This window comes from Ictidomys tridecemlineatus, chromosome 9 (assembly GCF_052094955.1).
Source record: "Ictidomys tridecemlineatus isolate mIctTri1 chromosome 9, mIctTri1.hap1, whole genome shotgun sequence".
In the NCBI taxonomy this organism is placed as follows: Eukaryota; Metazoa; Chordata; class Mammalia; order Rodentia; family Sciuridae; genus Ictidomys; species Ictidomys tridecemlineatus.
Window position 1 is genome coordinate 54,148,250 of NC_135485.1, and position 144,179 is coordinate 54,292,428.

General features: G+C 35.1%; 1 protein-coding gene across 1 annotated transcript; it reads left to right on the top strand.

The window, feature by feature from the left end:
• Positions 1–12,988: 12,988 nt before the first annotated feature.
• Npffr2 (neuropeptide FF receptor 2) lies at positions 12,989–84,023 on the top strand. The gene is made up of 4 exons (XM_005333258.4): positions 12,989–13,345; positions 73,578–73,912; positions 77,899–77,998; positions 82,026–84,023. The coding sequence occupies exons 1-4, from the start codon at positions 13,338–13,340 to the stop codon at positions 82,858–82,860; spliced, it is 1,278 nt and encodes a 425-aa protein (XP_005333315.3). The 5' UTR covers positions 12,989–13,337; the 3' UTR covers positions 82,861–84,023.
• The last annotated feature ends 60,156 nt before the right edge of the window (positions 84,024–144,179 follow it).

Here is a 144,179-nt window from a genome sequence, read left to right on the forward strand (position 1 = left end):
AATAATCAATTAAAATACAATATTAATATGTAGTTTATTGTCTGGTCTAGTAGACTTTTTTTGTGGTCCCCAGAAGAAATCAATTCTATACTTTTTCATAAAGACAGGTTTTAAAAGCTGTACAGCTGCCTTTTCTGCAAGGCTAATGTAATCATCTAATATTGGAAACATCCATCTGAAAAGTCTAGTATGCTGGTACATGCTCTATGGATCTCCTTTTTAGACAGAAACATTTTAACTAATTTTGTTTCTTCACTAAATTAAGAATATTTTCATTTATCAACTTCTTTAGAACTTTTGAGAATAGATTTGTTATTTGAGAATACTGTAGAGTGTAAGGAGTTTGACCAACTGTATTTTATTCTTTGTAGTCAATATGAAACCATATATTTTTCAATACTCAGTTTACCTATGTCACTTTAAAATTTCTCAAAATAACAGATGCCTCTAGTAACTAATAAGTCCTTCAAATTTACATGCAGAGTCAAATATTTTTTATGTAGAAGACAGTCATCAATAATTTGGAGCGGGTACACTATTTAATAGAACATCTTGACTTATCACTGGGTCAGAGTATATCACTAAATGAATTTTTCATCAGGGATGCTTCCTACAGAATTATATGTAAGTTGATAACATATAAGTCAATTCTCTAAAAGATAGGTTAAAATTGTGTTAACATTTCTTATCTTTCTATTTTTACTATTTTCATCTGCTGTTGGAAATGTTCAAAAAGAGATAAATACCCGTTTTTAAAATCAAACATCTATATGTTTTTAAAATCATTTAAAATTCCAGACTTCTATGTTTGCATATTGTTAGATGTTCTCCATGGGCATTATTATGTTCTCCATGGGCATATTTCTTATTAGAAATGCTAAACAAAAATCTTCACATCTTTTAAATTTATAACAAATAAAATTATAACCCAGCACATGAAATTGATATCTTTTTAAAGTAATATAAATCATAGTTAGTCCTCTGGGAACAATTGATATTTGGTGATTAGTAACAAGAACTTTTAAAAAGTTTAGGAAAACACTCTTTTGTGATAATCCAAGATCTGTTACCTATCTTTCTTTGTGGTTTTTATTATGTAAGTTGCTTCAAAAAATTTTTTCTCTAATACATTTTAAAAAGAGGAAAGTAAACCTATAATGTTTATTAGCCAGAAAGCTGGTAGACTAGTGGAATACTATTTACACAACCATTTTATCTAAATGAATGTAGCCTGCTAATTCTACTTTCCTCAGCGTGGGATGGTTAAGGGTATTATTCACTTTAAGTTTATAAATCGTATTTCCCCGAGATCCTAAGAAAAGAAAAACATAATTTTAGAAGATAGAGAGAAAATGGAAACTTAGGACTGATACCTACCACATGACTAAGTCCCCTCAATGATCAATTAAAACATTGAGAATCTTTTCAGTCAAGAATCTGAGTTGTTTAATGTGCCAAACACTGTTGTATGATGTTATATGCCCCCAAATACTGAATGGTCACAAAAAAATTTATGAGTAGACATCATCTCCATTTAATAGATAAGGAAGCCAAATTACATAGAATTGAAGGAGGTTTGCAAAACTAATAACTACTCAAATCAGATAATCCTGCTTCACAATCATTCCCTTACCCATGAGGCTCTATCGTTTCATAAAGAATATACCACAATGAATCCCACTTACATATATAGTCATAATGCACTCAAGTAATATTAATAACAGAAGGGAAATCAGTAGAGAAGAGCAAGTGGATCAGGGGTAGGCAGGCAGGAAAAATGAAGGTCCTGGGGAATAGACTGACCAAATTATGGGATGTACCTATATGAACACGACATCATGAAGAGCACTATAATGTATAATTATATGACTCCAACAAAATATTAAAAATAAAATAAAAATGTTTCTCTTGTCAAAGTAACTATTGACTGAAGACTTCACATTCATCTTTCTAGTCCCAACTTTGAAATTATTTGTTAGTTCAACATTCTGAGTACCCATTATATGCCAATTAAGTAAGTATTTAATAAATACTATCTTTGTGTCCTACTTGTTTCTTCCTGCTATTCCTATAAACATGCTCTTCTATCTGCTTGGAATGCCCTCTTTCTACCCACTGCTGATTTGATAATTTCTTATTCCCATTTCAGTATAATCTTATGTGCTAGGCACTACTGTTAACAGCATACTACAGGGACACAGCCACATCAATGTTTATAGCAGCAGAATTCACAATAGCTATATTGTGGAATTAACCTAGATGCCCTTCAGTAGATGAATGGATTAAAAAATGTGACATATATACACAATGGAATATTACTCAGCTATAAAAGAGAATTAAATCATGGCATTTGCAGGTAAACGGATGGAGTTAGAGAAGATAATGCTAAGTAAAGTTAGCCAATCCCAAAAAAACAAATGCTGAAAGTTTTCTTTGATATAAGGAAGCTGATTCAGTGTGATATGGAGAGGGAGCATAAGAGGAAGCATGGGATAATTAATGATGGTTGAATGTGATGATCATTATTATCCAAAGTACGTGTATGAGGACATGAATTGGTGTGAGTATGCTATGTTTATAACTAGAGATATGAAAAATTGAGCTCTATCTATGTAATAAGAATTGTAATGTATTCTGTTGTTATACATAAATAAAAAATAATTTAAAAAACAACAGTAACCAAAATGTTGCCTCTCCCAGGGAGTCTTTCGTGGACTCCTGAAAGAAGACTAAGAGAATCGTGCTAAATCCTTCCATAGTGCCTCAATTTTAGTATCTCTCAGGGGGATATAATTATTCACTTATCCAATTCTGAGCTGTGAAGTAGAAACACTTTTTGTGCTGCCTGTACTCTGGAAATATAGTAAATACTCCATAAATACTTGTTGGATGAATGTTGTTAACCAGTTTAACAAGCTAGTCTCCTGGCTTAACTGTTATCTCTTTACCAATTTCTGCTAACTTCTTCAGATAATTTTGAGAGAAGCAAAAAAATCACATCTCTTTTTACATTTGCTCATTCATTTGTTAAGTATTTACATGGGTTCTGGTATACTCTGGCCTCCTGCTATTTTTTAGAGACTAAAATAACAAGTTAGTTTATACTATTGATTTTAAGGTCAAGATTTAATGTGCCAACAACCCTTGCCCCTCAACTAAGACCATAATTACTTGTCAAATACAAGCTCTCCAGTAAAGAACTGGTTTATCAATATTTTAATATCTCTATCTGAAAACCCATGTACATATGCTTGACATATGCATGATATTATGGAAGCAGTGATTTTACTGAGATGACACAGTAAAGCTTTGGCATGATTTTGCCAAAATCATGTAGGTTCAAAGTTAGCTAATTTCTTAATACTTGATAATAATAAGTCAATTTTCTCTCTCTCTCTCTCTCTCTCTCTCTCTCTCTCTCTCTCTCTCTCTCTCCCCTCTGCTTCCTTCCCTCCCTCCCTCCCTCCCTTCCTCTTGCACAGAGAATTAAGAAACAATGGATGATAGAAGGAACAGAGGCAAGTGATTTTTAACATCTCTGTAGGTATTATTGGTTTCCCTAGGAGCTCAAAACAGCAATTGCAATAGGGGAACACCAGTTATAGTCGTATAGGTACATGCTTAAAGTATACAGGTGACATTTTAGGCCCATATCCTTGGATATTGGTTTTCAATAACATACTTAACCTCTTTCTCCTTCCCTTCTTATGGAAGAAGAAGAAATTTGACTATTTGATTTTAATATGATTTTCCATAGACTATGTTTGCCTCCGTTCTTCCAGCTCTGACTTACAACTCAAATATCCCAATCACCTGAGTCCTCCAATGGCTCAGCTCAGTGCCCTTTCCTTTGACTTCTCTAGGCACCCGATGCTAACATATCCTTTTGGAAACCCTCTTGCCTCTCCAGTTTACCTTCATTTCTTTTCAAGGAGCCTCTTCCTTTTGTTACCCTCTAGGCCATTCTCAAGTCTGCCTTCAAGAGCTGCTTCTCTTTCCAGTTTTCCTCAGTCCTGCAGCTTCAGCTATCATCTCTATGTAAACAACTCCTGTTGGGTTCAGCACTAATCAGTGCCTGGGAAGGCCTGCAGGAAGTCAAGGGCTGTGAAGAATGCAATAGAAAGAAAATGCAGAGGGGGAGCTGGCTACTTCCCTTTGCTCCAATTTTCAGGTGAGGAAGCAGAGTGACCTTGGTTGTAAAGTAAAAGAATGTACTCGTAAAACATCTGACAAGCTCCATGTGCACAGTGGGCATGCGACCTATCCTATATATTCTCGTGCTTGTAGAAGCAGAGGGCCCTCTCTTGAATCCTGGCCTACTCCCACCAAGGAGTGAGTAGTAAAATGTCCAAAACTTCTCCACTGAGTCCTCCAGTGATCTTTTGTGGGGATCAAAAGTGCTATCCTAGGGCGTTAGCAGCTGTAACATTGAACAACTCCCAAAATCTAAATTGGAAATATGATCTCTCCAGCACACTCCACCTCCATATTCCAGCTGCTTACTCTAAATCACCATCTGATTCTCCTGAATTCACCTTAAATCCAACATGTCTAAAACCTGGACAGTGTCTTCTCCAGGATGTCTCCCCCCCTCTTTCTCTCCTTCCTTGTTTATGTTACCATTATTTGTATGCTCTAGTTGCTGAGCCTCAGTTGCGAATTTCTGCAGCATGTACCTCCACTAAATATTCTTTCCCACTCCATTTTTCATTTTTTACTGCTTCTCCTTTAATAAATATCTCTTGCTAAAACTATAGAAAATCCTTTGCCTAAACCCACTTCTACATTAAATTGACTCTGCTTACAGCTGTTCTCAACTTTGTTCTAAGATTTTCCATACCAAAAGTCTATATTTGTCCTTAACCTCAGTTATAGAGCCCATACATGTTCTTTAGTCCTCCCCAGCCACAGTCCTCAAGTTATGGGGGGGAGAGTGGAAACAAATTATGTCAAATTATAACATAACATAACGTAGTGACACAGGGAGTAACTAATAAAGTTTTCAAGATATGGTCCATTTGTAGAATTTAAGTCTTTTTTATATTGTGGTATCAGTAAAAGTATTTAAAATAAATCAGTTGCAATCAAATGCAAGACATACAATAGTAACAATATATTAATTATCATTATATTAATTATCACTTATTTATCATATCAATATGTTATCATTATATTAATTATATTCTTTTTTCTTCTCTCTTCCCTTAATTTTCTATATTAGGATATTTGTCCAAAGAATAGCTTAGTTTAGGCAGCTTATAGTGTTAAGAGAAGAGCATTTGATACCAAATAAGAAGATGTCTTCAATAGTTAATCATGGTCAAGTATGGGAACTTGGCCAATTTTCTGAGCATTTCTGAGGTTCTATTCTTTCATATTCATGTAATGGGAATAATTCCTGTCTTAATTACTTCATAGACTTATTGACAGCCTCTAGATACACAAAGGTAAGAAGATCTATACAGGATCTCAAACCCAATAACTGAGGCTTTGTCCCTATGGAGCTTATTTGTAAAGGGTCTCCTGGTGATTTGCCATCAGGAAACTATAATATACAAATCATATAATTCTATACAGGTGAAGGTCACTGTAATGCTAACTGCCACATTCTCTGACCTTCAAAGGTCATCAGTCATCATTATTTCTAAGTTCCATAACATCTTAGGTCATCTTTGGGTTGCTTTTAGTTATAGGCTTTATGTAAGCTGTCATTCTGAGTAAAATTCAAAAACTTTTATAAGATAACATTTTGGCCTTTACCCTGAAGGAAATCTTTCCTTCTGGCAGAGAGCTGATAAATAAATGAATTTAGTCATTTTTTATTGAATCATGTTATAGTCTAAATTGACACCACAAATCCACTTTCCCTCCATTTAAAGTAGATTAAGCTAACTTCTCATTTATCAGAAATATAGATATCTTAGAGTTAATATAACACACTGAGTGCAAAAATACTTCTTACTCTAATGCTTCTTTGTGGTTCTGAATATCTTCTTTCCAAGAACTGTAAGGTTTTCATTCCCTAAGCATTTACCATAATAAGATAATACATTTTTCCAGAGGCAGCTGATTTAATTTTATGTCAAATAATTGTTACTGCAGTTTTGGTAAACCAAGCTTTTTTTCTTTCTTTTTTTTTTGTTCTTTTTTTTTTAAGGAAGTAGTTTAAATATAAAAATGAGCTACTGAAATAGAAACCAATCATGGACCTAAAAATTACTTCTGTAACTAGAAATTACTAGAATTACTTCTGAGCATATATTTTATGCAGCTGGAAGTTTGGTAGAAAATTACTTAGTCCAAAGAGACATTAATCAGGAAAGAAGTCTAATGATTCACTAGTATTCAACAAAGTATTCATTACATTGTGGTGACACAAAGAATAAGGTCAAATATATTTTGTTTACATAGTATATTGACCTGCCTTGACTCTTTGCCACATTCTTTGGATAAGAATTCAGGGTGGATAAGAATTCATCAATTTTCTCTAGGTGTTTAAGCTCCTATTGCTTTAACCTGGTCTCAAATCTAGGTGATCATAAGCCATCCATAACTTTCACGGAAGGTGATGTTCTAATTCTATGTGTTAAATTCAGTTTTCCTATGTAGAATTAGCAAGGGATAATGGATCAGCATGAAGGCTTGAGCTCAAACAGATTTGTGGTCCAATGCTGTTCCAATCACTTACTAGCCATGTGACTTGGGTAATTACTAAACTAATGCAAGATCTTGTTACTCAAAATGTGGTCTGTAGACTAGCAGCATCCACATTATCTAGGAACCTGTTAGGAATATAGACCCTCAACCCACTTCAGAACTATTGAGTCAAAATCTGCATTTAAAAAAAATCTTGCATTAAAATTTGAAAATCATTGCTATATGTCAGTTTTGTTCATTTGTAAAAATAGGGTACAAAATCCTTATTAGGGCTCTTTTTAAGATTAAATGGGGTCATGATTATGAAAGGCTTAGCAAATTACCTGAAATATTGTTTACCCAAAATAAATGTTTATCATTAGTAATTTTCTAAAACACCTTTTGAAATTCTCCCATTTTAAGAGTCGTTTTTCCCATCTTAAGGGAAGTGATAATAATCTTAATGAGGGTTAGTTACTTTTTGCAGCCACATCTTAGTTAATGAAGACATCAGCACTTGAATCTCATATCGGAGTTACATATTTATATACTATGCTCTGATGTACAACACAAAAATATCCTTATCTTCTTTTTTCTTTCAAAGAGAGAGAGAGAGAATTTTTAAATATTTATTTTTTAGTTTTCAGTGGACACAACATCTTTATTTTATTTTTATGTGGTGCTGAGGATCGAACCCAGCACCCACGCATGCCAAGCAAGTGCGCTACCACTTGAGCCACTTCCCTAGCCCTTCTTAGTTCCTTAACTAATAGATTCTTCATAATGGGAAAAAATGGAGAAACAAAACATTGACACTTATGTTTTCATAATATCACAATCTGGTTTTGTTTGAATAAATAAAAATCTTTTGTTAAATGCATTCTTCTCTCATCATGATTTCTGTTCAGATGGTATCCGGCGTTTTGAGAAAGGGCATCTGTGCCAGGCAATGAAAGTCAGGCCTTGAGCAAAATACAGCCTCCTGTGGCCTTTTAGTGAAGTGTGCATCTCCCTCTGCCGAGTTCTGTCCCTGACTGTGAATTCCTTTGTATGACAGCTTTTCATCTTGACCCAACCCCTCTCTGCACACTATATTTCCTCAGTGAAGAACATGGATTTATTTGGATTTGCTGTGTTCCTTGCACAGCATGTGAGAAATGAGGACCAAGGACTCAAACTCCCGTACTTGGACACCTCAATCCAGCAAGGCAGCCCACCTCACGGTGACAGTGTTGCTGAGATCCAGTCGTGGAGCACTCTTAAGGTTCTCGACAAACCTGCAAAAGCCCCTTCCATTGCTTATGCAAACAATTGTGTACACTATCTATAGCAGCCCAGGTTTTAAGACTTCTTTACATGATCTTTCTGTTTTCTTGTACAGCCTGTGCTTTTGCCAGACTAAGCAAAGAACTGTTCCCATAAGATCCTCAGCATTCCCTAGTTCCATCCATTGCCCCTGCAGTCTCCTTTGCCTGAAATTACCGTTCCACCCTCACCCACAATCTGACATGTACTTGTTTTTTTAGATAAATCTCAAATATCTTGCCCTAGTTACTTTTATCAGTAATAATCTTTCCTCTTTGAATCTTAACCTCTTTGTTTGGACTGTATAGAGTCTTAATCATATGTCTTGCTCACAGATAAAACTAAAAGTTTTATGGATTCAAGAATAGCGTTTTAAGTATTTTTCTAAGCCAACCCACCTCCCTTCCCCATCAAAATGTGAGTCAGTGAGAGTCAATGAATATTTCTGAATGATTTCATCACTTTTAGAAAAGCTAGAAATTGGCTAATGTGGAAAACAAACAGGACAGTTTTCTAAGCTGGGAGTTAGAACCAGAGGCTCTTTCATTTGTAAAACACTAGTTGAATTCCTCCATATTATATTTTAAAAACTGAATCCCATGAAAGTAAGAAAAAGATACAAAATGATAAGTATGGGATAGATACTACAATAATTAATAAAAATTTTTGAAAGTTTCACTCATAATCATAGCACCATAATATTTAAATGGCTTCAGTAGTCAAAGAACACTATCCATAAGAATTCATATTTTAGCATGTTTATTTCACTTAATGTTATATATTTATTTCTCTGTGTTAGTATTGTCATCATAATTAAAACTTTTGGGGACTAGGGTTGTACTCAGTGCTCGCCTCGAGTGTGGAAGGCACTTGGTTTGATCCTCAGCACCACATAAAAATAAAATAAAGGCATTGTGTCCATCTACAACTAAAAAAAATTTTTTTAAATAAAAACTTTTGATGCCACATAAATTTCATTGAATTAATATACCAGATAGCTCCTGCTATCTCACTGTTTTATTAAACCTAATAAATAATTTTCTCCTTTAAGCATTTGTTTTTCATTTTCTTCAAATGGATATTTTAAAAAATGAGTTTACTAGATGAAAATATAAGAACACTTTAATTTTCTTTTAATTAATATTATCAAACTGTTTTCCAAAAGTATTGCTTTTTTAAATGATTATGCTTCTCTCATAACCACTTAAAAATCACAATATTGCTAATTTAAATTGGAAAACAATATCTACATTTTATTTTAATCTATTTTTCTGATTATTAACAATGCCAATTTCTGTACTCATTTTAACTGCTAATTACATATTTTATTTTTCTATGTCTTTTGTCTTCATGTTTTTCTTAAATATCAAATATTTGTCTTTTTGATACAAATATATTTTATTAATCTCCTTTTTTGTCATAAAAGGCCCATCAAACTTGAGTTTAAAAACAAGAACATTGGGTCAAAAATGACCACAATTAAGGTTATAATGCTGTCTGCCCTTCATCCTTCTGTTTCCCACTCACCTTGTCCCCTGGTTCTCTTCTGTTCTTTCTTAGGTCCAGTTCCTCATCCCTATTCTTGTTGTGCTGTCTTAAAATTGTCTTCTCAAAGCTTCCATATGTAGTTTGGAACAGACTCTTTTTCTCTGCACCATCACATATAAGCTTATCTTCATGCTATTTAAGTAATATTTCCCAAAGTGGGGTAGAAGATGGCATACTATTGGTGGAATACAAGATACAATGTAATGTGGATAAAGTTTAAAAAAAATTAATAACATTTTTATTTTAATATGTATTGATATCTAATTATTATTTGCATCAAGCTACACTGATTTTTCCGTGTGTATAATTTGCATATATCTATATGTGTGCATATATATATATATATATATATACACACACACACACACACACACACACACACACATATATATATAAACAATAGGGTTGTGTTCTGAGAAATGCATCATTAGGCAATTTATTCACAGTGCATACATAAGAGTGTAGTTACAGAAACCAAAATGGTATAGGTCAATCTCTTCCCATGGCCTCTTGATGCAATCAAGAGCAGGGTTAAACATGAGATTTATGAGGCTGCTGTCAACATAGCACGCTATGGCATGCTATGTTTTTTACAGTAAACATTTTTTTTAGTAAGTAGAAGGAACACACTCTAAAATAACCATAAAAGGCATAGTAAATATATAAACCAGTAACATAGTTCTTGATTACCTATCAAGTATTATGTATTGCACATAATTACATTTTCTTTTATATGACCGCAGTGCAGTAGTTCTGATGACACCAGCATTAGCACAAACATGTGAGTGATGTGTCTTGATATGATATAGCAATGGCAACAACATTACTAGGTAAAAGGGATTTTTCAGCTCCATGATAATTTTATGGGATGACTGTCATATATGCAGTCTCTAATAAACCAGACATCATTATGTGGTGATGACTGTGTGTCTATCTATCTATCTACCTCTATCTATCTATCTATGAAGATAAAGATAAATAATGACCAACACTTTTTTTCCCCAAATGAACTTTTATTTCTTTCTCGTGTTAAAGAAGTGTAGAGATAGTCCATTTAGAGCTAGAGAGGAAGTTTTCCAGAGTGTCAAGAACTCAGGTTCCTTTTGTCCTGCTTCTCTGCCATCCTCAGCATGTGATTTTCACCCTATGGTTCAAGATGTTGGCTTGAGTGCCACCATATTTAAGACAACACTATTTCATACTATCTGAGAAGGATGAATAGTCATTTCATTAAAGAGCTAAGGAATAATGTTGAGTTTGTAGTGATGTTCAGATGGCCCTTGGCAATGTCAAATAGAAATCTGCTATGCAGAGTGAAGTCTAGACTACAGGTGTAAACAGGTAGAACATCTGTATATATAGGATTGTAGAGGCAACTGATAGGGGTGAGTATGCTTAGGAAGTCCAGAGTAAGAAGGAAACCTGTCACTGAGCCTTAAAGAAACAGCTGTATTAAATGTATCATTTCTGTAGGAAACAAGGAAACCACAAAGGATATATAAAAAAGGAGTAGACAGAGATGCAAGGCAAATAAACAAAAAAGGAGAGAATTATGAAATAGATGCCAAGAGAAGAAATTGTTTCAGGAAATCAAGCTATTCTACATCAAGTAAGATGTGGACTGAAACACATCCACTGTTTTTTATCAACATGGAGAATATTAATAATCTTGGCATGATTGTCAGAAAACAAAAGGGTTAAAAATTCAACTGGAGTGGGTTGATGAGCAAGTAAGAAATAAGGGACACAAACAGCAGGAAGAGATTGTGTGTTTTAGACAGATGATTGTTTCTGGGAAGGAATGATGCAAATATCACACTTAAGACTTTGAAGGAAGCAGACAAGGGTTTTGTTTTGTTAATTTTAAATGGACAAGATTAAGCCTACCTAAAAGCCAGTGAGAATAATTCATGAAAGAGAGACACAAGATTGGAGAGGGGGATTGATACCAGTTCCTGAAAATGTGGTCATGGTTGTAGAGATGGAAGACAAGTCCTTCCTTTAGGAGGAAGACAAGTCCTTCTACTGAATCAGGTAAAGCAAAGAATGTTGAGTGAAAAGAAGAAGTTGAAGCAAAGTGCTGCGGTGTTGAAGTAGGACCTAGTGAGGTAAATGTGTGTTTCAGGGCCTTTCCTGCTTTTATATTATATATATACACATTTTTTTCCTGTTGAAAGACATAACATTTTTAGTGGAGTTGTGGGGGCATATCGGGACATTAGTTCTTGCTCTGTAAGATACAGATATTGGCTCATAGTTTAAATAATTATTATATAGGTTTTCTATTTTTTAAATTCGTAATAAAATTCCTGTAATTCAATGTCTATCAAAAACATTGCTATTGTTCTCATTCATTTTGATGACTTATTTTTTCAATGGTAAGGGAGAGTATAACAGGTGATAGACTACATTTTTTTTTATGCTTTAAGAACCTCAGATTGACAGAATGTCTTTTTCAGCTTTATTTCATTTAACTGACATTATTCTAAGCCCTGTTTCCTCCTAGTTATCTGCTTAAACTTTTTTCTTCCCCCTGTGACTTTCTGTGTCCTGGATATCTTGATAAATTTTGGAGTAGTGAAACTAGTAACACTACCTTGAACTTGGGAAGTCTTGTAAGACATACTCTGGATCCTCCACAGTCATAATTTAGATTTAAACACACACACACACAAAGTTGGAGTGGGGGAAGGCAGGCTTGTCCAAATCTGCAACTTTAATCCAAAACCAAGGAATCCTATTTTAAAAGACTGATTTTTCTTTCTATTCCATATGTAATAGTGATTTAGGCAGAGAAATGCAACAGTGAGAGAAATGGAGAACCAGTGTGCAGATTAAAAAGAATTATATGCTATTTCTTTATAAGTCTGAGATACTGTTTGTATCAGATACACTAACACACAAAGGAAGGTTCTTCACAGGTTACCCACTCTTGACACTATCCTTGTTATCAAAGTATCTTTAATTTTCATCTTCTTAGTAATTGTATAAACCTGTAAGTTCATGCATTATATTTTAAGCACGACTTATTAGCAAATTCCATCCAAGCAAATTTTGTTGTGTTAGAATTACTACATGTTTCCCCTTGGCTCTCTCCTTTCTACTTCTAATTATGATACAAATTCACATTTGTAGAATCCCAGAGAGGTTTCTTAGAAACTAAGAGGCAGCTTGCAACACTCACAAAACACAGTCCACTTCAGGGGGTGGGTTGTTTTGGTTTGTAATCTGCCATGAATCTCTCCTTCCTATAAGAACCTTAAAAATGACTTAGTGAATGCTTACTATGGTATCACGACCCTTCCAGGCACTTTTGCATGTGGACTCTCATTTAAGTCTCAGATTATCTACTAACTAACATCGTCAATATCTCTATTTTGCAAATGAGGAAACAGACGCAGAGAGACTGAATGGATTTTGAGCCAAGAAAACTACTGAGAGCATCATACGTGTCCCAGAGCTGCTTCCTTTCCTTTGCTGCCCACTATTCTGAATTTCACAAGCAGGTATCCAGATGCTCTTTAGCAGAATGTGAATAGCTTCTTTGAAATCCTAGTGGCTGGCTGGTGCCCTCTGGAGAGTGACGTTTTCATCTAAAAGGGACTAGAAGGAGGGGAAGGAGCCCAGAGCATCCAACACCCAGCCCCGCAGCGGTGCAGCCGGGGAGCCAGGGGCTGGGAGTGGGCTGCGCGCGCGCTGCACTCAGTTGGTCTGGCGCCGGCGGCTGCGGCTGAGCAGCCCAAAGACAAGAAGTACCGGCACCAGACTGGGGACATAACCTGTTGCTGAAGGCGGGTTTGGTGGTTTCTGTTTCCAGAGGCTGCCAGGGGTCTGTTCTGCCCTTCGCGATGAGCATGTAAGTTCGCGGATCAGGCTGGTTTGGGATTCGGACTGGGGGCAAGACACCTGTCAGGGGGCCCACATCTGGCTTTGGATACAGTTTAGGGTTCAGGAGCGGTTACCTTAGATTTTGCGATTTACTCTCTTGACCTTCTCCCAGCCCCTTCCTCTTTCCCCGGGCAATGTCTTTGGAGGATGACCAGGAGGACATCAGGGGCTTCACTGAGCCAGGCCCTCGGCACTGTGCACGCCTGTGGTCAGATGTTTACAGAATAAGTACCCGCTGGAGACCAGAGGGAGTTTTATTAACCTTAGTGTTGGGCGCAGGGTCAGGGGGACCCATCTCTAGGGTCCTATTGTTATAACTTTGTTGGATTTCTTTGGGGAGTGTTAGATGCTAGCAAGTTTTCTAAACTGTTCTCTGTCTTCATCCGTGGTGATCCCAAACAATGATCTTTGTATATCAGAGTCTTCATCTTGAGCATTCCCTTTTGTGGTTTCTTATCTGGGTCCAGAACCACAGAGCTCTTGGTGAAAGCACCTGGCGGGAGTTCTAGGGCTTTCTGGTGCAAGAAAGGATTTCCAGTCTCTCTTCTGAGAACCACCAGCATTTTCCAAAAGTGTCAACCTCGGTCAAATTTGGGGTCTAGTTTTGGGGGAAGAAGACTATGATTTACTCCACTCTTTTTGTTAAAGATAGAACTACAAATGAAGAAACAAAAATACATTTTCCCCCTCAACGAGGTTTTAAATATTTTAGAGATTTATTTTAAAGAACCTTAAAATATAATATGAACTATGAGAAGATTTTGTTTTTGATCCAAGTAGTCAAAATTGTTGTAACCATGTATCTAAATTTCTCTTTTCATTACACATATCCAAATCATTTTCAACTGGTGACTAATGAGTGAAACTGATGTACAAGTCAATGGTCTAGAAACAGTGAAGGAAATATTTTAGTTTTCAACTGAAATTTTAATTAAACCTAAACATCTTGGGCAATATTAATGATATTTTAAGTTATGGTTGAATTTGCAGAATTGCTGTAAAGTGCTCAAGTATAGCACTAATATCATTAACAAAGCAGTGATAGTGTGCAAGGTTTAGTTTCTCATATTTTAAAAGTTGCTATAGGCTAATCATTTAATTAATCTGTGATCTTACTACTTATTGCATTATCTTTAAAGGCACATATTAATATTAAAATGTGGATATTTTAATAATTTAAAATGTGAGGTTTTGTTTATTTGTTTGTTTGTTTATTTCTGGTACCAGGGATTGAACTCAGGGGCACTCACCACTGAGACACATCCTGAGCCCTATTTTGTAGTTTATTTAGAGACAGGGCCTCTGTGAGTTGCTTAGTGCCTCACAGTTGCTGAGGCTGGCTTTGAACTCTCAATTCTCCTGTCTCAGCCTCCCAAGAGGCTGGGATTACAGGCATGCGCCATCGTGCCTAGCTTTAAAGTGTGTTTTTTATGATTGCTTTATAGTACACATGTGTTATTCTAATAATTACCCTGGATTTATGTCAATATGTGTTCCTCAAGTCCACGTAATTCAATAAGCTCTTTCTTCAAGCAACCTTTTCCTTATGTCTGCAGGCAACTTCAAGAATATTGAAGTTCAAATTGTTTTTTATTTGTCTACCTGTCTATTTTATCTGGTATTTTCAATGTATTAAAAAATGTATTACAAAGAATTTTGAAGTATATACTAGAGATCTATTGTTTCATTTTTATGATCATTTTATCTCAGTTTTATATCTCACTGTTCCCCAATATTCTTTTACAGATATCAAAATCTATAGAATGTATAGGTATAAATTCAATATAATTCAGTGAATGATTTGCTCCTGGAAAATTGGAAAATCAGTTCATTTGTTGCAGTTGTTATTGTTCTTGGCTGTGTTAGTGTGTGTGTGTGTGTGTGTGTATGTGTGTGTGTGTGTATGTGAGAGAGAGAGAGAGAGAGAATGAATATTCCATGCAAATGCCTCTGTGATATAAATCTTTTATTGATATTGCATTATGGATTTCTAACTACAATCTAGGACACTAAAAAAGGAAAACAGTTCCTCAAAGTTTCACGTACTTAAAAATAATCATTTTGTAAAATACCATTCTCCATTAATAGAGAATTGGAATTGCTTTTAGAATAAACATTTTAAAACTCATGCATATTCAAAAATTTTAGATAAATATAATTTACATGGCTAAAACATCTATATTGTATGTTAATAATTTTAACAGATTGTCCTTTTAGATATATCAATTTTATGCTTATACTTAACCTGATGTTAACAGCTAGTCTTTCTTTCTATTTCCCTTTGGTTTTAAGTCTAGCTTTGTGGGACAAATTGACTCTTAAATGAATTTTCAAATTGCCTTGTAATCAAACATTAGGGGTCCAGTGATTCCCTTATTTATTAAACTAAAAGACAACTAGCTAAAAATGTACTGCCTTTATGATAAGTTGCACAGCAGACAACTGTTTTGAGTGGACCTTTGTGAGCTTTTTGGAGTTTTGAAATATAAGATTTGTGAAAGCAAAGAGATAGGTTCTCTTGCTCATCCTCTCTCTGGCAAATCATTTAACTACTATGTGTCAAAGATTGCTCAAATCTGTGCACTTTTCTATGTTTCTATGTTTCTATGGTACAAAGGCAGAGAAGGCTCAGATGTTCTTGCTTTGCCACTGGAGAGCCACTGGCCTAAGGCAAGACCCTGAAATTCTACAACATAAGTGCCTCTTCTGTAAAATTTCCTATTAGAAGGAGTGAACAGGACAGTCTGTTTGGCTATGCTGGGTGTAGTTTCTTGAGTAGAGACATCAAAACGTTGGCTTTCTTAGTGATGGGAAGTACTTTTCAAATAAATGTGGCTGAGGGTTGTGAGCAAGAGGATTTGCTATAAAGTTATTCCTCTGTTGAACAGATTTTTCCCACTCAATGCCATAATTACAAAGAAACAACTGAGTTCCTTTTTATTTTTTTAATCATTTAATGAGCAGAAAACATATGAACTTTATGAGCAGAAAGATCCTACAGGAAGCAATGAAAAAGCTCAGAAAGTTCATTTTCTTCTCCTAGATCTCTTGACTCTTTATGAAGGAGTGAATGAAGAGCCAGGGAGTTTACCTGAAGCTCTTTCCACTTGAAAACAGCAGGAGCAGGAAATAAATAATTTCCATTCACCATATTTCACCATTTTTGAAGATCCTTGCCTCTTGAATGTTCAGAAATATTTAAAACCCACCTTTCAACCTGTGTTTGATAGTTTCAGTGTTCTATTGCATGGCATAATTGGATTTTAAGTGAGTAACAGCGATAAAATGGAAAAAAAATAGAACTGTTTGAACTTAGAGCTTGTCTTCTTAAAATTGCCAATTGGAAACAGGAACCAAAGTATATTTATTAAATGAATCTTTTGAATTATTTCAGTTTTCATCTGTTTGATAAAGATTAAACTCTTTTATGCAATTAAACTGGTTATTTTAGAGTTCAGGGACCAGTTTAATAGAAAAGCATGTCAATTGTTTACTTGCAGGATGGGTCACAGAATGACATCATCACATCTTGGCACCCTAACAATAAATAATGCCTTTATCTAGACATAGTGGTTTCCTCCTGTCATCCTAATTGGTGTTGATGTCTTAAGACAGTTTGTGATCTGGTCCTACAGTAGTGTTATTATGGGCATTTAACGGTTCAAGGAAAATGATGGTGATGTTGTTGACTGGTGAAAGAAGATTGTTGCAGTGGAATGTGTTTCATATTTCTTATCTTGTCATTTTATGGCAATGAGAGTTGTCATAAATAGATGGTACCCTGGTATAAACTGACAAAGATTTTCACACTTATGATATGAATAGGATGCAATTGCCAAATTAAAGTTAGGGAAAGGGCTGTGTGGAAATTGTAAGGAAGGAAAGCTAAATTTGTGTGTGCTAAAACTCAGAGAACAATAAATTCTTGCTAGTATGTGATGATATTACAGGTTTCCTGTACTACAAGTATTAAAGTTCTGGAATAGAGCTAGGCTATCTTTGAATCTCATCATGTTGTTTTTCTGTTTTTTTTTAAATGTTTTATAACTTTTACAGAAGTAAATAAAAAATTCAGGACAATTTAAAAATGTGCTGCCACAAAACTAGTCAATTTAATTACCTTTTTAAAAGACTGTTTTATCTTCTAACTGCTATTATGCTATTATGCTTTGCAGGTAGAAATAAGGTGGGAAATAAACATAGTGATTTATTTTTTCTTAAGAGTTCTCTCTATCACTGACAACATAAAAAGGTCAATAGCACTTTGCAGTAATCTCTGGGGGGTTCAACAAATCTTACTACCTTATTGAATCTGCTTCCCATCAGAATTAGCACACTCACTCCTCTTTGGGAGTTTAGCACTTCCTCTCCAGGATCCTCTAATGCCTCTTGTAATCAGACAGCTTGTTTTAAAACAGAATTTCTGTCATCTTTCCATCCTGTTTTCAGAGTATATCCACATCATAGATCTTTTCAAGAACACTGATTAATGTACTTCACTGATTAATGTACTACTTAGTGGTTTGGTAAATGGGAAATTCTGTAGGCCCTCCCCAATGCATTGGGGAGGTAAATTCCTTCCTCCATGTTACAACAAAAGCATTAAAGGATGTAACTTCATTTAAGCAGATTAACACTGAGTTAAATTAACCAAGCAGACGTTTTTTTCCCTAGCTATTTAAACTAATATATTGAATTCAGACACTCTAGGAATATGAATGAAAAAACATTTAAACCCTGAATGTGCCATGCCTGTTATGTTATTATTTAGGAATTTTTCTGATGAGGTCTGAAGCCAACTTACCTCAGTCCTGTCATCATCATTCTCACCATCAATCATAGTTGCTGCTTGTCCATTCCAAACGTGCCTTCAGTAGACATTTCATTTTATTCAAACACCTGCCTTAATTTGACTGTGTTTTGTCATTGCCAACATAACAAGTATTCCATTTTCCAATAGTGGAGAGGTCATCAGTGCTTTAAATTAAACTATATAAAATAACCAGATCATGAGTGCATTTGTGGTTGAAATTTTATCATTCTTATCAAATGGAACTTTCCTTGATGAAAGAAATGTCCTGTCTGTACAGTTCACTATCATAGCCAGTGGCAACACCTGACTTGTGAGAAATTTAAATGGAGCTATTGTGACTAAAGGACTTAGTTTTATTATTTTAACTTATAACTGTAGGTGGTTAGTGGGCTACCATATTAAACAGTACAGCATTAGCTAGTTAGTATTTATCCACACCCCACCACAATTATTACTTCAGGACTGGGCATGTTACCTGATTCAAATCAATGAGATTAGTGGAACTTACCTGGGGTTTTCTGGAAAAAAATGCAATCTGCTTCCCTTAAGAATCTGTATCTAGAAAACTTTTTTCTCCCTGGATGTGTATAAGGCATTATGCAGTCTCAGGAGAAATTGGAAGCTGTCCATAGAATTAGTAGACATGGTAGAAAATAGAAATAATTCAGTTCTTTTTGATGCTAGGTACTGAATCAAACCAATTATGCAGTTAATGATCCTACTAGACTTTCCAGTAAAATGTGATAATTTATTCTTATTGTTCAACATGTCTGAGGTGGGTTTCCTCTTACATCTGAATATATCCTATCTTATTCAGTAATTGAAACAAGGAATACTGTGAATGCATTAAAATAAAATCTGTAAAGATTTCAGTTGAACTGAAATGAGTTCTAAGAAATATTTTAGAGATAAAAAACAAGACAGAAAAGAAATTATATAATGTCACATATTGAATGATACAGAAATCCGTATAAGTGGAAGTTTAGAGGCAATGGAATAAGTCTATGATCTATGATTATGAATTAGAGTTGAGATATCAATATAAAATCATATTTAGCTTAATATAAATGAATATTGTTACTTGTAGAAATGTTTATAGATATGTTTATTTACGGGGCTTAGGATACATACTTCTATTTTCTTTCTGTGTTAGCTGAGTGGGCTTGGAAGTAATGTACTTCCAGTAGCAATGAATACCCTCTATGCCTAATTGTGGTTTCTAACACTATCCTCCAATAAAAGAAACCAGAAATCTCTGGAGGAAAGACTGATTATAAGATCAGGACAAGGAATATACAAGATGAGCCTGAAGCATCTCTAGAGCCAAAAATTTAAGATGTGCTCAATAAGATTTTGGAGAGGTATGACACAGGAGCCAACGCCTTATGATCAAAGAAGAAACAATCTGAACCACAAAATAAAGAAGCTAGTATTGGATTATAACCCAAAGTATAAATAACCATGAGTCCATTCAAATATAAATGGATGACTAAGTAAGTAAACAAATAATAAAGAAGAGATATATCTCCCATGCTGGACTATTACGAATAATTTATGTACTTCATCTTCAAGGAGCTGAAGCATAATCCCCTACTTCTTAAATATGGGCTACATATAGTAACTCCCTTCTAGAGAGTACAATATGAAAAGAAGACATAAAAAGTAACTTTACAGTTGAGAAATCTGATAAATACTACCTCAGTGAAATGATAAAAATCAACACAAAGTGATAATTAATAATGACATACACTGTTGTTATTATGGGGTGAGAATGGTCCCTTATTTATGTGGTCTTCCTGTCCAAACTCATAATCTAACTTAATCATGAGCAAAACATCAGACAGATGCCATTTGAAAAATAGTCTACAAAAACACATAACCAGCACTCTTCAAAACTATCAAGGTCATCAAAAAAAAAGAAAGAAAGAAAGAAAGAAAGAAAGAAAGAAAGAAAGAAAGAAAGAAAGAAAGGAAGAAAGAAAGGAAGAAAAGAAAGAAAGAAGTTCTGAAAAACTACAACATCTAAGAGGAGCCTGAGAAAATAAGAATGTTAAATATCTTCTTGTACCCTGAATAGGATCTTGCATCAGGAAAGGCACATGGGTTAAAATTAAGGATACATAGATAAAATATGCAGAGTAATTGTTAATAATTTGTCAAAATAGTTTCAATAATTCTAATAAGTACATCATGCTAATATAAAAAAATAAGGGACACTAAATGGTGGGTATACAGAAACTCTCTGTATTGTTCTCTCAAGTTTTCTGTATATCTGAAACTATTCTAAAATAATGTTATTTTAATTATGTTATATAATATGGATATATCCATATATGTGTGTGTGTATATATACGTTTATATATGTTAACTACAGAGTTTAATATGTATAAGGATGTTGAATGATGCACAGTAGGCTTGTATGTCATGTAATAATTGAGGGAGTAAAGAAACCAGAAAGGGAGAGTTAAAAGAAAAATGACTAGAAAAATGGGCAAAATATCGAAGGCATAAATTAAAGCATTGAACATAAAGTCAGTTATACTGCAAACTTTTAATAATTAAATATGCTTGTAAACATTCACTGAAATATTTCAGGAATAAGTAAATACACTGATGAAATCTCAGGATATTCCCTTGAGGTTTTCTTCTTGTATTTCTGACAAGTTTTTGTAGTAACAGCAGCAAAATATCAGAAGCTCATAATGTTGAAAGTTGAAGTGAATTCCAGGGTATTTAGAGTTATTATTCTCGCTTCCTTCCCTCACTTCATTTTTTACTTTGATAGCCACACATTTAAAACTAGAACACTCCAAAGTTACTACATAAACAGAGGAAATTAGAAAGTCATCACACGTGCCCAAGGGAAGAGTCAGGCTCAGTAAATATGAGATAACACCTAAAGTTTACTCCTCAGTCTGATTAGCCTATAACAATCAAAAAACAAAAATAGAAAAGGAGCAAGTTCTTGGAAAGAGAGAGAACCTGACTTCCAGTGTACAGCTTTAGATTCAAATGTCCAATTTTCAACTACAAAGACATGAGAAACTATGGCTCTTTCAAAGGGGGAAACAACGATACACAGAAAAACTCTTGATGATGGATCAACTAGACAAAAACCTTAAAATATCTATCTTCAAGATTCTAAGAGAACAAAGAAACACATGAAGAAAGTAAAACAAACAAACAAACAAACAAACAAAAAACAATGCACAAGCAAAATGGAAACATCAGTATAGAAAACCTAGAGAGAAACCAAAAAGAAATCCTAGAGGGATAGGGTTGTGGCTCAGTGGTAGAGCACTTGCCTAGCATGTGTGAGGCACTGGGTTCAGTCCTCAGCACCACATAAAAATAAATAAACAAAATAAAGATATTGTGTCTATCTATAAACTAAAAAAAAAGTAAGAAAAAAAAGAAATCCTAGAGCTGGAGCCTATAATAACTAATATCAAAATTCATAAATCATTAGATAAATTCAAAGTCAGATTTGCGTAGGCAGAAGAATCAGTCAACTTGAAGACAGAAAAGATAACAGAAATCAGAATTTGAAGAACAGAAAGAACAGAGATTTAAGAAGAATGATCAAAGCCTAAGGGTCTCTGGGATGTCATCAAGCCCACCAATATGTGCATCATGGAAGAGAGAGAAAAGAGAGAGAAAAGGTGAGAGCGTATTTGAAGAAACAATGATTGAAACTTCCCAAATTCTATGAAGAACATAAATATAAACATCCAAGAAGCTCAATGAACTCTATAGTATAAACTCAGAGAGCAAAACTAAGACATATTATCATCAAAATGATTGCTGGGAAAAGGAGGAACTACAGAATAAAATTAACCAAATTATGCTATGTACATATGTGAATATACCACACTGAATTTCATTTCTAGGTATATCTATACAGCACTAATTTAAAACATCAATTAAATAAATGGCAGATCTCTGGAGTAGAGGAAGGGGAATAGGTGGAGGGGGAAGGGCAGGGAAAGAGAAAGTAATAGAGACTGAAATGGAGCAAATCATATTCCACGAATGTGGGTTATGTTAAAATGAACCCCACTATTATATATAGCTATAATGTAGTAATAAAAACAGAAAAATTCTATTATAAAATAAGTCAAAACCAAAGAGTTATGAAAACAGCATGAGACAAGTGACTCATCACATACAAAAGAGCCTCAACATATTATCAGCAGATCTCTCATCAGAAACATTGGAGGCCAGAAGGCAGTATATTGATATTTTCCGATTTCTAAAGAAAAAACAATTGAGCTGTCAGCCAAGAATCCTGTAAGGGGCAGATGTTCTTCAAAAGCAAGGAAGAAATTAACACATTCCCAGATGAACAAAAGCTGAGGAAATTTATTGCAACTAGATCTAACCTGCAAAAAACAATAATGGGATTATTTTTTCAAGTTGAAATGAAAGGATGGCATTTTGACTTGTAACGCCACTTTTTGTCTTCTACATTAATTGCAACTGATATGTTTTAAAAATAATTACTAGCCTGTAGCAAGTATTAGTATAATTTTACTTTGTAACTCTGTATTTTGTTTTCTATGTAATCTAAGGGACTAATTTATTAAAAAATTTTGTGACATCAACAATGAAAAGAAATGAAAATAGAGCAAAGTAGCAGATTTTTTTTTGTATTTTTACTAAAATTAAGCTGGGATAAGCTTAAATTATGGTGTTGTAACTTTAGGATGCTAAGTGTAGTTCCAATGATAGCCACAAAAAAATGGATAAAGGGTATATACCAAAGGAAGAGAGAAGATATGTAAACGTTTCACTAGAAAAACATCAACCAAACAAAAGAAGACAGTAATTCAGGAATTAAAGGACAAAAAGCAATCTGTAAGGTACATGGAAAAAAGAACAAAATGATGAAAGTAAGACCCTACTTACCAGTGATTAATATAAATGAATTCTTCAATCAGAAACAGAGATTGGATGGATTAAAAAAAAAAAAAAAACATGATCCAACTGTATACTGTATACAGAGACAACTCAGATCCAAACACCCAAATAGTTTTGAAGTGAAAGGAGGGGAAATGCTATTTCTTACAAACAGTAACCAAATGAGAGCAGGATGCCTATCTTGGTACCAGACAAAATAAACTTAATTTCAAAGGTGTTTTCAAAGGTGTTTACAAAGATGTCATATACAAGTATGTTATATATGGTAAAAGGTTCCATAAAGCAAGGAGATATAACAATCATAAACATGCATATACAAAATAGCAAACTCTCAATATGTGTGGACCAAAAATTGGCATAACTGAAGGGAGAGTTTTACAGTAATTGAGACTTTAATGCTGCACTCTCAATAACAGATAGAATAAACAGACAGAATATAAGGAAATACCAGATTAGAATAGCACAATAAAATACATCTAAAGATAAAATAGAGTTCTCAACTTCAGAACAACAGAATCTACACCTTCCTCAAGGGCACACAGTCATAGGCCAGTCAAAAGAACAAGTACCTTATGATTCATCTTATTTGAGGTACTTTGGGTAGCCAGTGTCATTGAGACAGTAAGTAGAAGGGTGATTGCCAACGTTAGTGGAGGGGCAAATGAGGAGTTATTGGATTTTTATAGAGTTTCAGCTTTGCAAAATGAAGAGTTCTGTAGGTGGGTGGTGGTGATTGTTGTATAATAATATGAATGTACTTATTACCCCAAAACTGTATAATTAAAAATGGTTAAAATAGTAAGGGGAGGGGGAGAGAAGATAAGCACAACTAAAGCAGGAAGGAAGGAATCATTTTAAATATTTGCAGATATAGCAGAGAACCAACCAGTAAAGCTAAAGGGCAAAATGGTGGGAGTAAGTCCAGAAAGAGATAAATGCCAAATCTAGAAAATTATGTAAAGATATATTATGGAGATTTTTTCCCTTATATTTTATCGCTAGTATATATTTGGATTAAAAATATCAAAAGGTCTTATTCAATCTATGCCTTATGGAAAAAAAAACATAGTTGCAAGAGGAAAAAGACTTGGGTAAGATATTTTTTATTTTTAGCACATTGGAAAAACTCATTATCTGTGACTACATTATTATATTCTAACAAAATTTGGTTTTATACATTCATTCATATCTCATTTTAAGAAAACAGAGTACAGACTATCCCAACAAAGCATGTACTTTCAAAGTGAATATTAAGAGTGTCAAATGCTTTAGAGTGGGCAAGGAAGGTGAGAAGCTGAGGCAGGAGTCCAATTACTATGCCCTGAAGAATGGGTGGATGTTGAAAAACTAAAGACATAAAGCAATCATTCTTTAGGATGATGAGTGCTAGGAAGGCCAGATCATTTTAAGACCTAATGTGAACAAGCCATGAGAGAGCAGGAGAATCCACTTCCTGGCCATCCAGACAGAATGGCCCCTCATCTTCCTGCTGCACTTTGAACATCAGTGATGTGATCCTAAAGGCAATTGAAGAAGCAGTCTGCACTGTCCACAAAACACTATTTAATGCTTGTTCATTGTTACTACCTATACTCATTTATGAGAAACAGTGAAATATTGCCCTTTGATCTGCAAAATAACAAAGCATTTAAATGCAATTTTACCATCTTCCTTAAAAATGAGAAAATATACTTCTTGTCTAATCATACCTTACTTAGGTATGCAGGATAAAATACTTTTAAAATATCTTTTGTATCATTTCATGTTTCCACTTTCTACCTCTCTTTTGCTCTTCATATTCAGCTAACTTAAAAATACTCCTTTTAAGTTCCTTGATTCCAGCTTTCACTAGTGTAAACCATGTATGTTACACCAAATATACTGGTTTTTGTTGTGGTTTTCTGACATAGACCTATTAGAACAAAATGTCCTTGTAGAGCATATTATAGAATTACTTAGGCTACCCCTATCATCTCTTCCAGGAGCTATGATGAGCCAGGCAAATGACAAATCAACTTCTAATATAATAACAGGTAGAATTAAAAATAAGGATAAAGAGGAATCAACCACCCACATACATCAACAACATCTTTTGCTTCCTTCCTTCCAAATGACCTTCCAAGGAGGGGAACACAAAATTGACATCCTACACATAAATGCAGTCACAGGGAAAGTGAAGCTGTTTGCAAAAAGTTTAATGATTATTAATTAGCATCCCTATAAAGATTTTTATTTTTCTAGTCTTCAATAGCAAAATGCCTATGCCTCAAATAAGAGTTTCACTGGGAATATCAAATCTCTTAGTACAGATGTATCTTGATTTTTAAGGCAAACTTTTCATGGGACACTAATTTTCACTTGACTCTATTTGCCTATTTTGTTGCAGTTCTTCCATTTAGTTATGTCATTTCTTCCAGAAGATTTGGCTATTAGGGAACTAGTATTAACTGATATGTTCTTGTAGAAACAGATTTTCCTTAACAGTTTTTTTTTTTTTACTTGGATAAAACGAGTGTAAATCAGATTCAGTTTTCAATCTAAATGTAAGATATTAAAGGTCATTTATGTTGTGTTTCTGTGTTGGGTGGTATCATGACATCATTTCCTCTCTTCTTTGCTAGAACCATTTTTTTAAAAGTACATGCATACAGATATTTTATCACTTATACTCTATAATAGGTGTCTTATCACTTAATGTTTATTCCATTATATATGTCATGGGTTATCAGTCATAAATTATTGTGCTTTAGGTTTGTAGAGTTCTTCAGCTATCTTATCCATAATTAAAACATAATTCTTATTTCCTAATTGTAGTTGCTAACTAGTAATAAAAATCGATTGTATTGATTAACTGGCCATAGTTTTTTAAAATTTTTATTTGTTATATATGAGAACAGAATGCATTACAATTCATATTACACATATAGAACACAATTTTTCATATCTCTGGTTTTACACAAAGTAGAGTCACATCATTTGTGTCTTCCTACATGTACTTAGGGTGATGATGACCATCGCGTTCCACCGTCTTTCCAACTGCTATACCTCCATCCTTCCCTTTCCTCCCCATTTCCCCTCTGCCCTATCTAGAGTTCATTTAATCCTTCCCTCCACCCCCCCCAGCATATTATGGATCACCATCCTTAAATCAGAGAAATCATTTGGCATTTGGTTTGGGGGGATTGGCTAATTTCACTTAGCATTATATTCTCCAGCTTCATCCGTTTACCTGCAAATGCCATGATTTTATTTTCTTTTAATGCTGAATAATATTCCATTGTGTATACATACCACATTTTCTGTATCCATTCTACTGAAGGGCATCTAGGTTGGTTCCACAGTTTAACTATTGTGATTTGTGCTGCTATAAACATTAATGTGGCTGTGGCCCTGTAGTATGCTGTTTTTAAAGTCCTTTGGGTATAAACCAAATAGTGGGATAGCTGGGACAAATGGTGGTTTCAGTCCCAGTTTTCCAAGGATTCTCCATATTGCTTTCCAGATTGGCTGCACTAATTTGCAGTTCCACCAGCAATGTATGAGTGTGCCTTTTCCCCCATTTCCTCACCAACACTTATTGTTGTTTGTATTCTTAATAGCTGCCATTCTGACTGGAGCGAGATGAAATCTTAGAGTAGTTTTGATTTGCACTTCTCTAATTGCTAAAGATATTGAACATTTTTTCATATGTTTGTTAGTTGTATATCCTCTTCTGAGAAGTGTCTGTTCAGTTCCTTGGCACATTAATTGATTGGGTTATTTTTATTTTTTTATTTTTGGTGTTTAGATTTTTGAGTTCTTTATATATCCTAGAGCTTAGTGCTCTATCTGACATGCATGTGGTAAGAATTTGTTCCCAATTAGTAGGCTCTCTATTCATCTCACTGATTGTTTCTTTTGCTGAAAAGAAGCTTTTTAGTTTGAATACATCCCATTTGTTGATTCTTTTTTTTAAAGAGAGAGAGAGAGAGAGAGAGAGAGAGAGAGAGAGAGAGAGAGAGAGAGAATTTTTTAATATTTATTTTTTTTAGTTCTCGGCAGACATAATATCTTTGTTTGTATGTGGTGCTGAGGATCGAACCCGGTCGCACGCATGCCAGGCGAGCGTGCTACTGCTTGAGCCACATCCCCAGCCCCCCATTTATTGATTCTTGATATTAATTCTTGTGCTATAGAATTCTTATTAAGGAAGTTGGGGCCTAAGCCAACATAATGAATATTTGAACCTACTTTTTTTTCTAATAGATGAAGTGGTTTAATATCAGTGACAAATCCTCTGAAAAGGAAATGAAGAAAACTATCCCATTAACAATAGCCTCAAAAAATAAAATGAATAAATAAAATATTTGGAAATCAACCTAACAAAAGAGGTGAAAGATGTCTATAATGAAAACTACAGAACACTAAAGAAAGAAATTAAAGAAGACCTTAGAAGATGGAAAGATCTACCTTGTTCTTGGATAGACAGAATTAATATTGTCAAAATGACCATACTAACAAAAGCACTGTACAGATTTAATGCAATTCCAATCAAAATCCCAATCACATTCTTCAGAGAAAAGGCAATCAAGAAATTCATCTGGAAAAATAAGAGACCCCGAATAGCTAAGGCAACCCTTAACAAGAAGAGTGAAGCAGGTAGCATCACTATACCAGAACTTAAACTACACTACAGAGCAATAGTAACAAAAACAGCATAGTATTGGCACAAAAATAGACTTGTAGACCAATGGTACAGAATAGAAGACACAGAGACTAGCCCACATAATTACAGTTATCTTATATTTGACAAAGGCACCAAAAAAGTAGATTGGAGAAAAGATAGCCTCTTCAAGAAATGGTGCTGGGAAAATTGGAAATCCATATGCAACAAAATGAAATTAAACTGGCCCTAGTTTTTATAGCACTAATTTTCATGCATAATAGCACTTGAATAAGGCTATTTTCAAACAGTGATATTTGAAAGCTTATAATGCTTTCCTCTGAAAAGTACAATACTTTCTCTTCTTTCTTTTTCTTTTTTTGGTTAACATTTTATATTGAGGTTATTGTGTATTCACATGCAATGATAAGAAATAATGCAGAGAAGATATCATGTCCTGTTCAACCAGATTTTTCCCCAGTGGTAAGTTATTGTGTAACAACAATGTAATAATACAAGAATTTGACATTGATACAATCCACCAACCTTATTCAGTTTTCATCAGTTTTATATACACGTAGATATGTGTGTTTGTGTTTAGTTTTGTGCAGTTTCATGTTCTTGTATGCTTTTTGACACCACAATAAAAATAACATTGTTACATCCAAGGATCCTTTATCTACCCTTCTATAGAAACAGCCACTTCACCCTCCAATCTCCCTAAACCCTAACATCCATTAATCTATTCACCATTTTTAAATTTTTTGTCATTTTATTTATGTTGTACAAATGGAATAATATTGTATGGAAATTTTTTGATTGGTCTTTTTCACTCAGCATAGTTCTATTAAATCTGTTTTATACACTTCTCAAATTTTGGCTATGTTCATGTCAGTCTATTTCTGAGTTTTCTGTTCTGTTCCATTGATCTGAGTACCTTCATCAATACCACATTGCTTATATGAATGTAGTTCTATAATAAACCTTATCAGGAAGCATCATTCTTTCCACTCTGTTCTTCATCTTCAAAAGCCAGTATTGAGAGAATGAAAAGGCAAACAAAAAACAAAGTTGTTTTCAAAGTTGTTATTTGTGCTTTTTATGTAAAGTTTTTTATGTAAAGCCTATGCCCACAAAAATCCTTGTGTAGATTTTGATAGACATTGCAGTAAACTCACAGATCAAATTATGGTCTTGTGTTATTTTTTTTAAAAACCCTCAAACCCAGATTCCTGAAAGCTCATGCCACAGGTGAAAGCCCCTCCAAAAAAGCTTTCCTGGCCGTCATCTACTCCTGTTCTTCATGATGCCAGCAGCACCTGTGTCACTCTCTTCCCATCATCCCTTTTGCTTGGGTGTTATCAGTACAATGAAGAGGGCTCATTGTCATATGATACCATTTAATTTTTATGTTTTATGTTAATGAATAATTTTATAACTTTTTAATAACTTTTTTGCATAAAAATAAAACACAAAATCAACAATCTTTAGAGATTTCATTTCAGGAGACACTCTTTTTTACCTAGTTTATTTATGTTAGTATGTAATTCTAGCAATTCTTTAGTTACATTGCAGCAGTCTGGCTGGGCACAATTCAGGAGCCACTTATCAAAAGAAACGAACTTTATTTTTAGAACACACACACCGCACCACACAGCTCCTCAGGAAAACCCTCAGAGCCCAACTGCCACCACTGGCTTCCCACAAGCCTCTCAACCTCCCCCATTCCTCCTGCTCTTGAGGCCGATTGGCTGGGTCTCATGGGCGGAGCCAAAAAAAGTCCCCCAATGAGCAGCTCCGTGGTCTGAAAGGGCGGGGAAACAGCCCAATGAGCATCACTGCAGAGGAGCCAATCAGTTGGCAGCTAGAAGTTTGCTGGGGCCACTGTGAGCCAATCATCAGCTGGAAGTTTGCTGGGGCCCCTTTGGCTGTGGCTCTCAACATCACATTAAAATTTCTAAACCATGCTTTTCAACAACTAGTGCTAAAACAACAGGAGATACAGATGCAAAAATGAATCTCAATCTGTATCTTAGTTGACACAAAAATAGACTCAAAGTGGATCAGAGATGTAAATGTAAAACTCCAAACAATAAAATATCTAGAAGAAAACAGAAGATAACTGTATGACCTTGGTTAGGAAAAGATAAAATTTGTAAATTATGCTACATGAAAATTAAGAACTCCTATTCTTTAAAAGCCAGTATTGAGAGAATGAAAAGCCAAACAAAAAATTAAGAGAAAATATTTTTAAACTACATGTCTGATAAATTACTTAAATTTAGAATATATCAAAACTTCTCAAAATATTTTTAAAAACTCTCAGAAAAACATTGACAAATGATTTAGGTGAACAGGTCATTGAAGAAGTTTATACGGGTGTCAAGTAGTTATTGAGGAAATTCCAACTATAATTGCAATCATGTATTTCTATGTATCTATTAGAACAAGGACAAATGTTTTTTAAAAGATAATCCCAAGTGCTGGCAGATATCTGAAACTTTTATATTCTGTGGACAGAAATATAAAATGGTACAGTCACTGTGGACGTGGACGTTTGACTATTCTTTATGATTTTAAAAATACCACATGGTAAGCAATCCCACAACCAGTCTTTACCCATGTAAAATTAAATACTTTTATTCAGACAACACCGCTATAGGAATGTTTATAGTGACTTTATTAGTATAGCCCTCAAAGTGGGGGAAAATCAAAATGAACTTCAACTGAGTAAAAATAAACTGTATAAAGATGTGTGGTATAACCACCCACGTGGCACTACCCAGTGATAGAAAGGAACAGATTACTGTTAGATTGAACAACATGGACAAGTCTCTGACGCAAATTGAAAGAAACCAGACTCAAAAGGCTATGTACCACATGTTCCTATTTATATGGTATTCTCACAAAGGCAAAACATTAGGGACAAAAGAAAGATCAGTGGGTGCCAGCAGCTAGAGGTGGGGAGGAGGGATTGCCTATGAAAAGGTACCCAGAGGAATTCTGTAAGTTAGTGGAACCATTCCACGTATGATCTAACTCTTGCTTTTTATCCTGCTACATTTCTCTGATAAACTCTATTTACCTTTTTTTATTATTAGATAATATTTGAATCTTTAGTAAACTCTTCTCCTCCTACTTTACTCTCAACTGATGGATGGCTTTATTTCATCCATACTGCATTTTACTCATTCTAAGAATGATATATTTTTATATCTTTAAAAATAAGATATATCTTAGAATCAGTGATGCCTAATGATCACTACCAGCAAGATGATAATGATTGCATTTATCCAATAAGCTTACATTTTTAGCAATATATAAAATAAAGCTGCCTAGTTAATTATATTTTAGTCTTAATGAAACAAATTACTGTTAGGTTAGAAACTGTGAAGCATCTGAGATGTTATACTACTTGTACAAATACAAAGTTGTAGATAAATAGGTAGTTAGATACTAAAAAAAAAAAGTGAGATTTCTGGTTCAGGGAAAAGAGCTCTATTTATACTTACAGCAATAAACTTTTATTTGGAGCCCCAGCAAATCAAAGACGATGGGAGGCTATTGTTAACAGAGTTCCTAATTCAGCCTAGGATTTAAGCTCCTTTTTCCCCTAGGTAAAGAAGAACGAAAGGGGCTTAGGCTTAGGAAAAGATTGATAACTGGAGACTTCTATGTGCTACTCTGGTGGTGTAGAACAGGATGCCATGAAGCATCACGGGTGATAATGTTGATCATAATGCGTCTGTAAATCTTGAAAGTATCTTAGTTACTCTTACCTTGGTTTCTTCAGTCTTGAAGGGAGAGAAAAGAGATTGGGTAAAAATCTAGGGGCAGTCAATCTTGTGTTACTGGCTTCAGACAACACATTCCTTAAATGATTAACATAGCTATGTGCAGAGTTGAACAGAAATCAGACCCCAAATTAAGGTGCAGATTGCTCAGCTTCATGGCCTCCAAATTAGTGATTTTTAAAGTCAACTAAAAGCAAGGGAAGCTGGAAGGTTTATTAAGTTTTTCTGAGTTACAAAATGACATCTAGATTGGCATTGCAACTGGGTCCCCCATGACCAGCAATCAATGAGTTTAGCACAACAAAAGCCAGAGAGAGAAAGGCCTTATGCAACTGTCAAATTTCATTTGATGGGTAAGAGAAAGATAAAAAATTAATTTTCTCATGCTAATAAAGGGAAAAGATACAAATTTATCGACTCCCCTTTTAAGAGAGTCTCCTTGGAGCCCTAATGGAAGGAATGCATACTCTAGCTCTTTGATATATAAATAATTCTTTTGAAGAACCAAATAATTCTAGTATTTCTAGCTTTCACAACATAAGAATATCTCCAAGGTTCTGGGATTTAGATAACACTAAAGTAACTTTTGGAATTAACCTAAATGCTAAACCCCAGGTTGGAGTTGCTTGGGGGAGATTGTAGAAGGTTTATTAGTTTTTTTAATGGGAGCAAGTAACTCCATCATCAGAGAAAAAATACCAAATGTTTACAGAAGTGAAAACATCTTCTGCCTTTATATGATATATTTCTGTGTTTCAGGGACCTGAGGCTTTTTTATTGGAATCCTGAGAAATTCAGGGAAGAGTTATTTTCCCACAGTTACATTGTGCTAAAATGAAAATCCTTCTGCCTCAGTTTCATCTGAGTTCAAAGATAGAACATCCCATTTTTTTCCTAATGTCAACATTATTAAACCAAGAATTATGTTTCCTAGATTCTCCTTACCTTGTATGCTGTTAAGAGTTGGATAAGAGAAAAATCTCATGATATTAGGAGATTAAAAGGAAACAGTGGGGCTGGGGTTGTAGCTCAGTGGTAAAGCACTTGCCTAGCATGTGTGAGGCCCTGGGTTCAATTCTCAGCACCATATATAAACAAATAAACAATAAAGTTCCATCAACAACTAAAAAAACCAAACAAACATATTTTTTAAAAAAGGAAGCAGTGGCCATTACTTTTGGAAGGACCTGAGGTTAAGAGGCAGTAACAAAGAGACAAACAACTTCTCCTCACTTTCCTCTGTTCCACACCAAGCTTTCTTCCCAGTTGGTGAACTGGAAGACTAGTAGTGGTCCCAAACCTGTCACCTGAACCACACCCACAGGGGTCACAGCTGCACAGAGACGTCTTTCCATAGACCTCTCCACAACGTTCTTTGTACCCTCCCTATAAGGAAGGTCATCTTCTTGCCTTCCTGGATGTCACTGCCCACTTGGAGTTGTCCTCTGAACCACTGCTGCAGGGAAGACTGCTTATTCTGCGATCTAACACTCCCCTCTGGGAATCCACTTCTCCATCAACTCCTACTCTCGTGAAAAGCAGAGATAGGCAAAATATCTACAGCCTGCTGCCTGATTTTTCTTTTTTAATAAAGGTTTAAGAACACAATCATGAAAATTATTGATGTGTTGTCTATGGCTGCCTCTGGCCATATAGGAGAGTTGGGCAGCTGTGACAGAGAACTTTGGCCTCAAAAGCCTCCAAATATTTACTAACTGGTTCTTTACAGAAAAGAAAGTGTTGACCTCTGGTATAAAGTATAATTCCAATATCATTATTGTTCTCCCTTCCTGACTGAATGCTCACTGATACACCGTCTAATCAGGACATATAAAGGAATGGCTCATAATTGATGGAGTAATTCTTGGTTCACCTCCCACTACCTAACTCTGGAAAATTCTAGAGAGGTTAAGAGTACCGTGAACGATTGGAAAGAAAGTTTTGTTGGAGAAAATCAGTTCAGGACTATGGCACTGTTCTTCCTTCCCACTACTATGTGCACACACACATTTCATAGGCCAGGGACAAGGAAATAAATTCCTCCTAACTTCAGGCCTATTCAGGATGTGGATTGGGTATGGGTGTGGTTTTAAGGACACTGTGAATTTGATGCTTTATCTTTCAACTGACTTGTTGGGCAAGAGACTGGCTGACACTGACTATGGTGGCAAAGTAGATGATTAGGCTTGGAGAGTGACTGTACTCCTACCACAACTTCAAAGAGATGCACATGTCCCATGAAACAGCATGGAGTCAGGATTGAAATAATCTCTTCCAAGACAGGTGTATGCATAGAATAGAAGAAGCTCAGCATAAGGATTGGAAATGTCCCACCCAGTGAAAAAAGTCAGGTGGGACAAGTGCCTCTCCTCTGAGTCATCCCAAACAGGCATTCTTCTTACCCATTCTGGCAAAGATCATCTTGTCTAGCTCATGGAGAATTTTTGCTTTGCTAAACCCAATGACACTTCTTTGGTATTCTCTTACTTAATATCTTAGCTACATTTCAGTATTTGACATAATTGACTACACTCTTCTTTTTGAAATAATTTATTGGTTTCATTAACAACAGATTCTCTTTTCATTTTATTACTTTACTAACTTCCATTTTTCAATCTTCTTTGCTGATTCAACATCCTATTCCTAACCTCTAAAATATTAGAGAACACTGAGCTTGAGTCTAGAACTATCTTCATCTTATACACCTTATTCCCAAATACTGTGTCATCTGATTCTATAGCTTAAAATACTTCCAATGTTTAATAGTGCTAATAATGCCTCAATTGATCTCATCAAACTTTTTATCTTCCCCAAGCTCTCAGCTCATAAAGCCAAGCTCTATTATATATCTACTCAGCCTTCTAAAAGACACCTTATATTTAATATATCTAAAACATAACAGACTTTCTAATTTAGATAAGTTGTTATATTCCATTCAGTTCCGAAGCCAAACTTAGCAGTTTGCTTTCTTTATCCCTTTTTACTCAACTAATCTCCAATGTATTGTTGGCAAATGAAGTTAGTACCACCACTACCAAAGATCACCAATCCACCTTTCTATTTTGTACTGCTGTCACCTAATCTAAGCCATCAGCATCTTCTTTATAAACAACTAGAATAAGTTCTTAATGACTTTCCTGCTTTTAGTTTTATCCACCTTCTCTGCCCGATCCATTTTACATACATCATTTTTTAAATCCTTTAAGCATATTTAGAGCAGATAATTTTTTCCCTAGCCTAAAATACTTTATTAGAATAAATTTTATCCTGTTCATTGTGGTTTATAAAGATTTTGTCTTTGTGTACTCTTATCTAAACTCCACAAAATAACAGAAAACAGCATGTCATAGCTGGGCAACTGCAAAACTTCAACATGGCTGAGGCTGCATGGTGATGAGACTGGAAAGTAGGAAGGATAAAATTGAGAAGAATTTAGGTACTTAGAAGTTCAAATATTCCTCAAAGAATTTGAACAATTAAATTACGAGATCAAAAATTACACAAGCATTTTTAAAACCCATGGATTGTCATTAAACTTAGTTTTACCTTTGATAATGATATTTTCAGGAACTATTTAGATTCATTCAAATGTTTTAGGTGACCTACTCACTTATATTGCAGGATAGTCAGCACCTGGTCAGGGAACTCTTGCCTGCTCAGAGGAATAAGCCTCCGGAGAACTTAAAGTCTGAAATAATTAGGAAAGGACAAAAGACAGAATCAGAATTATAGTTTTAAAGAATGAAGCATCTGATAGGTTCAGCCCACACAGGAGTTGGAGCTGGACAATTAGAAAATGGCTCCTGTGGCTTATTTAAGGGTGTATATCAAAGGCAGGGGTAAGGTTTCAGGAGTGGAGTCTTGCTTCAGGATGTCTTGCAGTCAGCAGGTGGTTGGCATCTTGGTAGGTCACACCCATCTCTGAGAGGCTGTGTGGCTGCAGCAGGTCATCCCATCTCCACTGCTGTGTGGGACCTTTTTGAGCAGAGCTAAGGGAGATTTAGGGGATCACATGTATTTGGGTGATCTTACCCTATGGGATTGCCTCAGGAAGTTCCCAATACCAGACTTTCCCGCTCACAGGCTACAATGCTGAAAAGGTCCTGTATACTATTCTTCAAAAATGAAATCTTCTTAATAAAGATGTTTCAGAAGAGTTTATTGCTTATGCAGGATAAATTTTAAAGAAATGGTTGCTAGTAGAGACTGACTTTAATATAAACAATATAAGATAGCATAGAGTTTGATAAAGACTTATGTATCATGTGGGAAGACAAAATATATCTTCTTGATAATGAACTACTGTTAAAATTTAATATACATATTTAATAATAATAAAATTATTAAAAATTTTTCAAATCAATCAATTTCCCAAAAACATTTAAGAAAAATTGTGAAAGAAAAAGGAAATAAAACATTTTAAAAAAAACCTTTAGCATCTGAAGAGTATTAGTTTCCATCAGGAAAATCCATTCTGGCGATTCGATTTTGTGCTAAGATTATTTTAGGGATGTATGTTACTATTTTGATGTGAGAGTTATGCCCTGAGGGTATGTGTTAGCTTGTGGGAGCTTGATTTAACATTCATCTCTGAACACTGAAAAATATGAGTTGTGGTCCAATACAGTTTGCTAGAAATATAGTTAAGATTCACTAGAAATTGTATGAATTGTTCTACTACAATCCTGTATTTTTGACATTATTATTGATTGACTGGGAAGAAAATCCAACACATACAAAAGTAAATTTCTATGACTCCTAGGGTTTCCCTAAAGGGTTCATAATACAATTTTCTGTGGCCTTTTATGTAGAACTTGGCTCAGAAAAGGTAGGTCCAACTAAAAATATAATCTAAGAAAATTTTGATCAAAAATTGGAAGTTAGATTCAATCCCTAGTCTCAAAACAAACAAACAAACTTGAAACTTTGCTAGTTATTTAGGTTGCTTTGGATAAATTTTTGGTATGGGTAGCATTTTTTTCTATTGTGGAAGATTCATGAAAATAGGCTAACTTTCTTAGTAATAAATTTGAATTTCCCTAGATAAGGCTGAAGATAAAAAGGACATTTGGTTGCTTTTTGGAAGAGAGAAGCTGGGATTGCTGGAAGAAGAGAACATAGTAAGAGTGAGTATAGTCCCCACAGGTTGAAATTAAAGAAATTTTCCCCTGAAGAAAAGATTTCTTCATGTTAGCAATGAGTAAGGGACTTTGTAGAAAGGTTATATCATAAAATTCAACTTAAGGGTTTTTTTTCTGGCTATTGCTTAATTCCCTTGCATCAACCCTAATCAAAGAGCCTTATGCAACTGTATTTTGAAAAATTAGAGGAGAATCCAAGAAAGTTAAAGGAGGGAAGGATTTAGTAAGACCCAGAATCTGGGGTAAGATGCCCCTTTCTATAACCTGAGTCAAATTCCGAGAGAACTGGAGAATTGGACCAGGGTAATAGCCATTAAAATGGATATTAACATAAAGGCATATTTCAGATAAATAGATAAGAACAAAGCATGTATTTTGTGTGTGTGTTTTTTTATTAGTCAGTGATGGATGAACATCTTGGGCTGCCTAATATGTGAACTGAGTTGCATATTTATTGAACTTTATTTTTAACAGCATCCTTATTTTATATTTTAATCTGAGTGTCTCTAATATATTTTTTAGAATGTCTACTTTTTGACATTTCAAGGAAGATAAACTTTAAGCAATAGATGAAAAAAATCCCCCAAACTAACCTAGTTTACAAATTTCATGTATGGTATTATGTATAATTGATATAGATATGGAAAGAGTCAATACTGAGACAGATATGTGTGCATAATTATTCACATACATTTGAGAAATATATTTCTTCATGCACTGATTTTTCTCATCAATTTCTAGTGTTTTATACCTAAATGAATAAGACAATCACAATTAATACAGGTGTTTTTTTTTTTACATTTTCCCTCTTCAGAAGCTTTCCTTCTTTTTCATTTTATTTTGTTATGATTTTCATTTACTTATTATTTATATATTTAGTTTTGCAGTGGTGGGGAACAAACCCAGGGCCTTACACATGCTAGACAAGAGCTTTACCACTGAATCACACCCCCAACCCCTTGACATCTTTTTATCTTGGACAAAAACTACTGAACAAAACTACACTAACCACAGAGTTACTTTTAAGAAGGCTGCAAAGCGGAATCCAAATTCCAAATCCCAATACTCAGAAGCAACTGCTGTCCACATTTAGTGGACATAAAATCAGATATGTACAGTAGTATATGGGAGCCAGCTGGCACTGGCTGGTGCGAGCTAACTATATGCCTCTTTTCCCAGCTCTGTATTGAGGAACATTACACTGATAGGCTGAATTCAGTCATGGTGGGAGTATTTATACCATGGAATGAGTTTACATTGATGGGCTTTAGTGAACGCTCTTCTTGTTTTTGTTTTGAGAGTTGGCTATTAAGCATTTATAAGCACACACACTGTTGTGGGACAGAGGAGGCTAGACACCAAGGATAAGCAGGAATCAGGATTATTAACTGCAGCCAGGTTTAAAAGGGGGTTTTTTGCCACTGTTTATCAGACCCTCTGAATCCCAAATTTAGAAAGTTTCAGAACTTTATACCCAGTGTGTAGGGGAGGGGGAAGAGGGGCTCAGAGGCTTACAATCTGCAGAAATCCACACAAAAGAGCCTTTTTTTTTTTTTTTTCCAGAGCAGTGGAACTCAGGCCTGGATACAAAATCAAAGACACTCTCATCAAGATTCAGTGCCCAATAAGGATGTCAGGGCGTAATCCAACATCATGGAGATTTGGGCCTACTTTTTCTTCTATTAGGCTCAGTGTCTCTGGTTTAATTCCTAAGTCCTTGATCCATTTTGAGTTGAGTTTTGTGCATAGTGAGAGATAGGGGCTTAATTTCATTTTGTTCATATGGATCTCCAGTTTTCAATAAATGGTGAAGAGGCTATCTTTTCTCCAATATATGTTTTGGTGCCTTTGTCTAATATAAGATGACTGTAATTATGTGGGCTTGATTCTGTATCCTCTTTTCTGTACCATTGGTCTACAAGTCTATTTTGGTGCCATACCATGCTGTTTTTGTTACTATTGCTCTCTATTGTAGTTTAAGGTCTGGTATAGTGATGTCACCTGCTTTACTCTCCTTGCTAAGGATTGCTTTATCTATTCTGGGTCTCTAATTTTCTAGATGAATTTCATGATTGCCTTTTCTATTTCTATGAGGAATGTGATTGGGATTTTGATTGGAATTGCATTAAATCTGTATAGTGCTTTTGGTAGTATGGTCATTTTGACAATATTAATTCTGCCTAGCTAAGAATAAGAGAGATCGTTCCATCTTCTAAGTTCTTCTTTAATTTCTTTCTTCAGTGTTCTGAAGTTTTCATTTCATTATAGAAGTTTTTCACCTCTTTCATTAAGTTAACTCCCAAATATTTTTTTTGAGGCTATTGTAAATGGGGTAGTTTTTCTCATTTCTTTTTCAGAGGATTTTTCACTGATATACAAAAATGCTTTTGATTTATGGGTGTTGATTTTGTAATCTGCTACTTTGCTGAATTTATTTATGAGTTGTAAAAGTTTTCTGGTGGAATTTTTTGGGTCTCCTAGTTACACAATCATATCATAGGCAAATAGTGCTAATTTGAGTTCTTCTTTTCCTGTCTTTATCCCTTTAATTTCTCTCATCTGTCTGATTGCTCTGATCAGTGTTTCAAGAACTATGTTAATATAAGTGGTAAAAAGAGGACATCCATGTCTTGTTCCAATTTTTAAAGAGAATGCTTTCAATTTTTCTCCATTTAGAATGATGTTGGCCTGGGGGCTTTGCATAAATAGCTTTTACAATGTTGAGATATGTTCCTGTTAAGAATTAAAATCAAGGATCAATAAATGGGGTGGATTCAAACTAAAAAAGCTTCTTCTCAGCACAAGAAACAGTGAGGTGAATAGAGAGCCTACAGAATGGGAGCAAATTTTTACCATACACACATCAGATAGAGCACTAATTCCTAGGATATATAAAGAACTCAAAAAGATAAATACCAAAATAACAAAAAACCCAATCAATAAATGGGCCAAGGAACTGAACAGACACTTTTCAGAAGAGGATATACAATCAATCAACAAACATATGAAAAAGTATTCAACATCTCTAACTGTAAGGGTCCAGCAAAACGTTGGAGGAAGAGACCACCAAGAGACTGACTCATGCAATTGCAGAAGGGGATTTATTGAGGATCCATTCCAGCATGCTGGGGCTCTGTGCTCACTCAAGATGGGAGAGCAGCCCAGAGCCCAGAGCAGAGGTTAAGCAGTGCTTAAGTACACTTTTTGGGGAGGGCGGGGGCTCTGCATACATCAGAACAAATCATCATGAGGCGTGGGAAAATTGAACAACAATTCTTAGACATGATTAGTACATTTTTTGGCGGGAACAGGTTGGGCGGGGGTGATTGGTCACTCCTAAGCAGGGTACACATTCAAACTGATTGGTTTGGGCTTTGAATGCTCAGGCTACACAGGGTCCTAGGTTATTAAACAACAGTTCCAGGCATTGTCTTAACTGCCTCAGGAATTTCAGGTTTTGGGCGTAGCAGAGGAACTTAACAATACCTGGTCCTTTATATTTTAACTCAGGCTTTGCAGCTTAGAAACTTTACCCTTTCATAACAATTAGAGAAATGCAAACCAAAACTACTCACTTCATTCAGAATGGCAGCTATTAAGAATACAAACAACAATAAGTGTTTGAGAAGATAGATGTGGGGGAAAAGTCACACTCATGCATTGCTGGTGGGACTGAAAATTAGTGCAGCCAATCTCAAAAGCAGTATGGAGATTCCTTGGAAAACTAGGAAACGAACCACCATTTGACCCAGCTATCCCACTCCTTGGTTTATACCTAAAGGACTTAAAAACAGCATACTACAGGGACACAGCCACATCAATGTTTATAGCAGCTCAATTCACAATAGTAAACTGTGGAAGCAACCTAGATGCCTTTCGATAGATGATAGATGAATAGATAAAGAAACTGTGGTATGTATACACAATGGAATATTACTCAGCATTAAAATAGAATAAAATTATGCCATTTGCAGGTAAATGGATGGAGTTGGAGAAAGTCAAGCTAAGTGACATAAGCCAAATCCCAAAAAACCAAATGTTGAATGTTTTCCAATATAAGGGTTCTGATTCATAATGAGTGTGGTAGGGATGAGTGGGAGGAATAGAGGAACTTTAGATAGGGCAAAGGGAAGGGAGGGGAAAGGTGGGGGCATGGGGATAGGAAAGATGGTGGAATGAGATGGACATCATTACCCTAAATACATGTATGAAGACACAATTGGTGTGACTCTACTTTGTGTACAGCCAGAGCCCTGTAAAATTGTGCTCTATATTTGTAACTATGAATTGAAAAACATTCTGCTGTCAAAACAAATTAGAATAAAGAAAAAAAAAAAAGAATCAATGCCCAGGACAGGGAGAATTCTCCTTCCAATCCTTTGGCCTGCTAGCTCCACAGGACCTGACTATTGTCTATTGAAATGCAGATGCCTCTGAGGAGGCCTTGGATTAGTCTTTCTTATCACAACTGCCTCTGGAATACACCTCCTTCCTGAAAACTCTATTGCAGAAATTCTTGTTGATAGTCTAAGGACAGTTACAGTGGGGGTCTCTGGAGAAACTTTATCAAGATTTTCTGTGGAGGAGGGGGTGCTACTACAATACCTCTAGATAGATTGCTATGAACAAATATAGAAAGTTCTAGAAAGAAATAGATAAAAGTCGCATGATGTACATTATATTATTTTTTTTAAGTATTCAATTTAAAATCATTCCTAAATTTTAGAAGAAAAAGTAATTCAAGGAAACTGAGTCTGGCCTGTAGAAAGCAGGGCTTTGATAGACCCATATACTCCTTAGCACATGACCTCTTATTCTTTGGGGAGGGAAAGAGAGCTCTTGCTTTATGCAGCTCTCACACTTACAGGAATTTGCCTGGATGACTAATTGCCTTGTTCTCCCTGGACTGTCAACTATCTCCTTTCTGCAGGGAGTACTTCAGGGCTCTGCCCACTCAAAAGTTTTACAGACTCAAAACTCGAGACTCAAGGCAGTAAGCTGTACAGACAATCACAATCCTCCCTCATTTGTTTCTCACCTCTCAGTGATGACTGTGCATGTTGCATGATGTCTGGTGTTTTCAAACTCATTGTTTCTATATATATATTGCCGTGATTTGGTTGTTTCAGATGAGAGAGTGAATAGGATCCCTGTTACTCAATCTTAGGCATAAGATCTAACTTCTTATATGCAAATATAAGGTCTTTTTCAAATTGTGTTGATATTTCGGATAGTTTGACATTCCTGTTGATAATTCTTTTATCTTTAAGAACATGGAAACATTGACAATAGAATATCAGATGGTAAAAACTTGATAAAATGAAAGGTACCCAGTAAATATTGGTAATTTTAAGACAAACAGTTTGTGAGTTTGCAACATGAAGACATCCTGATTTTAGAATCGGTTTTACTTAACATCTGCTTACTTATCATATAAATAAAGCCAAATATAATGGTGTATCTTCTACTTTTGAATTAGCATCCATAGAGTGTGCAGGGTTTTACATACTATTAAGGAGGCAGTAATATATGCCCTATTCATATTATACATTCATCATCAATATAGTTTTCATTATATAGTAGGTACATATTAAATATTAATGAATTAATGTATAGTTTTGATAGCTATATTGTCAACTTTATACATAGTTTTGGGAAGAACACTTAATTATAATTCTTCATGAGCATCTACTTTTAATATTGCATAAGAAGAGCTTTATCAATATCAACCAAGTTTCATTTTATAAAAATTTTAATGAAGCTTACCAACCTGGGAATTTGGGGAGTACTAATTAACATCACATTCATACTTGTTAGAGATTTTTATTTACTCAGGAAAATTTTCACCTATTCAACAAAATTTTCAGTATATGAGGAGATATTTTTGTCATGACTAAATTATACTGTTAAAAGGTCAAACTGTTGTAGAAAATTTAGAACATAAAAGTAATACTTATAGTGGTAATAGTAAGTAAGTGCTCTGTCAGGAGTTATAGAAGATTAGTTGCTGATGAATTTCAGTTTTCTGCATAATTGAAAATTTCTCTAAATTGAATAAATACTTATCAAAGAACTACTTCCTTACCATATAAATAGCCATATATTTTCTAGAAATATATCTCTTCTTTCATGAAATTAGTTATAAAATTTAAATTTTAACTAGAAATTCACTGTTAACACTTGAATTATCAAGTACTTTTTTTTTTTTTTTTTTTGTGGCCACTACATCAATATCTTTAGGAGACTGTGAGAAATTGGTGGTCCCTACATAAAGTCTTCCCAGCCTTTGTGTCCTTGTAAATAGGTCAGTGTTTTATCATTTCCCTTTTCTTCATTTACTCTCAGTCCCATTTCCAGTTCTGTGGTGATTCTGTCTTCGTCCGCTCTCCTTCTCTCTGATTCTAACCTATTGGAGACCAGCTCATACTGTCACCAAGACATGTGGTATAATGTGTTTAATAAGTTGCTCCCTGAGCAATGGCTGAAACATGGACTGTGTAATAAAGCCTTCACTCTAGCCTTCTGGGTTTTTTCCCTGTTTTCTTGGTCCAGGGGATTTAACCCAGGGGTACTCTACCACTGAAATACATCCTCAGGCATTTTTATATTTTATTTTGAAACAAAATTGCTGAGGTGGCCTCAAACTGGCGATCTTCCTGCCTCAGCCTCAGTTGAGTTGCTGGAATCATAGGAGTGTCCTGGCCCCTGTAGCCTCTTAACTGTTGAAGGCCTTTCTACTCTTTTTTCCTGTCTCTGGATTTTTCAGTTGAAAGTGATCTGTGAAGTTTCACATTTAAATAGCACTATCTAGAAGATGATCTCATATATAAACTATATTCAAGTACAGGGTGATAAAACCTTCATCAGAAAAAGAACAAAATGCCCTTAAAATGTATCTAATGGACATTTAACCCCAGATGATTGTGCAAAATAAACAAACTCAAATAAATAAATAAATAAACAAGCTCCACCCCCCACCACCACCGCCAAAAACAAGTGAGGAATGTACTTTCAAATTGCTCTGCTTTTTGTTGGCTGAGGTCATGTAATGAACACCAATACGCCTTTAACATTAGGTCAAGCAGCTTCTCGTGAAAGCCATCTCTGACTTTTCAGATGAAGCTAACACATTCTTCAAGCAATAAAATTCTAACAAATAAGCCCTCAAGTCTCAGTTACTTAACAAATAGAATTTTATTTCTCATTTGGCTGTGTCTGATATGGGTCTGGAAACTCTATTTCCTCCCCTCCTCGCCATTACACAGTAAGTCTGGGCTCCTGCTGTCATGTGTCTCAGCCCCTCCGAGTCTGTGTTTCCAAATATAAAAAAAGAGAGGAGAGAGAAAAACCTTTTGGGGGCCCAGTTTGGAAGAAACATGTATCTTCTTGTCACATTCCTTTTATCAGAATTCATCCTCTTAGTCTATCTAGATTCAAGAGGCTCAGTAATGTATTCTTCTTATCTCTTAGGAAAAACAAAAGCAAAACTGCTTTTGGTATTCTGTATAGTTCAGCGGCCAAGTATAAGGCTCAAGTCAGCATGTAAAGGCAAGTCATAAAAGAAAAGTTTATTTCAGCTTGCCTCTCATCATTACATTCTAAGATGTTTCTTCGTGTATCATTAACTTACAACTCTCTTCAGAAAAGTAAGCACTTCATAACAAGCATGTGCATCTTAGATGCTGAGTTTTTATTCCCTCATTTCTTGATAAATTGCTGCTTGTAAATATTATATGAATTTCTGTTAACACCAGCATGATGCATCTGTTAAAAATAGATTCAACTGCAGAAGAGAGAATTGTGTTTACCTTTTTGTTATTTACCTTTTAAGAAACACCAAGAGAACCATTCCATAAAACAAAACAAACCCCAAACTTGGCATTTCTGTGCCTCATTAAGGTTTATAGGAATCTGTATGTAATTATTCCTGAAGAATAGACATATGTGGTATGTATGTAAAATGCACAAAAGTAGGAGATTCAAGATGACAGATTAGAGGAAGGCTATCTTTCCAGTTGCTCCTTGGGTTGGTGTTCAAACAGCAGGAGTACTACTGTTCCTTAGCAAGGTAGATGAAAGAGGGAATTAACTGAAATTCAGTATCAAACAGTCAGAGTCTGATAGTGACTCAAAAATTGGGGTGCATGGAATAAAGAAAAAGAAAGAGTTCACTGGAGCCAAGCTGGTTGAAAGAGTGGTGCAGGGTGCTGGTTGACTGCAGAGGGGAGGGATAACCCAAATAGAGAAATACAAAAGGACAAATTTGGCATGAAAAAACCCATGGATCAGAAAAACCATTTGAACTTAGCTGATCCAGAGGCTGCACAGGGAAGGTGTTTGAAAAGTGCTGGTTCTCAACTGGCAAGTGGGAGCTGAAACTGGGAGCCACTTAAGGAGGCCATGCTGCAGCTTGCTGCTGTGTGAGCTGGGAAGATCAAACATTGCCATACTGTGCCAGCAAGTGCCTAGTGTGTGGAGTAGGGTGTACGTAGTCAAGCAAACAAGCACAGAGAAGATTGTACCCCGGGGGATTCAAGTCAGAAATATTGAGGGGAGGTCCAGTCACTTTCCCCTTGGGTCTGGTGGCTCATGTGACCAGCTGAGGAGCTTTGGGAAACTCAAGAGTTAGATGTGCATACACTCAGGGACTAAGCCCATGAAGACAGCATTCTTGGGCAGTAGAGTATTTGAGACCTGTGGAGGGTTGGTTCTTCTTTTCAGTGAGTAAGATTTGGGGGAGGCTCCTGAAATTGAGACTTTCAGCAGATATTGACATTTGCTGGTGTGGGGGCGGAGTTGATTCAGTCTCTACAGAGCAGACATCACCCAACAAAAGTCCCTAAGGCCTGATTAGACCCAATCTCCAATCACTGGAATTCCCCTCTTAGAATTCTGCAATAGCCCTAACCTGGGAGTACATTAATTTGCTCTATCTGCAAAAGATTCCAGTCAACAGTGTTTTTCATTCCATCCTACCTTATACAGGTGAAAGGAAAGCTGAAAGCTATTTCAACCAGCTTCAGTGTCAAGCTACTCCAGCTAGCAGTTCAGTGAGGAACACAGAAAGAGGAAGGGGGTGGGATAAACCACCCTCAGTCTTTGTGCACTGACTCTCATGTGTGCCTGCCCTCTCTCCCTCTCCACCACCTTCTCTCTCTCTCTTTTAGTACATAACCCCCCCACCTCCCAAAAATAGAAAGAGGCACAGTCAGACATAGGCAGTGATATCCATCCTCATTGACAGTTTAGACTATTTTGGTGGAGACAATTCTTTCCTTTTTTCTTTCTTTTTTTTGTGTATTTGGTGTGCTGGACTGGTTTTTGGACATATACATATTTGTTTCTGTTTTCTCATTTTTAGCATTTTTAAATTATAGTTATTTTTCCTTTTTGAGGGGGAGGATTAGAGTTCTTGTTTATTTTGGTTTTGGTTTAGTTTTGATTATGTGTTTCTCTTTTTTCTCTGCTAACAATCAAATTCTCTTATTCTCTCTTTCTCCTATTACTTTTTTTCCCTATTTTTTTCTCCTCTTTCTTTATATCCATCACTTGCTAAGGTCACTTACATTCTCTTGGTTCACATTTTGAACATTCTAAACTTTGTTTTACTTTTCTATGACATTTTCTTTTCTCTCTTTTTAACTCTCTTATTTATTTTGTATTGGTTCTTTTTTTTTTTTAGTTATATATGACAGGAGAATTTATTTTGATGTAATTATACAAGTATAGAATATATCTTATTCTAATTCAGAATCCATTCTTGTGGATGTACACAATGGTGGGATTCACTGAGGTGTATCTCATATATGTACATAGAAAAGTTATGTCAGATTCATTCCACTGTCTTTCCTTTTCTTACCCTCCTCCCTTCCCTTCATTCCCCTTTGTCTAATCTCCTGAACTGTATTTCTACCACTTTTTAAAACTACTTGGTTTATATAGTTCCTGTCCCCACCCCCCATTTATATTGTTCATAGCTTTACTGTTTTTTGCTGACTCCACCATTCCTGTTTCTGGGATAATTAGTGAACTAGATGTCACAGTAGGCACTGGGTATTTATTTTAGTACTATATATTTCTTGCTTCACTTGTTATTTGTTTTCCCTTTTTCTTTGAAATGCTAGGGACCTACAGGGACCCTTCAAGTTCACATGGTTGGGTAGATACTCTGCTATTGAACTAAGCCTAGGCAAAAGACGCACACTTTGCTCCATACACAAATTAATCATACTCAAACATTGAAACTTTAATGCATTAATAGATGACACAAAGACCACAAAAAAAGGCCCCAAGCAGGAATAGCTGGCAGGGGCCCTTAGTTTCCACTCATGGACATCCACTACAACATCAAAAAAATCAAAATATTCAGTTGAAAGTCTCTCTCTCTAACAAGTATAGACGATGCTCAAGACAGAATCTCAGAGCAGGAAGACAAAGGGGCCAGCCTTAAACATTCAGACAGTATTAAAGAAAAGAAAATAAGCAACCATGACCAGGATATACAAGAACTTTGGAAAACATTAAGAGACCAAATGAAGAAGGTTGTGAGATGCAGGCTAATAGGATGGATAGCTCTTCAGGAAAATGATAGCATAATATTTTTCAAACTTTGAGAATGAGATGGACATCCAGATACAGGATACATTCAGAACCCTTAGTAGACAAGATCAAAAAAGAACCGCTCCATTGCACATTATAATTAAAATGCTTAACATACAGAACTAGAATAGCATCATATAAGTTTCAAGGAAAAAAAAAAAAGGTCAGGTCACATTTAGAGGCAATGCTATCAGAATTATTTCTGATTTCTCAGCACAAAATCTTAAAATCCAGGAAGGCTTGGAATGATGTGATCCAATCCCTGAAAGAAAATAACTATCAGTCAAGACTGCTATATCTAGGAAATCTATCCTTCAGAATCAAAGAAAAAATACAGACTTTCCAAGAAAAGCAGAAACGAAAAGAATTCGTAACTGCTGCACTAGAACTACAAAATGAATTTAATATATGTTTCACACAGAAGAAATAAACAAATCTCAGAGATCACAAACTGATAAAATTCATTTGAAGAATAGCTAAGCAAATGAGAAATAGAACCAAATTAAAAATTAGAAATATATCATAATGACAAGAATTAATAAATATCCATGGATAATAACATTGAATGTGAAGGATCTCAATTCTCCAATAAAAGACATACTTTGGCAAAATGAATTGAAAAACAAGACCCTTTAAGTAAGGCTTGTTTGCAAGAGACTCACCATACAGGTAGACAGCTACAAGATGAAAGGAAAAGCATGGGATTTGGCATGCCATGCAAATGGACCACCAAAACGGGCAGCAGTACCATCTCTCATATCTGGTAAAATAAACTTCAAGCCAAAATGTAACAGAAGACAAAGAGAGTCACTTAAAACTGGTAAAGAGAATGATTCAATAAAAAGCTATAATGACAGTAAATGTTTGTGCTCCAAATGTGGGTGCAAATATTTATATAAGAGACACTATTATAGAACTAAGACCCAAGTACAATAATACTGGGAGTTTTAAACACACTTCTCTCACCAATGGATAGGGCATCCAGACATAAACTCAGTAAAGACTCTTCAGGCCTAAAAAGTACTATGAATCAAATGAACTTAATAAACATATATAGAATATTTTATCCAACAACAGCTGAATAAACTTTACTTTCAACTGTTCATGGAACTGTCTCCAAAACAGACCATGTTTAGGTCAAAAAGCAACCCTTAGAAAATACCAGAGAAAAAAATTGATATAATGCATTGCTTCTTATCTGACCATAACTGAAAGAAATTAGAAATCAACACCAAAAAATAACTAGAGAAACTATATTAATTCATGGCTATTAAATAATATATTTTTGAATAATGAATGAGTTATGGGGAAAAATCAGAGTAGAAATTTAAAAATTCTTTAAAAATCAAGTGAGAATAGTAATATAATATGCCAAAACCTCTGGAACACTATGAAGGCAATTCTAAAAGGAATTTTATAGCTGTGCTATGAATGCCTACATAAGAAAATCAGACCCAAAATAACCTAATGATGCATTTTAAAACCCTTGTAAAACAACAACAAAAAAAAACAACCCCAAAGTCAAAAGAGTGAATAAAATTATTTTCAGAGTTGAAATCAATAAAATTGAGAATAAAAAAAAATACAAAGGATCGATGAAACAAGGAGTTGGTTCTTTGCAAAGATAAACAAGATTAATAAGCCATTAGCCAAACTAACAAAGAGAAAAAGAGAGAAGACAAAAATTAATAAAATTAGAGAAAGAGAAAATAATAAATCACCACAGACATCAAGAAGATCATTAGTGATTATTCTGGATACTTATACTCCAATAAACTGGAAAACATAGAAGAAATGGATACATTATTAGACACATATAACCTCCCAAAATCTAATTAGAAGAACAGAAAACCTAAAACGGCTAATAACTAGCAAGGGAAATAGAGCAGTAATAAAAAGCCTTCCAATGAAGAAAAGCCCAGAACCAGATGGAATCTCAGCTGAATTTTATCAGACCTTAAAGAAAAAATAATGCCAATGCTCCTCACATTTTTCCATGAAATAGAAAGGGATGGAACAGTTCCAAATTCATTTTATGAATTTAGTATCACACTCATACCACATCCAGATGATATATCAAGAAACTATAGATCAATATTTCTGATGAACTTAGATGCAAAAATTCATTTAAAAATATTAGAAAATCATATTTAAAATATTGTACCTAATGTCCAAGTTGGTTTTATTCCATTTATTTATTTATTCTAGGATTTCAAGGATGGTTTAACACACATGAATCAATAAATATACTTCACCGTATAAATTAATGGCAGAAATCACATAGTCATCTCAACAGAGGCCGAGAAAGCCTTCAACAAAATTCAGCACCAATTCATAATGGAAAAAGAAAACTCTGAAGAAACCAAGTATAGAAGGAATCTACCTGAACATCAGAAAGGCTTTAGATGACAAACCCCAAACTAATATTATACTGAAAGGGAAGAACTGAAAGCATTTTCTTTAAAAGGATGCTCTACTCTTGCCAGTCCTATTCAATACAATATTAGAAATTCTAGCCAGAGTTATTAGGCAAGAGAAGGAAATGAAAGGGATAAAAATAGGAAAGAAAAAGTGAAATTTTCACTGTTTGCAGATGATACAATTCTATACTTAGAAGATCCAGAAAACTCCACCAGAAAACTACTAAAGCTAATAGACAAAGTCAGCAAAATATCAGTTTACAAAATCAACATACAATTTAGCATCTCATGCATTTTGATGCTTAAAAGGCATGGGATACTAAATTCTTTAAAATATTTCAAATAAAATATTTTATTTGAAACATTAGTAGTCCTAAAATTCATTTGAAAAAAAAATCCAGAATAGCCAAAGTAATTCTAAGCCAAAAAAGCAATGTTGGAGGCATTATAATACCTGACTTCAAATTATGCGACAGAGCTATAGTAACAAAAACTGATTGATTCTTTCATTAAAACAGACCTGTAGACCAATGATACAGAATAGAAGACACAGAGACAAAGCCAAAGAGATCTGCTCCTTGACAAATGTGTTAAAAACATACATTGGAGAAAAGATACCCTTTTCAACAATAGGTACTGGGAAAACCAGTTATCCATATATGGAAGAATGAAGAAAATGGATGGAACTTGAGAAAATTATGTTAAGCAAAATAAGACAAACACAGAAAATCAAGGGTCACATGTTTTCTCTTATATATGGGAGCTATAGAGGAAAAAGGAAGAGATTTTTTGTGTGTGTGGGAACAGGGTCTTATGAAAATAGAAGGGAAGTTAGAGATTCAGTGCAATTCCCATTAAAATACTAATTATATTCTTCATAGAACTAGAAAAGATAGTCCTAAAATTCATTTGAAAAATGCAACTATCATGCACCAATAAAAATACGGAAAAAATAAAATACAATGCACAGAAACACAATGGTCACATGCTAATACACATTCATCTTACTGATCTCAGCACAGACTCAATGTCTTAATTTGTATATTCAGAAATATTCAAGTATTTTGATGACTAAAAATAAATTTCATTAATTGTGCTTAATTCTGACTTCATATTTGATATATGAACCTGATATCATAGTATCAACTTAGTATTGATAATTCTGTTATTCAGAGAATGTATTTTCAACATTTAACATTTCATTCTTCAAAATGTTAATAATTTTTTATTCTAAAGATCCCTGCAAAAAAAGTATAAAAAAACCCATTATGAATAAAAAGCACAGGTGATACTTCCCAGTTCATCTGAGGATTTAACAGATCATCTTCAAACTAAGATAGTACAAAAAGTTTTACTTGTTTTCTTTGTGCATGATTATTACTAGGTTGAGTTTGGGCAAGTTTTTTTTCTTCTCAGTATAAGTTCTTGAATTTTTTTTACAATTATAACAAAATATGTTATCTGAACACTGTGGTGATAATGTTATATGTGAATATATCACAGAACAGAGAGATGAAAGTTATATGGAATTTAGAAATTTCTTTTTTAAAAATTCTTTTTAGTTATACATGACAGTAGAATGTATTTTAGCAAACTATATATACATAGAGTATAATTTATTCTAATTAGTATCCTATTCTTGTGGTTGTACATGATACAGAGTTACCTTGGTTGTGTATTCAAATACGAAGGATAGGAAAGTTATGTCTGATTAATTCTATTGTTCTTCCTATTCCTCTTCCTCTTCCCTTCACTTAATTTCCCTTTGTCTAATCCAATGGACTGCTATTCTTTCCCACTCCAACCTCCTTTGTTTTGGGTTAGCAGCCACAAAATGAAGCTGAAAAGCCTCTTCACAGCAAAGGAAACAATCAACACGAACAATTCATGTTGATTGTTTCCTTTGCTGTGAAGAGGCTTTTCAGCTTGATATCTTCCCATATATTGATTTTTAATTTTATTTCTGGTGCTTTAGGAGTCTTATTGAAGAAGTTGTTTCCTAAGCCAACATGATGGAGAGTTGGGCCAACTTTTTCTCATCAGTAAATGAAGGGTCTCTCATCTAATGTCTAGGTTCTTGATTCCTTTTGAGTTGAGTTTTGTGCAAAGTGAGGGTAGGGGTTTAATTTCATTCTATTACATATGGATTCTGGTTTTCCCAGTACCATTTGTTGAAGAAGCTATCTTTTTTCCAATGTATTTTTATTGTGCCTTTCTCTAAGATAAGATGACTGTATTTATGTAGGTGTGCCTCTGTGTCTTCTGTTCTGTTCCATTGGTCTTCATGTCTGCCTTGGTGCCAATAGCGTGCTGTTTTTGTTACTATACCTCTGTAGTATAATTAAAGGTCTGTTATTGTGATATTTTTGCATCACTTTTCTCACTAAGGATTGCTTTGGCTATTCTAGGTCTCTTATTTTTCCAAATTAATTTTGTGGTTGCTTTTTCTATTTTTATGAAAAATGCCATTGGGATTTTAATAGAAATTGCATTAAATCTGTGTAGTGCTTTTGGTAGTATGGCCATTTTGATAATATTAATTCTGTTTATCCAAGAGCATGGGAGATCTCTATTTTCTGAGATCTTTAATTTCTTTACTCAGCCTTTTGTAGTTTTCATTGTAGAGGTTGTTTACCTCTTTTCTTAGATTGATTCCCAAATATTTTACTTTTTTGAGGCTATTGTAAAGGGTATAGTTTCCCTGATTACTCTTTTGGCTGATACATCATTGGTGTACAGGAATGCAATTGATTTATTGGTGTTGATTTTATACCATGCTACTTTGCTGAATTCATTTATGAGTAGAAATTTTTTGTTTTGTTTGAAAACTACTACTGCATAGATGTCAAGAAGAAATTGATTTACTTTAGGGCTCTTATTTTAAATCATCTTGCCAGAAGATATAGGAAGTGTTTTTCTATGCATTTCTAATTATCTTAGCTTCTTATTGAGAAAAATGGCTCTATTATTTTGTGATGATAGTATATAGTTGCTAAAATATAATTGTTTGAAAACAGTTTCAAGAGCTAAATTTCACTTTAGAGAAAAAAGAACTATCTATGCTATTTCCACTCATATATTAAATTTAAAAAAAACTTTATTAAAAACCCAAGTACTGTGCAAATATGTCTTTATTCTGTACATTACTTCATTTTCAAAACAAAAGTTAGGTAACTCACATACTATAAAATTAATCTATTTTTATATGCACATTATTTCTTGAACAAAATATATTTAAGCTCCTGAATCTCAAATTCCAAAGATAAAATAATTATATTAATACTGAATACAAACTGCATTGAAGTCTAGAGTAGACTAGAATAGTTAGTCAACTGGAGAGAGACACTTATAATATATTTTTTTAAGATATTAATATTAATATTAGAGGATTTAAACAAAACCTGTAATATTAAAAACAAGATATTTAGGTAAAATATAATAATAGATGAGATAAAATATAGTCAATAATAATCATATACATGGCATAAAATAGAAGTGCTATATCAATTTCAGGAAAGAATATATATTTTTTGCTAGATTTTATGCTAGATTAGTTGATGAAAATTTCCTAGATAGGATTTATTTTGTGTATTTAAGGCTATGAGTAGAGAGGTAATGTTCCTGGAGAAAGATGAAGGAAGAGATAGAAACAAACAAAAAAGAGAGAGTGGAAATCCCAAGTTGCCCTCTAGGAACAATGTGTGTGTGGGAAAATCAGCTGGAGAACTCTTCAATTGTGATGTACACTCCAGCTAACATATTTGTGAGCAAGATTGTAGCGAGGAGTTCTAAAAAGCCACCAAGTATGTGGCAAAGCTTTCTGAAATATATTTATATGAAAGTAATTAATTAAATGTGGTTTTGTTTTTGAAACTCACAGATATATTGTACATTGAAATCTTTTATGGCATTTTAAAGTACTTGATCTTCTCTTCCAAAATTCAGAGGGGGTTCATTCTCCTTAGCCATTTGAGGGTTTTTTTTTCCAGTTGTAGGTGGATATAATACCTTTATTTTATTTTTATATGATGCTGAGGATCAAACCCAGTACCTTATATATGTGAGGTGAGCACTCTACCACTGAGCCACAACCTCAGCCCCACCATTTGAGTTCTTTATGGAAAAACCTGAGTATCACAAATTAAAGGAGACAAAGCTGATGATATCAGTTGATTCAGTCAGTGGAGGAAATTGAAGCCTACATTAATGAATCTGGGTTTCACGGTAGCAGTGAAGAGCCTTTGAAGAAAACTGAACTGGGAAAGCATGAAAATGAAGTATTTTAGAGAATTACTATGTCAACTTAATATACAGGGTGTATGAGTGAAGAGAAGTGGTAGGCTGATGCCAACTTAAAAGAGGCTATCACAAATGATCATTAAGGTATTTGTATTATTTTAAGGACACGTTCTAAGATCTGATTAGAAAATATCAAATCTTCTGTTGGACTTTTTTTTTTAAATCAGAGAGCTCATTTTATTGAGCACTACAATTTTTAACTTAAAATTTAATAATTATTTATAGTCAAAGAAAAATGTGTGAAGGTATTAGTGTTGCCTTTAAGAAAATAAAAAGAGACACTAAATTAAGTGTACCATGTCATTTCTAAATTAGACTACTAAAGAATATTTATATTAATAATCTGTGTTGGATTGTCTTCATCAGAAAAATAACTTTCAAATCTTATTGAAAATCATTCAAGAAATACATTTCATTTTATGTAAAATGCTAAAGCAGACAAGCTATTTTAAATAGCAAATTTTGACCTATCATCTCTCTTTTAAGGAAAATATCATGCAAAGTTGTGAATTTGTTCTCAAAAAAATTTGCAGTTATCTAAAAAGGTGTCAATGTTCTTAGGGATTGGCATTCTTGGTGGGTATTTAATGAGTTATTTAGTTGTATTTTCCCAGCAGAATGAAATGAGCTAGAAATAGTAAAAACCATTAATAGGTAAATGACAAGACTTCATGTTTCTTGCCCAGCGGATCTGAGCCATTCCTTCACAGGCCTCCAACCATATCTGATTCTTTCCATTTCTGCAGGTAGGAAACCATTCTTTCTCAGGAAGTAGAAAAGCTTCCATGAAATAAATGCTCTTGGGGTGGCCCATCAGCTCCCTTAGATTATAAGTTGTTTGTGGCTTTTATTCATCTTCTTTTGGGTATGAAACCTTGTTTATAGCAAGTAGGAGGATATCAACTTCTTAAGGCTCCAGGATGCACCTATTCTGGCTCTTCTTCAGAAATACTTACCAGATGATGTATGGTAAAAACCCTGGCTGAAAATGTTATGAGGAGCCACTTCAGAAAACACTGTAAGTCCAAATTCAAGTCAAAGAGAGCTTCAATTACCTGGCCAGGGACTGTCACTCACCCATAGAGACATAAGCTCTGTGGGAGAACAGCCCTTTCCTTGCCTATGTCTTGGGAATTTAAGGACAAAAACCACAACTTGAGGAATTTCCTCAGCATCATGCAAGCAAGCCAATCATAGAAGCTAAGACAGCAATTAGCACAGCAACTCAGACAATCTCATCTTGGGTTTTAGCAGGTGTTAGACAACTGTATCCTGAGTTCGAGCAGGTGGTTGGCAGGGGCAAGAATCTACTTCAAAGTCTTGGGTCACCAAAACCACCATATCCTGGATAGAGTACATTTTGTGGGGTACAAGTATAGTAAACAATATATTAGAAGAGAACAGCTTTCATTTCAGTTTTTCAGAAATAGCTCTTGTAGCAGTTTGTTTTTTTAAATAGAAGGCAGCAAAATGGATTCTTAGGCCTGTATGTAACAATTCTTTATAATTGTCTTATCTCACTTATCAAAATCTTGTATCTATAATCTACATTTTTATTAATCTATAAACTATAACTTATACTCTTATTGATTGTATTTATCAGTTCACACCACAACACAAATGTGAAACATTTCATATGTTTCTGAAGAGTACCATATTATCTAGTCTTAATACTCCTGTATGCAGTTTCCAGTAATATCATCCCAGAGTCAAACCTCAGATTCTCAAAAGTATATGTAGCTGGGGATGGACCAAAGTGGACTGAGGAGGCCAAGGACTAGTTATATTGCAAATTAAGAAGGTCTCAGAACTAAGTTCTCCCTGTGGTGCTTCTTCTATGCTTCCCACAATATGGTCTTTCTAGAAAATATGGCTGTCATTAACTCCTGGAAATCAGTTCTTCCCTCAGAATGCTTGTTGTAAAACAGCCAGAAATATTGTATTAATATTAAAGGATATTCAATATTAAAATGTTACAGAACATTTTAAATTGAATAAATATTTTCACAGGGTATTGCTAAACGACACAGTTAAATTGTGAAGCTTGAATTATCTTTCCATAGTCCAAATATTTAAAGATAAAATATTGAAATGTACATAGCCTGTACAATAATTGAAGACAAGTATAATAAAATGGCAAATTTTCTCAGGTTTTAGAAATGGATGAAGTGTTGACAATTTAAGTGATATCATTTATACTTAATATTTTCTAGGAATGCTTAGTTGATATATCTAAAAACTTCTGTTTGATTTTCAACACACACACATTAAAAGTAAATTTAGATGTTCAAAAAGTACAGGGGGAAAAAAGTCAAATTTCTGCAGACTACCACAGAGCATATGCATTTGCGTAATTCTAAGATATGCATGAGTTTTACTGTGGGCCAGGGTGAGTGACACGTGTGGATTAGGGTTAACTTTGATGCTCTGCAGCTGGTGGAGCTGTAGAATTTCTCAGACTGAATAAAAAGCCAACATTAGCCAGAAATGGATTTGCCCACATGAAGGGAACTGTAAGTGAGAGATTCACAGCAATGGGTCAGTGTCTCTGAAGAGCTTGGAAAAGCTACCACTCAAGTAAGGGTAAGCTTAAAACTCTGTGCAGTCCAAGGAACACCTCATGACAACCCTGGAAAGAGAAGTGGGACTTTGCACCTGCACCTGTCTGCCTAAACTTGTTCCCCCTTGGGAACTTAGATTAACAAAATGGAGAAGATGCTGCAGAGCAAGTCAGAAAGAAGAAAAGAAACCAAGGAGGCCTCCTAGTTAGGAATTATACATTTTTAATTGTACTAGACTGGACATATTAATTAGTATACTATTTTTATTTTCAGAAAATAATTTGAAAAGTAGTAAGAATTCTTCCAAAATTCACTTAAGGAGTAAGGAAGAAATTAACTTCAAATAATAAAATTAAAGGGTCAACAGGATAAAAGCATGGTTGCTTCTACACTGCATCTCATGAGTCATGCTTGATTGGTGCAGCTATAATACACAAATAAAATAGTCTCAATCTCAGGTACCTTGGAGATTCAGTGTCTACTTACCTCCCTTGCAGAAGTATCTCCAGGAATTCTCTGGATTCATATGGTTCTTTCCTGTTCATGTTGCATCCTTTATAGCTGCTTCTTTTATAACAATTTTATTATTTGAAGGATGGAGGATAGTCTAATTCTATAGTATTTTTCCAAGTGAAATGATTCTAACATTGAATAGAATGTGTTATCTACTTTGAAATGATATTATTTTCCTTTCCAGGACATTTATTTAAAAATATAAAGTAAAATGGCATGGTAGGAAATAGACTAGAATGTTAGGTAAAAGGTTAGGTAAGTGTGTTTCTAGGTATAAGGTTATAAAAAGTTGTTTGTTTTTACTCGTATTCTCTAGAAAAAAAAATCTGAATTACTTTCTCAAGATTAGAACTTTTGCTCATTATTATGCTTTACTAATAATTTCAAGTATATAGCCCATCAAGGAGCTCAATAAAAGAAGGTTTGGGATGTTGAGGGTGGCCTCAGACTTTGAGGTGGAAAAAGCCTATCAAATGAACTTTGTAAAAATAAAGTTTCTCCTTTCTGTATTAGATGCTCACTCATGGCCCAGAATAATAAGTAAGGTTTGTGGTGTTGGCTAATACAGCAGAGTGATTTTTCATTCTGTGATGTATCTCAACTCTGTATCTCAGTGCCACGACATTTTCTGGGGAATCGTTCCTCATAAATCCACAGATGCTGTGTTTATTTACTATCAGCAAAACTTAGGGATATTCTATTGGAAACATTAAGTGAGTATGGCTCATCATCCTAGAAAATATTATTAGTATAGTCTATCTTGAAGTACAGTTACATCCACAAGGACATCAATCCAAATCATCAGTCTTATTTTCTTTCCCTGGGTGCAGTCTCCCCATAGTTGGGAGAGAAATGAATCATTGGCCACTTTAAAACCTTCAACAAATTCACTGTTTGAACTAGTTAATATCTCTCACCACGCATTTCTTAGGTTATCACTATTTGTCTTACTATATTTTAAACAAAGGATAAGGCATTTAATATCTCAATAATGACCAATATTTGAACCACCTAATGGGGAGTAGAAATAGAGAATGTTCACAGCAAACATATTTCTTTAAAGTTCATTTGATATTTTTTTGCACCTTGGTTACTATTTAATTGTACAAAATTACTGGGACCTTTTTTGTATGATTTGACAGAAACATTTAATTGAATGTGCAATGTTTCTAAAGTCAAAGTCACTTTCTCTTCTGGACAATAAATTTCAATATTTATCATGTTTTATATTAATGGAAAACTTCAACTCGTCTTCTCAAAGCATTTCCTAATCAATGCAATTCTTCTGACCTTCAGATTACAGATCAATGAGAAGGCAGTCCTTTTTCTCCAGAGAAAAGAAATCCAAAGTTTCTCCCAATATTGGCCATTAATCATAATCAGATTTGATAAGGATATACAACAGTGTTTCAGATACTTCATCTGAGCAGAATCATTCAGTACTTTTCCTTCTGTGATTGGCTTATTTCACTTAGCATAATGTCCTCCAAATCTACCCATGTTGTTGCAAATAGCAGAATGTTCATGGCCATTTATAAGTGATTCCTTCCCTGTTGGCCTTGAGGTGCAGTTTCTCATTAGCCCTTTAGCCCTAAACTCTTCCATGCCTGCTCACTACACAACCCAGATAATGAATTTAAGAAATCTGGCCAAAGCATCCGCTTTATTCCAAATCCCTTCTTTGCCAAGAAATGGATATTTCTAGTGGTTATGTATATGACACAAATTAAATCTTCCTCTAAATTCCCTCAGGAATTTTTTTTAATGATTGCCCAGTTCCCTGACTGTATAACAAGATAACTGGCTTCAGCTAAAGAGCCTTTGCTTTCAGCTCTGTCCACTGTGTAGATCTGCCCTTGTCTTCTTCCAGTAAGCATTTCCTAAACGCAGGTGTATCACTGTGGATTTACAAACAGCAAGATGACCTAATTCAGAAACTCTCATCAGGGAGCCAGAGAGTTTCCTTTGCTTCCACTGGGAGCAATTTGTCAGACATAAAGCATGCAATGTGGATAGAGAGGTCCTCTGCATGCTTTATTGTCGGTCCTACATGCCATGAAGCATCCTGCTCTTATATGCAGTGATTCTCTTCTCTAACCATTCCCCCTTCACAAAGTATGGTCTTTAATATCCTACTTTGCAGTTCATGGTGAACTTTTGCTGTACAGTTTGATCTCTTTATGAATACTTCTGACTTTACCTAAGACAAAGCATTTTAGGTTTCAGAGTTACCTGAAAATGGCTTATTGGGAACAACTATCTTGGGCAGATTTTGTGCTCTAAGCATAAGAGGCCTTCACTGAACTATATCATTTCTGCCAATAGCTTCAGTCTGTGCAATTCTGGTCTCAGATAGATCTAATATCAGCTAAGCAGTCAAATGATAAAGTCCTGCTTTAGCCTTTATTCCTGCTTCACCACCCTTTGAAAATTCTTTAGCAATCAGTTCTACTCAAGACTTCACTCAATTTCAATTATCTTCCTTGTGATTTTGTGAATAGGGGCAAATATGACACTTAGATTAAAAACAACAACAAAAAACGTTCTACCAAAACCAAAGCAACCCTATTTGTTTCTAAGACTCTTGCCTATTGGCCAATTCTGTAAGAAACCCATTTTTTTTTGTCTGTTCATTGGTTTCAAAAATGATTTTAGTTTCTCTAGTTCATGTAATTCCTGGGTCTTTGATTTATAGCTGAGTTTATAAACCTGCCTTTATCTGTCATGTGTATCACTCGAGTCCTCAATGCCTCTTGACTTCTTATTCAGAGGAGAAGTTATCCTAATAATAGTCAATGCAGTTTGCTAACTTGCTTTGACTGTTTATTAAGTCAAAGCCTTATCTTATGAAATTATGGCAGTTATGTCAGCTATTTCAAGGGTACTTTGGCAACACAATAAATTTGCATGAGTTCTGTTCTGTGAGAATGCAAATTGTGCCTGCTTATTATTGGAAATCATGATGGCAAATAAGCCATCAGCCAAGTTTACAATGACAGACAGTCTCACTGGCCTTTTGTGCATCCTGTATGGTTTTTATCATATTAGACACAGTTGAAGCATTTGGAATAACCACCTTGTTGCCTGCTTGATAACCTACAGTTGTCATGTACTGGACAGACAGGTCTGCTAAAAGGAGAGCTAATGGGAGCCAATAAGCACACCCCAATCATTCTCTCAATCAGCGTGTTAATGTTTTGTATATTCTTGGAAGTCTATTGCTTTCTATGTATTGTGTAAAAGAATGCAGGAAATTACCAAGGTTCCCATTTAATGTGTCTAATTAAAACTCCAGAAAAGATGACTTAGACAAAATATTCCTGTTCTCCCACCTTGAAAAAAAAAAAAAAGGATTCAGGCAACATTCCCTATCCACTTCAGTTATACATTTAGCTAAAGGCCATTAATAATTAAAAAGTCTGTCCAGTCCTACTTTGTGCCTCTAATCTCAGCCTGACCTTGTTCTTTCCATGGTATTTCCAATCTTTCCAGTTTCATCTCTGGGGCATTCAGAGCACCACCTCTGTTTCATAAGTGCTACAAAACATTAAACACCTTTATCTAGCAATCCTAAGGAGCATTGCTTACCAGTCTCAGGCTCTTTCACCAAAATGTCTATGATTCCTTCTTGGGAGCTTGGCAATTGTCTCAGCATGTCAATCTTTTTTGGACCAATGTCTTTATCCATAGAAATAAGTTCAGGTTGGTTGCTCAGGGACTTCCCATATTGAATCATGACTCATTATTTGACTTGATTTCTTCCATATTCTAATACTTAGGGCTGAACTTACAGAGACAATTTAAAAGGTGGGAGAGAAGACTGAAACATCTCCTTGCTGCAAACTGGCGTTACTAGCTAAGGACTATGGGAGATTAGAAAATTAAAATACCTTACATTCTGCCATAGTATTAAATATCAGACTTATTTTATATAAAAGACTCACGTGTGCAGATATGAGGATAAAGCTGGAATTAGGTGGAGTGCTGCTCTCAGAAGGAAAAGCAGATCTAAAGAGTTATGCCAGCAATCTTTATTTATATATGTCTCGTTATCAGGTTAAAGACTATGCAAGAATTATTCTTTGTACTCAGGAAAGTTATAGAACTAGAAACATCTGTGTAGCTTTTCCACAGTTGCAAAGTACAATGTTAGGAGCTTTTTGTTAGGTCCACTGTTTAAAGTTATGGTTAAGCAGGCAGGCTCAGGAGTAGCAGAGCTGGTGAAACATTGTGGTTGTCAGGCATGAAAATTCCTCTATCCCTGAGAACTATGTGCCTGAGGTCAAGGCCAACACTGATAAGACTCTTAACACAGAGCCTCCTCAGGCAGGGTGTTACCATAGCAATTAGGCATCCTGTGCCCCTGCACAGAAACTTTCCCAGGCACCAGACACGCCACAGCCATGAAGTCATTAGAGACCCCCAATCTCAATTACTGCTCTCCCATTCACTGTCACCACTCTCCACATCTCCTCACCCTCCAAATGTTGGTACTACCATACTAACCTCTTAGTAGAAACTGTACAGAGGGGCTGGTGGTGTAGCTCAGTGGTCAGTGATAAAACACTTGCACAGCAAGTATAAGGCTCTGTGTTCAATCACCAATACAAAAACAAGCACACACACACACACACACACACACAAACACTTTTATTATTTTACAGTGGTTTTTATAAACCACATAAACAGTTCTATTCAGTTGAATGGGATTATTATTTCCTCTCCATCTTCTCATTTTTCAACTCATGCCCTTTTGTTTTTTATGCATAGGTCTTTAATCATTATGCAGTCTTCTGTGCTTTAACTGAGTCAGCAAGTCCATCACTGTCTCCTCAATATTCTTGTGGCTTCCTAAAAGCAAATTACATAAGGGAAACCCTCCAGGTTATTACAGCATTTTTCATTATCCTTGTTAGAAAGATTAAATTTAGTGTGTGTCTCTGGTCATCAAATAGCCACCTTGTGGTCACTTGTACTTAACACATGCCTACAGTGTCAGATGGTGTAATATATTTGTGGGTGAAATGGTAGTGCAGTTATCCCTCTTACTATAGGTTTGCTGTGCTTCTACTTTCACCAATAGGGGCAGATTGATTGTGATACAACCGGGATTATCTGATCCTAGAAGACCTCAACCACTGAAGATTGCAACCCAGTTTACATGCTTCTAAAATTCACAAGGTATTCAGACAGTTTAAGACCCCTGCAGATAATGATTCACCATGCTACTGCTGATTTTTTATGTGTGAAATGTTGAATATCCTTGGGATTCAGTATTTACCTGACCTTTTCCTCTGCTCTTTGTATAGTGTTTTGATCAGACAACTGCCCAGCTATATTATTTTGTGAAGGAGTAAGCCATAACTCCACATAGTCTTAGAAGTTTAAGTAGGTGTTCCATGACAGGAAAGAAACAGCCTCACTGCATTTCCTTACAGGTGTCACTTACCAGAGCCACTAGCTCTAGACAGGTGATAGAAATATTTCTATTCCCCTCATCTAGCCACCTCTTATCAATCTACTTAGCCTTTCCCCCTAAGGCATGTCTTCTTTTTCCAAATCCTATTGTCCCAAAGCTTCACCATGTCCTACCAATAATGGTCAAAGAGTCATTCTGTAATTAAATCCTCATTATTTTTTTTCATCTACAAAGGGTCAGACTGGCAAAGAAATATGATTCAAAAGCCTTGTTCCTTATGAAAATTTACCAGTAATTTCAGGGCACAGGCAATCAAGAGGCTTAGACAAACCAGAAAGTTGTATGGAATATCAAGACCAGTTCCCTGACACTCTCTTTCCATGTTGAGATGTTTCTGGTTCAAATAGCAGATGAAGTCTCTAGGTATAATTCTGCATATTGCCTCACACAACTGGAGGAATATTTAAAGTATGAAATGTCTTTATTTCTCAATTTAAGGAACATTTTCCAAGGAACCCCAGCATTATAAATCTTTAGTTTATAATTTATTTTCTACAGGCAGCTCCTAACTAAACTACAATGAATGACCAAAATTAGTCTCTCTCATAAAGAAATAATTGAATACTGACTGTTCCATGTCTGTGCTCCTCTTTTAAGACACTGATGATCACACTGAGCCTACCCACATAATCCAGAAATACACATATTTTAGAATCAATTAATTAACAATATCAATATCTTTCTGTTATGTAATTATATATCTTTCTGTTATGTAATTTCTGTTCAGAAATTATAGATATCAGGACATAGACCTTTGGGAGACCGCAGCTCTGCCTGTGAGAAGTTTAAGTTTTATAGTTAGGGTCAGTTAGCATTTTTCATATCTGAGGTACAAATTGAGATAGGTTAATTTTATAGGATTTTCCTAATATGGGAGTTTTCTGATTATTTTGATGGCATTAAAATAAACTGCTTGACAAGGATATTGCTAAAGTGATATTATGATGTCTTATAATGAGGGGCATGCATATAATACCTATTTGTAGCACAGTTTGGATTATTTAATCATTTAACTAAGGTTGTATCTGACCAGTTTCTCCAATGCACATTTATAATTTTTGCTTTGTAATTAATAAGTATGATGTGGAAAGAGAATTTCAGAGTATGCAACTGTTCTGCATCTTATCAAATTTTTGCCTACCACTTTTAGTTGTCACTGATGATTGTTTCCTGAAATTATTATTACTGTAGCGAATGTCATGCGGTAACTTTCTAAATCCATTACTAATTCTGCATTCATTAATTAGAATTCATACTACTTTTATTATTTGGAATGCTGTTTCTAGAGTAAATCACCATTTCATATTATTCATTTATTTCTATTTATATCAGTATGGTTTTATGGACTCCTATTTCATTCAGTGGGTCATCTTTTATTATCACTCCTTATTTTAATGCTGAAAATGTTCCAGAGCCTAAATACACAGATACCTCTTTCTCTTTTGACACATTTCCATGTTAGCATTACTTTACATTCTGACATAGTATTAAATATTAGACTTATTTTGTAAGTCTCATCACCCGCATTGACATTGGTCGTCATTTTTGTAGTTCATTTGGGTAGATAATTGTATTGAAAAATCAAATTCTGGATTTTATGTTTTTTTCCCCCTGAGGTTGCATTATACCTACACCTTTTCAATGGAGAAAATACATTTGTGTGTGTGTGTGTGTGTGTGTGTGTGTGTGTGTGTGTATGTGCATACATTTGCTTCAATTTCAGACTAATACCACAAGGTTCATTCTAACTTTCCTCTTTTCCACATTTTATCTCACTTTTCTTGTTGTTTAGAAACCTGTATCCCACTACTCACAATATGCCTATACATTTGCTTAATCCCAGGATACACATTGTATAACTAAAGAAATTCAAACCATACCAAAAGAAACAAGAGTAAGACGGACCACCTACTCATAAGGTTCAATATTGGCCTCTTCTAGTTTTTTAATCATTAGAGTCAAGGTATGTTTTTAAAGTAATACATTGAAGAGTTATTTAAGTTTATTTCCTTTTTCTCTTTCAGTATGTTTATGATATACATTTAAAATAGAGCTGGTTGCTTTGCATCTGTTTTTGTTCTATTTTGAGTTTTTGTTTTCGTTCTCGTTGCTCTTAGTTTTTCACTCCTTTCCTCTTTCTTTTCTCATCACCACTTCTCTTGTCCCCACTCTTGTTTCTCTTTCTTTCAAAACACAACCTGGGTGTCCAAAAGTTAGAGCCATAGCAGAGTTATATATGTATTTATTTTGCATTCTAATATTTCCATTATTTTCTTTTTATAGTTTCTATCTCCTTGACATAATTCTCCTTCAATACATACATTTTTCACCTTTTCTATTAGATTCTTTTGCACACTAACTATATCTTTAAAAAAATTAATGTCAAAGAATTCCATCATTTGAATCATCTCTGGGTCTGGTTCTATTGATTATTTTTTATTTTCAAATTGGTTATTTCTCCATGTTTCATTTTATGTCTCATGATTTCCAATTGAAAACTATTACACATTTCAGCCTTCTATGATAATACCTCTTAGTGTAGACCAGCAGACACTGATTTTTTTAAATAAGGTTTCTGCCTAGAAATAGGCATAGCTCTTTGCATTAGCTGCTTTAGAAATTGTTGATTCAATCCCACTGGTGATCTAGCTGAGTTCAGGCTTCAATGTCACTTATGTTACCTTCAGTGCTTCACAGCCTCACATTTCTTTTTCCTAGTGGTGAGTTATTCAGCAGATATAAATATTAAATAGATGAGACATGGAGGCGAAGTGATAGGCATTTCAGGTCCTCTGATTCCTTGGGAAAATAAACCCAGAGGGTACACTAAATAACAGCTTTAAAAGAAAATTTTATATTTTAATGTCTTTATTAAAACCATTTTTGTAAAAGATATCACATTCTCACTGTGTGTATACACACATATGAACAAATGTCAAATTAGAACTAAATATATGATTTAATATATATGTAATTATAAAATTAAGGTAAAATACATATAATATATTTTGTATAATATATATTTGTTTTTAATTTGACATTCTTGCAAATATTTTTTGTATTTAATATTCTGGATTTCTTCTCTTTGACTACTAAAAGTCCTTTTATACAACTCAGATGAAATTATTTTTAAAAGTTCATTAAAGAAACTTATATGTCTGAAAGTTAGCCCTTTTTAGATTGATAACAATGACTTATTGTCAGTGATGAGTACATGGCAGATATTTTTAATAAGGAAGATTATGGATGACTTAACAATTGTCAATACAGGTTAAGCACTATTTTCCAGAGGTCGTGTTCTAAAGAATGAGGAAAATACTGCTTCTACTGTATAAAGGGAAGAAAATCTATATTTTCAATATATGTGTGTGACTATATTTGTTTTTATATATTACTACATTTTTTAAAATTTATATTTACATGTGTAGAGATAAATACATGTGCATATGTTTTTGTTTCTTTTGCATTCAAATATTCAACTGTAAAAATATCTTGAAAGTCTAAAATGTTCACATCTTTGATGCTGTAGTGAGTAATAGCAAACTCTTAAATCAATGGTTTTATATTTAAAATTCAGCTTCTTAGATTGGCTATAAAGGTATTGTTTTATTGAACCACTCTAATACTTTTTCTTGTTGAAAACTATTACACATTTCAGTCTTCTATGATACTACCTCTTAGTTTTCTCCATCAAGGATCACTCATGATGAAAAGGTACTGCCCAAGGAAAATAAATCTCAAATAAGGATAATACTAACTTGCATATCAATTAGATTTACATGGAAACTAGATATTGATAGATTTAATGAAATAATCTAGTTCTGTTATTAGGAAATAGAGTCAAAGCAAATTGTACTTACATTCGTTATTCTATGTCATCTGTACCTCTCTATTCAGACATTTTTTTTCTGATTATAAAAGATTAAAAAATTACAGAAAAAAGGTCTAGGAATACAAATAAGCAAAAAATGTATAATAATTACCAACAATTCCATCATCTAGAGTAATCTGTTACAATTGTGGCAAGTATGATTCTAGAAAGGAAAAAGGTTTAATGACTTCCACCCCTGATTTCTCTTTCCAAAGCTCTAGATTCTCCTCCTAAAGATAAGGCTTAGGGTCTGAGTAAATTGCAGTGACTAGGGTCTCTAAAGGGAGCCCCTGCAGTTAAACCTATATCCATTTCCCCTCCAGATTCAAAGACAAAGGAACAGTACAAGGACTACAATAAAATTTATTTATCACACATTTTTCTACATATAAATGAAGAGTTTAAGACTAATGGTAAAATAGCTCATGTTTTTTACATTAATACAACTTTTGAATTGAGACTTTGTTTTGTGTAAAAGATATCACAAGCGGAGTTGTGCAGCAAAGATGTGCTGGGCCCATAAAACACTTCACACACTTCAGGGACAGGATCCACGGATCATTCAGTCCTCAGCATGGGAAGTATGTAAATCTGACTTCCTCAAGTTGGCATACACAGTCCTTTTAGTCCTTAGGTTATTTCATCTGCAGAATTAGCGTGATACACAGAGTGCCCTTTAAACAATTCTGTTCTCTTACAAGTCTTTTGTCCAACTCTGTATTTACATGAGCTCTTCCAAATAAAATATGATTTTAGTTTATTAATAATCCATTAGAAGAGAAGGAAAAGAGATTCTACCCTCTTAAAAAAAAAGAAAAGAAAAAAGAAAAACTCACATGGAGTTTAAGTGAGTCCACAGGATAGTTTTAAAAACCTTGTTCCATCTCAGCCTTTCTATCTCAGTGTTCCTTATCTCAACAGATACATCATGGATATGCATCTTCTTTGGAAACACGTTGTTGCCATAAGCTAAGGGCTTTAGAAAACATTATGCAAATATGAAGCATATGTCTGATGATGTATTCTACCCATCTGTTTTTCAGCTCTAATTGAACTCATGGCCAGATGTTTCTTTTTTAAATTATAATTTGATAATTTATAATTGCATATATTTATAGAACACAAAGTGATATGCTTTATGAACACAATATGAAAACATTAAATTAAGCTAGTTAACGTATCTATCACCTCAAAAACTTAACAGTTTTTTATGAAGAGAACATTTGGAATTTACTCTTTCAGCGATTTTGAAATGTATATTATTCAATTGTTAACTATATTGATCACATTGCACAGTGGCTCTCAAAAAGTATTCCCTCTTGAGATTTTAACCTCAAGACCATCATCTCTTCTTTCTCCTGACCACCAGCCTATGAACCACCATTATTCTTCTTCTACAAGTTCCAATGTTTTATATTTTACATATAAGTGAGAACATGTAGTATCTGTCTTTTGTGCCTGGTTTATTTCATTTGCATGATACTCTTCAGTTATACTCATGTTTTTGCCCATAACACAATTTTATTCTTTTAAAATTGAAACAGTGTTACATTATGTACACATACCACATTTCTTTTATGCATTCATCGGCTGATGGAGACTTAGGTCAATTCTGTAACTCGGCTATTGTGAATACTGCTGCAATGAACCTGAGAGCGGACATATCTTTAACATGATGACTTCAATTTTTTGGATAAATATCCAAAAGTGTAATTGCCAGGTCATATGATAATTTGATTTTCAGTTTTCTGCAGAAACACTATAAAGTTTTACATAATGGCTTTCTAATTTACATTCCTACAAATAGCGTACAATAGTTCCATTCTCTCCACATTCTTATCAACACTTGTTATCTTTTGTCTTTTTATAGTAGCCATTCTGAAGGGTGTGTGATCTCATATAACCAATTTTAACTTGTGTTTTCCTAATGATTAATGATGCTAAACAGTTTTCATATATCTGTTGGCTATTTGCATGTCTTTTGAGAAATATATGTTCACATCCCTTGCCCTTTTTTTAATTGGGTCTTTCAGTTTTTGCTCCTAAGTTGCTGAGCTCCTTATATATTTTGGATATTAATTCTCTATTGAAACTATGGCCTACAAATTTTTTCTCTCAATCCATAGATTCTCTGCATACTATTAATTATTTCCTTTGCTGTGAAGAAGCTTTTAAGTTTGATGTAATCCCACTTGTCTTTTGGTACTTTTGTTGCCTGTGTTTTAAGGGTCAAATTCAAAATACCATTGCCCACATCAGTTTTGCCTGGTTTTCTCTGTATATTTTCTTTTAGTGGTTTTATAGTTCATGGTCTCACATTTGTATTTAAGCCATTTTGAGTTGATCTTGTGTGTAATATGAGATAAAGGTCTATTTCATTCTTCTGCATGTGGCTATCCAGTTTCCCCAGCCTCATTAATTAAAGAGACTATCATTCTGTATAATCCTATTCTGGTTTCCATTTGAGTGGAATACCTGTTCCCATTCCTTCACTTTCAATTTGTGGTATCTTTAAAAGCAAGTGAATTGAATTTCTTAAAGGCAGCATATATACATGGGTCTAGGGTTTTATGTTTTGTTTTCCTTTAATCCATTTAGTCACTATATTTATATTAGAGAATTCAATCCCCTTTAGTAAGGGTAATTATTAATAGATAAGAACTTACTACTCCTCTTCTGTTAGTTGTTGTTTTCTGATTATTTTATAGATACTACATTGTTTCGTTTTTGCACTCTTAATATGTTCTTTTGAGGTTTGATTGTTTTCTGTATTGGTGTCCTTTGATTTCTTTCTATTTTGCTTTGTGCTTCTATTCTAAATTTTTATTTGTGGTTTTTCTTTGCATTTTCTTTGTAGTTACTATGAGACCACAGCTGATATCAAGCTGTTAGCAATTTTATTTCCTAAAACAACTATGTACTTTTACTCCGTAAAAGAATTTTATGTTTTTTTGTCAGAATTTACACAATTCAGTAATATATATTCTTTGACAATTTGTTTCAGCAATAGTTGTTATAAATAGTTTTGACTTTTAACCCTTGTACTGCAATGAAATTGCTTTATGCACCAACACTACAGTCCTAGAATATTCTGAATATGGGGCTCAGAGAAATCCTGAGGGACAGGACAGTCAGAGTAAGACTCTTCTTTGCCTTCCTGATTTGGCTTTACTTTAGTTCTATAGATCAAATGGCTGCCTCAGGCTAGTTTCCAAGTATCCTGGTTTTCAAAAAAATGTTCTGGTCTATAGATGGTTGCTAGTTGAACTTTTTGTGGGGAGGAGTGTTTGAGTTGGAGACTTCCTATTCTGCCATATTGCTGATGGTATTCATTATAGATATTTCCTATCCACATCCAGTTTTCTCTTGCAGTTCTCCTTTGTGTTTGGGGTTTCTCTGCTGCAGGCACAGACATCCTTAGATCTTCCTGTGACTACTTTTCTTTTGGAGACTGACTGCAAAGCTTCTGTTCCAAGCTGCTTGGTGCTCTTCTTTCCAGGCTCTGAACTCCAGACACCCTCAGTCTGACTGCATATATGTGACTATGTGTAGTCCTGTTCACATGGCTTCTTTTCTTTTACTCCTCACTAAGCCCCTGCCCCATCTCATAATCATTTTGCTTTTCTTTCCTTTTTTAAAAAATTTGTTTTCCTTTAAAATTGGGGCTACAAAACACAGGAAAAGCAAAGAGAGGTTTAAAAAATTAGAGGAAAGGAAAACATAAAATTGAAAATTAATGGAAACTATTGGAGAAAAATAACCCCCTTTCATAACATTATTTTTAGTGACTTACTTTTGTGTTATATTCCTACACTCAATAGAACCACAGAAAACCATTCAAAGTATTGTTAAAGACCCCCGTCCAATGAAAGACCCCCGTATCCCTGTCCAAGGAGAATCACACGAAACACTGGCTGCAAAAGCAAGAGGTTTGTTTATTGGGACACAGGCGCCTGCGGGTGCCCAGCAGAACCTCAGCCGGAGCTTTGGTGAACTGGCACACCGGGCTTGGGGATACAGAGATTTTTATAGGGTTTAGGACAGGTTTCCCACGCACGGGAAGCAACCGGTTTCTTGTTGGTTTCTTTAAATCTAGCATACCCACAGGTTTACATTCCGTTGCTTATCTGTTCCGGTTTATTCATGCAAGCCCCAGGATGTGGGTGATCTGTTCTTCAACTGGTTGTCTGGAAAGCGTGCCTGGCGCCTGAACCTGTTTATGGCCTGCCTGGTATCTTGGTTTCATATCTTGGCCTTAGGTAACTGGGCTAACTGGGCTAGGGTCTTTAAGTATCAGAAATTATTAATACATAGTTTAATACTTATTGTAAATATTTGCACATCAAACATGTTTCTCTAAAATGATAAAAATATACACTTGATGAATGTTATGGTTTAGATATGAGTTGGTCCCCCTGCTGCCCCAGGAAAAGCTCATGTGTAAGACAATGTAAGACAATTTAGAGGTGAAATGATTGGGTTATGATCACTTAATCTTAATCATTGCATTGATCTACTGTAAGGATAGCCTTAGGACTGAGCCAAAGCAACTCCATTTTAAAACTCCAGTTTGAAACCTGTAGTCTCACCAGGCCTCCAGTATGGCTCTCAGGCACAAACAAATCACTTGTCCCCTACACTGACAGACTCAGAGTAAAGTCTCTGGCATGTTGTCCTTGTCCCATAAAGGGGAAAGGTGACAAAATCAGGGTGGGGACCACCAGACCAGATGTTTTAACCCCAGGGTAAACCATGTAACTGAAGACCTGGTGGCAGCTGATGGGGATTGAAAGGGTGATCAAAAGCCCCAAAATTTGGTATAAAAAATGGAGCAAATGAACAGACATTCAGCCGGCTGACACTGATGCCCTCACGCTGGAGAGCCTGATGAGGATCTGGACTGACATCCCAACTCTTCTCATTATTTGCCTGATCCTCTGCATTTTCCTCACTGTTCTCAAACTCTACAGCCACATCTTGACCCTGGTGAGAGCCATGGCTTCTCCTTACAACCCTCTCCTCAACTGGCTGTCAGCTCCACCCCAGGTGAAGCCAGCCTTGGTTCCTGACCTGATCACCAAGGTCTGAGTAAGAGTGCATCTGCTGGATTTAGAGCCTAAGGCTTGAGACTTTTGATCTGACGCTTGAACTTAGCATGCAGAGGGAATGTCTGTCATGAGCCTGTCATGATTAAGTGTGTTTGCAGTGCTTAGAATTAATCTAGAATTGTTTGCTGTGAATTGATTATGTCTATTGCAGTGCCTAGCATTAAGAATTGTCATTTTCTTGATTAAGAACCTATAGAGTGAAACTGTATTGAGTGATCTGAGTGAATAAAGCATTAATAAAGGCAGAGGCGTGTGGACATTCTTTATTTCTCCCCAGCGACTGCATAAGTCGCACCTTTTTGCCATTGTGACATCCACTGATAAGAATTAAGTGGATGGTAATTGTAGAATGGTTGGAGCATGTGGGTTCCTGGGGGTGTGCCCTTGGGGTTTATATTTTGTCTGTGGTGAGGGAAGCAGTCTCTGTCTGCTTCCTGGTGGCCTCATCCTGAGCTGCTTTCCTTCTCCACACTCTTCTACCATGATGTTCTGCCTCACCTGTCTAGAGAAATGTAGCCCAAGATAAGGACCAAATAAAACTTTCCTCCTCTAAAATTGTCCTTGTCAGGTCTTTTGGTCACAGTAGGGAGTGGGTGGGGGAGGAAGCTAAGCTACAAAGAGATCATTAAATACCTAAAAGTTACTGGAAATTAGAGTCTGATTAGCTACCCACCAGTAGCAGATCCATTTGAATTTATCTCTACCAACTCAAATTGCAGAAAATTACTCCAAAAAAGTGATTATGGTGGCTCAGTTGTTAAGTCCACTGTCAAATTCATCTTCATTTATGGATACATATACTGTTCTGTCTACTAGAATGCCTGAGCCTACTAAATTTAGAAAGATCTTCTTACAAGGTTGACCTTTGGTTGGAGTCTGGAAACTTAAGCAGTAAACAGTTGTCTATACTGATATAAAAGTTTTGTTAAGTCATCAAAGCATTTCTCCACTCCTAGATTATACAAACAACATGGTTCATGAGCCCAACACCTACTCTCCATCTGGGAGTCTAGAATTTTGATACATTCTTAGAAGAAGTTACCCACAGGTCCATATTTTTTTTAAATGAAAATTGGGATACTGAGTCTCTAATAAACTTCCTGTTAACAACACTTCACACACATTGTTACAACTGGTTGCTGGAGGAATTAAGTCCTGTGTGATTCTATTGAAAGAGGACTATTGGGAGATTGTGCCTGATTTCCTACAAACTTCTTCCCATGTGCCTTTTTCCCTTGTTGATTTTGCTTTGCATCCTTCACTATCATAAATACTAGCTCTGAAAGTACTAAATACTGAGGCTGGTGAGTCCTTCTCTAAATTATTCCTAAATGATTTGGTCCATCTCTAAATCAGTCCTTCCCTGAATCACTGAATGTAATAATGGTTTTGGATACCTCTGATATACAAAGTTTTATTGAAAGGTTCACATTAAAATATATAGATTCTAAATAAGTTATTAATGCATTATTTGTGAATAGAATTATTCTAAGTGAAACTAAGTAAATAGCCTGCCATGATTTTAAGAGAGTCACAACGTGGTGACTATATCTACATACAGAAGTATGCAATGTTTTTCAATTAACTGAGTCCAACTAGAATAAGGCAAATACAAAAATCTTATTTCTATGGAAGTAGAATCTTATTCAGATTATCAGAAAATCTAGAGGTATATAAGTTAGCCTAATGGGAACAAGTAGGTTTTGAAAGGTTATGATAACTAGAAGTAGGGAAAAAGAGAATTTTGAAAAGGGGAAAGTTGCAAATGGGTAGAGGTTATGACCAAAGATGTAAAATATAGAGCATATCAGGAAATAAAATATAATAATCACTTCTGCATATTTCCCAACACTCTTAGAATCCCAATAAATTGAATGCTTTATTTATAACTCAGTCTTTTCTATAAATAATGGATTATCTATGGAGGCCCATCAAAATTCAGTGATGCCTTAAATGTGTTCCTGTTATCAAGCTGAAGCACAGAAACTTTATTCTGCTGGTTTCTAATTATACTTTTCTTTTCTGCCTCTCCTTTGTAAGGTCCATCATGAGTGAGAAATGGGACTCAAACTCTTCAGAAAACTGGTATCACATCTGGAGTGTCAATGACACACAGCATCACCTGTATTCAAACAGTAGTATTACCTATGTGAACTACTATCTTCACCATCCTCAAGTGGCAGCAATCTTCATTATTTCCTACTTTCTGATCTTCTTCCTGTGCATGGTGGGAAATTCCGTGGTTTGCTTTATTGTTATGAGGAATAAACACATGCATACTGTCACTAATCTCTTCATCTTAAACCTGGCAATAAGCGATTTACTGGTTGGCATATTCTGTATGCCCATAACACTGCTGGACAATATTATAGCAGGTATGTTGACTGCATAGTGCATGGTTGATGTAAGAAAGGTTTGAAACATATCCCTATAGCCAGGGCAGGGTCATTTCCTTGCAAATATTTATGCAGTTCCAGGAACTACTCCAGGTACCTGTTCTCATGGGGTATACATTCTAAAGGAGGAGACAACACTAAACAGAGCATTTGAGAATAAGAATTATGGGGAAAATTAACTCAAGTGACAGGGATGGAGAGTGTAGGCTATTCTTTTTATAGAGTGTTCACTAAATATCCTAAGAGTATGATATCTCGCATTTCTTACCAAAACATTTGAATTTGTTAAATATAGACAAAAGAACATAGAGTATAGCATGAATATTATTAAGAACAATATTAGGACTGTACGTTTCAGAGAACTGGTGCATCTGATTGCAGTTGATGTACTTGAACATAACATCATAGAAATTTCAATCTAATAATATACAGACATTTAGGCCCTGTTGTGGTTAGCCAGAGAGATTTCTATCAGTTTTTGAGGGAATATGAAGCAGTCATGATGATTTCTCAAAACATGACAGTTTACACGTACAACGTAAGTCGTATCACACTGAAAAGGTTAGGTATCTCCTTTCTAGGACTTCTGTGTCCACATTATTGCTTCTCAAGCACCACCTTAATGTGTTCTAGAAGTATAGAAGCAATGTATTTCCAGATAACCACAGCGTTTTGATACTTAGAACAAAGTTAATATTCATTGTGTTAATGGAGAGCACTCAAGATATTCACATTCAAATCTGCATAAGAACAGTGAAATAATCACAGCCTATTGAATAGCCCTACCATAGCCTTTCATAGCACTCAACATCAATTCACTGAAAAATAGGAAAAGAGCTTTCTTTCTTTTCATCCATTTTCTCCTTCCTTTCTTCTGGAGTAGTTGCCTGCCAAGGATAATTCTTCGGGGTGCTTATTCTATCAGTTCTGTCCTGAATTGATCAGGAGAATTTCTGACGCTTATCATTAAACAAATACTTACTAAGGATGTAACATTTTTTCAAGATACTATACTAGACAAAGAGAGTGAAGGAATTGATAAAAAAAAAATGGTTGTTCTCAGGTAAGTCACATTGTCAAAAAGTAGTTTTAATATCTTCCCCAGAAATATTTTTTTAAATTATTATTTAACAATTTTGCATGTAAATTATTCTACCTTATCTCTTGATTTTTATTCCAAGTAGTTAGCCCCTTTCAGCACTTTTTATCTTTATTTTTGGTAATGAATAACATTTTTAAAAAATATTGTTTTCAACATGATGGTTTTCTTCCATCTGTACAAGACACAAATTTTGTTCTCATAATCCACTTCCACTGCATAAAGAGAAACATAAATTCACACACTTCACCTTCTTTCATTCTCCCAATATAGCAATGAACAGTTCTATTGAAATCAATATCCAGATATTTAAATCCAATATCCAGAATATACGTTTCTATTTTATGTGTATCTTACCCTTGCTGAACTGTGGAAAGTGTTCTGATAGCAATTTCTCTTCTATAAAATGTTGTTTTGTTTTTCTTGATTTATGGAGGTCATCACACTTTGATTAGTGTATTCAATCTAACAATATACAGACATTTAGGCCCTAGTGTGGTTAGCCAGAGAGATTTCTATCAGTTTTTGAGGGAAAAACTTGTTTTCTGCTGTGTACCTGTCAGTAATGTATCCTCAAATTCTCTTCCAGGACTCTCACGTTAATAACTTCGTATATCTATGGTAACCCATGAACTGCATCTTTTTCCTACAGTACCTCTCCAGGTATTCTCTGACCTTTGTACTGTCTGGATTTTTTCTCTCCAAGCACGGAGCACAGAAATTTATCTGGAATACCCTTCGCTGGTATTCTGACAATTATCTTCACCTTTCTTTGCGTTTTTGTGGATACCATGTCTTCTTCTTTCTTAGCTTATTCTTTCCTGAGAAATAGCACATTGAGATAAAACATATTTGAGACCTTGCATATCTGAAAGTATCTTTGCTTTGCCTCACACATGATTTTAGTTAGCACATGTGAAAAATCATGGTTCAGAAATTTCTTCCCTCAGAATTGTAGAGGTATTGCTCCTTTATTACTATTGGGAAATGTGGAGTCACTGTTGAAAAAATCTAGTGCCTTTTGACTCCTGCTTCTTTTGTTCGTGACTAACACTTTTCCTTCCTGAAAGCCTTTTGAACTTGTCTATATGCCTAGTATTCTGAGATTCATGATATGAAACTTTGTATTACATCTTTTTGGTTTTTATTTGTTGTATTAGATGCAAACTAGATATTTCAATCAGAAAATTAATTTTTTCAATTTTTCTTCCAGCCTTTAGATTAATACTTTATCTCTGTTATCACATCTTAAAATTTTTGAGTATTTTTTTTATCTCTTGTACCTTCCTCATACTGTCATACTATACTTGTTTCATGGATAAAATTGCTTTCTGCAAGTTCCCTGTGCAGGAGGTTGAGGTAGACCATTCCCAGCTTCAGTAGTTAGGGACTTTCATAGGGAAGTGCATGGCCATTAAATCTGCATGTCAGTGTTCTTGGAGTCATTGTCCCCTGAAGTTTGTTCTCTGGTTTGTTGCTATAGGGACATAAGACTGGTTTCTACATTTCAGAGCTGAATGGGTCTCTGGGTCTGCAGTCACTTAATCCTTGGTCATCACTATGGCATCCACTAACCCTGCACTTGGTGAATGAGCTTTAAGCCTCTACTCTTTTGCCAACAGAGGAGAAAAGCCAATGACATGTGATTGGATTTATTTATAATTTCCACTGTCATCTTGTTTTCCCAACTTTGCACACAGTAGTATCTGGCACCTTGGTTTCAATGGATTTCTGCTTTTATGCTTTGGTACTTTCATTTCAATGGAGTTTGATGAGGTATATAAAGTAAAATTTAGGCTTATTCTTTCATGTTCACCCCAGGGTTACATACTGCCTTTCACCTTTTTTAAAAAATAATATTATTCACAACCTAACAAATTTTAGGACTGTGGAGACATTTAGTTTCCATTCAGTAGTCACTCAAGTACTTATTTTAAGATGTTCTAGACAGATGGTGGTGTTTTTTGTTTTGTTTTTTTTCCAATATAGCTAAATTATTAAGAATGAAATATTTTATACTAGATAAGAATATTTTGCTTTGGAAAAGTAAGTTGCAGAATATTTTTAAAAGGTAAATTTTAGAAATATGAAGCATGTGTACAGAATATTTTCAAGTGGAAGAATATTGTTATTTCTCTTTAATAGCAGAAGAGCATTTTGAACATCAAACTGCTATAAATTTTTTACCAATTTCTTTTAGAAATTTTCTAGTACCTGAGGTTCAGTTAGGAGGTAATGAAAATAGACTACTTTTGTCTGTGCAAGGGGCTCTTCATTCTGGAAGTTGCTCTGATATAAATTATTTTGTTACATTATATATAAATAAATATAGCTTATTTATTCTATATGTAACTCCTGGTTTCGTATAATTTATGGAGTATATTTCCAAATTATCAAAACAACATTCTAACTCTTTTCTTTATTTAAGAGGTATTATTACATAAGGGTTAATGGTTTGAATTTTGGAAACCTATTACCTGGGTTAGGATCCTTATTAAGCTGATAACTAGCAATGGCAAGGTATGTGATATTTGTTTGATGCCTTGCCTACATATATCTTGAAGATAATAAAGCTTTCACAAGCTTGTCATGGAAAAAAAAACTTGTCATGGGAATCAGCTATGTTAACAAATGCAAAGCACTTATCATAGTGGCTAGAATATGGGAATTACTGTATAAGTTTTGACATTGTCATTAGTGTGCTAAAAAAAGGAGGGTCTGGAAAAATTGGTGAAAATACTGAGAAGCATTGTTCTGTGGCTATCATTGAGAAAACAGTTACCTTACTCTTGATGTCACATCATTCTCTTCATAATTTCAGTGATGATAAATGATCTTTTAAAAAACTGTTCCATCTTCCTTTCAGGATGGCCATTTGGAAATACAATGTGCAAGATCAGTGGATTGGTCCAGGGAATATCAGTTGCAGCTTCAGTCTTTACTTTAGTAGCTATAGCAGTGGATAGGTAAGTCAGCACCAAGTTCTGAATCCAGGGAAACAGACATGTCTGCAATGAACACACCAAAAAACATATAATCTACTACATGTGCACAAATCTTCCCCAAATAGTATTCATTAATTACCTTTTTAAGAACAAGGCATGTACCTACTAAAGGTTGGGTAATAAGAAAATAATCTATTAAACTATATATATTTCAAAGTAACATAATTAAAATATTACTGTTTTACATTATTTCACACTGGAATCTAGAATTTTCTAATGGTAGAAAAACAAAACATGCTGAAAAAAATCTGAAATATTCAGATTTTAAGGTTAAAACTCATTTATTTATCCCTTCATTTACACACTTTTTTGAAAGTTTATGATGTACTGGGTACTGGTCGTATAACATCTAAAATCAAGAAGATCAAGTGTTGCCTTAGGAAATCTATAAACTGATGGAGTAGTCAGACCTATTTAAAAATACTTACTGCTCATTAATAGGGGTGCAGTACATAACAGCCATTGAAAGGAGAGCATGATTAGTTGTACCTGTTAAAACAGGGAGCACTAGGCAAAGAAGAGGTGATGGGTCAGGAACTGACTTTAGGAAGAAACTGGGGAAAGGACACCTTTTAAGATAAGCATGTACATGGGATGCTTAAAACGGGGGTGGGGGTGGAAGGACTTATCTAGAGAAGGGCAGACGCAGTTCTGCTAGATCAAGGAGAGCCTAGTGGCATATTAGGCTACAAAAGGAGGCAAAGGTGGAATTTCAATGGACTCATCTCTCATTTTAAGCAGTGTAAACTTTGTCTAGAAAACAACAGAGAGCTATTGAAGTTTTTGAATCAGGAGAGTAACATCTAGATTTTCATTTTAGATACATTAGTAGCAAAGGAAATGGACTGGAATTGTTCCAGATAAGAGAAAGTGGATCTGTTAAGACACTTTGTAGCATCATAGACAGGAGAGGGTGTACATGTGTAATAGGACAGTGGCTATTGGATGAACAGATACTTGAGGGATAAGTGAAAAATGAACTGAAAAATAGGCTATCTACCTGAAACTAGCCCAATAAAGGAACAGGAAACAACCAAACAACAGCATCAGGTGTGTGCAGAGAGAGAGTGAGAGAGCCAGGTTAAAAAGATGAAATGAAATGGAATTATTAACATCAGAGGAACACAATTATAGATTGCATTTTTAATATTTATACCATCATTTACACATTGCTGTAACCGTTTTCCAAGAACTTATCATGTAGATCTTTGTTTATTTTGTTTATAAGTAAGACGGTATAATTGGAACATTTGTTAATCACCATATGCCAAAGATATAAGATTTACATTTAAATTTGGGGCTTACTACATACTATACTACTACTATAATTACACTGTTTTACTATTTATATACTTACTTATACTACTATTAATAATACAAATGCTACTATTAAATTGTTTTATTATAGAATATTTTAAATTCTGTATTTTAGTTACATAAATATAATATGTATATTTAGAGTGAATAAAAACTACAATATTTGCATTTTCTACTTGAATTTTGAGCTTATCATGTATACTTCCACATTACATTTAGTACTTAAATATTCTTAAATTCTTTTTCACTATTTTTATATGTCCCTGGAATAGGTGTGGAAATAAACATTAATCTTAATTTAAAAAATAATAATATTAGAATCAATAGACAAATTGTGCTATATATATATATATATATATTCAATGGACAGCTTCACAGTGATTAAAATGAAATAGTTATTAAATGATTAAAATGAATGAGTCAACACAAATCAGCATGATTACATTTTAAAAGTATAAACTCTCAAAAAAGAGATTTCAAAATAAAATATACATTATCATCCATTGTAAAACATTATAGGTTTAAATTAATACTGAAAAAGTATAAAAAACATAGGAGGGATAGGTAGGCACGTCAGAATGTCTAAGAAAAGAGGAAGAATAGGAATGAGTAGATTGGCAATAAGGATTTTGACTGCATGTGTAATATTTATTTTACAAATGTGATGTAAATATGACAAACATTTAACATTTGTTAAACTTGGATAGCAAGAGCACATTCTTGATACACATTATATTTTTCTTCCAGTTTTTATGCTTGATGTATTAAAAGAACAGATGAATTGCTAAATGAATATAAGAATATTTTTATTTGTATGCTACAATGCTTTGATTTTTCAAAGATATTAAATTATAATTGTGTTTTACATATGTTTAATATTTTTACAGAGATAATTTTAGTTTTACTCATTTCAATTTTAAATGTTTTGGAAGGGGCACCAGTAAAACCAAAACAATAGGAACTGTCATTTTTTAATGAATGTTTATTTTAAAAGATTGATAATGACAAAAAGCCAAATGACTATAATTGAAAAACTGATCCTGCCTTTGTAAAATAAAATCCTTCAATGAATCCCCACTATTCTCTGGACAAAATGTAAACTCTTTAGCACAGTTATATATAAAATTATGTGTGTGTGTCTGGGTATACATATATAAAGATAGATGTAGAATGAAAAAAATACTATTTGAAACACCATGAGTTCATCTTTTTTGAAAAAGAGAAGCAAATACCTAGAAATTAACTCTAGGTAACGCTTATGAAGTTAACCCTAATTTAAAGGTGGATAAATGGGCGAATTCATTGCTGAGAAGACTAGAGGGACACTTAGAGGTCAAGGGAGAAGAACTTATTGAAGAAGGAGTAGGATGGATGCAGAGAAGTCAAGCCCAAGCTGATTAGTTATTCTCTGAAGACATGTCCCCTAAATTAATCTGGAGTTGTTGTTCAACCACTAGAAGCTCTAAATTTCCTTATCTGCAGATCTGACCAGTAATCAGTTTCATAAAATTTCATTTTTAACAAGTCATTATGAAAATCTGAAAAGATTAAATAGGGACTAGTACTTTGAAAAATGGCAAACTTGCATAATAATAGTATGAGTGTATTATAATAATACAATAAACTTCAATAATAACAAGTTCTACAATAACAAAAGAGTACTAAAATGAATCAGGCATACTCTAATACTGATGTTGAATTTTCATGCTCAGCAGAGGACAGAATGTCAGAAAGGCTCCAAATCAGAACTCATAATGGAAAATCTCAGACTCCTACAGCGTGGAACAAATTGCTAAAACATTTAGTAATTTGACACAATTAATGCTTTATTACTTCTTATGATTCTGTGAGTTGACAGGGCATCTCTCTGTGGTTCTCCTGCTCTGTGTGTGGTAGCTGGAATCACTAACAGTGCAGTGTTACCCTGGGAATTCAGCTGAGGCTGGAACATCCAAAATGACCAACCTGTCATCCCCCAGGGCCTTTTCCCACATGCCTCTCATCTAATTCAAGCTTTTAGAACCTGGGAGCTGAATTTTAAGAGGAAGCATTCCAAAAGGACACGCCCCAATGTGCACGAAAAGCTTCTGTTTGCATCATGCTTGCTAATTAATGTCCTATAGGCCAAAGCAGGTTTCATGGCCAAGTGCACAAATGATGTGTTGGGGAGCAGAAAAGAACAGGAGGAGAAAAAGTCATCGATGGCTACTGATTAACAGGCTACCACAGCCTAAGAGCTGGCAGTTTACTGAACACACTGTGGAGGTTAAGAGCCTGAGCTCTGGAGCTGAACTCTTTGTATTAAAATCCAGACAAGATTTTTGCCTTTTCTAAGTTGATTTCCTCAAATTATTTCACCAAGAGAGACTTAAAGTGACCATCCATACATGAAACATTGCCTGGAGCACAGTCTTATGTGGTCATATTAAAAAATATATCACTTACCATTATTACTATTATGCTCCAATTTTTTTCAAATTTTGGATTAAAATATATCTCATATATAAATTACAGAAAATAACAATACATGGCTTTCTACCACAAATAGTAACTTTCCGTGTTTTTGAGGGAAATGAGGGTGGGAGGTCCTTAATAATTTAAATAAAGTGGATTCACGACTTGGTTGGAAGTTATGAGGCAATGCCTCATTCATGTTTGCCTTTAATTGCAGATTCCGGTGTGTTGTCCACCCTTTTAAACCAAAGCTCACTATCAAGACAGCATTTGTCATTATTGTGATCATCTGGGTCCTGGCCATCGCCATTATGTCTCCATCTGCAGTAATGTTACACGTACAAGAAGAGAAATATTACCAAGTGAGAATCAACTCTCAGAATAAAACCAGTCCAGTCTACTGGTGCCGGGAGGACTGGCCACATCAGGAAATGAGGAAGATCTACACCACTGTGCTCTTCACTACCATCTATCTGGCTCCCCTATCCCTCATTGTCATCATGTACGGAAGGATTGGGATTTCGCTCTTTAAGTCTGCAGTGCCTCATACAGGCAAGCAGAGCCAGGAGCAATGGCATGTGGTATCCAAAAAAAAGCAGAAGGTCATCAAGATGCTCCTGACCGTGGCTCTGCTTTTCATTCTCTCCTGGCTACCCCTATGGACTTTGATGATGCTCTCAGACTATGTTGACCTCTCTCCAAATGTACTGCGGATCATCAACATCTACATCTACCCTTTTGCACACTGGCTGGCCTTCTGCAACAGCAGTGTCAACCCCATTATATATGGTTTCTTCAATGAGAATTTCCGCCGTGGTTTCCAAGATGCTTTCCAGCTCCAGGTCTGCTGGAAAAGAGGAAAGCCCCAGGAAGCCTATGTCCTAGGAGCTAGAAACAATGTGCTCATAAACACAACTGCTCAGCTCGCCCGGGAACCTGAATTTCAAAACCCACACGGGGAAAATTTGCTTTATGGAAAAAGTGCTGAAAACCCCCAAAAGGAATTAGCAATGGAAGAATTGGGAAAAGCTCCCAAGAGTAATGAGATGTAAGACTCGGTGTGATAATACTAACTTTAACGTGTGTTATATATGTAAACACTGTTGCTTTTTGTGGCTTTGTACTGTAATTCTAAGGCACTAAAGAAAATATTTACTGAAAGCCCTCTCTGGCAAAAAATAAAAAATGTAAACAAAATAATCAAGTGGTATATAAAATATGTACAGTGACTCACAGATTTGCCTGAATAAATCTGATTCTAAGAAACAGTTTGCAAAACCTGACCTTCCCAAATTAACTGTTTGTGTGTGAGTCAAATGAATCTAGCATGTGTGCATGTTTTGTAAATGTACATATCCACAAATACCCATTTTCCATAAATAGTGGTAAGTAGGCAGTGTTTTGCATGAAAGTACATTATGTCAATTTTCCCTCTGGTTTTGAATTTGAAAAATTTAGACTACAGATTTATTGATTTGCTTGTGTTTTTAGAACTTAATTTTCTAGGCAATGTGTTGGATCCCATGTAGTTCCTTACTGAGGCTTTTCTCATTGCCTTTAGTTTACATGGGTTGACCTAGAAGCAAGAATTGTAGGTTCATGGGTAATTATGACATGGGTGACTCCATTTTCTATGTTGGAACTGACTGCAGGGCCAAATAAAGAGAGACAGTATTTCTTTGTATTTTTTTTTCTAAAGAGTATTAAGCTGAGGAAATCATAATGTCAATTCATGGAAGTTACTATTGGATTTTTAAAAAATATATTCACAAATTTTATGCCCCAGCTGAGCCCACATTTCTTATGGAACTGATTCAGGCCCAAATTAACCCCCTTCTAACAGAATCTCCAACCTAAAGAAGCAGATCCTTTAGTAAGGCACCAGGTGGCACGGGAGTCTCCTCTCTTCTAAAGTGCTTCATCAGAGATTTTCAGCAATCATCCTAAGACTCCTATAAAGTATAGAAAGAGCAAGAATAATTATTTCAAATTTCCTACTTTGTATTACACTTAAATCCAGCACCCTGGGGTTAATAAATCAGTACTATGGTTAAAAAGAAAATTGGTAACCCCTGAATTCTACTGTGTCACAATTATGTAGTAATAATGGTTGTAAATGCTAGCTTTTATCTAGGGTGAGATAGGTCTCTAGAAAATTGTGAATTATAACAAAATAACTTGTTTGGCAAATACAAATAAATCTCTGAATGTGAAACTGTCATACTTTTTTTTTTAAGTCATTGCTATGATTTAAGCTGGAAGGTTTTAAAATAGACCTTTGAGACAAAACTGTTGAGGGGTTTGTAAACCAATTTAAATTATAATTAATAGCCCATACTAACTGTACAAAGTAATGAGTTTCTTTGTGCCATTTTCATGCATGCATATAACATACTTTTAATTTGAAATGAACTATGTGATACTGTAATTTGCATGTATTATTTCCTGCACTCAGGAGAGGACAACTTTTTGAAATTTTATATATAAAACTTGATTTTGCATTCCTTTACCCTAACTTATTGAAATACCACTTACAATTGGTATGCTTGTATTATTTGATGGAGACTGTCACCTGCTCATGAACATCTTCTCACATTCGACAAGTACTTAAATCTCATCCCACGCCCTCATCTCTCACCTGCTTTATCCCCATCTCAGCCCCATTATCTCTTCTTGAATGGTTGGAAAATCCTCACTGAATCATACCCAGTGCTTAGTCTTGCATCTTTCAGTTTTTTCCTACAGTTGGCTCAGTCACCATTTGGATACATAGATAACTAATTTGCTGTCCTTTGTAAAATGCTTTTCTTCACTCTCAGTAAAGCATGTGCAGGTACTCAAAGCCCCCAAGGCCTGGCCCTCATCTATTGATTGCATATTCTTCACCAATCACTTCCTAAACTTCTGTCAAACTGAGATGATCAGCCTAGAATGATGAGGGTTTTTTTTTTTTTAATTTTTCTTTGATTACATTTATCTGCTTCTTTACCACTCATTCCTCACTATTTGCCATGGTCACTATTTTGAATGGTCCAGGGCCCATTCAGAAGTCACCTCTCTCAGAAAGTCTGTCTGCATTCTTTCAGCAGAAGGGTTGGTTACTCCTGAGCCCTTTCTAACTCTTGTATAAGACAGACAGACTGACTTGTACTGTAATTGTTCTGAATTGTGTTTTCATACAGTACATTTCTCAAGGGCATGATGAGTAAGACCTTATTCATCTTTCAATCCTCTTCAGTGTGAATCAATAAGCAGGCAGTACCTACATAGTAGATAATTGCCACAGGCAGAAGCTATTTGTTGGTTTGCTTAAGGGGAAGGTAAAAGCTGAAAACAAGTAGATTTCTGTGTACAGATTCTAGAACAACAGAGGTAGAAGACGAAGAAACTAAAATGTCTTGAATGTGCATAATCACTAAGTATTTGGATTCTGGAACCATACAGGATTTGCCGCTGGCTACCTTAATGCTTTGAAAAATACATTTTCTATGCTTGAATTTTCTCATCTATAAGATGGAAATAGCATAGGCCTTTCCACTTGGTATGCTGTCTTAAATGAGGTAGATGGAAGGGGAAGCTGGTAAAATAAAAAGCAGAGAGTAGCTGCCATTTAGTCAATACTAAAGTATTGTTACTGTTTTGATTATTCAAGTTATAATAGTATCAATGACATACTAAGTGATTTTAAACTCTTACAGAAGTATTCTGAGGCATGTATTATTATTCCCATTTTATGCATGATAGCACTGAGCCTAAAAGTAGAAGTTTTCCCAAAGTCTTGAAATTTAAAAGTAGTAAAACAAGTTTGGAACTCAGATATATGCATATATATATGTATGCATGTATATGTGCATATATATAATTTTATACATATTGAATTATATAATATATATATATACACACATATATTGTATTTTATATATTTTATAACATTTTTAGTTAACTTTATTGTTCTCCTACATGATATCATCTATTCATTATGAGCTTTTTTGGACATCTTAATTACTTTTCAATAAATTTTTCTGATTGTAAAAATAATGCCTACCACTTGTAAAATTTTTGAGAAACACAGAATGATACAAAGAACAAAATTATATAGAATCCCTCTACCAAGAAAAAGAAACTTTAAACATTTGTTCTAACATTAAGATTGGCCACTATCCATACATTTCTGCCAACAGTGATTATCTCCTTAAGGAAATTCTTGATAGAGGAATAAATGAAATGTGTATTTTTGATACTTTTAATAAATACCATTAAGTTGATTTTCAAAAATATATTAACATGCTATCTAAATTTTAGAGTTGCCTACCCCTTAGCATATAGGAAATTTCTTTATTCAACTTTGCTACTATATGATGTGAAAAAATCAGTATAGCTGAACATTTTACTATTTCTTAAAAATTTATATTTATTCCTGCTCTTCCAATTCTTTGACCATTTTCCATATCTATATCTATATAGTGTTTATTACTTTTTATTTATTTCTATGAACTTTTTTGGACTTTAGACATGTCAGTCCTCAATAGAAGCAACATGATCTTTTTTACAAAATTAAGTATCACTTCCCTGTCTCAAAACTATCAATAGTTTATTTTTTATTTTTAATCAGAGAAAAAAACAAAATCTTTACTGAGATTTCATATCTTTATTTTTTTCAACTTCGCCTGCTTCTGAACCGCATCATGAACTTGCCGCTCACCACTCATACTGACCACCTATCTATCCCTCTGTCATCTGCCCAACTCTTTGCTGCTCTGAGTTTTGTGCATGTGTTCTTGCTCCCAGATATGCTTTCCTGACTTCCTTTCATGTACTGATTCCTTCTCAACTGTAGGGCTCAATTCATACCTCTGGGGTATGCACTTTATAACCTATTTATTCATTTACTATATCGAGGACATGTTTCCAGGTTTTCGTCTTCAAAATATTTTATTCATTTCAAATAAGCATTGCTCATTTTCTCAACAGAAATTCTCATTATTTTTAATTATCTTGAAAATTCACTTAATTGCTCACTTAATGCCTATATTTCCTACCAAAAAAAAAAAAAAAACCAAAACTCTGGGGCAAGGATTTTATTTTATTTTCCATTTTAGCTCTGGTGCCTAAGAGAGTGCTTGGCACATAGTAGATACATGATAAATATTTGTTAAACATTTTAATTAAATTTTTTCAAATATTTTCCTGTTTTTAATTTGTTTATAACTTATTCATGAGTATGAGTCATATTTTATTTTTGGAAATTGAAGGCAACTCAGAATTTAATAGAAATATTAGATAAAATTAAAAAGCAGATGAAATTAAATGAAAATAATTCCTTATTCTGCTATCACCTACTAATAGCCATTTCTGCTTTCATTTGGGGATATGTGTGCATGCTTTCTTTAATAAGATTATGATTCTGGGATATGTACTTTATAACCTATTTATTCATTTACTATATCAAGAACATGTTTCCATGTTTTTTGTCTTCAAAATATTTTATTCATTTCAATTCTATTATTACATCATTACACTTCTCTGTAGCTAGAAATGTAAGTTATAATACATATTATAAAAGAATGTAAATATTATACCTTGCATAATCAGAGGTCTATTTATATTTATCTTGGAATAGACTTCCAAGAAATGTACATTTCATAATGTTTTAACATATGTTGTCAAATATCTCTTAAATTTTTTGAATCATTTTATACCTCTGTTAGTGGTACAAGAGGGTTTGTTCACATACACTCAAATACTGAACATTCTATAAAGCAAGGTTTTCTTGCCAGTTGGATAAGTGAAAACTTATAATCCCATCCTTGTTGTACAGCTTAACATTAAAAATAATCTTTATTGAATGTGATCCATTTGCATTCTTCTTTATTTGTATTCACTTGCATTGTGTCTTTACTTAATTTCCTGTTAATTTCCTCTGCCTGCATTTCCATTAGATCATTTGATTTATTTTTCCCTCTGTGATTGGCAAAAACACTTCCTTATTCAGAATACTAATTTGTGAGTGTCAGATAGATTTCAGTACCTTCAATGTGTTACCTCTGTGTGCATGCACATATATAAACATAGGGTAGAAGGATGAGCTACTATGACAGTTCAAAATGACAGTGGTTTGAAGAAAATAGATGTCTGGTATTTCTCAAAAATTTTTCCTGATGTCAGTTGTTCAGATGAGTGGCAACTTTATGTCAGTGCTTAAGTTGCTTCTTTCTGATGACTCCTCTGTCCCCTAGAGCAGTGATCAGCAAACCACCATCTACTTCAGCCTACCACCTGTCTTGGTAAATAATATTACACTGGAACACAGCTCTGCCGCCCCCACTTTATTTTACATATTAAGTGGTTGAGATGGGGACCACAGAGTTCACAAAACCTAAAAGTACTATCTGAACAATTCTGGGAACATTTGCTAACCCTTGCCAAAGAGCACTGTCCTTGTCTCTGTGGTCAACTGACCAATGAGCACATCCCCATATAATATGAGAAGGGGAAATGAAAAGCTTCAGGAAAGGCAGCTTGTCATCAAATTAGGGATAACCTCAAAGTGCACACATAGCCACAACAAGCTTCATTGGGAACTGGGAAAAATAGTCTTTAGTAGAGTGCATAGGTTTCCAAACTAAATTCTACAATCAGACAAAGATCAGACTTGAGAGTACTTTCAAGTCTTTGCACAAGATATTTCCCTCAGTATTAATTAGAAAAATAGGCTTCTTCCCCAGTGATATCTGTGTCTCAGTCCCTGCAAAACATGTGAATTTCACTGTACTTGCCAAAAGGGGCTTTGAAGCTGTTATTAAGCTAAGGATATAGACCTGAGCGATCACCCTGAGTCATCTAGGACCAAGCATAATCCCAAGGGTACTTACAGCAGAAGAGATGGAGAAGGGAGAGGCAGAGGCAGAACTGACACATCACCTTAGAGCACATGTGCATGTCATAAAAAGACTGTGGGTGGGCATAGGATTGCAAGAGGTACTGTTTGTAAAGACTCGGAAGGACATGAGGAACACATTATGGTAAATTGGCAAGAAAGAGATCCTTGTTATATAGTGAAAACAATTTAGCAGGACTGAATCCCACAGTTGTGTGGAAAGTAGAACTTACAAACAATGAACGTGGATATTTGGCCGAGGATTTCTTTTTTCCTTTTTTTGCAGTGTGGGAGATCAAAGTAAGGTCCTCACAAATACTAGTCAAGCTGCAGACCATTCTTGAGCAAAATGATGTATGCATGACTTATTGCCTTTTTTTTGTTTGTTTGTTTATTGTAACATTCAAGAGGAAAGGTCAATTAAAACAATTGTTAAAAAAAAAAAAAAGCAAAAAGGCTGGGAGGGGGAACCGTGTCTTGATGCTGTGTGATATTCTAAATATATCAAAATTGCAAAAGATGATGAAATTAAGATTCATTGCCAGGAACTCATGCTTTACAAAAAGAGGCCAGGGTATGGCTAAACAATATTTTGCTAAACAAACCAAAATATCAGTGTATTCAGAGAGTAAGCATGTGACTCAGATGCTTCCACTATCTTAGCAGAAGCCAAAATGGGGATGGGCTTATCTTTGAAGGAGCTGATGAGGCTCTTCTTATCTGATAAAGTATATCCCATGGCATAGATGGGAGACCTTTAAAGTTGTTGAGAATGTTATGCAACAGGAAAATAGACAAAACAAAACTGTGAGATTAGACTAAAGAGGACTAGAAGGAATTAAAAAGTCTGCCAGACCCTAAAACTCCACAAGCAAGAAACAGGCTGACAGGTGATATCTTTAGTAAACAAGGAAGGATGACAGAGAACCCATAGGGCAGAGCCACAGGTCATGAAGAATTGTTCCCAGGCTTTGTTTACCTGATCTTATTTGCCTGACCTGATTCTAAAACTGCTTGAGATTTGGTGACTGATCCTTTTCCCTTCATTTTTCTCCCTTTGGGGCAGGAGTGTCTATAACATTACCCTATGCCTGTCCTATCGCTGTATTTGGGAATTAGCTAACCTGCTTTTTCAGTTTCATGGTGCACATAGGCAGAAGAATTGTGTCACACAGTGCCGCTGTTTGTGATAATTTTTTATTGGCAACAACATATAGCCACAACAAGTGTCATTGGGAATATTTCATTTTCTTTTCTATAATTAATCCATCTGTTTGCAGTGCATGTAAGAGAGGCATTTTGCTGAGGCATCCATCGACACATGCCTCACCTGTTGGTTTTTTGTACCGCCACCCCATTAAGGGATTGTGTTGGGCTGTGTTTCTTTCCCCTGAATAGTGAGAGTCAGTGGTAGTGGCTTGTGTGGGTTAGGCCATGCAAAGACTACACATATTCAGTTCTTCAAGACAGACATCAAATAAATACATACATAAATAAGAAGTCAGCTCCAATGAACCCATGAAGAAAGTTGCAATAGGAAGAATATAAGAGCCTATGTGAATTTCAGAATAGATGGAAGTTTTGTGTTGTACACTTTTTAATTATAGTACGGAAAGAGGATCACTGTGGTCCTTTTCAGTGGCTAATACCTGGCATGGCATAGAGGCAGGGTAGTTCGGTAGTTTGGACCACAGATACTGGAGCAGGACATGCAGGTTCAAATTAGGGATTCACTGCTTGTTAACAGCTGCATGGTTGTGTATAAGATACTTCATCTGTCTCTGCATCAGTCCTCATATGTAATAATAATAATAATAATAATAATAATAATAATAATAATAATACATATTCCCAAATAAGCTGCATTGCACAAAGCACTTGGAACAATGCTTAGTCTTCATATAGTCATGTGTGTAGTCTGTCATACATACCACATATTCAGTTGGGACCAGTCAAATTTTAAAATATGAGATAAGAGAATAAAAGTAAAGTGTGTTTCTCTATCTGATGTATTAGCCCTGAGTGGTGACTTTCTACAAGCGTTCACATATGTAATCATGATGCGTCACAGATGGCAACTTATAGGTGGCATAAAAATACTAATTAAAAACAGATGAAACAAATAAATAAAATGAAAGTCAAAACTTCAATCCCGAGGGAATGACATTGGGCTAAAAATGGATAAGAACTTTACCACTGTTTTATGTGTACGTGTGTGTCTCATTTATTGTTTTCCTTTTTATACCATGGGCTTTTGAAAGCAAAGAATCTGTTTACTTTTAATCTTTGTATCTTCAGTGTTTAGTATGTTACCCTGAACATGTAGGTAAAATTATAAGTAAATTGAATGTCAGAATAAGTGTTTTTACTTATGAATTTGTTACTCTAATATCTTCATTGCTTCTCTGATAAAACAATATGATTTGTGTTTGTGAATTAGAATGAAACGAATAAAATGTTTTTCCAATAAAAATTATTGGTTTTCTATTAAATATCTCTTATATACAGATATATTTGTATTACTGAAGAACTCAAAATGGTGGTTCTGTTTTTACTATAAAATCCAAAGTATAGTGATAATGAATAAAATTTTAGATAAAGAACTTTACCAAGAATTATATTACTACCATTTTTGATTAATTAGTTGATATAAATTTGCATTTACTGCAAATATATTTCTAAAAATTTAGAATTTCCATTTGGAAAACTTATTTTTTTAAGTAACACAACAAAGTAGTTGCTTATTTTAAAATCACAGTCATCTGATACTATCTATTCCATAGAATATAGAGAAATAATTAGAATCATTTTTTTTTGTCTTTTTTGCATCTTGGCCCTGTAATATAGGTATCAGTTGCTAAAACTCAATGTCATGCAGTTTTCTCATATAAAAATGAATATAGGGGCTGAGGATGTGGCTCAAGCGGTAGCGCACTCACCTGGCACGCGTGCGGCCGGGGTTCCATCCTCAGCACCACATACAAAGATGTTGTGTTTGCCGAAAACTAAAAAATTAATATTAAAAAAAATTCTCTCTCTCTCTCTCTCAAAAATAAAAAAAAATGAATATAATAATAGGATCACTTAAAAAAGTTAATGTAATGCCATATATAATACCTTAGAACTATACTGAGTACTCTCATTCAACAAGGAAACACATTTCATCCCTGTCTAGTGTCTATTATCTATCATGAAGAGGTTCAGTACAATTTGGATGAAACTCAGAGGTTAAATATAATTGTTCTAACTTGGCCTCTTGGACAATAATTATAACAAATAGACAACAGAAAAAAAACTAAGAAAGAAAAGAAAACCTCAATGTATTATTAAGACTTATATGCTCAAAGCTTATATAGTATTGCCTGTCCCATTTTATAGGTGCTAAATTATAATTCGGAGACATCAGATAACTTACATAAAATTGTAAAACTCTGAGGAAGTTTTGAGTTGTACACAGATCCATGCAGTTAGTTCTAAAGCCCAAGATCTCTCATCGGATCCTATTTCTAAGTGGAGCTTCCTTCAATGTTCCCAACTTCAAACATATTTCAAAACTCTCAATTTCTCTTACAAACATCAACTAGCAGAATAGTTATCAGGAAATCAGGTTAAATGTTTTCTCATCAAAATTGCAGAGGAGAGAATACAAAGAACAATGCATAAATCATCTCAGACTATTTTGGCATTTCATTTTAAAGCCCATTCTTTAGAAAATAATTTACATATTTTCCTTCTGACAAAGACCACCAAGAGAGTGAAGAAATAAAAGAAAATAAAAAAGAAAAGTTGTTAACTGGCCACAAGATGCTTTCAGGCAGGTGGTGATCCTTTTATTCTTGTCTTCTCCAAAGAAATATTTCAGTGGAAAGACTCAGACTGAACATGAGAAGTTTAAGCAGTACTGGTTTGTGATTTATTAGCAAAGCAAGAGCACACAGTAAACCTCACAAAAAGCAGAGCAGGCTGTACCAAAAGATGGAGAGCACCACTACCTAGGTTTATGACTGTTTTTACGTCAGTGAGGAGTAAATATTTTTTACATTTATGTAAATTAAAGATGTAAATTTTTCTTCTAGTGCATTTGATTAACATCTACAAGTTAATATAATTTTATATTCAATGGACAGGCACTTAACCCATAACTACCTAAGTGGAGCTCAAAAGGGGGTTTCAAAACTGCAATGCAAATGATATTATAAAGAACTCCACATCATTTAGGGACACAATTTTTCAGTTACTGCAGTCTGTCTCACATTTAGTAAGTAAGAGGAAGAAGGGTTGTTCCTATTTTCCTCTTAGTGTGGAAACCAAACTCACCAGTTAAGACCGAAAGGGAATAAGAGACATCTCTAAAACAAGTGATGAATGGGCACCCCCTTGCGCCCTCCCATTGATATCTAATTGCCTCTAACAAACTGTAGAGATTTTGATGCATTTGAACTTTAAGTATGGACATTTTCAATTTAATTGATTAGGGATAACTAATCAGTTAATTGATTAGGGATAATGGAGAATTGATATCTGTTTACAAAGAAAATTTGACTCCAATATGATGAGACATGATCTTTAAAGGACTGCACCTGACCCCATAGACCTTGCAGGAAAATTTATTTTATGGCTTTATAATGATATAAGATACTGTTTCTTCTCCACTGGAATACATACTGAAAAATTTGGGCTTCTTTAGCTGTATTATGTTGAATGACAAATAATAAGTTTTTGCTTCTTTATACCTTGAATCCACCAGTGGAATATTCTGGATATCACCTTTGTAAAAGCAAAACCTTTTACATAACCAGGGAATTTTCTATGTATATGTTTTGCTGGCTTCAATATTATATCCCTCATCTTTCCCTATACTAAAACACTCCTAAATCACCTGCTTTATTCCAAAAACATCTAAATACTTATTAGAATCTGTTAGTGCAGTATTCTTAGGAGATCTTAGTTTTTAAATGTCTTTGTTATACCCCAAGATATATTTTATGTTTATTTATAAAATTGACATAAATACGTAATAGTTTTATCAATTATTATACTCTTCATATTCCCAAATTCTAAGTCCCAATTTTTTCTCAGCAAATGTCAGTGTCATCTACAATATAAATATGTACAATGGCAAGATAATCCACCTTAAAGAAAACAAAATAAAAATGTTCTGAGGCAATGTTATATGGGGAAAATATGTTTAATGTTTTCAAACAAAAATATTAGTGTGAAAAGTAGAAAAGATTAGGCTTCCTTCTTACAATGAACACATTTCCATCAAGACATTCCACCAACCCTCCATGCATTAGCTGCACAATCCTGTGCTGTTCTGCCCCTGAGACTTCTGCATTTCGCATAACTCCCCAGATTATCATTTGCAAACTAAACTGTTCTCTTTGGTCACACTGCATAATCCTTACTACTCTTCTCACCATGAATCAAGTTGTTGAAGCCATCACTGATGTTTTTACAAGAGATAAGGAGCAGAGATTAGTCCATTTATGTTCCTGTCCTTCTTCACTATACAGCAGTTAGAAAGTACCTGCTAAGGGGGGTAGGGTGAAGATTAAACATCAAATATGGTTATTTAAAAGAGGTATTACTTACCTTAATAAGCTATTTTCTTATTTGCATTTCTGTTAATTATACTTATTTTAATAGATTTATTGAGGTTTAACTACTAAACAAAGAACTTCACTTAGCTAATGTGTACAATGTGATAAATTTGGACACATGCAAATGCCTGTGATCCTATGCCACAATCAAGATCATGGGCACATCCAAGACTTCCACAAGTTCCCTCATATTCCTTTGTGTTTGTGTTTGTTTACTTGTGATGAGAAAATGTAACATGAAATCTATCCTCTTAACAATTTTTAATGTGTACAATACCATATTGTCAATTCTAAGAACACAGAAGATCTCTAGAACTTATTCATCTAGATAGTTACTTTGTAGATCCAAGTGATATAGTTAAACATCTGTAGCTGACATATTTAGTGCCTTATGTCAGGTCTCTATAGTAAAGCTTTGAATTCAACTCAGCTGTAGCAAACAGTTTTCTGAGTGCAGTACTCAGCTAGCTCTTATTTTGTTCAACCTGTAAGAATTTGCAGCTCTCTGTAGGCCAGTGTCATAATCCTGCAGTGAAAATGGTGTTATTCAAAACAATACAGCTTTGTGGTAGCTCTTAATCACCAGAGGTAAGGTAAATGTAATGGAAATCAATTGCAAAGAGGAAACAAAATTCCATTATCCATAGAAATATGTAGTAATGGCTTATAAAACATGGAGTTGCTAAGCCCCAAAGTTAGATGGACAGACAGCAAAAGTATTGCCTGAATGTTAGAATCAGGGAAAAAAAAATTCAAGTTGTGAATTTTGAATTTTTACTTTTGAACAAAAGTATATGGTGACTACTACAAAAGAAACATTTATTTTTCCAGATTCTAGTCATAAGCCCATTCTCAGAAGCAACACTCATGAATTTAAGACTGGATCTTCTTGAGGAAGTATGCTTAACACTACTGAAAATATGTAAGGAAAATTTTACCCAACTCCTTTCCAAAACAGACTTGTAGCCATTTACCAAAGTAAAGTTATACTAGGGAAAGAGTTTATCTAGATCTCATTGCACAGGGTAGACTTTGAGCTGACATAGCTCCTGAGGGATGAGAATGCCATAATGACTTCTAGTCCACACTGAAGTAAATAGAGGCCAGGTAATTAATAGAGTCCTGGACCAAGTTCATATTACAGTGATTATAATGTGTCTGAAGAAATACTCTGCAGTCATTTATTTTTAATCCCTCAGTGCATACTTAGGATTGAAATATTTAGCAGCTGTCAGAACCCTCCTATTGGTTTTTAGATTTATGGAGTAAAAGCCATTTTGGTAGGAAAGTCAATTTTTTTTTTTTTAACTTTGAAGCCATTGTCCCTTTGACTTCCACAGTCCAATAGTTACTGTTAAGTTTAACATTCATCTTTCTTAGAATAAATTTTTCCTCTGGGAAATTTTAGGACATTATGTTTTATTTTCTTAGATGTGGTCAACACACTTTAAGATATCTTCCTTACATCTCATCCACTGGTGTTTATGCTTTTCTATGATTTCATCTTTTTGAGAATGAATGAGAACTTATTTCCAACCTAAAGAAACAGCAAAGGCAACTGGAAATCACTCCTGTGTTTTACATTTACAGAAGACTCTGTCTTCCTGGTAGATTTGCTTTTCCTTTTCTTGCTGGTTTTGAAGCAACGACCAACCTCAAGTCGTACAGTCTGAGGAATTGAGTCTTGTAGAATGAATTTAGTCACATAAGTAAAATATAATGTTCAATATAATTTCATGTGTAACAAGGTGCTTGTGCTTAAACTTTGTTAAGGATCTTTCTATCTTTCATGAGTCTGAATTCTTCAGATTTTGTTTTCTTTTCATTCAGGCTCTTCATAGCAGCAAGAGGGCTACCAAGAGCCCCAAACTCACCTCTTCACAGATGAAATTGGTAGAAATCCAACAGAGCTCCAGAGCTGAGTCATATGCCTATTACAGAAGGTAAGGCTTAAGGTAATGGTCTATTTACTTCCGTGTTGACTAGGAGCCATGATGGCATTCTCCTCCCTCTGAAAAAGAAGAGGAAGTTGTATCCTACAGATACCATGTGAGTCAAATAAGTGATTCTTCAAAAGAAAACTAAGCACCAAAGGATTCTTATCCAAAGGAGAGAAATAGATACTGGGTAGGCAAAATTCAATAAAATTCAGATTATATTTTGGCTCTGCAACATTCAATGTCAGCCTCCTTTCCAAACACTTGATTATGAACATTCTTCCACCTAGTAAAACACAACCTAACACATACAACTAAAGACACCCTTAAACCATTTCCAAGTTGAACAACACAGATTCACACTAAGCTGTTCTATTTAGCTCCAGGTCCTTATCTCCTACTGATTATCTTTTGATCATGGATCTTCATAACATGCAACCAATAGCAGGTGATAAGTTGAACTGCCCAAACAGAGAGTATATAATGATTAGAGGAAAAGTTCAAAATCATGATAAAATAACTATATGAGTAAGATTTAAAGAAAAAAAAAACATTGATTTCTGGGCAAACCAAGAGAATTCTCATTATTGAGAGGATGTGTGATGAAAACAGCCCAATTCTTGTTGACACGGTTTGGAGAGAATGCTCTGGGCATTATGTCAGTGGGTTAGCAATCTCCGGCCCTTATTTATTTGACACACACTTTTTATCTGCTTACATTCTTGGAACCTCATGGGTTAGTAACCAAAGTGTGGGTCTTCTCAAATTGAGGCTCTTGGCTTTGTTCCTTCACATCAGGTGTTTTTCCATTCTCCTCACCCTTACCTCAATAAGCCATTTGCATCACCATACTTTCACAAATATATTTCATATTAGTTGGGTCTCTTTGGGTTACAAATTATACAAACTGAACTTAAACTTACTTTTAAAAGGATGAAAAATTGTTAACTCAAGTAATCTAAATATTCTCTGGTGGGCAGCTCTCCTGTGACTTGATCTAGGTGCTCAAAGGTAAGATCTGTCTTCCTCTATCTCTTGGCTCTGGTTTTCTCTGCGTTGAATGAATTCCAGGCATGTTCTGTTGCAGTACCTGAGGTAGGCACATATCTTAAAATATCTTGACAAGTTTAATGGAATGAGAGTTTTGCATCTTCCTCTAATCCTTTTGATAAAAATCTAAGGATTAGATCTTATTAGACTGGATCCACATGAGAACAGGAGCTAGATAGGCAGACAGGGTAGGACCTGGAATGCAACAATTCCATGGACAAAGTATCTGATTGGACAGACAGCAGGTAGGTGATCAAGCAAATGAACAGGCAGGTGAACAGCATGATCAACATCTTGATTGGACAAGGAGGAGGTATGAACATGTCTCACTCTGATTGGTTGAAGAAACCCTCCTCCCCGAAAATCATCAGCCAATAGCTTTCAAAGTCACCTTAAGCAACACCATGTAAACCCCTAGAAAGTAGCTACTCAGCGGCTACCCATTAGGGACTTCTCCCTTGTGGGAGCTGCACTTCCTCTCTGTTCAAAGAAAGAAAGAAAATCTGTCACTTTACCCTCCACTGTTCCTGGATCAAATTCTTTGGATCTTTCTCTCCCAGTCACCAAACCAATAAGCATAAACTGAAAAGTTGGATGATTTTTAATGGAAATGAGACAGAAAGATAAACCACCCAAAAACAGCTTGAAAAAATTGTCTTTGAGAAGAAAATGAGGAAAAGAGAATCGGGAAGCTTCTGGCCCCAGCTAGTCCTAGCCACAAGGACAGTTCCTTAACTAAAGCCCTTAAACATGGCCAACCCCCTAAGTTACTTTCTCTTGCACCAACAGACTCTTACCCTTGCCTCTGAGGTTAATTAAGGCTTAGAAATCACTTTACTTCAGATTTGCTGAAGAAGGAAAAATAGAGTTCCCTTTCTAAATCCTATACTCAACAATCACTTGTCAACATAGATGGAACCCATAAAAACCCCTAGACTGCCAGGTGTGTTGGCTCAGGTGTGTAATCCCAGTGTCTCTGGAGGTTGAGGCAGGAGGATCACAAATTCAAAGGTCTCAGCAACTTAGTGAGATCTGTCTCAAAATAAAAAAAAAAAAAATGGGCTGTGAATGTGGCTCAGTGGTTAAGTGTGCCTGAGTTTAATCCCTGTACAAAAAAAAAATCAAAATCAAAAAACTCACAACTGTAGAAAACAGATACCCATAAGCATCCCTCTCTCTTGGCACCCCTCCCTCATTAGGAGCTCTGCCTTCTTTCTTTCTTTCTCTCTCTCTCTCTCTCTCTCTCTCTCTCTCTCTCTCTCTCTCTCTCTCTCTTTCTTTCTTTCTTCTTTTAATAGATCCTGTTAACTTTGCTCTTTATCTTGTGTCCTTGGGTTTCTTTTTTTGGAATTCACAAGACAAAGAACTCACCCATTCACTCCATGCTCCAGAAATATGAAATCTGTCTGATTTTTCGCATTTCCAGCAGTAGTGATTTTGATGTATCTAGTGCCATTCTGTAATACCAGTAGATTAATGTAATGGTCTTACCTCACTCTTCCCAAAAGGTACATTTGAAGGTGAAGAAATGTGGGAAAATTTTGAATTTTACTGACTATAATGAGAGTAGTAAAATCCAAGATAACAGCCAAGGCCCTGTGCAAAGTTGCTCAGACTGAGTTGCTTTGACTCCCTAGAAAGAAGAATCCTTAAGCAAAACATGCTGGCTCTTATTGTCAGGTTCATGATTCTTGCTCAGTCAATTTAGATGGTCAGAATTTTTCTAGGTAGTATATCCTAAGTAACTAATAAACTATATTATCTTACCAGAATTCAGTCTAAGAATGACACTGGAGAACATTCTGTGCTTTGAGGGTTATTAAACCATTTTGAAAGAGTATTTTTTTAAGACAATCTGAAAGGTCAACCTGAGATAATAATAATTACTTCATGCTAAGATTTTATTAAATGTCAAATAACATAAGTAATTTACATTCTCTAGTGCATTTAGTTCTCACTATAGCTTCAACATGTCTTCTACTCCCCTTTTTATATGAGAATTATAAAGCCCAGCAAGGCCAAATAATGTTGTCCCCCCAAATAAATTTGAAAGCAATATATAAGTTCAGGTGTGTCTAATTCCAAAACCTGTAGAAATAACCAATTTATTAAAAAGTCCTTTTAGAATTGTTCCTTATAGGAGAACACATCTTCTGAAGTAAAAACAACATTACAACTCATTCCAGGCAGTTTGGTATTAATAGTGCAGGCTGGAGTTTGAAGCTTTGAAATTTTAACTGCAGCATGCTAGCTTTAAAACTAGAGGCTATATAATAAGCTATGCTATGGCTCATTTAGAAATAATGTATTTATCACATTATTTATAGTGACTAACACTGTATATGATACATACTGAAAATTATAGCTATTATCAGTGTAATTAGCAAATAATTTCAAGATGTTTGAGTTTATAGTTGCATAAAGCATTAATTACTAATTAATTAAGCCTAAAGATGAGAGACACTGCAAAAGTTGTTCATCAGGTTCAACAGTTAAAAGCCTTAAATAGGTTTACTAGAATATATGTAAATGTTTTCTTTTTTTTAGCACTTAAAATCAATCATGTTGCTACTAGACCCTATGTCATAAGTATTAGATGAAAAGTTTCATCTTTCTATTTATGAAATTTCATTTATGCAAAGGAAATGGTGATTTGTATGGTCAGATGATTCTCTTTCTCTTTTGGATTCATTGTATTGCCTTCCATTGTCATTGTGAGATTCATATTCATATTTTACAAGAAGTGTGTATGTCATTAGATATTCTAAATACTTTTATGAAGACAATTGTGTGGAAGGCTGGACAATTACAAGTCATCTCTGTGAAGTATTATTAACTGAGCAAATATACTATTGTTGAAACATTTTAATAAAAATTTAAGTTAGATAATAAAGTTAACTCAAGCTAACAGAAATAACACATAAATTACTCTAATTCTGATATCTAAAATACTAAGTATGAATACAAAATCTCTTTAGGAGAGAAAACATGTCCTTAAAATTAGAAAATATGGAATCATTTGATTCTAAGTGAAACAAGATAAAAACAACTTTGGGAAATGGGCTATTAATTCAAAGATTAAACATATCATCATGATCATAATAATTAAATTTGGTATTATTTGTTATCTATATTCTCAATAACTTTGATAATTATGTTATTCCAAGTAAGTACAGCTGTTCATGTCTTAATGTATCATTTTAAACGTAAAATGTGTGTACATAAATATTTCCTTCAATTTTAATAAAGAAATATGTCATTGTTCACCGTGAGTAAGAGAAAATAGAAAATGGAGTGAAAGCTGGTTCAAACACTAGCAGTTTTAATGAAAATATCTCAGTGATATGATGTCAAGAGATAAATACATTGCAGTGATTCTGAGTTCTGATTTTAGCTTTGCTGCTGATAAATTGTACGATTTTTGACAAATTACTTGATCCTCTTGGGATGTTGCCAGAATTGTGCATAATCAGTGATTCCCTTTGTTGAGGCATGGAAACAGAGTCACAGAATATTAGGATTTGAAGAAAGCTTAGAGGACACTAAGTGCAGTCTTAACACAAAATGGGTTAAGATAATGCTCTAGGTCTGTGTTGGACTGCCTGGAAGAAGGCTTTAGTGCTGAGAGGAGAAAGGTTTGGTACCATTATTTCTGTTGTTGAGAGTCTTTGAAAATAAATAATAAACAAATGAAGGTTAGAAGTTAATGCCATGTACTAACAATAAGATTTCTTCTTTATTCTGTTATTAGTCATACCAAAAGATCATTGTTAACTTACTAAATAAACACTCCAATCACCTAATATGTGTGAGGAATTATGCTAGTTCCTGGAGATTAAAAATAAAAAGGAGACAGTATATCCAAGGACTCTAAGTTCAATGAAGATTCACATTCTAGGAAATAGCTGTAGTGAAGAGGGGAGATGCATTGCTAGTGAAGTAGATAAAGAATAAAGAAAGAATAATAGTGACCTACAGGGAAGGCAAAGTTCTGACCATCCAACTCGTCTAAAGGAGATGAGAATCTTTTCACTGAGGAGGAGATGACATTTAGCCCAAAATTGTGAAGGGAGAAAAAGTGGAGGGAGACATAAGCTTATTGAAGAAGCCATTTCAGGGAAAGCAATGACTTGAACAGAGGATAGCAAACAAAAGGGAGAAATTCACTGTGGCTGGAAGAGAAAAAAAATGGTATAAGAAAGAAAGTCACAATCCTATTTGAATGGTCTTCTGCAACCAACCAAAAAGTACAGGGCTTCTTGGTATTATTTCTTATTCTATTATTTTTTTTTTCTCATTCTCATACATCATCTCTCTTTTTCTCCTCCAGGATTCATCCTGTTTCTTTCTCTGGAGATCTTTTCAGTGAAAAGCTTGGCTGCATTCAATCACAGTGCTTCATTTCCTTTGGTGCTTTTTACAAATGGGTTTGATTAAATAAAAGCACCCATGCGGTCTTTGCAGAGCCATCAGTTGGAGTTTGTGACTCATCTTGCAGCACAGGTGAACACCTTCATTTGTATCAAGTAAGGACAAAAGAAAATGACATGGGTTTAATTAATGACTTGGGCACCGTGGTGTGCAAAAAAAAGAAATTTTCTTTATTTTCCCAGTGTCAGCCTGTGGGCTCATTCCTCTCTAGGCTGACAGTGACTCTAGGAGAGCCTGCATTCTCTCTGGCAGGTCTAAATTTTTAACCTATATTTCTGGATGTTAAAGTTTTAGTTCAATCAAGTATAATTTTAAACCCCTTTTAAAATAAACTACTGCCCTTTCTGCTCAGGTGCACACAAGGCAGAAACCAGTAGACAAGAGAGGCCTCATAAGCCTCTTAATTTGTCCTTTAATCTCCTTTACTGGCTGGATGGAATGTATGGCTCCTTCCAGGGTCAAATGAGGATATTGGGCATGCTAAGGATGGAAAGGATATAGGGTAACATAAAATTTCTCATTTAATGGTACTGTAATCTAGTTGTCCATGCCTTCTGTGTGACAAATGTATAGTTACTGGCTAATTTTATTTTCACATAGAATGCAAACAGCCTGGTCAATGGAAGCCCTATTCTCCTGGTCAGTTTCACAAGCCCTCAATTTCTGCATATGACTCTCTATTCTGCCTCTTTAATCCTGAAGTTGACTTGCTCCTATTAGGATTTCTCTATGAAATGATTCTATTTAAAAGATATTTGTTGAGTCAAATTAAAACAGATTGCATTCAAAGAAAGCTTGCTGCCATAAACTTAGATTTATGGAATGAGAAGATGCCCTGAAAGAAAAAAAAATGTCCATGCTGTTCCTTTTGGGCATTTATACTTACCTGTTCTCTTTGACTGTAGCACTTCATGACTTGCTCCCTCACTTTTTGTGGAACTTCCCTACTGACAGCAGCTCTTCCTGGGAAATATCAACACTGATTTCTGTGTTTCATTGCAACTTTACTGTCTAAAGTCTTTAAGGAACTAGAATCTTTGAGGGACCATGGTGTGGCAGGCTTTTTTTCCTGGAAATAATTGAAAGCTCTTCCCAACCATTGACCTGTGGACTCATTCTCTTTAATTGAGAGCATTAGTTTTCAATCTTTTATTGATATATCCATCATGATAATTCTGCAGTAGTGACACAAAAATAAGCAAAATATAAACCAAGCTTTTATAGTACTTACTAATTTTTAAATATTTTCATGACAGGTTTTGGAAAGCAAATAATTTTGTGTTTAAGCTAAATTGATAAAATATTTGTAATATTGCAGATTTGAGGGTGATATGTATTTTCTGTCTTTATTTTTGTCATACAAAATTATTCAATGTAAAATCTGTCAAAAGAATAGTACCAGAAATTCAATTTAATATTCTACACATTTGTTAAAATGTAATGGCATAACATTTGCACTAAAATACCAAAAGAAAGTTTTGTCTTAACACTTACTTAGCAGAGAATCAGCAAAAGAAATTAAGTGAATTAGATATAATACAGAGGGTCATAGGAAGAAGACGTTTATATTTACACAACATCAACAAAGTACTTTTAAACTCAATATGTAAAGAAATTTATGAAATTCATGTTAAAAAAGACAACCATAGCAATAGGTAAAAGACGTTTATGAAAAAATTTAACGAGAGAATATCTAAATGGTCAACAATAAAGGTGTTAAAATTCATTCATCATCAGAAAAATTCAAGTTAATACCACAATGAGATACATGATCCACCAGAATGACTAAAACTTAAAAATTTGATGATAAAGTTTGAAGTGGATATGGAACAAATAGCATCTGCAAACATTGATGGTAGGAATATTAATGGGAAACATTTAATAAAAGCTGAACTATTTATACACTGTGACCCAACAACTTCATGCCTAGTTTCATACAAAATATATACATAATTGCATCAAAAATATACCCAAGTATTTTCAAAGTAAATTTTTGCAATAGCTATAACTCAAAACAACCTCAGTATGCAACAATACAAAAAATGAGTAGCAATGTATTAAAAATGGAAATACTATATTGCAGAGGATACAGGTTAAACCCTGTAGACCAAGTTGAACCCTCTCCTTGTTTTTACAAATAAAGTCTTACTGAAGTACATACAATCCCCTTATTTGTTTTTATCATATATGATTGCTTTTATACTTTAGAACATTGTGGATAGTTGCAACAATGATTTTAATGGCCCATAAAACTCAGAATAATCACCATTTGGCCCTTTATAGAAAAAAATGTACCGAGTCCTGCTACATATAAGTGAAAATGAATGAACTGTGACTGCAGGAAATCATGGGATGAATCCCACAAACAAACACAGGGCTGAGCCAGAAGAAGCTGAAGGCAAAAGTGAATGGGGTAAAAAAGGACAATTCATTTAAAGTTAAAAAAAGATGCAAAACTAAACTGCAATGTTGAAGGTCAGGATACTAGTTCCTCAGGGGAAAAGAGTTCACTAATAACTGGGTGAAGATGTAAGAAGGTTCCTAAGGTACTAGTAACACTTCATTTCTTTACTTAAATATTGGCCACAGGAATGTTTTCATTTTGTGATTATACCTATAATATGTGCATTTTTCATGATATATATAAAGTTCCAAAAATGAATTTAACTTAAAAATATAATTAGAGCACAGTAGAGAGACTAGGACATAAGCATAATGGAAAAGGATTCCTCTGTCATATCTGGCAATACCCATCACATCTCCCTAAAGAATTTACATTCAGTTCTTTCAGTAAACCATTTAATACCTCCTCTCTCTACACTTTTAATTCTCCATTCACTCAATTTTCTAACAGTAATTTGATTTTCTATTTGACAGGCAAAATTGAGAGAGTCGGAAAAGATAATTCCATTGTCTAATTATCGCAGAATTTACTTGTGTATTCCCATTTATAATCTTCTAAGGATGATCTTTCTCCTCATGCACAGGTTTGGTATTGTCCTCACCTCTTCAGAGATTATTCTAGTTAATATGAAATAGCAGACAAAAATCCCATCCAGAAAAATGGAAGAATTTTATAACTCATTCGTGATAATTGTGATTAAAATGAATAGATAAATACTTGAAATCTTGCATAAAAAGTGCATGAATATTTGGAGGTCAAAAGATAGTAGAAGAAAAGATGAGAATAACCCAAAATATTTAAATTATAACTTGATATATGAGTCCAATATGAACATTCCTTGTGCATGTTTGGAGATATTTTTTGAAAATATTTTATTATTTTAAATATTATATTTAATCTTTTAAAAAATTATTTTTATTCTAATTTGTTATATATGACAGCAGAATGCATTACAATTCTCATTACACATTTAGAGCACATATTTTCATATTTCTGGTTGTATACAATGTATATTCACACCATTAGTGTCTTCATACAGGTACTTAGGGTAATGATGCCCATCTCATTCCACCATCTTTTTTATACCCATTGCTCCATCCCTTCCCCTCCTTCCCCTTTGCCCTTTCTAGAGTTCATCTAATCTTTCTATAATTCTCCTCCCAACCCCACTATGAATCAGTCTCCTTATATCAGAGAAAATATTTGACATTTGGTTTTTTGGGACTGGCTAACTTCACTTAGCATTATATTCTCCAAATTCATCCATTTACCTGCAAATGTCATAATTTTATTCTCTTTTATTGCTGAGTAATATTCCATCAAATATCAAAACATAACAAAATATAGTGCACCACGATCAAGTGAGATTCATCCTGGGGATGCAAGTTTGGTTCAACATACAGAAATCAATAAATGTAATTCATCACATCAATAGACTTAAAGATAAGAACCATATGATCTTCTCAATTCGACAAAATAGGGCACCACTTCATGTTCAAAACTAGAAAAACTAGGAGTAACAGGAACATATCTCAACATTGTAAAAGCTATCTATGCTAAGCCTTAGGCCAAGATCATTCTAAAGAGAGAAAAATTGAAAGCATTCCCTCTAAAATCTGGAACAAGATAGGGATGCCCACTTTTACTACTTCTACTTAACATAATTCTTGAAACAATGGCAAAAACAATTACACAGCAAAATAAATTAAAAGGATACAGATAGGAAAAGAAGAAATCAAATTAGCACTATTTGCCTATGAAAAGATTGTATACTTATAAGACCCAAAAAATTCCACCAGAAAACTTCTAGAACTAGTAAATGAATTCTGCAAAGTAGCAGGATACCAAATCAACACCCATGAATCAAAGGCATTTCTGTATATCAGTGACAAATCCTCTGAAAGGGAAACAAGGAAAACTACCCTATTTACAATAGCCTCAAAACAAAACAAAACAAAAAACCCTTGGGAATCGACCTAAACAAATTGGTGAAAGACCTCTACAATAAAAACTGCAGAACACTAAAGAAAGAAATTAAAGAAGACCTTAGAAGATGGAAAGATCTACCTTGTTCTTGGATAGACAGAATTAATATTGTCAAAATGTCCATACTATCAAAAGCACTATACAGATTTAATGCAATTCCGATCAAAATTTTATCTGGAAAAATAAGAGACCCAGAATAGCTAAAGCAATCCTTAGCAGGAAGTGTGAATCAGGTGGCATCACTATACCAGACCTTAAACTATACTACAGAGCAATAGTAACAAAAACAGCATGATATTGGCATCAAAACAGGCCAGCAGACCAATGGTATAGAATAGAGGACACAGAGACTGACCCACATAATTACAATTATCTTATATTAAACAAAGGCACCAAAAATATACATTGGAGGAAAGATAGCCTCTTCAACAAATGGTGCAGGGAGAACTGGAAATCCATATGCAATCAAATGAAATTAAGCCCCTATTTCTCACCATGCACAAACTCAAGTCAAAGTGAATCAAGGACCTAGGAATTAAACCAGAGACCCTGTGCCTAATAGAAGAAAAAGTAGGCCTAAATCTCTATCATATTGGATTAGGCCCCTACTTCCATAATAAGACTCCTATAGTGCAAGAATCTAAATCAAGAATTAATAAATGGGATGAACTCAAACTACAAAGCTTCTTCTCAACAAAGGAAACAATCTGTGAGGTGAATAGAGAGCCTACAGCTTGGGAGTAAATTTTTACCACTTGCACATTAGATAGAGCACTAATCTCTAGGGTATGTAAGGAACTCAAAAAGCTAAACACCAAAATAACAAATAACTCAATCAATAAATGGGCCAAGGAACTGAAAGACACTTCTCAGAAGAGGAAATACAATCAATCAACAAATATATGAAAAAATATTCAACATCTCTAGCAATTAGAGAAATGCAAATCAAAACTACTCTAAGATTTCATCTGTCAGAATGGCAGCTATTAAGAATACAAACAACAATAAATGTTGGCGAGGATGTGGGGAAAAAGGCACACTCATACATTGCTGGTGGGACTGCAAAATGGTGCAGCCAATATGGAAAGCAGTATGGAGATTCCTTGGAAAACTTGGAATGGAACCACCATTTTGCCCAGCTTCCCACTCCTGGGTCTTTACCCAAAGCACTTAAAACACCATACTACACAGCCACAGCCACATCAATGTTTATAGCAGCACAATTCGCAATGCTAAACTGTGGAGCCAAACTAGATGCCCTTCAATAGATAAAAAATATTTAATCATTTAAACAATGTTCTGGGCAAATAATTTCTAGGGGAACATCTTATAGTCAAGCAGGATCATAGTAGCCAATGTAAGTGGGAGAAACTTGGGTTGGAATGTGTTTTGTAATATGACACTACTAATAAAATGGGTTGAAAGGCAAATAAATGTAGTTTCATAGAAACTTACATTGCCTTTAGTATTTCAAAAAGGTATATCAGATATTGTTACTACTGCTGTCATTTTTATCCTACAGTGAGATCCACAGATTATAAATTCACTATGTTACATTGGTTACGCCCTACACTTGATAGAGCTCCAGGGCAACACAATACAGAGCCTCAGCTGGTCTTTTCTGAGAGGCATTAATTAGAAGCTGTATTGCTTTTGCTCTACATTGAGGGCAAAGGGTGAATGAAGTCATGCTGACAGAAAGTACTGTGTTAAAAAATTAAGATTGAAAATCATTACAGAAACAATAGCATGGCCTTTTAGTTTAGAATGGAAATGAGGTATGAGAGTTATGTGAATATTGGAGTCTTTCTTAAAATCACTACTTGTTGTTTTAATGCATTTGCTAAGTGTATTAAGTCTTTGTCTAGAGAATAAAGAAATAGGGCTTTTAGCCTTTTAATTGCCCTCTATTATTTTCATAGGCAACTAGTTTCCACTCAGTCTTTCAACTTTATGAAACTACTATCAGTTGAGTTCTATTAGACTTCTAGTTCAGCCCTTAACCCAGTGTCCCTTTTATTTCTTTTAAGCTCTGGGCACTGCAAGGCCATTCCACATACACTGACCTAGAACATAATGTTTCTTTTCAACTTAAATTGAGTTTACACTGAGAACACATTTTATGGATCCATGCATCCCTTTTCAAAGTAGCCTCTCCTGTTCTCTTCCTAATCACATCCATCCCCTCAAAATCCAGTTCATTCTAGAGCCTCTTTGCAGACCCATACACAAAGCAGCTTTACATTTTGTGAATTCTTATAGAAGGTACTGTGCAAATACAGATATCAGAATTTTATTGCATACTGTCACTCATGGATTCTTATTCATTCCATGGGCTTTTATTTTTTTTTCCCCTAGTGAAATTGTAAGCTTGATGATTTAATGGTTATGGTTAATACCACTTGGAGAGCCTTCATTTCTCAAGCCCCTGCTAAGTATGCAGTAGAGAATCAATGTGTGCTCAACTATGAACAGCTGATGACAGAATAGAATCTGGTCAGATCACAGAAATGCAGGCCTCTCTGTATATATTCCTCAGAATTTTTTTTTCTTCTTCAGTTTCCTGCTTCTCATTGGTGTAAAAGAATAAAGAGAGAGAGAGAGAGAGAGAGAGAGAGAGAGAGAGAGAGAGAGAATTAGACTTCCAATGGAATGAAATATCCAAAGTTTCTCAGGTTCAATTAAATAACAAGAGGTCATAAAAACTGATTTTACATTTTTAGTGGTTATGCAGAATCTTGGAACTAGAAGCTCAAGACAACAATGTCAGGGGTTGCTCAGGCTGACAGGGCTGGGACATCCAAGGTTGCCAACAAAATTCAATGTGAAGTATTAGCAAGTGAAATTGGGAAAAGAAAAGACACTTTGCTTAGGGCTTTTGATCAAGTCTGTGCTTTATAATGTGTGCCCAAAAAAGTGTTGGACAAAATGAGTGCTTTTCCTGTTTTTCAACTGAAAAATCCCTTTTCAAATGAAATATCACAACCAAGGATGAAAATAAAACAAAATGAAAAGTGGCATTTCCTTATTAGAATAGAAAAGAGGTTTGGCAGTCTTATTTACACACATCTCCTTTTCCTCTACACTTCCCATGTGTGCCAGCCAGGCCTTCTGGCCCTGGGAAGTGTCACTTGAAACCACCAGAGCAGTCCAAAGACAGTAAGCTCAATGTTGAGTTCAAAACGAACTGTAGTTATTTAACAAGACAGACAGACAAGGAGAGAGAAAGAGAGATTGAGATAAATTTCCTAAAATTTGCACTAATGAATCTTGATTAAGGTGACAGATTAGAAAAGTCATCCCTCCATGTGAAGTTACAATCATTTAGAGGAAAACAGGACCATCAAAGCCTTACTGCTCAAAGTGTGGTCCATAGCAGAGCATTACCAATTGGGAACCCTGCCCTAAGCATACTGAGTCTGAATCTGCATTCTAATGAGATCTCTAAATGACTCTGTTTATTTTTGTGTTTGAGAAGCAATGGCTCTCAACTCTGGCTGTCCATTGGAATCACCTGGACAATTTAAAAAAGCACTGATCCTTGATCCCTATGCTCAGATATTCTCTTCTAATTGGCCTATAATGGCATATTAATACTAGTATACAGTTAAGTGATGTGAATATGCAGTCAGCGGCAAAAATCATGCTGAATAAAAAGCAGAACCCCTTATTCAAGGAAACTAAGAATGACTCCCGGATGTAAGCAAACAGAAAGCCTATTTCAGTCTGGTCCTCAGGGGAGGAACTATGCATTTTGATTGTTGGTGATTAAAAATTGAGACACTCTCTAGTAAACAGTGTACACTATTGCTTTGTAGAGAAATGACAAGTCTCGATGGGATATGTGCTGCTGGCGGCATGAACCTCAATCTGAGAACTCCCATTAATAAGTCAGGTGGTTGCTTTGCCTCGGCTGCAGGAACATATAAGTTGTAGACCACAGAGCAATGGAATTAGTATGAAAAATAGAAGATTCTGTTTTCAGACTTTCAGGTGTTATTTGCAGAGCAGGCTGAACAAATGTCAGTTGCAGGGTGGGCTGAACACTTGACCCTCACCTGTCTGGTGCAACAGAAACCTACATCTAACCCCTGCCTGGTCTGCCTGAAGGCAGAAGATGACACCCTTAGCAACTACTGTATGATCCAATCATTGTACACCAACAAGGCAGCTTGCAGACCCAAAGACCCCATTAGATTTTGGCTATAAAAACTCTCCCCTCTCCCTCCCTCTCTTTCTTCTCTTTCTCACTTTCTCTCACCCTCTCTTTCCCTCTCTTGCGCTTTGCTCTCCCCACCCCACTCTCTCTTCTCTCTTGTCTCTCTCTCACTTTGCTCTCTCCCTCTCTCTCTTTCTTCTCTCTTTCCTTGCTTTCTCTCTCACTTTCTCTTTTTCTCTTCCTTCCCTGTTAATCAGACACCAGCGTAATAAAGATCTCTTGGTCGCTCCAAGTGTCATGGTCACTCTCCTTTTATCAGGCAATGAAGCAAACTGTTCCTATTTGGGAGGTAGTCCTTCCCCACTGGTCACCCTCACGCCACTGTGTTGTGGGTTGTAGCACTTCCATTCTAAGACTGAGCTTTGCTAAGCTTCTCTATCATTTTTCAAATGCTTATCTGATATCCCTTAAGGGGAGATCAGTATTTCTGATCTTAGGTTCTCTGATATCTTTGGACAGTGGGGAATATTTCCACAGATTCCCAGTAAGCAAGCTAGAAATTGTCTTTCAAATAGGTTTTAAGGAGCAGATCACTCAGGCAGCTTTTGAGTGAGGAGCTTGTGGGTACCCTGGGTAGTCGTATTTGATTTGACCAAAGGTTCCAGTCCTTATGCTGGTTGAAAACATTTTCTGGCTGAATTTCAAAACTGAGTTTGAAAGAACAACTTTAATCAAATCTGTCATGACATACTGGTCTGTAGTAAATTTGTTTAATATAGTTGTTGTCTCAGCATGTGCGCGTTAGGTTTGTTATACTGAGTTTAGACCCAGTCATAACCCGCTTCACATTTACTCTAATTAAAACTTCCCTCCCTAGGTGATTGATGGTGGTATAGCTCATCTGTTCTCCATCTCAATGACCCAGACCCAGCACATCCCATAGCTGTTGATCATAATAAAACCTAATGGTCAACACCAGAAAGAGTAACTTCCCCACTTGGTGCCAGTGTTCTTTGCTCAATCTTCAACCCCCACCCCCATGTGAAAGTCCAAGGGATAAAGCCCACGTTCCTCCCACACCCCTTTCTCCACAAGGCTCCTTGCTCTCGGTTGGCTTTCAGCTGTGCTTCCACTCTTCTTGTGGGTCTCCTATCTGCCCTGTTAACCTCTCCAGGACTGGGAAGCAATGCTTTTCTTCTGATTCATGCATTTTATTTTCATTTCCTCATTACATCTCTCCTGACTCACAAACCTAACTTTTCCGGGTTGGCTCTTTTAAAACGTGACTATCTTTGTTTGGCTCTTTTGTTTATGGGCACTCTCAAGAAAAAGAACTTGAGACCCAGTTAGAAAGAAACCATAGCAACAGAAATCACAACACGGACCCCATCCCTTCCATGCCAAACTTCTATATAGTCTTAATATTAGATACTAGAATGATAGATATTCTTGAATCAATAGGGGAAACCATCTTATTGTATTCCACTGTTAATCTCCAGAAAATATCCACCTGGGATACTGACCAGATAGGATATTTAAAAAAGGAATTAGTGGGATCAAAATTATTTCCTCAATCATTTTCTTCAGAACAGTGATTTAGGGATCAGACCTAAGAATCTGCCTTATCACTCCAGTCTCCCTTGATGCCAGAACCTACTTGATTCTTGTTAATTCTTTCCCTAAATCTCTACCTGACTTGCTCTATTGGAATTACAAATGTTTTTACTAGAGAGGAGGTCATGATTCCAAGGTTAGCATAGCTGACTAAAACCAGGCAAAGGGCCAACTAAGTTGATATCCCTCATGAAAAGGATAAGGGCAGTATATCCTAGTCACACATACCATCCATCCCAATTATGTATTCCATTAAAAGCAACGTGGCCAGTAGATAATATCCCAGTCACATTTTCCATTTCTGTTCTCACCATGACCTTGGTCCCTTCCAGTGTGGCATGTCCAAATCCTCCAAGTTTCTTCAGGCTCCAGTCCTATCTCTAGTAAATTTAACTGAACCTTAAATATCCATATGTAATTACCCTAAGAAGTTCTGCCCACCAGTAACAGGTTACTCTACTGAAACCATTACAAAATGCTGGCCATATCCTGCTGGAGGACAGGCAAGCCCATCTCAACCTTTAGTTCCTGTACTTTATGGAGCAAATGAATTCAATTCCCTGCTTATATGTTTTGGCTCTAAATCACAGTTTTTATAATTGGATTTCAATTCCTCCAAACTAAGTTAAATAGAACAGATTTTCTGTGGCTTTTCAATAGGAGAAAGTGGAGACAAAACAGATTCCCAGATCCCGAATATTGATGATGCCTGCCACCTTTGCTGTCATTACCCTTTTCTTCCATTTTCACCTGAACAGTTCCATCTAGTTGAGCCAGTTATTATTTTCTCTATCCACTTTTAATTTATCCAAGTCATAGCAACCTTCCTTTTGAGGATAGCATGGATCTTTTTTTCCCCCCAATCAGGCAGCCTACTGATAACTGAGCCAAGAGTTCAGTCATTTCCTCCTAGATATTATATATTAAGTTCCCAAAAACAAGATTACATAAAGCTCTCAAGATTAAATTAAATTCCTCTCATCATCAAAGAGCTTGTCTTGGGTCTCTTGCACATGAAAGGGCAAACACAAATTAAAAATAAGAAACTCAGTTCTCTGTTGAAAATAAGAGACTACTCACTACTCCCTTTTTCTTAAAGGACTTATTTCAGAAAACTTTTAATGTTCTTTCTCTGCACCTTTGAAATGCATCTCAGTCACTTTGGGCTGCAATAACAAAGTACTATAGATGGAGTGGCTTATAAACAAGAGAGATTTATTTCTCCTATCTCTGAAGGCTGAAGTCCAAGGTCAGGGGACCAATATGGTTACATTGTAATGAGAACCCTCTTCTGGTTTGCAGACTGCTTTGTTTGTATTCTCACATGGCAGAAATAGGCAAGAGAACTCCCCCAGGGGTGCCAATCCTATTCACCGCAATGCCACTCTTATGACTGAGTCACTTTCCAAAGACCCCCACCTCCTGATACCACCACAATGAGCGTGAGAACTTCAACCTATGGCAGGAGGTAGGGGGTGGGAGGCATACACCTAGTCTACAGTAAAATATGACCAAACCCTTTGAAAGCTAAATAAACCATTTACTAGCCTTACGATCTAGTGATACCTTTCCTGGGAGGCATTTCCTTAATATCCAGCCATCAAAGGAAACAGCACCCTTATCTCCCCACGTTTGTGGGAGTACAAGAACCTAAGTTCTGCAGACACCTCTTTCCAAAGCTCCCTTTGGTCAAAAAGAGAGCTTTCCTTTTAATTGACAAGCTTATCAGCCCCATTACCACATGTGTTAGGGAAGAACTATGTGTGACAAGTGATATTGTCCAGTCCTGTTAATTGTTTATCTTGACAACATGTGTGCAATGGGTTGTATCTGCTTAGCTATGTAAAAGGATGAGTGAAATTTCTGTTTGCCATCTCTTCAGTGAATTATCTACGATGTACATTACATTTGGGAATAATGTTTAATAATAAAACTATGTTCTCTTCTATCTTTTTGGTGATATTTTCTGTGATGGTAAGATATTGATTTTAATGTTATTTCTCTAAAGATTCTGATAAGAATGTGGTGAATCTGGCAGTTTCTAAATTGGGTGGACCAATTGAACATCTTGTAGCCACATAATAATCAGGGCAGGGATCCTGAATTATAACAAGTTTCCCTTCTAAGTTCTCTACTCTTTTGGTACACTAGTTTTGTTTTTTGTTTTGTTTTTTAAAATCATTCTCTACAAATTTTAAATTTTTTTTATTAAATAGCTTCATATCACAAACTCTAAAATCCCATCAGGATCTATATGTGGTTGGAAAATATCCACAGCTAGAAATATTGCTTGCAGGTCTTTCTCTTAAACATCTAAAACCTTTCTGTCCTTGTTGGAGGGGTAGCTTAAAAACTAGCCATACAGTTGCCTGAGGATGTTTCTTTTAATTTGGACAAATTTATGTGTTGGTGTCTTAGTTCTCATTCCACACAAGTGAATTCCAGATATTTATGGTACAAACATCAGTCTAAAAATTTTTTGAACTGATTTGGACATCTTGAATAAAAGATTCAAGAAAATAATGGGAGAGAAAAAAACAACCACCTCCTTTTCCCAGAACTTCCTTCCTTGACTGACTGTCCCCCATATCTTTTCATCCCCCCATGCCACAAGCTGATTCCAAATGATTACCTGTTTAGAAGGGTGGTTCCCCTCACCAGTGTATTTCCCTGCAAAGAGGGAGGAGGGAAAAACATCTTTAATTAGTTAACAAATCTTGAAAGTTCAGGATTGGGAGCTTCATGCCATAGCCCTGGGTCCGTTTTATATCTTAACTCAGTTTTGACCTCTAAGAGTCCTTTCTCATCCACTGACCAAGCAATAAGAAAGACATAGTAATGAGACCTGTCAGGAAATGGTGGAGACTCAGATAGAAGACTGTGCTCCCAAAGGAAGGCAACACGATGAAGAGTAGATGGTTTAGTCACTTGGAAAAAAGACAAGCAATGTGTTAAGCTGATGAATGTCAGCTTGGGAAGAGAAAACCAAAGTGCCCTGAGGTATATATTTTACCTCAATGAAAAAAAAAAGAAAGAAAGAAAGAAAGAAAACAACCCTTTCTATTTAGATCACCTACAATTTGAAGCTACCCAGGATTCCCAAGTAATTTATATGCCTTCCTTACCAGCTGATCTCATTCATTTAAAGATCTCTTTTCTCTGCAGTTTTTCAGTTTTGAACCCCACATGTAGGGACATGCATGGAATTATACAACCTGTATGTTCTCCTTTGGTGAAATAAGTATGTTGGGGTGGGAAGATAATCACATCAGGGATATGGTGGGTGAGGGTAGCTGCCTATGTGCTATTTCCCATAACTATGGAACAGCCAAGATCTTAGAGACCCATCAAAAGGGGGTAAGAGCCCTGCTTCAAAGCTTTTCATTTGGGGTGAGCCACACATCGTAGCAGTGTGTCCAGAAGATGAGTAAGTTCCCTGTTGATATCTATCATTGTTTGCTGAGGTTTTCTCAAAATGTACTGGCATCAACCCATGGGGAGATCAGAATTGCTCTCTGGACGCAACCACCTTTGTCTTAGCTCTCTTGTTCGCCATACAATATAGGACAAAGGTGGGAGAATGGAAAGCACAGATTCTTATTAAAAGCTTAGTAGCTGCTAGTTTTGAGAACAGTCAAGAAGAAATGAGAAACTACTGTGTTGACTCAATTAGTATTGTTTACTAAAGGAAATAATATTTACTGTGGAAAACCTGAAAGGGAAAAAAGGGACACTGTATCAAGAGTGAAGAAGTCAGGACCTTGGAGAGGAATTGTAGGAAGAAACTTTGCAGAATGTATAAATGGAAGAACAAATGAATCAGGAGAGACCAGAAGGATACAAAGCCCAGTTAGAAAATATTTTCAAATGGCTCCAATTTGACAGATTGAGGGAATATCACAAGTGGAAACTGGTGAATGGTATATGTCAATAACTTAGGTTAATCTATCCTTATCTTTTCTGATAGATAATTGCTACTTTATATTTATTCTGTAATTTTCTTGGGAATCTTTTGCTTTCCATTCGGTTTTGACCTCTGGGGTCAGTTTTCACTTATTTCTTTTCCTCCTTTATTCCCATACAAGGGCCTTGTTGTGGTTTGGATATGAGGTATCCCCCAAAAGCTCATGTGTGAGACAATGCAAGAAGGTTTAGAGGAGAAATGATTGAGTTATGAGAGCCTTAATCTAATCAGTGAATTAATCCTGAGATGGGGTTTACTGAGTGGAAACTAGAGGTGGGTAGGTTGTAGCTAGAGGAGGTTAGTTTTGGGGACCGTGACTTTGGGGTATATATATTGTATCTGGTGAGTGGAGTCTCATTCTGCTGTCTGATCATCATGTGAGCTGCTTCTCTCTGCCACATTCTTCTGCCACAATGTTCAACTTCACCTTGAGCCCTGAGGAACACAGCCTGCTGTCTATGGACTGAGACCTCCACCATAAACCCCTAAATAAACTTTTCCTCCTCTAAAATTGCTCTGGTCAAATTTTTTAGACACAGTAGCAAAAAAGCTTTCTAAACATGCCTCTTACTCAGGAACATGGGCTCTTATTTTCTCCTAATTCTTTAAATCTCTAGGGGAGAGACCACGGTGCAGCTTACTATCACATTCTGTGCTCTGACAGAGTGTCTGTGGAACTCCTTGGTAAACCAACACCTTATTTGGTGACCACATGCCTTCTTAATGCAAAGGGGCTGGCAGCAAAGATTCTTCTTTGTGTTTGTTATGAAGGAGCCCAATATTTATGTCAAAAGATTCTTCATGTGCTTCAGGACTCACCTATTGAGTCACTAAAAAAACCAAAAAGTTTTAAAAATTTGTGCTATCAAGGGATCTATAATTATTCAAAATGTTGGTGAATTTCTGGTTGCATCTGAAGTAAAAAACAAAATAAAATCAATTCTTTGGCTCCATTTTAATACATTAAGTAATGTTTTAGTTTTAAAAAGTATATAAAAATGGATAAAGCCTAAAAAGTATTTGAAGAGCCTAAAAAGTATTTGACCATATTGAGGGAATTACCTAACAAAATGATTTATACACTGTAATTCCTATTTTTTTTTGCTTAGTATTGTGGGATCTATTATTAACAATCATAAATAAAATAGGGATTTTAAAGACACTAGACTCTTACTATGCCCATTTCTTTCTCAGTGACCTGAGATTCAACTATGAAATCAATCATCAAGTCAGATAGTACCCCCTAACTTGTCTGTGAGAGTGTAGAAGAGTAGGATCCTAATGTGAGTTCTTTTTTCTTTTTCTTTTTAGAAAAAGCCAATTAGCTAACACATGTGGTCATCAAATTAGCATCTGAGTTTTGGATGAAATATTTGTAACAAAAGGTGCTGAAAAGTCATACCCCTCAAGGTCCAGTCAAGGTTTACCTTGAGGACATATTTGTATTGGGGTATAAAAAAGTCAGATTCCATCTGCCATTTCTTTAGTGAATACTTGTGATACACATCACATTCTGATTTAATGTTTGTTTAATGGTAAGACTGCTTTATTTCTCTTCAGTTTTTGTGGAAAGGTTTCCTATGTTGGCAAGAGATTTTGTTTTTAATTAGATTTCCCCAACATACACATACAACTCCTATTGCTCAGAAGGGGCACTTGGGTTTGTAGGTTGAGGACGTTATGATCAAGGTTCACTGGCAATAACTTACCTTCATCAAACATTAAAGGTCAATTTTTATATCATATGTCTGCTCACAAAACTTCTCAGCTCCTTAGAGATCAGTCATCAAACGTTAATTCCTTATATTCTGCACTTTCATTATGATATGCTAATAATGATTTTCCAGGCTGCTGCTGGTATTTCTGTCATCTTATTCCCTTACAGCCTTGGTCTTCTCCCACCAGTTTAGATTTTAATCAATTAATTGAGTTAATTGATTAATTTGTGAGTAAATATGACATCTTTCCTGTTAGACAAAAGAGCATTATTAATGCTCTATTGTAAGGCTTTAAATAAAAGGGGAAAAGTAGCTCTACTTATTTGTCCCAACTGCTACATCTTTTAGATGACTAGCTGTAACAAGGTCTGCTAGCAAAATTTTCACTTATTTTCTTTCGGTCTACTTAGGTATTTCACCCAGATCTAAGTCTATTTCCTCCAAATCTACCAGGTGAGATTTAACCTCTCACTCTCCCCCAAGACCCTTTCTACTTCATTCCAGAGATCCCCAGGCAGCCCTGCTGGCATCACCTCCTTATCATGCCTTTACATCCCACCTCTTTTTCTTACCAAAAGTTATGTTGTTTTCTGATCTGTGGAACTGAAAGACAAACCTGCCCACTGCCAGTCTGATCTAGCTCAAAGGAATAGGTTGTCCAGTCAAATACCAACAGATAAAAAATCTTTCCCGAAATCAAGAAAATTTTATCAGTTACTAGAGATTTCTTATACCCAAATTCATCTTGGACAAAGGAAGCTAATGTAACAGTAAAATAAGACATATTGAACTCCTTCTGCTCCTATTACAAGCACTGTGCCACGCAATTCTACATATGTATTTTCATTTGACCTTCAAACTTTGACAAATTTCAACTATCAAAGAAGTCCTAGGAACAGCAGATCATAGTATGGTTCCACAAGTTATTCTGGGTCCCAGAAAGATCATTATGAAATTATTTTCAATCATGATCAAGTTAGAGTAGCTTACTTACTATTATTATAAAGTTTTCCATAGCTGATTTATAAATGAAGCAGGTGTAGGTCATTTTGTTGGGAGCCATTGTCTAGGTTTCTGAGTTGGTTTGGGGCTAAGTCAAATGTGGTATATCTCAAAAGTAAGCTGATCTTCTACAGGCTCCTCAGGTGATTGTTACTTTGTACTAAGAACAAGCATGTTTTTCATGTCTCCTTGACTATTAACTACAAATGAACAATCACTTCTCTACTCTCTCCTGTGCCAGTTCTCTACCCAGTGCCATTCTGACTGAGCCCCCAGACATTTAATGAAACTGCTTAAGGGCCAGAAAACAGTGATACATAATGGCACACTTTTCCCTTAAAGTTATACAATTTTATTTTCATTGGCAGTATTTCTTAGAGATTAATGCATTTATGTTGTTTCCATTTAATTTCTTATAATTCAAACTAACATCCCCACATACATACAGGAATGATAATCTTGGCAGTGTGAGACTAGCATCTCCTTTAACAAGCATTGTACACATTTTAGACTCAACACGGGGAAAGCAGATAAGAACCCTGTTTTTCTACTATCAAAAATTCCTTCATTTTTTTCTCAAAACATTAAAAAATTACAAACTTACATTTTAACAAATTGCTCCAGACTTTTCATGGATACATCATCTATAATTTAATTGTCCATGAAGAAAATTAGCCATAGAAAGTAATTTGATTAAGATCACATGGCATAAAACATTTAATTCCACTCTCACTATTGAGTTTCAATTTCCCTGTAATGAGTAGTTCAAACTATGCAGTGCCAAATTAGAAATGTAAATTCTTGGACTCCTTACCAGATCACAAAACCAAAATCTGTCAGTGATTGCCCAGGATTTATATTTAATTGGGTTTTTTTTCTTTTTATGAATGCTAATAATGGAGAAGCTTTTATTTAAATCAGCCTCATGAAGATGTTTGCAGGTGTGTTACTGGAAAAGGGTGACTCAAGGCTGGAAATTCCCAGGGTACAGACCAAAGAATATGGCAGATTATCAAGTGAACATTAGGTAATTAACCCTTAGGCCTCAGAACGGGATTGCCAACAATTTTAGGAACTACCTACTCTTCTGCTGAGAAACTCCTGTCTCTGAACTCCTATTTCTTCATTGTTAGTATGGTTTGCACTGTCCTAGGGGAGGTGATCTCATCAGGTAGGCAAAGATTACTCAGAATTGTAAGTGCTGTCTTATTTGGCTTAGGAATGTACTCTCATCCTCTAAATCCTCCTTAGTATTTTGTTCAACATATAGGATTTAGTGATGCAGTGCTCACTGTTAGTAGAATTTTACTGTTGGAAGGAAACTTAGATCTGTCTAATATGTAACATTTTGCCAAGATATAAACTAATGCCCTGAACACTGGTGCCAAGTGCAGACCTATGTAACCAGAATCTGTGTCCAAGCCCAAAGCCATACTGCCTGACTCTCAGACTTCTCCCTTTGTAGTGCTTTACTCTCTACCCTCCCTGAATTAGTTGGTAGTCTAGAAACCAAGTAAGGTGAGGTTACAAGTTGCCTTCTGTGTGGAATGGAAAGGTGGGAAGCATGGATTTCTGCCCAACCTTAACTATGTATAAGTGGATCTAACTGCATATGTCAAGTGGTCTTTATTAACTTTGTATTTTTCAGAGTTACAAAGTAACTTTGTGTTTTTCAAAGAAAGTCTAATTATTTATACTACAAATGTAGGTAAGAGTTAAGGAAGGATGAACTTAGAAAAATCATGGAATTCCAAGTAAAATCTTCAGGCCCCTCCTCCCAATGGAAAAAAAGAAGTGAATAGCTGGAATCCAGAAGAATGCCTGGAAATCATCTCCAAGCTCTCTGCTTTCTTCTCTAATAACTTTTCAGAGACAGAATGAGCCAAATGCAGAAATGTGAGAACCCTGTAGAGACAATACCCCTCTCCCACTGCACTAACCAAGAAGCGCTAATATTTAAATTACATTTCTCAGAGTGCCTTTATTTTTGCTAGCCATTTTTGTCACTTTTTAGCTTAAATGAGAACAACAACATTATTGATGATTACTAACAACCCTACACGAGAAGTATGGCTAAATCCTCAGGGGAAAAATGGTCAAAAGTAGTCTTCATTAGGATTTTACAGATGAAAAATTTCTCAAGGTCACATAGATAGTGACAGAGCTAGCAACCCTACAGAATTATGGAATTCTGGTCTCCTACAGTAAAGCTTACTGCTATTTCTACTACAACAAGCCAGTGTTTTCTGCCCAAATGAGAATAAAAGGAAGAAAAACCATAGGATACTACCAGAAAAAGCACATGACTTGGTTGAAGTGGCTTTTAATTTTAACTGTTTCCCTAAAATTATCTTTATCTTTTAATACCTTATTTGTGCCAGTCACTCTTCTAGTTGTTTTTCTACCAATGCATCTAGTATTCATTTAATACAACAAATATATTACAAAGGGCAGAGGGGAAAACTACATGCCTATGAGGTTAGCACTATTGTTATCCCCATTTTACACAAGAGAAATGACTTCTACCGCAGAGCAACCTATTTTGGTCTTGACTTTTTCTCATTTTTGTTTCTTCAACCAAATTCTAGGTGAGGTGTTTTGTTTTTTTCAAGGATGATGCTGTCATCAATTTTAATAAGAACATGAAGAATCCTTGAAGTCTTCAGGCTCAAGATTGCAGTCTGTATGTTTTAGTCAGAAACTTTCTCCTGTCATAGACTCCATTATTATTCAGGCTTCACTTTTTTTTTCCTCCCAAATCTTCATGTAGAGTACCTGCTTTCTAAGATTTGGTCTCTTATCATAAGCTTTACTTACTTTTCCCCCACTGCTTCCATGATATTTTGACTCTTGGCATTTATTATTGATTACTTGCTGGTCTGGCTTTTTTGAACATGAGACAAATTAGATGTTTAGGCAAATATTTACTAACAATAGAATGGATAATTATATGATAACAAAAATTGGATATCACAGGGACATTTTTTAAATTCTTACATGCACGTTATAGAGTGAGATCTGCCCACAGAGTCAAAGAAAGCTCGAGGAGTCTGTGACCACCTGTTCTTGCACGCTTGCCTAAAGCATTTCAGTTGAATCACACATAGTAGCAGGCAGGAATTTATTAGAAAAGAAAGGAAAAGGAGATAAGGAACATCTCAAGGGAGAAAGGGAGAGTTTGGAACCTTTTAGAGAAGGTCTCCTTCTTGCCCTTGGGGGTCCCAGGGAAGTTTCTGGCTGAGGTCCACTTTTTGACTTTTGATGGACAGCAGGGTTGCATCAGGCTTTCAGGTCTCCAAAGTGCATACTCTTGCACAATGGAGGGGAAATTTCACTATGACAATGATATGCTAAAGATCAAAGGCAACTCTGTGTGGCATTGGCTTGTGATGATGGGTTCTAATTGGAACCTGTTCCTACAGATTTTATGATTGGAGGGCACTTTACTTCTAATTGTCCTGTCTCCATGAGTCCTGGAATCCGGTCTGCATAAAGGTCACAAAAGTTTCACACTGTCAGAGTAAATTGTGTTCTTCTTATCAACAGGGAGAAGTCTTTGGGCCTTTAGTTCTCCTGCAAATAGCAGGTTGTTTGCTGAGGAATATAGCGTATCCTACTGACTTAAGCCAGGATGGGGTAATAGTGGTCTCAGTAAATTGCTTTTTAAAAGAAAGCACAGCAGGTCCAGTATATAGAATTATCCCCTTAACCTTGTATTCTCACCATGCATGTCTGACTGCTCCCTATTACATATATGTAGATATCTTACCTATGTTAGTAAAAATCTAGACCCCAAATACATGAACATTAAGGTGACAAATATGCAGATGTCTACATCTTAACCTTCAGAACCACTGTACATATTACCTTTGTGGCAAAAGGGACGTTGCAGATGTGATTAATATTAGAAACTTCGAAATGGGTAGAATATCATGGATCAAACAGGCAGCCCAATATAATCACAAGTTCCTAAAAGTGGAGGGTCTTTTCTTGTGGTTGGCAAGGTGAAAAAGATTCTACTTTTCCTGTTTCTGAAAGATGGGGTGACAAACAAGGACCAAGGAGGGGCTTCTAGATGCTAGAAAAGGCATGGAAATGAATTCTCCCCTTGAGCCTTCAGACATCCCTATGGACACCCTGATTTTAACTCTGTGGTACCCATGTGGACTCTGACCAATGGAACCAGAATTTAATAAGTGTGCATTGTTTTAAGTGGCTTATGTATTTATACTAACGTTTATAACATTTCCCAGTCCATTCCAAAATCACAGCTTTCTTCCTTTGCTCATATGATTTTTCCTCCTCTGAGAGAAACCTGACCCTCATTATCTAAAATATATTTACTTATTTGTTCAACCACAGTACATATGTAGAGTAGTTTTAGAATTCTAATGCATGCCGCTGTGAGTAACAAATTCAGCTGTTTTTATGCAGTTCTTTCTGGCATTAGTCCTGCAGTATCTATTACTTGGATCAGCTCCTTTCTTTCACACAGCCAGGGGAGGTTCTCAGCCTCTGAGCAGCTGCTTTCAGCTCAGCATTTCTACCTTTTGGCTCGAATCACTTATAAATTACCAAATACTTTAAGGGGAAAAGCAGCCCAGGCTGTTGGGCTCACTGCATTTCTTGGGTATTTACATCTTTTTGTTGCGGTGGTAGTTGTCAGCTTTGGACTTATTCTTTTTTTAATTGCTTTTATCTTTTAAATACATGACAGAAGAATGCATCACAATTCTTATTACACATATAGAGCACAATTTTTCATATCTCTGGTTATATATAAAGTATGTTCACACCAATTCTTGTCTTCATACATGTACTTTGGATAATGATGTCCATCACATTCTACCATCATTGCTAACCCCCTGCCCCCTCCCTTTCCCTCCCACCCCTCTGCCCTATCTAGAGTTCCTTTATTCCTCCCATGCTCCCTCTCCCTACCCAACTATGAGTAAGTCATCTTATATCAGAGAAAACATTCTCCCTTTGTTTTGGGGGGATTGGCTAACTTCACTTAGCATTATCTTCTCCAACACCATCCACTTACCTGCAAATGCTATGATTTTATTCTCTTTTATTGCTGAGCAATATTCCATTGTGTATATATATATATATATATATATATATATATATATACCACATTTTAATCCAATCATCTACTGAAGAGCATCTAGGTCAGTTCCACAGTTTAGCAATTCTTCTTTGAAAATTTTTTTTTGTTTGAAAGCTTATAGACTGCGAGAAGTGCACCTTGTTCAGTTTCCTCAGCTCTTAACCACTTTGACTTTTAAGCATCTCTACCTATACAATTTGTGAATCAAAAACTGCATCACAGGAAAAGTGGTATCCCATGTCAAACTTGATTCAGTGAGTTTCCTTTTTTCTAAATCTTAGCTCCTTAAGGCTCAGCTGCCTTACCTCTCTCTAAAGCTTTCAAAAAGACGTGCTGTTTGTCTTTCCCATTTTTCATTAGTGACAGGATAAGCTACAGACTGGTCCTTAATTGGTGAAAAGGGAAATTCTAAAATCCTGAAACTAGTTCTATGGATGATATATACATATACACACACTATGTATATGAGAGAGAGAGAATATGAATATATCATGTTGGAAAAAATAGGACTACTTCTTCCTGTCAAGGCTCATGTATGTTTGTGTATATGTGTGTGTGTGTGTGTGTGTGTGTACATGTATGCATGAGGCACATCCTCAGCACCACAGCACCTGTAATTATTTTTTAAAAATAAGTAGATAAAACAAAGATATTGTGCCTACACACACACACACACATACACACACACATAAAATTTTAGATTGTGTTTCTTGGCTAATCCAGAATCAAAAGCTTACAACTACAACTTGATATGAAGTATACAACCACCTGCATCATTTATGGAGGATTCTCTGGTTTTACATGGTCCTGTGTTTATCCTTTTAGACTTTTTTAAAAGTACTTTATTTATTTATTTATTTATTTATTAGTTGTAGATGAACACAATATCTTTGTTTTATCTATTTTTTTAATGTGGTACTGAGGATGAACCCAGTGCCTCATGCATACAAGGCAAGCGCTCAACCACTGAGCTACAAACCCAGCTCTTTGTAAACCTTTTAATGGGAAATTTGAAGGGAACATGAATCCTTGCAAGCAATTTACCAAAATGGCCTGGAAGTGTGTATGGGTTGGAGTGCAGTGTTGCTTTCTCTTACTCCAAGATAATTCTTTTTTTCTTTTTTTCCTGCAAAGAAAAATTCAAGTTAAAAATGTATTATATTAATATTACTTATGGATAATTTCCGGATTATTTTCATGAAGTCATTTGCCCTAGGGAATATCCTCAGCTAGAGATATATTACCAAAAGGCATTTTGCAGGCTTTAGGGAAAAAATTATGGTGAATTAACATGTGAGACGTGTCCACAGATCAAGTAAATCCATAAATTGATTAGTTTTGATTGTTTAAAAGAGCTTCTGACCAATAGAACTGAAATTATGTACTTATTTAATTTTGTATTTCAAAATGTGGTGAAAATTGCCTTCTATAAAGTGTAACGAGTACTCTCAGAAAGGCACTCTGTGGCTCACATAGATGCATCTTACGCTGGGCAGCCTCCAATTTCTCAGAGTATCCAAGTGGGATAGTTCTGACTCAGGCAGCAGCTGAGAGTTGAAAAAGGGACCCCTGGGTTTTTAGTTAATGTGAAATTATTTTGGCAACTCTCTTCTCTATCTGATCCCAATTACCTTGGCAAAATATAAAACTACTTCTTCCTGTCAAGGCTCATGTATTTGTTAATTAACTCCTTTCATATTTGATACAGTCATGTTCCATTTGACCTTATATATAATGAATAACAGTGGAATGCATTACAATTCTTATTACACATGTAGAGCACAATTTTTCATATCTCTGGTTGTATACACAATATACAATATACAATATACAATATACAATATAATATATTAGTGTCTTCATACCTGTACTTTGGATAATAATGAGCATTACATTCCATCTTCATTTATAACCCCATGCCCCCTCCCTTCCCCTCTGACCCCTCTGCCCTATCTAGAGTTCGTCCTTTCCTCCCATATTCCCACTCCCTATCCAACTGTGTATCAAAGAAAACATTCGGCATTTGGTTTTTTGGGATTAGCTAACTTCAGTTTAGCACTATCTTCTCTAACTCCATCCATTTGCCTGCAAATGCCATGATTTTATTCTCTTCTATTGCTGAGTAATATTCCAGTGTATATATATGCCACAATTTTTTATCCATTCATCTATTGAAGGACATCTAGGTTGGTTCCACAGTTTTTAGCAGCACAGTTCACAATAGCTAAACATTGATGTGGCTGTGTCCCTGTAGTATTTCTATCAGTGTGGGCCATGACTCTGCTCACAAGGTCAAAATGTATACCCCCAATGGCATGCCCTCAGTGACTTACCTCCTCCTGCCACACCTTACCTGCTTACAGTTACCATCCAGTTAATGTATTCAAATTGATTAATGCTCTGATTAGGTGAACACTCTCATAACCCAATCATTTAAACTGTAATTTTTTTTGAGGGGGTGGTTATAATGTAATGAGAATTTAACACAGGGGTGCTTTACCACTGAACTACCTCCCCCAGTACTTTTTACTTTTATTTTGAGACAGGGTTTCCCAAAGTTGCATAGGGCCTCACTAAATTTTTGAGTCTGGCCATAAATATGTGATCCTCCTGTCTCAGCCTCCCAAGTTGCTGGGATTCCAGGCATGTACCACCATGTCAGGCTAAACTTTCTTGCATTATCTCACACATGAGCTTTTGGGGGATACTTCATATCTAAACCATAACAGATGCTTAATAAATATTCATCAAATTATCAATCAGCAAATTAATAATGTTAGCTACCCATTTAGTATTTGCTGTTTTCTAGGCACAGTAATAATGCTGTTCATTAATGGCCTCAGTCCTCAGAATAATTCTAGAATGTGGACCTTTAGTATCATCACCCCCATTTAACAAGTGAGAAAATGGTGGCACAGAGAACTAAAATAATTTAACACAGCTCAGAGAGCTTGACATGAAAATAGGATCAGGCAATCTGACTAGAAAAAAAAATCATGCTTTTTTGGGGTGTGGTGGGGTGCTAGGGATTGAATTCAGGGACTCCCGACCTCTGAATCACATCCCCAGCCCTGTTTTGTATTTTATTTAGAGACGGGTCTCACTGAATACTTAGCACCTCACTTTTGCTGAGGCTGGATTTATTCTCACAATCCTCTTGCCTTAGCCTCCTGACATGCTGGGATTACAGGTATGCACCACCACACCTGGCCATTAGGTTTTAATTTGATTTGTTATTGAGGTCCATGTCCTTTCTCTCAAATGTATCACCTTCTCAATTTTACTCCCAAAGTTAATCTTTACTTCAATAAATACTTAAGTGTTGATCAACTTCAGTTTATACATACTGTAAAAATCACATCAAGGATTCCTACATCTCAAACTCTAGCTACAGACATAGACATACTCTAGCTACTGACACTGCTAGCTACAGACATGGACATTTCCTATGTCAAAACAAGGTTCACTCTGAGTGTGAAGATCTGACATTGAGTTTGATCTCTTAACACTGAAATACAGAAAGTTCATGGTGAGGGGAATATTTCCATTTTAATTCTCTCCTTTTGAGTATCTAGTAAAATAAAATTTTCAAGAAAATTAAAAATGATATTTTTAAAGAGACTGTCCAATGTTAGAAATGTCTACCAGTACTAAACAGTTCAATACAGGGAAAATCCCCTGGTACATTTCACCTTTTAAAAGAGTTATTCTATGAAGATGGCTGGCATCAATTCTTGTTTTTCAGAAAAATATAACACACAATGATGTGCAATTTTAAAACATTTCTGTTGAATTTTTAAAGAATGTGCATAAATTAAGTTTTATTAGCCACTGTTACAACCCCCATTGCTGGGGTAAAAAAAAATTCTAATGGCTCATATTTCATAAATCCATGACCTAACCTATATGTATATATGTGATACATACAAATGCATGTAATATAGTTGACACATCTATAAAATAAACTGATTTTTCTTGATTTCTTAGCCAATGAAAAGCATGGACCAAATTTAGTTTTTCTGTAAAGTTACTAAATTTGGGCTAAATATAAATCATTTCATGCATTTTTTAAAAATGAATATCCTTTTTCATCAGCACTTTTTTATATTAAAAACTGGGGTAAAAACTCATTTAGTTTCAAAGAACATAGAATCATTCCAGTTACTGGGAAGGGAAGTTGGTTGTAAGGTTGGCCATGAGCGTCACCAGGGAACCTGGTGTCACAGGGAAGCAGGAGTTTCAGTGGTTCTGTCCAGCCAACTCCCTTCCCTACATAACTAGGCTTTCTCCATTAGCATGATGTGAACCCCGAAGACACTGACATACAATAAAAGCACTAGGAGTATATTCTCAGTTATAAAACCTTAGGAAACTCATCCTTGACGAGATGTTGTAACCACACTGTCTCAAAAAAGGACAAGGCACTGTTGTTCAGAGAAATGAACTAACATGAAGCCCTTTGATTTAACACACACACACACACACACACACACACATTGAGGTGACATTAATGTAACATTCAGGATAATTAAAGGAGGGTAAAAGAGCCTATCAGTGGGCTTTGGCATCTGGGTTTGGGGGGGGGCACACTTATGGATAAGATTAAGTAGTTTCAGCTTGCTTTTGGTAATTCCATGACAGAGATCAAGACATTTTGAGAGGACATTTTGACTTATCTCAGTCAATCTACCTCACTCAGGTGGAAGCACCTTCATTGTTAACATACATGAACAGTTCTAAGGCCATAGTATGTTTTCACTTAGTCCTCTGATGAAAATAATAAAACATTGTATTCTGCCATTCATTTTGTCATATTCTAAATCACAGCTATGGACTGGGGAGGGTTGTAGAACACCAGAGCTGGTTCTTGGTCAAAGATTGTAACTAACCCATTTGTTCTTTAACAATATTGTTTGTTTATACATCACTTCAACTATGATCTATTTGGTGCCTGTTGTAGGTCAGGAACTATTCCAAACAGTCTTCATAGAGTGAGTAGAAAAACACACAGTGACTAAGTCAGAAAATACACATAAAACAGGCAGTGCAGCGACACATTCAGTGGGAATGTGCTTAGGGAAATTCCACCAGAAAGAAATAAACTGAGCCCGGAAAGGCCAGTGTTCCAGGCAGAGGACAGAGAGGGATAAATGTCCGGAGGCAGGAAAGTGCCTGACCCATTCAAGGAACAGCACAGCATCCATCCAGCGTGACTGGAGACAGGGGAGGAAGTGAGCCAGGAATGTGACCAAAGATGAGTTCAGTGAGGAACTGTGTTCAAGTGGAGGCAGCCGATCACCAGGGACTACATAGCCCTTTTAGGACCATAGAACAGAAAACTTGTATGGTTTTCAGCAGGAGAATAAGACTCAGTTAATATTTTCAAAGGACAAATATATGTGCTATATGGAGAGAGAGAAAAAGGATCATGGATTGAAGAAGAGAGGCTGATTATCCTCTATCCGACCAAGATGGTAGCTGCAGAGGTAGTGTGAAGTATTTAGGTTGTCAACACTGTTGATTTCTTGTTATTCACAGCAGTTATATTCCATAAAAGTGCTAGGAAGTCTGAATCAGTGAACACTGAAACATTGCTCCTATGGGAACTATAGGGTTAGACTCTTGTGAACTTCTGGTCACAATATTTTTTATCAGGAATCAATATATGACCTCATATATGTTTCTGTTTAAAGGTACTATATTTAATAACTATATTGTTGATGCATTAATATAGCACTTATGATCTTTAGCTCTAGTTTATCTTACATACCTATTTTTTTTAGTAAGGTGCTTAGTAAAACTATGTTTAACATAAACTATGTTTAACATAGTCCTTTGTTAAACAAAGGACTGTACTGTAACAAAATTCCTGGGAAAATCAACTTTAAAAGACCAAAAGTTCTAAATTTTGGCTCACAGTTTTGAAGTTTTCAGTCCATGGTGGGTTGGCTTGTTGTTTTAGGGCCTGGGACAAGGCGGTACATCATGTTGTAAATGTTAGGGTAGCTGGTGCAACATGAGAGACATATCTTTGAGCTCAAGCAAAGGCTATTGACAGAGATTATCTGCCAGGCTGCCCTTCTGCAAGGTAAAGCAGCCAGTGTCACTTAAATGGAATGTTATATATCTTTGGACAAGGAACAAGAGCAAGTGAGAATTGACCTTGGGTGAAGGTGGCTGGGTAACAATAGTTCTTTGTGTATAGGGACCTTGAGGAGTGGAAGTGGGGTTACAGGAAAAGGGTTTCTTAAGTTTCATTTGCTTGGCAGCTTATAAGTTTCAGTTTCAGGTCAAGATGGAGTCCCAGAACCAAAATGGAGTTATTAATGTTTAGGTACCTAACAGTAAATGTGTGGCAGAGGAGGCTGCTCACCTCATAGTAGCCAGGAAGCAAAGAGAGAAATAGGGGAGGGAGGGTCCCAATATCCCATTCAAGGGAGCACCCCATGTGACTAGAAGGCTTCCAACTTGGACTTAAAGGTCTCAGCACTTCCAATGGGGGGGTGGAGGCTGGGGACCAACCTTTACCTATGACCTTGGTGAGATACTTATCTAAACCATAGCACATTTGAACAATACGGTAGAAGGTAGTCACCCAAAGGATGCACAAAAATCCCAAAAACATAGCATTAAATAAACCCAATTATGACATTTGCTTCTGTTATGAAAGCTGAAAGGAGGCAGACTGTCACCTTGTTTGACCTGGGAATGAAATGTCAGGCAACTCAAAAATTTCACTGCTTGTACATGTCCTTGAATATCCGCAAAAGCACCAAGAGATCTTGGGGCTACCGGGAAATAAATATGCAAATATAGAATTTATGAATAATAAAAATTGAGTGTACATTGATACAGAACTGGCCAATTTTGCTTATTACTTGGAATTCTTTGTTTTATCAGTCATGTTTTTAAAAAAAAATCCTTGTTGGATATTCCATTCCTGTCTCTCACTCACTTAAATTTTAATGTGGAAAACTGGATCAATAAAAATTTTCAGAAAATTTTTAGTACAGTTATCATTCATTTGCTTGGATAGAAAAAGCATTTCCAAGTTGGGGTCTTTTTTGATAAAAAAAAAAAAGTAGGACTAAGAAAACTGCCAGCAACTAGAGAGTTTGCAATAGTGAACTAAACTGGACTGCATTCCTCAAAAGAGTCATAAGAATCTAGATTTTTCTTTTTAATTTGCTTTAATGCTATAGCAGCCTTTTCAGAATTTCTAATCTACAATACAATTACCTTGGCAAATAGTCCCTATTTTGAAGTCATAGAGAGGCTCCGATATTTAGATCTGGGAAATATTTTGTGGCACTTAATGCTGAAGCAATGTCACGTACCCTCTCACTACAACACATTATTCATTATTCCTGTTAATATGTATATTCTCTTTCTTTAGCATCTTGACATGGTAATAATTACTCATATATGTGTTACTTATTATTCCTACTAGAAAGAAATCTCTATGAAAAAAAGGACAGCTTTATGTTTTATAGGACTTGAACAGTGTCAGTCCTGCAATAGATGTTTAATAAATATTTTTAGATAAGTGAGTAAATGGGGTTTTACCCTGAGGTAACCAGCATCCCACCAGGGTAGTTTCCTGCTCTGAAGATGACACCTGAGAAAATGAAAGTCTGAAATAATTATCAAAGAAATAAGAGACAGAGCCATTCTGAAATTAGGTTCAAAGAGGTAGAATGCCTGATAGATTTGCTAGTCTCAGTAGGAACTGGAACATAATGGCTAGAAAATGGCTCTGATTCTTTATTTAAGGGAGAGTACATCAATGGCAGGGATAAGCTTTCAATGGGTGTAGTCTTTCTTCTTGGTGTGCAGGGGTCTTGCAGCAAACAGGCTGATTGGCATCTTGGCAAGCCATACCCATCTCTGAGAGGCTGTGTGGTTATGTGGCTCTAGTGAGTCACCCCATCTCCAGGGCTAAATCTGACAGAGCTGAATAGAAAGTCATTTGTAGTGGGTCTCAAACCAGCAGAAGTGCTGCTGGGATACCCAGATACTAGACTTTCCTACCCAGTGGCTTCCGTGTCAATTTGGTTCAACACATTTCACAGATAGCTTCCCACAAGTGCTCAAATAAAAAATGACAGTGCTAAGTTTTATTTATGAAGTCTCTCCTCTACACTACATACTACCAAATGTTCACTGAGCTTTTAGGAAAGAAACCTCTGGAAATATTGAAAAACATGTTTTGTTTCCCTATTTCTCCAAACACCATATCTTTATTAGAAATTTCTAGATCTAGATTGCTACAAAAGTGATTACTGATTTTTATGCACCTTTTCATAAATAGGCATATTTTTACTGAATATTTCAGAATTTTTTATTGTAATACTTATATCCCATCAAATATTTTCTGTGTCTAGTATAAATTCTACATGTTTTTAAAATGTTACCTAAATTTTTTAATAGACAAATGTCATACTTCACATGAAGATGAAAATTCATTTCTATAAATTTGTTTTAGGTCCAAGAAGCAAAGAATACCAGGAAAAATATCTACACAATAAGCAGTTCTTTGCTATATATTTAGTGGCTTTGCTATTTGACTCTATTAAGTCATTAAATATTAAACTATTATGAGAACTTTGAAAACTTTCGTAATTCTTTGTCAACGGCTTTCAAAATACAACGTATGCATACCTTACATCCAGGTCATCTGGAAGGGTTTCTTAAAAATTCTGCATTCCTAATTTTACCTTTGAAACTTGGATAATAAAAATGCTTATAACATACTGTGGGGACTGAATGAAATAACACACTGTATTCTACCTAGTGAAAAGTCAGAAACATATTAGGTACTTACACACAGAGGTAAAGGAAATCTATCTTATGCTTCTTTATGTTTTAAATAGTCTTGAAAATTATGGATGTTTTCACAAGTGTGGTTTGTTTTGATTTCAAGAAGATGATACCGTTTGGAATTCAGATCAAAGATAAGAGCATGTAAACTGAAAATAGGTCTGTTTTCATTACACTACATTCAAGCTATATAGGGAGGTATTCAACCAACAAATACGTTTTCAACCAACAAATATGTACTAAGCACATACTTTGGGTAAAGCACAGCTCAAGGAATACTTCAATGAGCAAAATGAATCAAAACAGTTATCCTAAAAAAAAGCATACATAAGGATACTATGAGTATAGAGTACACTAGAAACTTTCATACACACACACACATCTTTTTTTGTTAGTCAAAACTTAGAACCTGAAATCCAAAAAAAAAGAAGAAAAATAAGTAAAATGAGAAGATATTGGGAGTAATATAATAGAAATTATAAACTGATTTTTTCCTAGTTTATGACCTTTTATTTCATAGTATCTCAGTGGTCTCCATTGCTTCTTACTCCTAAGTTATTTATGTAAAGATGGAAGGAAAAAGTTACTATTTCTACTAGATTTCTAGGATCTCTTAGAATGTCTTTGGATGCTTCATCAATCACCAATGCTGGGCAGAAGACACAATGCTAGGTTCTCTGGGGACATGATGTCACATCTCAAGGAGACATCTTTCTTTTCTGGAGAAAGTTCTCCCCTCCTCCAAAATAGACAGCTTTTATATATGTTCATAATTTTTCTGCTAAACTATTTACTGGTAGAAAGTAAGATTTATGGTTCTTTCCAGTATACAGTTGATTCTACAACAAAAGAGTTTTCCCTGGTTTAGGACTGTTTGGGTATGTTTTATGTTTGGTTTATATTTTCCTGTAAAGAGCAAATGGAATACACAGTAAATTCAGGTAAAATATTCATAGTTCACTTTTTTTTTAAAGAGAGAGTGAGAGAGGAGAGAGAGAGACAGAGAGAATTTTTTAATATTTATTTTTTAGTTCTCGGCGGACACAACATCTTTGTTGGTATGTGGTGCAGAGGATCGAACCCCGGCCGCACGCATGCCAGGCGAGCGCGCTACCGCTTGAGCCACATCCCCAGCCCTCATAGTTCACTTTTAACCTTTCATTTCTGTCTACTCCTCAATACCTCTACAAAATTCCCATTTTTTAAAAAATCCAAACTTCTATAATTCAGTCTACAATTCAGACTGTGTTGAAGTGCCCAGCTGCTGAAATTCTATGTCTATTTACATGAGCATTTAATTGTAGTCTTTCTTGGTAAAAGTTCTCTGTTTATGGTGTTTAATCATCATTTGTGTCACTGTGACTAAGACACTGAACCAGAACAATTTAGAGGAGAAAAGTTTATTTTGGCTTACAGTTTTTGAAGTCTCAGACCATTGATGGACAACTCCATTGCTCTAGAACCAAGATGAGGCAGAATATCATGGAGAAAGGGTGTGGTAGGTGAAGGGGAAGCTGCTCCCCTCATGGTGGTAAGAAAGCAGAGAGATGGGGGCAGGGGGAAAGGATCTGAGGGAAAATGCACCCTTGCAGGGCATGACCCTAGTGACCCACCTCCTTCTGCCATGCGTCAGCTACTTACAGTTACCACCCAGTCAGTCCATGCAAACTAAGATAAATTTGATTAGGTTATAGCTTTCATAGTTTAACCTTTCATTGTCTAACCTTCTCCTCTGAATATTCCTGCATTAACACGGAGGTTTTGGGACACACGTCATATTCAAACCATAACATATGGCATGTTTTAGCAATAGAACTGTAAAATCCTATAAACCAGTGATTTTTTTTTTCACTTTTTTCAGGATGCAACATTAGCATTTAGCTTAGGTCTGGGTAAATTTGACTAAAGCAAATTTGCCAAAAAGCAATTATCAATGATATAAAATGAAATCTTATTTGCAGCGAACATACAGAGCAGTAGGAAAAATAAAACATTTACATGTAATGTAATATGGGGCAAAAAAGTGCTATAAAAATATATGCGCACACATATAAAACACAATTTGTTTTAGTAAAGAGAAAGATTACTTTCAACTTGGTCAGGTAGAATGGGAGATAGGAAGAGATTTCCAAGTAGAAACAATAGTATAATCAACGGCTTAGCAGTAAGAAAGTGAAACACACTTAGAAAGACTGAACAATTTGACTGATATGTGGAAGAGCAGTGGTAGATAAAATCAGAAAGGAACTTTGGAAACAGATTAAAAGAGTCTTGAGTGTTGTACTGGGGAGTCTGAACTCCTTTCTAGTCTTGGTATTTGGGCAGGGAGGCAATATACTCATAGTGTGCTTTGTGTTTATCCACTGACACAAGAGAATAAAATAGACAGTAGAATTCAGAGTAGAGATAATGAGACATTTGCTCTGTGGAATTCAGAAAAACACTCAAATAGTTATTAATAATTAAGGGAAATGATTCAGCTTTGGTTTCTTGAAGTTTGAATACAGATATTGCTTATAGGATCACAGTCCAGAGAAAGCTGCACTACCTTTCTTGCCTTCTTTATAAAATAAAAGAATAAGAGGTGATTTTGTATTGCAGCAAAGACTTCACTGGGAACCTAAATTTTGGGTCCGTGTTCATCAGTAATTAGCTATGTAATCTTGGGCAGGACCATACAAATTTCTATCATGTTTTCAGTGTAATGAAATGAAGATTATTTCTAAAAGCTTATCAAATTCAGATGCTTACTGAATTCAAATTAAGACATTAAGGCATAATATAGAATTATTTTATGTCTAAAATTCTAATGAAAATGTATCATAAGCAAATATTTTCATTGACAGAGCTCAGTTTGATTGGAAAATATTTAGCAAATCTCTCCACTGTATGTATAATTCTATGTGAAAAGGGTAACCAATCACTTTCTCTCAAGCCAGTTTCCCAGCCAGAGAACTAATGATCAGTTTACCTAATAATAATCTTTATGAAATTACTTTCTTTTGAATTTGTTCCGATATTCCCAAAATATGTGCAGGACGAATATGCTGAAAAATATAATAAAAATTTTAAATGATATGATGAAAAATCTTTCTAAATTATCTACCTAGAGAATATGATATATTCATGGGTTGAAAGACTCAATGTTTTTAATATACCATTTTTTTGCAATTTAATCTATAGTTTCAACAAAATCTGAATCAATATAGCTGACATTTAGTGAAAATTTATTATATACTACATATTATATTAAATATTGTAAGGATTCTGGCTGTGGAAATGTACAAGGCAGCGTTCCTCTGTTGAGCAAACTCCCGGTCAGTACAGACACCCTGTTTTCCACACTTGAAATACTCTGCAGTTTCTCCCTGGAACTAGCAAGATGACTAAATACATGCTGAATGCTTAGCTGTTATGGTAATGTCCTTAGTGAGGAGGCTGTATGCTAGAATCTTATCAGTCACACTCAGCTTCTGGGAATAAAGGAACTCTCTTAGACAACACCAATGTGTCATTGCGTCTAAACCTGCCCACACAACAGTAACTTTATACAAGAGCAATATGTACTAATGATGCCAATCACTTAATGTAACCTATGGATGTAAATAGAGATGGCAGTTCAGATGAGTAGCCCCTTTTATTTTTCCCCTGCACCTTCCTTTCATCTGTCTCTTTTTGCTTTTCTTTACAAAATATTCACATCTGGATTCTGTTTCATATTTACACAGTCCTATGAGTTAGGAACTATGATGAGCTTCCTTTATAACTGAATCTCCTAAGACACAGAACATTCAAACTTACTTTTGATCAATACTTAACTTATGGTGAAGCCCACGTGAACCACAGCTGGTCTCAGCTTGTTCTTTTAACCACTGTGGGTACAATGTAATGGCTTCCAGCTGTTGCTTTCTTACTACCAACCAGGCAGTACTCTCAACATCAAACATACTAATTCATGTCTTCCTTGAAATAATCCTTTGAACTATATACTATGATTATTTACATTCCATAAATGAAGAATCTAAAGTGGAGAGAGTTTATAGGATTTATCCATAGAGTTGGTAATATAGGCTGCTATGGTCCGCAGGAGCCCCTGGGTAAGGCTGGATTATAGTACAGTTAAGTAAGAGGCTCAGGCCTCAGTTGGCTCTATAACTTTTCCCTGAATCTAAATCTTGGTGCTTTTCCATCCCACAGGGAAGTGTTCAACATACTGAGGAAAGAAAACAGAGAAAAACAGACAGACAGGAAAAAACCCCACCTGGAGACCACTTACTCACTTGGTCTTGGGGAGAATCCAAATAAATACCATTGAGTTTGTTTTTAAAACAGGGACCTGACCCCCTGTAGACTAGCTGTGGCCCTTTCATGCTCCTGATTTCACTGAACAACTCTGCATCCTCAGCTTTTTAGGAGGAATGGGGAGTAGACAAGGAAAGAGGTCTTTGTGCATTTCCTCAGTTATGTAGTTATCCTTCTTCTTAAAATAAACAGAAAACATATTGACTCAACAAATTGCCCATCTGCCTACTTCCCTAATGCCCTAGAGACAACATGACAGTGTAATTTTGTTCATCTCCTGACCACTTGAAGGCACAGTATGAGAAATCACCTTTTCAGCCTGTTTTCCCAGGAACATAACACTTGCACACATGTGTTTACATATGTGTGTTATGTATTTTGTTCTGATAAAGAAGAAGTTGAATATCTTTAAATTTTTTTTTCAATGGATATACTAAAAGGCTTCATGAAAACCAATATCCTCTGTTCTTCATATTTAGAAAAGGCTTTGCCTAAGGCGAGACCTCAGAATTCTGAGGTTGAAAATCCAGCAATCCAGTAGGGTCATATCAGGCCTGAAATCTAATTCATCTATTCAACAAATGTGCATATATCTTTTACATGGTAACAGACACTGTTGTAGGCACATAACAGAATAATTGGTCTAGCAGCATTATGTAAGCAGGTGAGGTAATGTCTCACCAAGAAGGTGATGTTTGGGGAAATCAAGCAAGTATCTAGGGACAACTGTGACCCCAAGACAGCCTAGAGAAGAGCAGGCCAGACCCAGGAAATAGTAGAGGGCAGATCAATGTGAGGGATTTACTTGTCCAAACAAGTCCTTTGTATGGCTTGGATAGAGGGAGCAGAAGATGAAAAAAATAAGAAAGCAAACAGGCAGATGTAGACAAGGCTATTTTGACTGCATAAAATAGATGAAAATACCTCGTCCCGGCTTTGAAATAATCTTATGACATTTATGTTATAATGCAATCATCCATATTTATTAAAATTAATGAGAAAGTGAAACAGTAGAAAGTAAAAATAAAATGTTAAAAAACTATCCAGTTACACATTGGAATGCTACATTTTGTTCAAAACAATTGCTATCTAATTAGTTTACCAGCAAGGAAACTTTTGTTCAAGTACATAAATCTGAGATAAAGTAAAATGAAAAATCCAGATATATGTCCTTTTTTTAGCCTATCAAAATTATTATAAAAGGTGAAGTACTACACTCATCTCTTAAAGTTTCATATTATATGATTATAACCTTGATGATTAAATATGTGGCCATCGTTATATTTTTTAAGGCCAACTTTTGGATGAGATGGTTGAGGGCTTCAAAGGCTAAATAATTATTTGATGATCATTTTTTCTTTGAAAACAGTTTCATACAATAAAAACAGCTTTCCTTTCTAATATGTTCTATACATAAAGATCCAATTAGTTCTTTATTGGATAATATATTTGAAAGGAAATTTTTCCTTTTAGCTGCTTTCAACTTAACCAATTTGTGGGCAAATATATGATGTGAGGTTAGAGAGAAGAAGGAAACTATTGAAATTATCTTTTCTGAGATGTACTTTGCTTAATTGAGCATACAGTGAGTGTTTATCCAGAATTTTGGACATATTTATCTCCTTAACTGTGTGCTCTATCTGCTGCTTAATTTCAAACACACGCTTGTCTAATCTCGTTTATCTCATTTAACAAGATGATAAAAGGTGTAGATTTCATTTACTTAAAAAAGCCTTTGTGCGTGATCCCTCTATGTAGAACATTCTTCTTCCTTCCTCTTTTATCTGTGTGGTGCCAATTTAATGTTTGAATCTCACTTATTAACATAGTCCTAGAAGGACTTTTTATAACCACCTATACTGGATTAGACACTTCTATCTATTTATATAGTATTTGTTTCTTCCCAAACTATAATTGCTTGTCTTTCTGTATCTTCATCTATAATTTCTATGAGGACAAGAGCTCTGTCTTTCTATCTATTTCATTGACCCCCACAGGGAGCACAATACTTCGTATAAAGCAGGTACCCATGTATTTGGTAAGTAAATCCATAACTGTATAAAACAGTAAATAAAATATCTAGTACTCTAAGCCTTTTTCTATTACTTTGTTCTTGTTCTTTTTCTTCTCCTTCTTTTTATTCTGAATAGCTTACTATACTTTCAGTCTTGTTTTAACTGTACCAAGTCTCATTAAGAACACAACCCAAGCAGATTGATGCTATTTGTCTTCATAAATGTGCTCCATTTACACTCAGTTAAATAAACTGATTGGACAGCTGATAGATGATTCATTTCATAATACTAAAGTGACCAGGGATTGTCATTAGCCCTAACCATTGACAAAATACACTTGTTTTCTTTCATTTGTACTAGTATTTCAGTATTTACCAATGCAAGAAAATTTTTGTTAACTATTAAACAAATAGTAGTCATAGTTTTATCTAGTCTGTAGTAAGACTCCATGCTGAGAGCAGGGCTGCAGGGTAAGTACACTAGTGCTATATTGTGGGAAGATTTGCTAGCTAGCTGACCCTAGTTACTTGTTTCCTTTTCAATAAATATTTGATGTGAGCTTGTTTTGTGCTAGAAACTAAACATCTTCCCAAGAAGATTTTTATAACCTATCCTAAATTTATCTCTTTTTAGCCTGGACAGGAAGGTTGAATTAACTATAAAGCATACATAATCATCAATAATCCCTGGAAGATCTGAGTCTTATTGATATATTATTCTTTCCTAATCTTCGATGTCCCTTACATGTTTCACATATGCTTTCCAATAATACATAACTAAAACATTTAATGTTGATTTAGGTGAGGGTTTTGCTAACTTAAGTAAGGCTGTGTTTATAGATTTCATGGCCTCCTAATTTTTCAAGAATAAAAAAAATCTAATCATTTTCTGAAAGTTTTGCTAGTACAGAATCTATTATGCACATTGTCCACATTTTACATATTTGTTATTTAAATTTCCAAACTAGACTGAAACAATTATCCTTGTATATTTTATGCCTAATTAGTGACTTGTGTGAAGTGTTTGGTCTAAATGTACATGCATGCTTACGCTTAGTAAGAGCTCCTGATTGCTTTCTAGAATGACGGTGTCAATTTAGATCACCACAAAAAGCATATCCCAGTTCCTATTTCTCCATTTGTACATTAATATTTGATATTATCCACATTTATAACTTTCATCAATATTGAGTGTATAGAATAGTACTTCAAGGTTATTTCATTTTGGAATTAAATTACAAATAATGCACAAAGTCAAGATTAGAATAGTAATTAAAAATATCTGGGGGCTGAGGGTGTGGCTCAATGGTAGAGCGCTTGCTTCGCATGTGTTAGGCACTAGGTTCAATCCTCAGCATCAAATAAAAAAGTAAACAAAATAAAGTTATTAGAAAATATAAAAAATAAACATGATCTGAAGAAATGAGATATTCTGTGTTCATAGATGGAATGAATTCACATTGTAATGATGTAAAGTATTAATGGCTTTACTATCATATTTTATATTGATTTGATATGAATTAATTTACTAACATGCTAACTCTGTGCACTCCACTCAGAAATCCATCTGTGTGTTTTAGAGGACTATAAAATGTATACACTATAATTAGTATGGAAGAGTTAAGTTTAAAACAGGATACATATTTGAGCTTAAACTCTTCATTTGGTTTAGTGAAAGCCCAACTATTCAAGAGAACAGTGAGATCTAAATAACTTATAAGAAATACATAATTAATAAGGTTTTCATAAGTATAGATAATTACTCTATATTCTTGTGGAATTCTTCATGACAGTAATTGTTTGAACTTGCTGTTGAGAGCTAACCTATCATTGTGTGACACCCTAGGTGCTATCATAAAGATGAATCACTGTGGCTGAACTTATCCTGACTCCTGGGGACTAAAGTTAACCCCAGTGAGAGTGCCTACTAGAAACTCAACAGGGTCTTTGTCTTATAAAATCTAATTTAATTCTCCCAGGAGCACTGCAAAGTAGATAAAGCATTTTTATTTTAAATACAAGGAAATGGACATTCAAAACTTTTTAAGTCAATTATCTCATAAAGGATAGAGTGTGAATTCTGACTAGGTTTGCCTGTCTCGAAAGACTACCATATTTCTACTGACTCTTTATGGCCATTTGTTGTAAAATGAGAGACACATACAAGGGTAAACTAAGTTTCTAAGTATATACAGTTCAAGTTTATTTGAATCTATAAAATCTATAAATAATTTTCCAATTTATATAAATGAGTCTATTAAATTTCTAAAGCTTCATTGCCACTCAAATCTAGTAAGCCTTATCTCTATTTACCTCAGGGAGACAATGACACAAAATTCCCTAAATTAACATATCCAATCCTAATAAAGCAGCTTATTAGAATACTTGAGCAAATTTCATGAATATAAAATTCATTTTATGTAAAGAACATCTTGAAATTTTAAGTGAGATTCCCATTAAATAACTAGAAGTAAAGAGAGTCATTCTTTTTTTATATTTTTCTTTTTTATTAATACAGATGAATTATACAGATTAACGGGTTTCACTGAGACAGTTCTATACATGCATAGATTGTGTATTGATCATATCTTGATGCCTTTATATCTTTATTTAGTCCCTGGGACATTTTTTTCTTTTCTACATTTTTTTTATTCTTCTTTAAAACATCTCCATCCTAACGAATTAGTATAATCCTAATCCCACTAGGGAACACAGGTATTAGTTTTCCAGCCAAGACAGGTATTAGTTTTCCAGGCTTTGTAATATGGTGGAAGGCAAGTAAGGAGAGAGCAAATCCTATAGAATTCATCTTATCACCTTCTCTGAAGTAAGCTTCTTGATTTTTTTCATTATAAATTTGATCTATTTGACAATTAATTGCATATTCTATATTTGTCTTACATTATGTATTTGAAAAATAATTGAAATTATTGGATGTTACATTTTCCATCTAGTTTTCAGACATTCTGAAAAAAAACTAAATATTTTTTAAAATCACAGTTTTTAGATTGAAGCATTTAAGACCTTAACTTCACAAGGAAAATGGTGGAGTGAACTTGAGAGTGAATCTTTGGTTTCATTTAAGAGTTTTAATTCATCAAAATGAAATGACTTCACTTGTAATAAATAATCAATAACATACACATTAAATGAATTATAACTTGTATTATAGAGCTTGTTTGTAGTTTCCATCATCATGCTTACTAGAAATGTTAAAGATCTTGTTAATCCTTCACTGAGAGTGGTATTGGAAATATATGTGAAAGAGACTTTTTTTTTTGCAAGAGACTTTTTACTGTTTGTTTTCCAACAAATAATCATTAGTTTATCATTTCATGACTCCAACTTAATTTACCTTGATTCCAAGCTTGTCCAAAGACTCAGACCATTATCAATGCCAGAAGTGACACAGCTTTGGGCAAATTTAATTTAACATGCTTTGGTCACTATGGGTGAATCCATATTTTATGATATTTGAGACATATGGTTATATATTGCCTAATTACCTTCTGTGATGATAAGCTACCTGAACATATTAGACCATTTGTCCTATTACTCCTGTGGTAGCAAAGTAGTGACTTAATTGAAATAATCTATTTTTTTACTATCTTTTTCCACCATTAAAGTACAAATTCCCATTTGCCAGATATTTCAAGAACAGCATTATAATTCTTCAATGCAAAAATCTTAACTTGCCTTCTCCTTTTCCCTCCCATCTTGCTTCCTTGGCAAAACTCCAACCATGGTTAAACAAATCATTTGCATTTTCTATACCTGCCACCAGATCAACCAGTGCCTAAAATAACAATCTTACAAATGGGATCCACTTCAAAATATCTCCCCAAATCACTAAACCATTAACTCTGGGAAAATCCTACCATTTCTATCTAGTAAATTTAATGTTCTAACTCTTGGAGATGACAATTTTATGACCTTTCTTTGAAAGCCTTCCAGAACACCCAACAGGATGATCATTCCCCAGAAGTGATCACAGTCCTGGTTTCTAACATTTAGAAATTTAAATGATTTGGGGGCTTACATAAACTCATAATATACAGCATTTTATGTTTGTCTTCTATTCTCATTGCAATATTTTTGAGATGTATCCACATAGTATGTGGCGGTATTTCATTACTGAATGGTTATTCTATACTCTTGACTATATCACAATTTTTACAGATTTTTTTTTGCCATTGATGGGCATTAGAGTTGTTTCAAATGTTTCAGTATTAAGAATGTTTCTGAAAAACTCTTATAAATGTGTTTCAATGTGCACCTGTATGCTTTTCTGTTAAATAGATACTTAAGAGTGAAATATCTAATTCATAGGCGATACATAGATTCAAATCTAGTTAATAATGCTACACAACTCTCCAAAGTGATTGTACCAATTTGTGTCTCTACCATCAGTATCTGAGAGTTCAGTTGCTCTGCATTCATGCCAATAGGTCTTTGATTATCTTCATCGTTTTACATAAATGAATAATTACATTTTCAAATTTATTTTGTCCTCTTTTCACTGAAATGTAAGACTTTTAGTGAAGGGTTTGACTTACTCATCACTGAATCCCCAACTCTTGAAATACTCATCTTGCCATAATAAAGTATCTAGTAAATGGTTTTGATTAAATGAATGATCATAGCCTCTGGCCAATGATCACAACTCTGACCTCTGAGGCTCTGACTGCTAACACTTTTGCTTCTCTCTTGATATAAATTATGAATGATGTTTTGCTTCAGTTTCCTACTTACATTTTTTTAAAATCACTTCTATTTCTGTGTCATCTTTTGTTTCACCATTCTTCAAATTCTCCCCAATCAGAAATCCTATCATGCCTATCTAGTAAACATAATTTCCCACACTTTAAAAATATGTATTAATATTTAATTGTCAGATAATAATTGTACATATATATGGGGAGCAATGTGATATTTTAATACATGTGTATACAATGTGTAATGATCAGATATACATTAATTGGCATATCCATCACTTCAAATAATTTTCATTTCTTTGTATTGGGAACATTTAAAATCCTGCCTACTAGCTGTTTTGAAATGTACAATTAATTGTTGTCAGCCATAGTCATTTTACTAAGCTATATGACATTCCTGCTATCCACCCTTCCACTGTAACTGTTAACCACCTCTCACCATCTCTTCCTTTACACCCTTCCCAGACTCTGATAATCACTATTCTACTCTGAACTTCTATGAGATTAACTTTTTAGCTTACACATGTGAGAAGATGCTGCTTTTGTATTTCTAACTTACTTCAGTGTCATCTCTGCTGCTGCAAATGACAGAATTACTCTTTCAGGAGTAAAAATATTTTATTATGAATATGTATACCAAATTTTCTTCATCCATTCATCTA

Bases quoted from the DNA above. Each gene is read 5' to 3' on its own strand.
- Npffr2 (XM_005333258.4), top strand. The intron at 73,913-77,898 runs GTATGTTGACTG...TCTTCCTTTCAG, and splicing joins GCTGGACAATATTATAGCAG to GATGGCCATTTGGAAATACA. The intron at 77,999-82,025 runs GTAAGTCAGCAC...CTTTAATTGCAG, and splicing joins GTAGCTATAGCAGTGGATAG to ATTCCGGTGTGTTGTCCACC.